This window comes from Pseudophryne corroboree, chromosome 6, assembly GCF_028390025.1.
Source record: "Pseudophryne corroboree isolate aPseCor3 chromosome 6, aPseCor3.hap2, whole genome shotgun sequence".
NCBI classification, from domain to species: Eukaryota; Metazoa; Chordata; class Amphibia; order Anura; family Myobatrachidae; genus Pseudophryne; species Pseudophryne corroboree.
This window is the reverse complement of record NC_086449.1, coordinates 109,860,359-110,004,537: the sequence shown is the minus strand read 5'-3', so window position 1 is coordinate 110,004,537 and position 144,179 is coordinate 109,860,359. Positions and strand designations below refer to the sequence as shown.

Sequence of the window (144,179 nt, the reverse complement as noted above, 5' to 3'; positions counted from 1 at the left end):
GCCCAAGAAGAGCCCACCTTCCTTGTGGAGTGGGCTTTTACTGATTTTGGAAGCGGCAATTCAGCCGCAGAATGAGCCTGCTGAATCGTGTTACAGATCCAGCGAGCAATAGTTTGCTTTGAAGCAGGAGCACCCAGCTTGTTGGATGCATACAGGATAAACAGCGACTCAGTTTTCCTGACTCTAGCCGTTCTGGCTACATAAATCTTCAAAGCCCTGACTACATCCAGTAACTCGGAATCCTCCAAGTCACGAGTAGCCACAGGCACCACAATAGGTTGGTTCATATGAAAAGATGACACCACTTTTGGCAGAAATTGCGGACGAGTCCGCAATTCTACCCTGTCCATATGGAAGACCAGATAGGGGCTTTTATATGACAAAGCCGCCAAATCTGACACACGCCTAGCCGAAGCCAAGGCTAATAGCATGACCACCTTCCACGTGAGATATTTTAACTCCACGGTTTTAAGTGGCTCAAACCAGTGTGATTTCAGGAAACTCAACATCACGTTAAGATCCCAAGGTGCCACTGGAGGCACAAACGGGGGCTGAATATGCAGCACTCCCTTTACAAACGTCTGAACTTCAGGAAGAAAAGCCAGTTCTTTTTGAAAGAAAATTGATAGGGCCGAAATCTGGACCTTGATGGACCCCAATTTTAGGCCCAAAGTTACTCCCGACTGTAGGAAGTGAAGGAAACGGCCCAGCTGGAATTCCTCCGTAGGGGCATTCCTGGCCTCACACCAAGCAACATATTTTCGCCATATACGGTGATAATGTTTAGCCGTCACGTCCTTCCTAGCCTTTATCAGCGTACGAATAACCTCATCCGGAATGCCTTTTTCTGCTAGGATCCGACGTTCAACCGCCATGCCGTCAAACGCAGCCGCGGTAAGTCTTGGAACAGACAGGGCCTCTGTTGTAACAGATCCTGTCTTAGAGGTAGAGGCCATGGGTCCTCTGTGAGCATTTCTTGTAGCTCTGGATACCAAGTCCTTCGTGGCCAATCCGGAACAATGAGTATTGTTCTCACTCCTCTTTTTCTTATGATTCTCAGCACCTTGGGTATGAGAGGAAGAGGAGGAAACACATAAACCGACTGGAACACCCACGGTGTCACTAGTGCGTCTACAGCTATCGCCTGAGGGTCTCTTGACCTGGCGCAATACTTCTGTAGCTTTTTGTTGAGGCAGGATGCCATCATGTCCACCTGTGGCAGTTCCCATCGCCTTGCAATCTGCGTGAAGACTTCTTGATGAAGTCCCCACTCTCCCGGGTGGAGGTCGTGTCTGCTGAGGAAGTCTGCTTCCCAGTTGTCCACTCCCGGAATGAACACTGCTGACAGTGCTCGTACGTGATTCTCCGCCCATCGAAGAATTCTGGTGGCTTCCGTCATCGCCACCCTGCTCCTTGTGCCGCCTTGGCGGTTTACATGAGCAACTGCGGTGATGTTGTCTGACTGAATCAGAACCGGTTGGTCGCGAAGCAGGGTCTCCGCTTGACTTAGGGCGTTGTATATGGCCCTTAGTTCCAGGATATTGATGTGAAGGCAAGTCTACTGACTGGACCACAGACCCTGGAAATTTCTTCCCTGTGTGACTGCCCCCCACCCTCGGAGGCTTGCGTCCGTGGTCACCAGGACCCAGTCCTGAATGCCGAATCTGCGGCCCTCGAGAAGGTGAGCACTCTGCAGCCACCACAGAAGAGACACCCTGGCCCTGGGGGATAGGGTGATCAGCCGATGCATCTGTAGATGCGATCCGGACCACTTGTCCAACAGATCCCATTGAAATGTCCTCGCACGGAACCTGCCGAAGGGAATGGCCTCGTATGACGCCCCCATCTTTCCCAGGACTCGCGTGCAGTGATGCACCGACACCTGTTTTGGTTTTAAGAGGTCTCTGACCAGTGTCATGAGTTCCTGAGCCTTCTCCGTCGGGAGAAAAACCTTCTTCTGGTCTGTGTCCAGAATCATGCCCAGGAAGGGCAGATGCGTCGTAGGAATCAGCTGCGACTTTGGAATATTCAGAATCCAGCCGTGCTGTTGTAACACTTCCCGAGAGCGTGCTACGCTGATCAGCAACTGCTCTCTGGACCTCGTCTTTATGAGGAGATCGTCCAAGTATGGGATAATTGTGACTCCCTGCTTTCGCAGGAGCACCATCATTTCTGCCATTACCTTGGTAAATATTCTTGGTGCCGTGGACAGACCAAACGGCAACGTCTGGAATGGTAATGACAATCCTGTACCACAAATCTGAGGTACTCCTGATGAGGTGGATAAATGGGGACATGAAGGTAAGCATCCTTTATGTCCAGAGACACCATAAAATCCCCTTCCTCCAGACTTGCGATGACCGCTCTGAGCGATTCCATCTTGAACTTGAACCTTTTCAGGTATATGTTCAGGGATTTTAAATTCAATATGGGTCTGACCGAACCGTCCGGTTTCGGTACCACAAACATTGTCGAATAGTAACCCCTTCCCTGTTGAAGGAGGGGAACCTTGACCACCACCTGCTGGAGATACAATTTGTGAATTGCTGCTAACACTATTTCCCTCTCTATGGGGGAAGCTGGCAGGGCCGATTTGAGGTAACGGTGAGGGGGCATCACTTCGAATTCCAGCTTGTATCCCTGAGACACAATCTCTATAGCCCAGGGATCCACCTGTGAGTGAACCCACTTGTGGCTGAAATTTCGGAGACGCGCCCCCACCGGGCCTGGCTCCGCCTGTGGAGCCCCAGCGTCATGCGGCAGATTTAGAGGAAGCCGGGGAGGACTTCTGTTCCTGGGAACTAGCTGTATTGTGCAGCTTCTTTCCTCTACCCCTGCCTCTGGCAAGAAAGGACGCACCTCGGACTTTCTTGCCTCTATGTGATCGAAAGGACTGCATTTGGTAATACGGTGCTCTCTTAGGTTGTGAGGGAATATATGGCAAAAAATTTGACTTTCCAGCCGTAGCTGTGGAGACCAGGTCCGAGAGACAGTCCCCAAACAACTCCTCACCCCTGTAAGGTAAAACCTCCATGTGCCTTTCTGAGTTGGCATCGCCTGTCCATTGCCGAGTCCACAGGACCCTTCTGGCGGAAATCGACATTGCATTTATTCTAGAGCCCAGTAGGCTAATGTCTCTTTGGGCATCTCTCATATATAGGACAGCGTCTTTTATATGCCCCAGGGTCAGTACTATAGTATCCATGTCCAAGGTATCAAGTTCCTCAGATAAGGTATCTGTCCATGCTGCTACAGCACTACACCTCCAGGCCGACGCAATTGCCGGCCTTAGTAGGGTACCTGAATGTGTATAAATGGACTTCAGGATACCCTCCTGCTTTCTATCCGCAGCATCTTTTAGGGTGGCCGTATCCTGTGACGGCAGGGCTACCCTCTTGGATAAGCGTGTTAAAGCTTTGTCTACCCTAGGGGAGGATTCCCAGCGTAACCTGTCCGTTGGCGGGAAAGGATACGCCATAAGCATCCGTTTGGAAATCTGCAGTTTTCTATCTGGAGATTCCCAAGCCTTTTCACATAACTCATTTAACTTATGTGAAGGGGGAAAGGTCACCTCTTGCCTTTTCTCCCCATACATATAAACCCTCTTGTCAGGTACTGGGGTTTCCTCTGTGATGTGTAACACATCTTTCATTGCTATAATCATGTAGCGGATGGCTTTAGCCATTTTAGGCTGCAACTTTGCATCATCGCCATCGACACTGGAGTCGGAATCCGTGTCGATATCTGTGTCAACAACTTGGGATAGTGGGCGCTTCTGAGACCCCGACGGCCTCTGCGCTGTAGGATCAGGCATGGGTTGAGACCCTGACTGTCCCAAGGCTTCAGCTTTATCCAACCTTTTATGCAAGGAATTAACATTATCATTTAAAACCTTCCACATATCCATCCAATCGGGTGTCGGCGGCGACCCCACACTCATTTGTACCCGCTCGGTTTCCACATAGCCTTCCTCGTCAAACATGTCGACACAAGCGTACCGACACACCACACACACAGGGGATGCTCTATTTGAAGACAGTTCCCCCACAAGGCCTTTTGGAGAGAGAGTATGCCAGCACACACCCCAGCGCTATATTACCCAGGAGTCACACAGTAACTTCGTGTTAACCCAGTAGCAGCTGTATAACTGTTTTTGCGCCAAATTTATGTGCCCCCCCTCTCTTTTTACCCTCTTTCTACCGTGATTCTGCAGGGGAGAGCCTGGGGAGCGTCCTCTCAGCGGAGCTGTGGAGAGAAAATGGCGCTGGTGAGTGCTGAGGAAGAAGCCCCGCCCCCTCAGCGGCGGGCTTCTGTCCCGCGTTTTGTGTAAAAATAATGGCGGGGGCTCATGCATATATACAGTGCCCAACTGTATATATGCTGCTTTTGCCAAGAGGTACCTAATTGCTGCCCAGGGCGCCTCCCCCTGCGCCCTACAGTGACCAGAGTGTGTGGGTTTAGTGTGGGAGCAATGGCGCACAGCTGCAGTGCTGTGCGCTACCTCATATGAAGACTGGAGTCTTCTGCCGCCGATTTCAAAGTCTTCTTGCTTCTCACGCCGGCTTCTGGCTCTGCGAGGGGGACGGCGGCGCGGCTCCGGGATCGGACGACCAAGGGTGCGTTCCTGTGTACGATCCCTCTGGAGCTAATGGTGTCCAGTAGCCTAAGAAGCAGGACCTATCTTCTAGTGAGTAGGGCTGCTTCTCTCCCCTCAGTCCCACGTAGCAGAGAGTCTGTTGCCAGCAGATCTCTCTGAAAATAAAAAATCCTAACAAAATACTTTCTTTTTTAGCAAGCTCAGGAGAGCTCACTAAGGTGCACCCAGCTCGTCCGGGCACAGATTCAAACTGAGGTCTGGAGGAGGGACATAGACGGAGGAGCCAGTGCACACCAGTATCCTAATTCATTCTTAAAGTGCCCTGTCTCCTGCAGAGCCCGTCTATTCCCCATGGTCCTTACGGAGTCCCCAGCATCCACTAGGACGTTCGAGAAAGTCCAGGAACAGAGCATTTTCTCCCTTATGGAGAGGGTCAGGTAGGCAAGTATGCTTTTAGTTCCAGGCTCGCACATTTTTGCCCTGTGAACAAAAATAATCTGTGAGTAGGCAGTACTGTAGATTGTGGATGCTAGCTTGCACCTAATCGCTTTTCCCCATAAAGGACCCTTTGTGATTTACCCAATTTCTTGGCTTTGTCCTGAATAACATTTGAGTTACGCTCGCAGCCCAGCGGCAGTGTACATGGACAGTCATGCATTTGTTTTAAGGGAAGGGAAAAATCTGGACCCCCACGATTTTTGGGCATGCCAAGGTACAGAGGCCATTGGTACCATATAAAATGCCCCTCTCCCTGCCACTTCGCTGTACCCATTGGGTGACTTAAAAAAGTACGAGTTATGGCAACACGGCTGCCGCAATTTTCATTACACAACCATGAGAACCCGAGTTACAGCACGATGCTGAAGTTAGCTTCTTATTCGGCCAACTTCTTATTCACTTCTTATTCAAGCTCTAGCTTCTTATTCACTTCTTATTCGAACTCCAGCTTCTTATTCAGATCATTCAGTTTTGCAAGGGTTAATGAGTCTTGGGTAACAAATTTGACACCTGAAATCAACAGAGTAGGTTCCCTTACATATGACGCAGTTGTATTTTGCCTGGCCCAACGCTGTTTTGGGCATGAAATACACTGGCAAAGTGGGCACACACACCATATTTTACCATTTTGAATAAGTAGCTGTAGTTTTGCAAGGGTTAACCAGTCTTGGGCCACAAATCTGACACCTGAAATCAACAGAGGGTGGTCACTTACATATGACGCAGTTGTATTTTGCTTGGCCCAACGCTGTTTTGGGCATGAAATACACTGGCAAAGTGGGCACACACACCATATTTTGCCATTTTGAATAAGTAGCTGTAGTTTAGCAAGGGTTAACTAGTCTTGGGCCACAAATTTGACCCCCAAAAACAACAGAGGGTGGTCACTTACATATGACGCAGTTGTATTTTGCCTGGCCCAACGCTGTTTTGGACATGAAATATACTGGCAAAGTGGGCACACACACCATATTTTGCCATTTTGAATAAGTAGCTGTAGTTTTGCAAGGGTTAACTAGTCTTGGGCCACAAATTTGACCCCCAAAAACAACAGAGGGTGGTCACTTACATATGACGCAGTTGTATTTTGCCTGGCCCAACGCTGTTTTGGGCATGAAATGTACTGGCAAAGTGGGCACACACACCATATTTTGCCATTTTGAATAAGTAGCTGTAGTTTAGCAAGGGTTAACTAGTCTTGGGCCACAAATTTGACCCCCAAAAACAACAGAGGGTGGTCACTTACATATGACGCAGTTGTATTTTGACTGGCCCAACGCTGTTTTGGGCATGAAATACACTGGCAAAGTGGGCACACACACCATATTTTACCATTTTGAATAAGTAGCTGTAGTTTTGCAAGGGTAAACCAGTCTTGGGCCACAAATCTGACACCTGAAATTAACAGAGGGTGGTCATTTACATATGACGCAGTTGTATTTTGCTTGGCCCAACGCTGTTTTGGGCATGAAATACACTGGCAAAGTGGGCACACACACCATATTTTGCCATTTTGAATAAGTAGCTGTAGTTTAGCAAGGGTTAACTAGTCTTGGGCCACAAATTTGACCCCCAAAAACAACAGAGGGTGGTCACTTACATATGACGCAGTTGTATTTTGCCTGGCCCAACGCTGTTTTGGGCATGAAATACACAGGCAAAGTGGGCACACACACCATATTTTACCATTTTGAATAAGTAGCTGTAGTTTTGCAAGAGTTAACCAGTCTTGGGCCACAAATCTGACACCTGAAATCAACAGAGGGTGGTCACTAACATATGACGCAGTTGTATTTTGCCTGGCCCAACGCTGTTTTGGGCATGAAATACAGTACACTGGCAAAGTGGGCACACACACCATATTTTGCCATTTTGAATAAGTAGCTGTAGTTTAGCAAGGGTTAACTAGTCTTGGGCCACAAATTTGACCCCCAAAAACAACAGAGGGTGGTCACTTACATATGACGCAGTTGTATTTTGACTGGCCCAACGCTGTTTTGGGCATGAAATACACTGGCAAAGTGGGCACACACACCATATTTTACCATTTTGAATAAGTAGCTGTAGTTTTGCAAGGGTTAACCAGTCTTGGGCCACAAATCTGACACCTGAAATCAACAGAGGGTGGTCACTTACATATGACGCAGTTGTATTTTGCTTGGCCCAACGCTGTTTTGGGCATGAAATACACTGGCAAAGTGGGCACACACACCATATTTTGCCATTTTGAATAAGTAGCTGTAGTTTTGCAAGGGTTAACCAGTCTTGGGCCACAAATCTGACACCTGAAATCAACAGAGGGTGGTCCCTTACATATGACGCAGTTGTATTTTGCTTGGCCCAACGCTGTTTTGGGCATGAAATACACTGGCAAAGTGGGCACACACACCATATTTTACCATTTTGAATAAGTAGCTGTAGTTTTGCAAGGGTTAACCAGTCTTGGGCCACAAATCTGACACCTGAAATCAACAGAGGGTGGTCACTTACACATGACGCAGTTGTATTTTGCCTGGCCCAACGCTGTTTTGGGCATGAAATACACTGGCAAAGTGGGCACACACACCATATTTTACCATTTTGAATAAGTAGCTGTAGTTTTGCAAGGGTTAACCAGTCTTGGGCCACAAATCTGACACCTGAAATCAACAGAGGGTGGTCACTTACATATGACGCAGTTGTATTTTGCTTGGCCCAACGCTGTTTTGGGCATGAAATACACTGGCAAAGTGGGCACACACACCATATTTTGCCATTTTGAATAAGTAGCTGTAGTTTAGCAAGGGTTAACTAGTCTTGGGCCACAAATTTGACCCCCAAAAACAACAGAGGGTGGTCACTTGCATGTGACCCACTTGTATTTTGCCTGGCCCAACGCTGTTTTGGGCATGAAATGTACTGGCAAAGTGGGCACACACACCATATTTTGCCATTTTGAATAAGTAGCTGTAGTTTTGCAAGGGTTAACCAGTCTTGGGCCACAAATCTGACACCTGAAATCAACAGAGGGTGGTCACTTACATATGACGCAGTTGTATTTTGCTTGGCCCAACGCTGTTTTGGGCATGAAATACACTGGCAAAGTGGGCACACACACCATATTTTGCCATTTTGAATAAGTAGCTGTAGTTTTGCAAGGGTTAACCAGTCTTGGGCCACAAATCTGACACCTGAAATCAACAGAGGGTGGTCACTTACATATGATGCAGTTGTATTTTGCTTGGCCCAACGCTGTTTTGGGCATGAAATACACTGGCAAAGTGGGCACACACACCATATTTTACCATTTTGAATAAGTAGCTGTAGTTTTGCAAGGGTTAACCAGTCTTGGGCCACAAATCTGACACCTGAAATCAACAGAGGGTGGTCACTTACATATGACGCAGTTGTATTTTGCCAGGCCCAATGCTGTTTTGGGCATGAAATACACTGGCAAAGTGGGCACACACACCATATTTTACCATTTTGAATAAGTAGCTGTAGTTTTGCAAGGGTTAACCAGTCTTGGGCCACAAATCTGACACCTGAAATCAACAGAGGGTGGTCACTTACATATGACGCAGTTGTATTTTGCCTGGCCCAACGCTGTTTTGGGCATGAAATATACTGGCAAAGTGGGCACACACACCATATTTTGCCATTTTGAATAAGTAGCTGTAGTTTAGCAAGGGTTAACTAGTCTTGGGCCACAAATTTGACCCCCAAAAACAACAGAGGGTGGTCACTTGTGATAGTGTAGGAGCTTCCGCAGTATAGTATATATATATATTGATTCACGTTTTTCGCATTTATTAAGATATTTACTGTTAATCACAAAATGAGTTGATATGTCCTTAAGAAAAATGTGCAGAGCTGGTCAGAATACTATATTTGCTGAATAATCTTGTTTTAAGGCATGACTTGTACAAGACAAATGCAACATTAAATGTATTGGAAATGTATCCAAGACGGACAAAGCAACACCAGATATATCCAAGGCTAATTGAGAAGAATAAAGAAAGAAATCTTTTGAGTTTATGTCCGAAAGACTGATAAACAAAATAATAACCATTTTCAAGGCTGTCCTAGTTGCCACTTCTAACATTGTATGACAATCGATGTATTCAAGACATACATGGTGTATTCTGATTGGCTAAAATGTATTGGCAAGCATAAACCCTTTGTGTTCAAGCTATAAATAATAAAGCCATGACGGCCCCCGAGCGGGTCACTTATGATTTGCTTCGGTTACGCATAAATTTGTGTCATCTTATCATTCATTGACCTCCAACCGGTTGCTAAAGGGGAACAGCATTCTGACTGATGACTGAAGAGAGCTCATAATCAGACCTGAATAGGTTAATATACCCTGTCATTTGGGAGCATCGTCCGGGGTATTCCAGCATCTCCTCCACTGGCAATAAATCCTCTGATCTTTCAGGAACCGCTGATAAAAAAAAAACCGGTAAGTGAGATTTATTGTGTAGATTTCTACCTGCTCACTTGAACTCAGCGCTTCCTGTGTAAATCAAGGGGAGAGTCCAGTCGGGAAGGTCAGAGGATATCTTAAAGAGCCCAGCGTCAGTCAGAAGAAATTTTTTTTTAAGGTACCATACATGTATGTTATATTGTTGAATTATGTTATATTGTTGAATTGTGGGTAAATAATTTCAGATAATTTGTCACAAGTGCACAGGGGGAATTAATCAAGTATGCAGAAAACTTTTAAATTGTACAAGTACTAATGCATGTTTATTAAGAAAATAGAGCCGTTTTATAAAGGTGGCGCATGGTCAAGATATGTTCTAATGCTGATAACCAGTTTGAATTGATAAATAACCAAAGAGGTATATGCAAATCTTGTACCTGTGTTGTTGTGTTAAGAAAATACAAAGGGTCTGTAGCACCAAGATTGCTGGCAATTACAAGCACTGAAGTCTCATTTGGTTATGTGGAAAATGATGATGAATTTTATTGTACAAAAGGTTGTCATTTTAAAAAGAGAATTGTTGGAACATTACATTAAGAATGATTGATTTAACATCATAACCTATTGGCCTAGGAACCACATAATTCCAGGTCTAAGACCCATGTGCCGTGCAGTCTCAAACAGCTGCCGTGCACGCAGATAACAGATATAGGATTTACTGTCATCTTTGTTTTTGTATCCTTGCACTGTTATATGTACTCTGTCAATATGCTTTTGAAAAGGTGGGGGGGAGTCGGGTTGTCTGCTGAATAATGAAACTAGATTCTCCTACACACACTGATAGGTATTTCTCACATCCAAGCATTCCCGGTGTTAGCTGTTACTTTCTGAAGAGAAGAAGAAACTACAACAGGGATACTGATACAAGCAGGAGTCCATATAGGCAGGGGGATAGACCCTTGGAGTAACTTAACAATAATATTAGGGAAGCATCTCAGTGATCCAGAAGAAATAATCTATTATGCAGGTCTCACTTGGGGAGCAGTACTAACAAATTCTCCACCAACACAGGGAGGAAGGGGCAACACTACAACCCCAGTCATTTGTCCACAGACGGATTGAAGAAGCTCTTTTGGAGATTCTTTAACAGGAGATTTTAATTCCCTCATAAGGAGTTATTAAAATACCACATCAGGATGGGTTCAAACCCGTGGATATTGTTAATAACAAGGAGGGAAGCAAAGCTTTAAAAGGAGATTTTAAGTCCCTCATAAGGAGTTACTAAAATACCACATCAGGAGGGGTTCCGCGCACGTTCACCCAGGCATGGGAGCGCGGTCTGTAAAGATGTCAGGGCCCGACAAACCCGTGGATATTGTTAGTAACAGGGAGGGGAGGAAAGCTTTGAAAGGAATAAGTAAAATTTTTAAAAGAGCAGGTTTTCCGTCAGAAGGGACACCAGACTTAGAGAAATGGGAAAAATTTGCCTCCTGTAACAAGAGTTGGATAATTAAGCATAATAGTAGAGATCAAGCATCCATCTGGATCACTGTAGCAAAAGAATTAGGAGCAGAGAATAGAAGAAGAGATGAGGAAAATGATTTCCCCATTGTACCAGAGTACTCAATAGCACCACAACCAGCGTTAAACTCACTGCCTGTAATTGCAGCAACAGCACCTGCACACTATACCCCACCCCTATACCCAGACATGCATGCACACCAAGGTACCCCTAGTATGAACAGAATGCAATTACCTACAAGCTCACTAACAGTGAGATTACAAAGATACGAGCAAGGAAAAGAGTGACAAATAATCAGCCCTATCTTAGAAGGATTTGTGGTTGAAAATCCGAATGATTTACCTGAGCTATGTGTACAGAGTATGCCCCAGTGTCCTGATACTTCATCACAAGAAACCCCAACAAGGTTAAAGCAAAGAAATTTTCTACCTAATGCTTCCCTCATGTTTAAACGAGTGGTAGACACCTGCAATCAAGCTGAGTCCAGTAAACAATTGTCCACAATCAGGAACTATAGGCGAAAGGGTGCAAATCAGGTGAAGAGGAGAAGCAAGGGGTCAAGACACAGCCTCTACAGCTTTTCATGCCCAGGTGCATAATGTACAGAATAAACTGACATATTTTCCAGAAAGATTGTGTCCGGTATGTCAGTTTTGCGTTCCAGAAGGATATGAACATTGCCCAAATTGTGGAAACTGGATTTCACACCATGAACCACCATGCCAAGATATCTATGCGACTAGAAATACTGAAAGACGGTCATCATTGCCTGTTTCTCTGTATCCAGCACAAGTACAGGGAATACGCAACCCAGATAATGCAGCCAGGACGAACGAACCATACATCGTACAGAGCCAACACCACAAACCATGGTATGGCAATGACCTCGCAAATATAGTTGCAGAGTCCCCAGATCCTAGAAAAGAAAAAAAAAAAAAAAACCCAACAGCAGTTTATGCCTATATGGAAAGAATTCAAACCATATGGACACCGGCATGGGTCGACTACCACCAGTTGTGTGAGGCTATACTAAGACCAGCAACTGCCCAAACAGTAAGCACCATGTTAAAAGCAGATGCAGTAGATGATTGCCCAGCCATAACGGACGTTCCGACAGAGAAAAATAGAACAACGTTTGAAAGTGGAAAGATGTACATGACAAGACTTAAGAGATGGTGTCATGCACAGACACTCAGGGCACCAGCAGCCCCAGACTTGAAACAGGAAAAGACTGAGTCCATCAGAACTTACTATGATAAAGTCACTATACGACACACAAGATGATAGAATATGAAGGTGTGCAACTCCTGTGTCGACAACAGTGTACTCAGTCACCACTGGCAGTTCGATAAAAGTGACTTTACCCACAGGAGACCCAAGGGTTTCAAGAGCTGTTTTTTTTTATTTTTATGCACAACCAGATTCCTCTGCGTTTACTTACAGATCAAGCCATTGCAACGACTGGATTGGGAGGTTAAGCCCTACCCTTGCAAGAAAGCAAAGATGTAACCTGAAATACAAGCTGCTATACAAGACTATCTCTCACAGGAAAAGTAAGACAAAGAGGAACAACAACTCCCAGCATAAACATCATCATGTTAAACACCAGCCTGGGTGGACTTGGACTAAGAAAATGACATGCCAGCAGCAGTGAGAAAGAATATGCAAGTAAAGAAAGAACAAAGTATGAAGAATAATGAATGAATCATAAAGAGAGGTGATTGGAAAAAAAAAATGAAAAGTTGAGAAACAATATGAAGGTTGTATGAAAGTTTGGAGACTAAAGGAAGTCTGCTTTAAGAAGGACAAAGAAAGACATCTGACAAGTGGTCAGTACTACCTGGCAAGATTACAGAGATAATGCCATGATTTAAAGCAACAGAAGCTCCGGGGTTTAAAGCAAATAATAAGGAACAAGACAGAAAAAGTTCCAGAAGACAAATGAATGATGCTTCTTCTGCCAATATGAAGTACAAGCTTCTTTAGGTACTCCCCAGTGAACATAATGTCTCCAGAGGAAACAGCAGAAGGTATGATTACAGTCACCTTGCCCACTGGAGAAATACGTCTGTGCCTAATGAATACTGGAGCCAGCACACGCAGAAGACAGCAGAGGGAGATACCACAAGAACTGGTGATATCAGAAATTCTTAAAGGGACAGGAGATGAGAGAAATGCAGTCACCAATACCAGCCCAATTCTTGACCTTGGAGTACATGTCCAGTGACTTTGCTGAAGCACAATGTACTAAAGCTTATCCAAGGAGAATACAGTACACACCAGCAGAAGTTTAACTTTCCAGCAACTTATCAAAGGAAAGAACAAAAAGCCATCTAGAAGCAAGTTAAAACAGAAGTTCAGTATTGGCTCATTCCCGCAGTACCAGTTGTAGAAGAAAGTAAGCAATACTACTGGACCAGGATAGCCCTGTGGAGGGGCTATATCACCAAGTGATATATCCACAAAACACACAGCTAAATACAGGATGTGAATGAACTGTTGATTGCCACCACTACTAAAAGAAGTACCAAGAAGGGGCAGTGTCCTTAGTGAAGTTTCTGGAAGAACAAGACTGCAGAGCCTCAGAAGGAGAAATTGCAGCTAGTCAAGCAAGAGTTAATCTTCCTAGGACACTCAAGGTACCCGACATCTAACAAAAGTGAGAAGGAAAAGATTTATACTGCCAGCTAAGATGCCAACTAGTGTCAAGCAAGTCAGATGATCATTCCTGGGCCTAGTAGGACACTACAGAACATGGATACCTCTAGCACCAGTCTACATGCAAGCATTGTATGACAACACTGAAAGGGAGGAGGGTCCGCATCCTACATACAGCAACAGATGAATTAAGCTATTGAACACCTGGAAACAGCAGTTGCCTCATCTCAAGCCCTAGAACTACCTGACTATTAAAGAAGGAGGCCATACATAGAAGTCCTTATGCAAAATCATGGACTGAGGTGAAGACCAGTGGCCTACAACTTAAGCAAGCTTGACAGCGGTAATCAAAGAGCACCTACCGGCATCAGAGCAGTGATAGCAGCAACAGCCCTAGAAGAGTATAAGAGCACAGACACAGTGATGAATCAGAAGTCCTAGAAGAGGACAAGAGCACAGGCATAGTGCTGAATCATTAACTTATCATCCAGGGTCCACATGCAGGTACAGAGAAGCTTCAACAAGCAAGAACCAAACACCTGTCAGTGGCAAGGCTGACCATGTATGAAGTAGCACTGCCAAAATGTGACAAGTAACCATCAGAAGATGTATTACCCTCAACGCAGCAACCCTTTTCCAACATTAATCAATAAAGGTGTTGAATCTCAAGATTCAAAAGGAGGGAAAATCAGATTATCTACTGATGAATGGGAAAGCCAGAAGTTTCTAATATTCACTCACGAAGATAAACAATATGGTGGGACACAATTACCCCAAGGGGGAGCCACTAGTCCATCAGATTTCTCAGAGGCAATGGCATTAATCCTGCAGAAATGGAGACCACACTTTACAGACACCCAGTTAGTTCAATATGTCGATGATCTGCTTATTGCTGCACAGACAGAAGAGAAGTGCAAAAAGGAAACAGTATCACTACTCATCTTTTTGGCAGAAGAAGATTGCAGAGTGTCAAAAGACAAGCTTCAGCTAGTACAGAAAAAAGTTGTCTTCTTAGGACACTGCATATCTCAAGGAACAAGGCATCTTACTGATAAAAGAACAAAAGCAATAACTCAAGAAAAAACCCCAAGAACATTAAAAGAAATCAGAGCTTTCCTGGGCCTTATTGGTTATTGCAGAGAATGGATACCCTCAGCCTCATTACTGATGCAACCCCTATATGAATTAATAAAAAAGGAGGCGTCAGCAGAAAACAGGGACACCATTGAAGAAGCAGTAAGACAACTAAAGCAAACCATAATAACAGCCCCAGCATTGGGATTGCTTGATCATCCACTGTGTATACAAGTACCTCACGCTGTAACAAGAATATTAAGTCAAGCAAAAACTAAGCATCTTTCTGCAGCCAGACTTACCAAATATGAAGTAGCACTGTTCAGCGCCTCCCATGTCACCATCACAAGATGCACTGTACTAAACCCAGCCACACTCCTTCCCATCAACGATTCAAAAGAGGGGAGGACAGGGGAAGATGGTAATGATGGTGAATCGTCAGATGAAGAGGAAATTGCTGCTACAGACGCAGAGAATACAACACAATCATCTCCACACGATTGCTTAGCCCTCATGGAATTAGAGACTTTACCTCTCCCTAATGTCCAAGATACACCATTGGACAATCCAGACATGAACCTGTTCGTCGATGGATCAAGATATTATGATAATGGATCCCCAAAGACAGGATATGCAGTAACAACTGAAACTGAAGTCATAGACTCTGGAGCATTGCTACCAAGTATGTCAGCACAAGAAGCAGAACTCATAGCAATGACCAAAGCCTGCATACATGCTGAAAACATGACAGCTAACATCTAGTCCCAAGATTACGCTGTTATATGGAAAAGTAGGGACTTCAAAAGTGCAAACGGAAAACCCATCAAACATGCCAGTTTGATTATGGAACTCTTCAGAGCATTGGAACTACCTAAAAGAATTGGAATAATCAAGGTACAAGCACATACTAAGAGCCAAACCATGGAAGCTAAAGGAAATGCATTTGCAGATGCAGAAGCCAAGAGAATTGCCTTACAATCAAAAGAACTTGAGCAAGTCTTAGTAGCTCAAGACGTGAAGCAAATGCCTAGTGAACAGGAGCTGATCAAAATTCAACAACAAGCATCACAAGGAGAAAAGGAGAAATGGAGACGATTGGGGGCAGAAGAAGATGAACATGGACTTTGGAAGTCAAGAGAATTGAAGTACTGTCTACCAGCAGCTCTATTTCCACCTATGTTACAAGTAGCTCATGGACAAGTGCACCATTCAAAGGAAGCCATGGTGAATAGAGTACAAGAGCATTGGATAGCTCCAGGCTTCAATAAAGCTGCAACAAACTTTGTAGCAGGATGCTGGATCTGTGGAATCAGCAATCCAGGACAAAGAACCAAGACACCTCTAGGAACTATACCCAAAGCCTCTTACCCATTTGAAAGACTACAAATTGACTATATACAGTGGCGACGAAGCAGTCCATATGAATATGTACTAGTAGCAACGGACATGTTTAGTCACTGGGCCGAAGCCTGGCCAGTAAGCAAAGCCACAGCAAAAACCACTGCAAAGAAACTGATAGCAGAAGTAGTATGTAGATTTGGGATACCTGAGGTTATAGAATCAGATAGAGGTACACATTTCACGGGAGAAGTCATGCAGCATATAATGAAAGATTTGGGGGTACAGCAGGCCTTCCATGTGCCTTACCAGCCCCAGGCGAGTGGGAGGGGGGACATCTGAACTTTGACCTTAAACTAAAACTACAGAAAATGATGACATCTTCATAGAAGTGGCACCACAAATAGTCTGTATGATTACATATGACAAACAGATCAGTCAGCTATATCAGTTACCAAACCCTTTTTCAGGATGCCTGTTTAATGTAACTCATTTAATATGGAAAAATCAGACTATTATTTTCTATAAGGATCAAACTGACTACCTAGATCAGGCTTTTAAGCCATTAACTCTTCCCCCCCATAACATAACTGTAAGCATACAGGATATCATTAACATAATCAACAATACAGAAAAATTGGAAGAGCATCTAAGGGAAGTTAATTACTCTACAAGACATGCGCAGATGCAAACAATAGTAGAAGCTGGGGAATTGAAACACATGGCCACACAGTTAAAGAATAACTTACAGCATCACTGGTGGGATATTTTCACAGGAAAATCCCCATCAGCTACAGGATTAATGAAAACTGTCCTACACCCACTACTGGCAATAGTCATAGTATTGATAGGACTGGTTGCTTGGAATTGTTATTTTCCTGCAGGTTCAGTAAACATGTGAACAAGATAAACGCAATCAGAAATGCCCAAGAGGTTCTTCTGTAGAATAGGGAGAAAAAGTGGAATCAAAAAGAGGGGAAATGATAGTGTAGGAGCTTCCGCAGTATAGTATATATATATATTGATTCACGTTTTTCGCATTTATTAAGATATTTACTGTTAATCACAAAATGAGTTGATATGTCCTTAAGAAAAATGTGCAGAGCTGGTCAGAATACTATATTTGCTGAATAATCTTGTTTTAAGGCATGACTTGTACAAGACAAATGCAACATTAAATGTATTGGAAATGTATCCAAGACGGACAAAGCAACACCAGATATATCCAAGGCTAATTGAGAAGAATAAAGAAAGAAATCTTTTGAGTTTATGTCCGAAAGACTGATAAACGAAATAATAACCATTTTCAAGGCTGTCCTAGTTGCCACTTCTAACATTGTATGACAATCGATGTATTCAAGACATACATGGTGTATTCTGATTGGCTAAAATGTATTGGCAAGCATAAACCCTTTGTGTTCAAGCTATAAATAATAAAGCCATGACGGCCCCCGAGCGGGTCACTTATGATTTGCTTCGGTTACGCATAAATTTGTGTCATCTTATCATTCATTGACCTCCAACCGGTTGCTAAAGGGGAACAGCATTCTGACTGATGACTGAAGAGAGTTCATAATCAGACCTGAATAGGTTAATATACCCTATCACTTGCATGTGACCCACTTGTATTTTGCCTGGCCCAACGCTGTTTTGGGCATGAAATACACTGGCAAAGTGGGCACACACACCATATTTTACCATTTTGAATAAGTAGCTGTAGTTTTGCAAGGGTTAACCAGTCTTGGGCCACAAATTTGACCCCCAAAAACAACAGAGGGTGGTCACTTACATATGACGCAGTTGTATTTTGCCTGGCCCAACGCTGTTTTGGGCATGAAATATACTGGCAAAGTGGGCACACACACCATATTTTACCATTTTGAATAAGTAGCTGTAGTTTTGCAAGGGTTAACTAGTCTTGTGCCACAAATTTGACCCCCAAAAACAACAGAGGGTGGTCATTTACATATGACGCAGTTGTATTTTGCTTGGCCCAACGCTGTTTTGGGCATGAAATACACTGGCAAAGTGGGCACACACACCATATTTTACCATTTTGAATAAGTAGCTGTAGTTTTGCAAGGGTTAACCAGTCTTGGGCCACAAATCTGACACCTGAAATCAACAGAGGGTGGTCCCTTACATATGACGCAGTTGTATTTTGCCTGGCCCAACGCTGTTTTGGGCATGAAATACACTGGCAAAGTGGGCACACACACCATATTTTACCATTTTGAATAAGTAGCTGTAGTTTTGCAAGGGTTAACCAGTCTTGGGCCACAAATCTGACACCTGAAATCAACAGAGGGTGGTCACTTACATATGACGCAGTTGTATTTTGCTTGGCCCAACGCTGTTTTGGGCATGAAATACACTGGCAAAGTGGGCACACACACCATATTTTACCATTTTGAATAAGTAGCTGTAGTTTTGCAAGGGTTAACCAGTCTTGGGCCACAAAACTGACACCTGAAATCAACAGAGGGTGGTCACTTACATATGACGCAGTTGTAATTTGCTTGGCCCAACGCTGTTTTGGGCATGAAATACACTGGCAAAGTGGGCACACACACTATATTTTGCCATTTTGAATAAGTAGCTGTAGTTTAGCAAGGGTTAACCAGTCTTGGGCCACAAATCTGACACCTGAAATCAACAGAGGGTGGTCCCTTACATATGACGCAGTTGTATTTTGCCTGGCCCAACGCTGTTTTGGGCATGAAATACACTGGCAAAGTGGGCACACACACCATATTTTACCATTTTGAATAAGTAGCTGTAGTTTTGCAAGGGTTAACCAGTCTTGGGCCACAAATCTGACACCTGAAATCAACAGAGGGTGGTCACTTACATATGACGCAGTTGTATTTTGCTTGGCCCAACGCTGTTTTGGGCATGAAATACACTGGCAAAGTGGGCACACACACCATATTTTACCATTTTGAATAAGTAGCTGTAGTTTTGCAAGGGTTAACCAGTCTTGGGCCACAAAACTGACACCTGAAATCAACAGAGGGTGGTCACTTACATATGACGCAGTTGTATTTTGCTTGGCCCAACGCTGTTTTGGGCATGAAATACACTGGCAAAGTGGGCACACACACTATATTTTGCCATTTTGAATAAGTAGCTGTAGTTTAGCAAGGGTTAACTAGTCTTGGGCCACAAATTTGACCCCCAAAAACAACAGAGGGTGGTCACTTACATATGACGCAGTTGAATTTTGCCTGGCCCAACGCTGTTTTGGGCATGAAATATACTGGCAAAGTGCGCACACACACCATATTTTACCATTTTGAATAAGTAGCTGTAGTTTTGCAAGGGTTAACTAGTCTTGGGCCACAAATTTGACCCCCAAAAACAACAGAGGGTGGTCATTTACATATGACGCAGTTGTATTTTGCCTGGCCCAACGCTGTTTTGGGCATGAAATATACTGGCAAAGTGGGCACACACACCATATTTTGCCATTTTGAATAAGTAGCTGTAGTTTTGCAAGGGTTAACCAGTCTTGGGCCACAAATCTGACACCTGATATCAACAGAGGGTGGTCACTTACATATGACGCAGTTGTATTTTGCTTGGCCCAACGCTGTTTTGGGCATGAAATACACTGGCAAAGTGGGCACACACACCATATTTTACCATTTTGAATAAGTAGCTGTAGTTTTGCAAGGGTTAACCAGTCTTGGGCCACAAATCTGACACCTGAAATCAACAGAGGGTGGTCACTTACATATGACGCAGTTGTATTTTGCTTGGCCCAACGCTGTTTTGGGCATGAAATACACTGGCAAAGTGGGCACACACACCATATTTTACCATTTTGAATAAGTAGCTGTAGTTTTGCAAGGGTTAACCAGTCTTGGGCCACAAAACTGACACCTGAAATCAACAGCGGGTGGTCACTTATATATGACGCAGTTGTATTTTGCCTGGCCCAACGCTGTTTTGGGCATGAAATACACTGGCAAAGTGGGCACACACACCATATTTTACCATTTTGAATAAGTAGCTGTAGTTTTGCAAGGGTTAACTAGTCTTGGGCCACAAATTTGACCCCCAAAAACAACAGAGGGTGGTCACTTATATATGACACAGTTGTATTTTGCCTGGCCCAACGCTGTTTTGGGCATGAAATACACTGGCAAAGTGGGCACACACACCATATTTTACCATTTTGAATAAGTAGCTGTAGTTTTGCAAGGGTTAACTAGTCTTGGGCCACAAATTTGACCCCCTAAAACAACAGAGGGTGGTCACTTATATATGACGCAGTTGTATTTTGCCTGGCCCAACGCTGTTTTGGGCATGAAATATACTGGCAAAGTGGGCACACACCATATTTTCCCATTTTGAATAAGTAGCTGTAGTTTAGCAAGGGTTAACTAGTCTTGGGCCACAAATTTGACCCCCAAAAACAACAGAGGGTGGTCACTAACATATGACGCAGTTGTATTTTGCCTGGCCCAACGCTGTTTTGGGCATGAAATACACTGGCAAAGTGGGCACACACACCATATTTTGCCATTTTGAATAAGTAGCTGTAGTTTAGCAAGGGTTAACTAGTCTTGGGCCACAAATTTGACCCCCAAAAACAACAGAGGGTGGTCACTTACATATGACGCAGTTGTATTTTGCTTGGCCCAACGCTGTTTTGGGCATGAAATACACTGGCAAAGTGGGCACACACACCATATTTTACCATTTTGAATAAGTAGCTGTAGTTTTGCAAGGGTTAACCAGTCATGGGCCACAAAACTGACACCTGAAATCAACAGAGGGTGGTCACTTATATATGACGCAGTTGTATTTTGCCTGGCCCAACGCTGTTTTGGGCATGAAATACACTGGCAAAGTGGGCACACACACACCATATTTTACCATTTTGAATAAGTAGCTGTAGTTTTGCAAGGGTTAACTAGTCTTGGGCCACAAATTTGACCCCCAAAAACAACAGAGGGTGGTCACTTATATATGACACAGTTGTATTTTGCCTGGCCCAACGCTGTTTTGGGCATGAAATACACTGGCAAAGTGGGCACACACACCATATTTTACCATTTTGAATAAGTAGCTGTAGTTTTGCAAGGGTTAACTAGTCTTGGGCCACAAATTTGACCCCCAAAAACAACAGAGGGTGGTCACTTATATATGACGCAGTTGTATTTTGCCTGGCCCAACGCTGTTTTGGGCATGAAATATACTGGCAAAGTGGGCACACACACCATATTTTCCCATTTTGAATAAGTAGCTGTAGTTTAGCAAGGGTTAACTAGTCTTGGGCCACAAATTTGACCCCCAAAAACAACAGAGGGTGGTCACTAACATATGACGCAGTTGTATTTTGCCTGGCCCAACGCTGTTTTGGGCATGAAATACACTGGCAAAGTGGGCACACACACCATATTTTGCCATTTTGAATAAGTAGCTGTAGTTTAGCAAGGGTTAACTAGTCTTGGGCCACAAATTTGACCCCCAAAAACAACAGAGGGTGGTCACTTACATATGACGCAGTTGTATTTTGACTGGCCCAACGCTGTTTTGGGCATGAAATACACTGGCAAAGTGGGCACACACACCATATTTTCCCATTTTGAATAAGTAGCTGTAGTTTAGCAAGGGTTAACTAGTCTTGGGCCACAAATTTGACCCCCAAAAACAACAGAGGGTGGTCACTAACATATGACGCAGTTGTATTTTGCCTGGCCCAACGCTGTTTTGGGCATGAAATACACTGGCAAAGTGGGCACACACACCATATTTTGCCATTTTGAATAAGTAGCTGTAGTTTAGCAAGGGTTAACTAGTCTTGGGCCACAAATTTGACCCCCAAAAACAACAGAGGGTGGTCACTTACATATGACGCAGTTGTATTTTGACTGGCCCAACGCTGTTTTGGGCATGAAATACACTGGCAAAGTGGGCACACACACCATATTTTACCATTTTGAATAAGTAGCTGTAGTTTTGCAAGGGTTAACCAGTCTTGGGCCACAAATCTGACACCCGAAATCAACAGAGGGTGGTCACTTACATATGACGCAGTTGTATTTTGCCTGGCCCAACGCTGTTTTGGGCATGAAATACACTGGCAAAGTGGGCACACACACCATATTTTACCATTTTGAATAAGTAGCTGTAGTTTTGCAAGGGTTAACCAGTCTTGGGCCACAAATCTGACACCTGAAATCAACAGAGGGTGGTCACTTACATATGACTGCAATAATGAATAAGTAGCTGGGGAGGGTTAGTCAAGCCAGATGACCTCTCCTTAAAGCAACAGTCTAAGTTATCAATATTCACTATATATATATATATTTAACATACTATCCCTTTAAACAAGGAAACTCATGAATTACACAGGTTCTGTGGCTGCTGACTTCAAGCCTGCATTTCACTTTGTTTTAATCAGCCACAGAACCTGTGCAATCTATGAGTTTCACAATTTATTTATTTTTCTGTAGCGGGGTACACTGCAGTGACGTGCGGTGGGGTGAGGCAGGTGAGGATGAGCCTTTCTGGTGCAGTTTTATTGTTTGTAATAATTTCTGCATTGTACCTGTGACTGTGTGTGCCAATAGCTGCTGTGTGGTTCTTATTCCATGTATCTCTCCCTATATTCTATACCCTGAGGGGGCTATGTAAGTCAGGATCATAAATAAATATATATATATATATATATATATATATATATAGATAGATATATATATATATATATATATATATATATATATAGATATATATATATAGAGAGAGAGAGAGAGAGAGAGAGAGAGAGAGAAAGAGTTTCACAGGAAATACTACATCGGTATCTTTTTCTGTCTATTTCAGTCACCATATACTGCTTAAATCCTCTGTTTGTGTTCTGCATCTGCAGTCACACTCCACAGGGGGTTTATGTCAGGTAGTGCGTCTGGCTATGTTGTACTGTTACGCCCTAAGTCTACGTTTCTATATTATGTCTGCATCACAGGGCGAGAGATCCATGGCGAATCCTGCGTCATGCAGTGCTGACGCCGAGGATTTATCTAAGGAAAATATTCCAGCTGAGGGTCGAAGTACCGGGGGCTATGTACCCCTCAGTCAGCCTGTAGCACTGGTGGCTTACCAAGAACCACCTTGGACTGCCTTTTCTAATGTGCTGACTATGCTAATAACGAGACTTACGCCCCCTGTGGGACCTCCTGTGCCATTACAGCCACATATTGTCCCTGCAGTTAATCCGCCTTGGGCAGATATGCTGTCAACTCATGTACAGCAATTAAATCGGTCTCTGGTTAAACAAAAACCTAACCCTTGCGCCCCCTAAGACCAAAGGGTAATCTAAGCGGACAATTACCTCCTCACAATCCACGCATGTTACGGATACTTCATCACATGAAGATGGCGTATACACTGACCCCACAGACACTGATGCAGATGCTTCTGATGGGTAATCTATTTCACAGGTGGATGTTCTTGACCTCCTTGAGGCTATCAGGCTGATTCTTTTGATGATGAATCTGCACCTCAAGATACGTCTAAGAAAATAGGATTTTGGTACCTACCAGGTAAATCCTTTTCTTTGAATCCATAGGGGGCACTGGAGTACTCTTGGGATATGGACGGCTTCCACCGGAAGAAGGCACTGAATAAATTAATTTTTGAGACTACTCCTCCCCTCCATATCCTGCAGCACTTCAGTGTTTTTTACTGAGCCGAACAGGATCGATAGAGAGATTGACAAAAGGAGAATTACATATAGTCTCACAGACAACAATAAAGTTGACACAACGTAACAGACAACTAAACAGTTGACACCATAACTGATTAACCCTTGTTAAATTTAAACCAGTCGTGAAAGTGTGTTACCATAAGAACCACTGGACTCCTAAAACAGGTAAACTGCTCTGGGTGGGCGTCCAGTGCCCCCTATGGATTCAAAGAAAAGGATTTACCTGGTAGGTACCAAAATCCTATTTTCTTTTTCATCCACTAGGGGTCACTGGAGTACTCTTGGGATGTACCAAAGTCTCCTCCGTGGCGGGAGAGCTGTTTGGCACCTGTAACACTAAACGGCCAAAGCTAGATGCTGCTGCCGCGAACGTATCAAACTTGTAAAAGCGCACAAACGTGTGCACTGACGACCAAGTAGCCGCACGGCAAAGCTGTGTCGTAGAAGCCCCACGACTCGCTGCCCATGACGTCCCCACAGAACGTGTGGAATGAGCTGTTACTGAAGTAGGTGGCTGTAACTTAGCATAAAGGTAAGCCTGACGTATAGTCAGTTTGATCCATCTGGATAAGGTCTGCTTAGAGGCTGGCCAACCCCTCTTAGCTGCGTCATAGAGAACAAACAACGTATCTGTCTTACGCACAGTAGACGTTCGGGAAACATAGATACGCAATGCGCGAACCACATCCAACGTTCCAGAGTCTCCTGTTAACACAGGAACTACTATTGGTTGATTGATGTGAAAAGACGACACTACCTTTGGTAGAAAAGCGGGATTCGTCCGAAGTTCCGCTCTGTCATCATGAAAAATTAAATACGGTGACTTGCATGACAAGGCACCCAAATCTGAAACACGCTTAGCCGAAGCTAAGGCTAAAAGAAAAATCGTTTTCCAAGTGAGAAATTTAATATCCACTTGTTGTAAGGGTTCAAAGTAATCGGACTGTAAGAAATCTAAAACCAGATTCAAGTCCCATGGTGCTGTAGGTGGAATGAAAGGAGGCTGTATCCTCTTTACACCCTGTAGAAACGTATGTATTGACTGCAACGAGGCCAATTTCCTTTGAAAATAAATTGACAACGCAGATACCTGCACCTTTAATGTGGAAAGACGTAGTCCTCCATCTAACCCCATTTGTAAAAATAACAAAAGACGGGATAATTTAAAAGACGATGTCGGAAATTTCCGAGCTTCACACCAACCTATATAAGTACGCCAAATTCTATAATAATGAGCTGCCGTAACCGGCTTCCTAGCTCGTACCATGGTTGGTATAACAGACTCAGGAATGCCCTCTTTCCTTAAGATGGCCTTTTCAACAGCCACCCCGTCAAACGCAGCCGCGCTAAATCGGGGTGAAGGAACGGACCCTGTTGTAACAGGTCCGGACGTAGTGGGAGTGGCCACGGATCGTCTGCGAGTAACCCGAGGAGATCCGAGAACCAAGCCCTCCGAGGCCAATGAGGCGCTATTAGAATGACTGTGACGAACCCTCTCTTGATCCGTTTTAGCACCAACGGGAGCAGCGGAAACGGTGGAAACAGATACACAAGGCTGTATGGCCACGTGGCTGTGAGAGCATCCACCGCCACTGCCCCTGGATCTCTTGTTCTGGACACATATCTTGACACCTGATGATTGTGGCGGGATGCCATTAGATCCACCTGAGGGTAACCCCACTTCTGGATCAACATCTGAAATACTTCTGGATTCAATGCCCACTCTCCTGGATGAAAATCCCGACGACTGAGAAAATCTGCCTCCCAGTTGTCCACTCCAGGAATGAACACTGCCGATAATATCACCTGGTGATATTCGGCCCATCTGAGGATCCGAGCTACTTCCCGCATAGCCATGCGGCTTCTCGTTCCTCCTTGTTTGTTTATATATGCGACTGCCGTCGCGTTGTCTGACTGCACCTGAACAGTCTGAAAACGAAACATGTACACCGCTTGTCTTAGAGCATTGTAAATCGCCCTGAGTTCCAGAACATTTATGGATAGCGATCTTTCGTGATCCGCCCAGAGGCCCTGGAGCCGATAACTCTGAACTACAGCTCCCCAACCTCTGAGACTTGCGTCTGTTGTCAGAATTATCCAATTCGCGACGCCGAATCGTCTCCCTGCAGATAGATTGTGTATTTTTAACCACCAGAGAAGAGACACCCTGACTTGTGGTGACAACCTCACCCTGTGGTGCAGCTGCAGATGTGATCCCGACCACTGTGCTAACACCTCCAGTTGAAACGGACGTGAGTGAAATCTTCCGAACTGAAGTGCTTCGAAAGCCGCCACCATTGTGCCTAGAAGGCGAATGCACAAATGTACTGAGACTGTGCGTGGCTTGAGCACTAATTGCACCAGATGACGAATGCCCTGTACTTTCTGTTGTGGCAGGTAAACCCTTTGTTTTACTGTATCGAGAATCATCCCTAGGAATTGAAGTCGTTGACACGGAATTAGATGTGATTTCTTTAAACTGACTATCCAACCGTGCTGAACTAGTACATTGTACGTTAGTAAGGCATGTTGGAGAAGCAATTGTTGAGACGGAGCCTTTATGAGTAGATCGTCTAAATACGGAACAATTATTACCCCTAGGGACCTGAGATGAGCTGTCATCACGGACATTACCTTGGTGAATACCCGAGGCGCTGATGAGAGGCCAAACGGTAGAGCCTGAAATTGGTAATGGTCTCGTCTTATCGCAAACCTTAAGAAACTCTGGTGAGGTGGCCAAATCGGAATGTGCAAATACGCATCCTTGAGATCTAGTGCAATCATGAATTCCTGTGGCTCTAACCCTGCAATTACTGACCTGAGAGATTCCATCTTGAATCTGTGGTAAGTGACGTAATGATTGAGACCTTTTAGGTTCAATATTGGCCTGACTGAGCCATCTGGTTTTGGTACCAGAAACAGACTGGAATAATAACCCTGCCCCTGTTCCTGCACAGGGACCGGAATTATCACTGCAGCATTCAGCAGAGACTGAATGGCAACCTGCAGAACTGCTTTCTTGTCGTCCGACACAGGCAGTCCTGTCGTGAAAAATCTTCCTGTCGGAAGATAATCGAACTCTATTTTGTAACCCTCTAATACTAAATTGCGGATCCACCCATCTGTGGACGTCTGCAGCCACGCCCCCTGAAAGCTCTGAAGGCGTGCTCCCACAATTGGAGATCCGAGATGGGCTGGGAGCCCGTCATGCCACTGGTTTGTTAGTGGTCTTGGTGTCTTGACGACGTGCATTGGATTGTCGGGCACTACGTCCCCGACCTCTTCTGCCCGGCGTGACTGCTCCTCCCTGCCCACGAAAGGGCTGAGTTCTAAAGGATTTGAACGCCGGACCAGAATATTTCCGTTTAGGTATAGTTGTAGGCGATGGAAGAAAAACAGACTTCCCTCCAGTAGCCTCAGAAATCCATTTGTCCAATTCAGGACCAAAAAGTTTCTCGCCATCATAAGGCAATGCCTCTATACCTTTTTTAACCTCCGTCTCCGCCTGCCACGAACGCAGCCAAAGTGCTCGTCGTACTGTGACTAGCGATGAGGACAGGCGAGAAGTAAGCTGACAGACGTCAGTAGAAGCTGTACATAGATATTCAGCAGCTTCCCAGATTTGATCCGCGAGAAGTATAAGATGATCATCTTGCAGAGCCGACTTGAGCTCTTTTATCCATACCATTAAAGCTTTAGTAACCCAAATGCCAACCAACCCAGGTCTTAACAGCACTCCAGTTGCTGTGTACATGGACCTTAGCATAGCCTCTATTTTACGATCTGCAGGGTCTTTAAGCGTAGTAGCAGTTGGGACTGGTATGGTTAACTTCCTCGTAAGTTTAGATACGGATGAATCCACCAAAGGTGGGTTCTCCCATGTAGCTGTCATGGCCTCTGGAAACGGGTAACTCGATTTAAATCTACGAGGAATAGAAAACCGTTTGTCCGGATTTTTCCGTGACTCCAGTAACATTTTATTAAGAGATTCCGAGATAGGGAAACACATCGGAGATCTCTGTCGTTTAGTAAAGACTACCTCATCATTCGTCAGTGGCTCCTCAGTTTCCGTAAACTCCAGCGACTGACGAACTGCTCTGATGAGATTGTCAATACCTGGGCTGTCAAAGTCGTCACCTTCTGACTGTTGTTCTATTTCGCCCTCCTCGTACTCCTGTTCAGTGAGGTCTAGTATCCCAGAGACAGGAAAATTAGTAGGAAAAGGAAACTTATCTTTTCCACTCAAGGTGGACTTATGACCAGTTTGAGACTCCCCAGGTAACTCAAATGGTCTCATCTTAAACTCAGATCTTGCCGCCTCTCTTTCTTCACGAGAGGCGGACAGTTCTGATTGTAAACCAACTAATACATCTGCAAGTAAAGCCCATGGCGGGTCCTGAGATGCCTTTACTTCTGGAATGGAAATCGTATTTATGGCTGTATTAACAACACATGCTGTACATGTGGTGGATCCATCAGGCAACACACTCTTACAGACATGACATGACAAATGTTTCTTAGATTTTGCTGGTGTCTTACTCATTATGAAGACAGACAATACAAACTCCACACAGACAGACTGCACGACTCAGTAATAACACCAAAGTTCCTGGTATATATCTAGGCAAGTGCAGTGCCTGCCAGAAATACGAAAACTGACCCCAAAATTCCTCTAGTACCACTCTTAGCCGAGATGTAAAAATAGGAAACCTGGAACAGACAGGAGAACATTTAAACATATTAAGCATTTCTTGCACTGCCAAATACTGTTAAAGTCTCCCCCCCCCCACTCCCACGACCTCCGTGTACAGCACCGGGTCTGGGCCTGTGGAAGTTTTGCAAAGGGCCGTGTGAGCGGCCTGACTGTAGACCCCGGACAACGGAACTCCTCGGCTGCTGCGGGCGGATGGCGGAAGCAGAGAGCGTGCTGCATGGAGCCGTGGAGCGGCCCATGCACACGTGCTCCCGCCCGCCACACACAGCATAACGGCGTGTCTGTGTAGCCAAGCAGCGCTGCTGCTGCGCAGGGAGCAGCGGTCTTTTAGGATGCTGGGAGCCGGAGAGTGAGAGCGCGCCGCATGGACCGTGAAGCGGCCCATGTACACGCGCTCCGGGTAGCGGTGAGTACCCAACAATCCCCAACAGTGGAGCGGCAGCAAGCGCTGACCGCCCCAACCCAACATACCTGGACCGTGACAAAAGTCTATGACGGGGCCTTCATCCAAGCTCCGTCCAGCTTTCCTGCAGGCAGCCTGCAAGTGGAGTGAGGGAGCTCTTTACAGAGAGGTCCGACACTCACGGCTACTCAGCCGCTTCCACTGTCCCTGACCCACGCCTGTTAGAAGGGGGGAAAGGACGTGGAAATTGAAGAAAAAAAAACTTAGAAAAAAATTCCAATACTTTGTGGATGAGCTCCACTATGCCTTCTAACTGTGTCGAGCACAGAAAAAACACTGGAGTGCTGCAGGATATGGAGGGGAGGAGTAGTCTCAAAAATTAATTTATTCAGTGCCTTCTTCCGGTGGAAGCCGTCCATATCCCAAGAGTACTCCAGTGACCCCTAGTGGATGAAAAAGAAACCTGATAAGTTCAAACGTCAGAAGGTCACTAAATTAATTTTGCACCATTCTGACCATTTAGTTGACATACGTCAGGAATCCTGGGAGTCTCCAGGAAAGAAATTTGCCCTCTCTAAGAAAATGCTAGCTCATTATCCCCTCGCTGCAGAGTTAAGTATGAATTGGGAAACTCTGCCACCAGTGGACTTGCATGTCTGGTATGTGGATCCAGACTCTAAAAAGACCTTGGAGGTTATCCCTTTTAAGGGAGACATCCTTTTTGGGGAAGATTTGAACAAAATTGTTGCTGACTTAGCGTCTGCTACAACTGCATGTATGACGTGTACTAATCCTTCCGCTCCGAAGGCTAAAAGTACCACTTTTCATTCCTTTCTACCTCCAAGTAAAGCAAAGGGTCAGGCGTACTGAAAACAGGCTTACACTTCCAAAACCTCTAAGCCCAAACCTAAACGTTCCTGGGTGGCCCGTCAGCCTGCTTCTAAACCAGAAAAGCCTGCTGCATGATGGGGTGGGCCTCCCCTTGGGGGATCCCAGGGTGGGAGGCCGACTTCTAAGGTTCGCACAGGTATGGTTACAGACCACTTCAAATGATTGGGTAAGGGAAGTCGTCACTCACGGATACGCTATCTCTTTCAAGAAATGTCCCCCTTGCCAGTTTTGCTTGACAAACATCCCCTCAGACCCGGTAAAAGCAAAAACTCTCCATTTGGTGGTACAATCCCTTCTGGACACAGGAGTGATAGTAACGGTGCCTCTGGCTCAGAGAGGCAGGGGGTACTATTCAACGTTGTTCCTAGTTCCGAAACCGAATGGATCCACCCGACCTATTCTAAACCTCAATTCTTTGAACAATTTTGTGAAGGTTTCCAAGTTCCGTATGGAAACCCTTCACTCTATTGTTCTGGCTTTGGAGCCCATGGACTATATGGTATCTATAGACACACAGGAAACTTACCTACATATACCTATTGCCATATCGCATCAACAAAACCTGCGGTTTGCTATTGGCAACCTACATTATCAATTCCAGGCCTTACCTTTTTGCCTGACCACGGCTCCACAAATCTTCAACAAGGTCATGGCAGTTATGACTGCCCTACTCCGCTGTTAGGGTATCAGGATCCCAACAGGTCTGGACGATTTGTTTATCCTGGGAAACTCCCCAGAGGTTCTCCTCCGTCATCTGGAACTGACGGTCCAATTTCTGCAAGCCCACGGGTGGCTCATCAACTGGAAGAAATCCTCCCTGGTCCCTGCTCAAAGCATGGTGCACCTGGGGGCATTGTTGGACACACTCAACCAACGGTTGTTCTTGTCTCAGGAGAAGGTCCTGAAGCGTCAGGATAGTATACAATACTTCCTTTCTCGCCCACGAGTGTCGATACACTCGGCGATGCAAGTACTAGGCCTCATGGTGTCGGCTTTGGACATGGTGGAGTATGCTCAGTTTCACTCTCGCCCTCTGCAGAAGCTAATCCTTGCCAAGTGGGACTGCCTGCCTCACAGGATCAGATCTCGCATGATATCCTTGACTAAAGAGGTTCGTCTGTCACTGACCTGGTGGCTACAGGACCAACAATTGAGCAGGGGTCGTCCCTTCTGGATCTCCAACTGGGTCCTTCTGACGACGGATGCCAGTCTGCGGGGTTGGGGTGCAGTGTTGGAACTACATTCTCTTCAGGGTCGGTGGACCAGGTAGGAATCTCTCCTCCCGATAAATATTCTGGAGTTGCGGGCAGTGTTCAATGCTCTGAAACTTGCCCTGACTCTGGTGCAGAACAGGCCTTTTCAAGTACAATTGGACAATGCTACCACGGTGGCGTACATAAACCATCAAGGCGGCACTCGAAGCCGCATGGCAATGTTGGAAGTGTCAAAGATCCTTCACTGGGCGGAACGCCATCTGCCAGCCATATCGGCAGTGTTCATTCTGGGGGTCCTCAACTGGAAAGTGGACTTCCTCGGTCGTCAGGACATACACGCCAGAGAGTGGAGCCTTCATCCTGAAGTATTTCAACTCCTAGTAAACAAGTGGGGTCTACCAGATGTAGACCTGATTGCGTCTCGACACAATGACAAGGTTACGGTCTTCGGAGCAAGAATAAGGGATCCTCAAGCAGCGTTCGTAGACACACTGGCAATTCCATGGAACTTTCGGCTGTCGTACGTGTTCCCTCCGGTGTCACTCCTGCCCAGGGTAATAAGGAAGTTCAAGCAAAAAGGAGGAATCCTACTTCTACTCGCTCCAGCATGTCCCAGAGTACATTGCTTCTCAGACCTACAGGGTCTCTCGATAGAGCGTCCTCTTCTACTTCCACAATGCCCAGACCTCCTAGTTCAGGGCCCCTGTGTCTACCAGGATTTGTCCCGTCTGGCTTTGACAGCGTGGCTCTTGAAGCTTCCGTCCTGAGTGCCAAAGTTTTTTCTGAGGTGGTCATTCAAACGATGTTGAAAGCCTGTAAACCAGCTTCGGCTCGGATTTATTATAGAGTCTGGAATTCTTACTTCACCTGGTCTGCGGCTAAGAATTATGATGCATACAAGTTCAGTACTGCAAAACTTTTGGCATTCCTGCAACAGGGCCTGGACTTAGGCCTTCGTCTGGCCTCCCTCAATGTTTATATTTCAGCCTTGTCGATATGGATTCAGAGAAAAATTGCGTCTCTGCCTGACGTTCATACTTTCACTCAGGGTGTTCTAAGGATTCAACCTCCCTATGTCCCTTCTGTGGCACCTTGGGATTTGTCTGTTGTTCTAGATGCCCTGCATGAGGCTACGTTTGAACCTCTTAAGTCTGTGGACCTTAAGTGGCTTACGCTTAAGGTTTTGTTTTTGCTGGCTATTGCCTCTGCTAGACGGGTTTCGGACTTGGGTGCCTTGTCATGTTGGTCACACTTTCTGATTTTCACTGTGACCGTGCAATTCTTAGAACTCGCCCTGGTTATTTACCTAAGGTAGTGTCATCATTCCACCTTAGCTAAGAGATTGTGGTTCCGGCCTTTATCTCTCCTGATTTGTCCTCCAAAGAGCGGTATTTGGATGTGGTACGGGCTCTCTGTATCTACGTGAAGAGAACCGCTTCCATTAGGAGATCGGATTCTCTATTTGTTCTTTTTGGTTTTCATAAACTGTGGCTGACCTGCTAATAAGCAGAACTTGGCCAGATGGATTAGAATGGTGATTGCACAAGCTTATGTACAGGCTGGTCTGCCAGCTCCTGCAACTATCAAGGCCCATTCTACTCGGGCTGTTGGACCTTCTTGGGCGGCCTGCCGTGGCTCCTCCCTCGAAAAATTGTGCAAGGCGGCTACGTGGTCCTAAGTGAACACGTTCATTAGGTTCTATGCCTTTGATTATTCCGCCTCCCTTGATGCTTCCTTTGGACGCGAGTTTCTTGTGCCCGCTACACTGCATCCCCACCCATGAGGAACTGCTTTAGGACATCCCCGATGTTATTCCCTGTGGAATACTAGTGTACCCAGCTGCAGAAAAGGAGATTTATGGAAAGAACTTATCCTTTGTTAAATCTCTTTCTGCGAGGTACACTGGATTCCACAGGGCACCCACCCTGACACACTTAGCTTCTTTGGGTTTGTATGGCATTAGCCGCTGGTACCTTCTCCTGTTGTGAGAATGTGGGTCTGTGTGGCTACTAACTGTTGTCGTATCTTTTACCTGCTACTGCATTGGACTGGTTAACAAAACTGAGCTCCTGTGCATGCAGGCGGGGTTATAGAGGAGGCAGTGCAAGGCATCCTGGGAACAGTCGAAGCTTTAGCCTATTGGTGCCTCGGATCAATATCCAACTCTACACCCCAATGTTATTCCCTGCGGAATCCAGTGTACCTCGCAGAAAGAGATTTAACAAAGTTAAGTTCTGAAAATAAATCTCCTTATTATCAGATTCTTATATAGCGCAGCAAATTCCGTTGAACTTTACAATTGTAAACAACTGTGAAAAAACAAAACTGGGTAAAAACAGACAGATATAAGGTAGGAAAAATGTACAAACAAAGACTAGTTAACCCTTGCAAAACTACAGCTACTTATTCAAAATGGCAAAATATGGTGTGTGTGCCCAGTTTGCAAGTGTATTTCATGCCCAAAACAACGTTGAGCCAAGCAAAATACAACTGCGTCATATGTAAGTGACCACCCTCTGTTAATTTCAGGTGTCAGATTTGTGGCCCAAGACTGGTTAACCCTTGCAAAACTACAGCTACTTATTCAAAATGGTAAAATATGGTGTGTGTGCCCACTTTGCCAGTGTATTTCATGCCCAAAACAGCGTTGGGCCAGGCAAAATACAACTGCGTCATATGTAAGTGACCACCCTCTGTTGTTTTTGGTGGTCAAATGTGTGGCCCAAGACTAGTTACCCCTTGCTAAACTACAGCTACTTATTCAAAATGGTAAAATTATGGTGTGTGTGCCCACTTTGCCAGTGTATTTCATGCCCAAAACAGCGTTGGGCCAAGCAAAATACAACTGCGTCATATGTAAGTGACCACCCTCTGTTGATTTCAGGTGTCAGTTTTGTGGCCCAAGACTGGTTAACCCTTGCAAAACTACAGCTACTTATTCAAAATGGTAAAATATGGTGTGTGTGCCCACTTTGCCAGTGTATTTCATGCCCAAAACAGCGTTGGGCCAGGCAAAATACAACTGCGTCATATGTAAGTGACCACCCTCTGTTGTTTTTGGGGTTCAAATTTGTGGCCCAAGACTAGTTAACCCTTGCTAAACTACAGCTACTTATTCAAAATGGCAAAATATGGTGTGTGTGCCCACTTTGCCAGTGTATTTCATGCCCAAAACAGCGTTGGGCCAAGCAAAATACAACTGCGTCATATGTAAGTGACCACCCTCTGTTGATTTCAGGTGTCAGTTTTGTGGCCCAAGACTGGTTAACCCTTGCAAAACTACAGCTACTTATTCAAAATGGTAAAATATGGTGTGTGTGCCCACTTTGCCAGTGTATTTCATGCCCAAAACAGCGTTGGGCCAGGCAAAATACAAGTGGGTCATATGTAAGTGACCACCCTCTGTTGTTTTTGGTGGTCAAATGTGTGGCCCAAGACTAGTTACCCCTTGCTAAACTACAGCTACTTATTCAAAATGGTAAAATTATGGTGTGTGTGCCCACTTTGCCAGTGTATTTCATGCCCAAAACAGCGTTGGGCCAAGCAAAATACAACTGCGTCATATGTAAGTGACCACCCTCTGTTGATTTCAGGTGTCAGTTTTGTGGCCCAAGACTGGTTAACCCTTGCAAAACTACAGCTACTTATTCAAAATGGTAAAATATGGTGTGTGTGCCCACTTTGCCAGTGTATTTCATGCCCAAAACAGCGTTGGGCCAGGCAAAATACAACTGCGTCATATGTAAGTGACCACCCTCTGTTGTTTTTGGGGTTCAAATTTGTGGCCCAAGACTAGTTAACCCTTGCTAAACTACAGCTACTTATTCAAAATGGCAAAATATGGTGTGTGTGCCCACTTTGCCAGTGTATTTCATGCCCAAAACAGCGTTGGGCCAAGCAAAATACAACTGCGTCATATGTAAGTGACCACCCTCTGTTGATTTCAGGTGTCAGTTTTGTGGCCCAAGACTGGTTAACCCTTGCAAAACTACAGCTACTTATTCAAAATGGTAAAATATGGTGTGTGTGCCCACTTTGCCAGTGTATTTCATGCCCAAAACAGCGTTGGGCCAGGCAAAATACAACTGTGTCATATATAAGTGACCACCCTCTGTTGTTTTTGGGGGTCAAATTTGTGGCCCAAGACTAGTTAACCCTTGCAAAACTACAGCTACTTATTCAAAATGGTAAAATATGGTGTGTGTGCCCACTTTGCCAGTGTATTTCATGCCCAAAACAGCGTTGGGCCAGGCAAAATACAACTGCGTCATATGTTAGTGACCACCCTCTGTTGATTTCAGGTGTCAGATTTGTGGCCCAAGACTGGTTAACCCTTGCAAAACTACAGCTACTTATTCAAAATGGCAAAATATGGTGTGTGTGCCCACTTTGCCAGTGTATTTCATGCCCAAAACAGCGTTGGGCCAAGCAAAATACAACTGCGTCATATGTAAGTGACCACCCTCTGTTGATTTCAGGTGTCAGATTTGTGGCCCAAGACTGGTTAACCCTTGCAAAACTACAGCTACTTATTCAAAATGGTAAAATATGGTGTGTGTGCCCACTTTGCCAGTGTATTTCATGCCCAAAACAGCGTTGGGCCAGGCAAAATACAACTGCGTCATATGTTAGTGACCACCCTCTGTTGATTTCAGGTGTCAGATTTGTGGCCCAAGACTGGTTAACCCTTGCAAAACTACAGCTACTTATTCAAAATGGCAAAATATGGTGTGTGTGCCCACTTTGCCAGTGTATTTCATGCCCAAAACAGCGTTGGGCCAAACAAAATACAACTGCGTCATATGTAAGTGACCACCCTCTGTTGATTTCAGGTGTCAGTTTTGTGGCCCAAGACTGGTTAACCCTTGCAAAACTACAGCTACTTATTCAAAATGGTAAAATATGGTGTGTGTGCCCACTTTGCCAGTGTATTTCATGCCCAAAACAGCGTTGGGCCAGGCAAAATACAACTGCGTCATATGTAAGTGACCACCCTCTGTTGTTTTTGGGGTTCAAATTTGTGGCCCAAGACTAGTTAACCCTTGCTAAACTACAGCTACTTATTCAAAATGGCAAAATATGGTGTGTGTGCCCACTTTGCCAGTGTATTTCATGCCCAAAACAGCGTTGGGCCAAGCAAAATACAACTGCGTCATATGTAAGTGACCACCCTCTGTTGTTTTTGGGGTTCAAATTTGTGGCCCAAGACTGGTTAACCCTTGCTAAACTACAGCTACTTATTCAAAATGGCAAAATATGGTGTGTGTGCCCACTTTGCCAGTGTATTTCATGCCCAAAACAGCGTTGGGCCAAGCAAAATACAACTGCGTCATATGTAAGTGACCACCCTCTGTTGATTTCAGGTGTCAGTTTTGTGGCCCAAGACGGCTTAACCCTTGCAAAACTACAGCTACTTATTCAAAATGGTAAAATATGGTGTGTGTGTGCCCACTTTGCCAGTGTATTTCATGCCCAAAACAGCGTTGGGCCAGGCAAAATACAACTGCGTCATATGTAAGGGAACCTACTCTGTTGATTTCAGGTGTCAAATTTGTTACCCAAGACTCATTAACCCTTGCAAAACTGAATGATCTGAATAAGAAGCTGGAGTTCGAATAAGAAGTGAATAAGAAGCTAGAGCTTGAATAAGAAGTGAATAAGAAGCTGGCCGAATAAGAAGCTAACTTCAGCATCGTAGTTACAGCACATGTTCGCTCCTGGGCACCAACTGGCAGCCATCTCTCTAGTCTTGAGCCTGTGTGCTAGATGGTGCCATCGCCACACAGAAAAGCTCGGTCACGTGTGTCACAGCAAGATCACGTGACCGCGCAGAATACCACGTGGGAATGGCGGGCCGGTGACGTCCGCGAGACTGAGCATTGTCAGGGGCGGGTTAACACAAGTCAGTCCCGGAAGAGGAGGAGTTAGGGGGAACAGGCTGAGACTAGAGAAAGAACCAATACTGGCCTCCAGCCGGAGGAGTGGCAGGACTCCAGGCCAATAGCGCCGGCCCAGAGGCGGGATCGCTGCTGGGGCACCAGCTGGTGGTGTGGGGAAACCGGACACCGGATTTCAGTGATGGACGGGCGAAGAGGAGGCGGTTACTCGGGGAGAGGCAGATATCCGGGAGGGGACGGTAGGGGAATGTTAATGGGTGGGCTGTGTACGTGTAATGTGAACAGGCATTGACAGATATATATATATATATATATAAAACTATAACTATTTGTGCGCGTGTGTGCATACATACAGAGTCTTCATTGGCTATGTACAGCAGCAGTCAGCACACAGCTGTATGTAGACGGGTGTAGCACAGGCAGCATGCCCGCAGTCTGTGTCCCCTGTCTACTATATATCTGTGTGTGTGTGTATGTATGTATATATATATATATATATATATATAGCTAGTAATAGTAATGTCCCCTGCTTGCAGTAATAGGAAATACATGCAGCATTCTGTCAGTATTGTGGGGTGCGCTGCATTGATGTCAACTCTGCATTTATTATTGTTAGCCTGTATTTCTAGGACGCCACAAGGGGTCTGCAGCGCCTTACAAAGTACATATACAGGGAATAGTGCAGCAGCCCTACAGTACATAAGGATACAAGCTGGACTGTCCTCACATACCCATCCTATTTGCGCCATATGTTGCGATTCCTGCGATGTGCCCCCCCCCCCGCTCTTAAATGTGCTTGGGTTCGGTATGGTTTACCGCCGCACGGGATGCCAAATGTCAGTATGCCGACATCGGCATCCCGCGCAGTAGAATGCCGGCAGGGGGCGAGCACAACGAAGCCCCTTGCGGGCTCGCCATGGGTCTATTCTCCCTCTATAGGTGTCATGGACACCCATAGAGGGGGAATCACCCGGTATGCTAACCGCATACAATTTGCCTCTTAGTCCGAATGTAGCGTATGTGTTATTCCACATTTATACCCATTTTCCATCTAAAAACGTTGGTCGCAGCCGGGAGCCTGACATGGGTGCTACCCGGTTGACTCGGCTTCCGTTTACACTGCATAGCTTACCGGGTTGAGCCCGTGTTCAACCCTGCAAGCCTACCCTAGTTGAAATACTGGGTCACTCAACCCGGATTATTCCAACTCAGCCCTTTTACACCAGCCAGCAACACGGGTTATGCACGTTCATGTGCAATAACCTGTGTTGTATACTGGCTGGTGTAAAAGGGGTACAAATCAACATAGGTTTCAAACTGAGCATTTCAGATTGCAATGAAATTTGGTATAATAAATGCTGCTATGGGTGTAAACTGGTAAAGAAAACCCCCAAATCGTAGGCTGATAAGTACACTGGTTTTGAAATGATATGCCTTTAAAGCTGCATTTTTTTTATTTTTTTTTACAAAAAAAATTATGTTTTAAATTGCACTTGCCGCTCACCTAATTGAGCTAGACGGGAGTTGGTCTCATTTTAAACCTCTTTTCATGGGCTTTCATATGATATATATAACGCAGCAGTATGTCTACAAAAAAATTAAAACATTTTTAAAATAAAAAACACCAACTGGAAGCAGACCAAGGCAGTGAAGGCTTTGCAGGAATAGAGGGTGATCCATAGTGTCAAAAGGGTATTACCTATTTGAGTTCGATCATTGTATGTGTAGTGCATCCGGAAAGTATTCACAGCGCTTCACTTTTTCCACATTTTGTTATGTTACAGCCTTAATCCAAAATGGAATAAATTCATTTTCTCTTTCATCCACTAGGGGACACTGGAGTTCCATTATACATTAGGGGTGTGAAGCTTGCAAACCGGAGGTGTGGCACAATCTAAAACAGTATTGTCTGCACAGCCGGCTCCTCCCCCTTCACATCCCTCCTCCCTCAGTTTTGAAAATTGTGCTTGGAGGTAGCACATGGAGCTTTGAGCTCCTGACAAAAATCTAAATATAAGTAGTTTGAAGCTGCGTCCACCTAATAAAAGGGAGACAAGGCTAACTTTATAGAGAGACAAAGAACCCTTTTGAAGGGACCTGCATCTCTCATCCTGGAATCCTCATCTAAAAGTGAGTACTGGTATTTCAAAGGGCCCTGTTAGATTCTTAATTAAATTCCTGCTGAAGCCTATTAGAAACTCCAGTAGTATAGCGCTGTAAGTAACTTTTACAGACCCTATAACACTGCTAGTGCGGCAGTAGAGCTTCAGCCGCGGGGGGGTTAGAACATCATTATCCCCCCTCCTGTATACAAAGGCGCGCTGCGGGACTGGAGACATACGTCCCGTAGCGCGCGCACACAGAGGCAATCTACCGCCGCAGGGGCTTTGCTCTGGCGGCGGGCGGTCCCGGAGTGCAGAGAGTAGTAGACGCTGGAGGCTCTGGCGGGCGCGGCGGCAGGGATCGCAAAGAGGTACTGGAGCACACAGACGCTGCTGCAGGGTTACCAGGAAGGACAGGAAAGATATAAGCTGGTACATTAGACCTTCCCAGGGGCTTAATATAAAATCATGAGGTGAATAAAAAATTGGAGTGTCGGCCATTTTATTATACAAGTACTGGCGCTATTATAAGGGGAGGATATAAACCCCCCCTCCTTGGAAATCACTATCCTCATCCACTGGGAGGGGTTAAACCCTGGCCCTAGTATAATGCAATTTTAATACAGCAATAGCTCCCCCTGCTGGTAGAAATATATGTATATATATATATATATATATATATATATATATATATATATATATATATATATATATACACTTATTTTACATGAAGATTCCAGTAAAATTAATTCTACTTACCATTTATATCTTCAAAGGATTTCTATACAAAGATCCTGAAGACAATACTGAGAAGCACGTGGACAACCCTACCATCGTAACTGATTTACAGTTCGGCCTGTGAGGGTTGCAAACCGGCTAGTGAATTATTATTTTCTCTAACGTCCTAAGTGGATGCTGGGGACTCCGTAAGGACCATGGGGAATAGCGGCTCCGCAGGAGACTGGGCACATCTAAAGAAAGCTTTTGGACTATCTGGTGTGCACTGGCTCCTCCCCCTATGACCCTCCTCCAAGCCTCAGTTAGATCTCTGTGCCTGAACGAGAAGGGTGCACACTAGGGGCTCTCCTGAGCTTCTTAGTGAAAGTTTTAGTTTAGGTTTTTTATTTTCAGTGAGACCTGCTGGCAACAGGCTCACTGCATCGAGGGACTAAGGGGAGAAGAAGCGAACTCACCTGCGTGCAGAGTGGATTGGGCTTCTTAGGCTACTGGACATTAGCTCCAGAAGGACGATCACAGGCCCAGCCATGGATGGGTCCCGGAGCCGCGCCGCCGGCCCCCTTACAGAGCCAGAAGGCAGAAGACGTCCTGTCTTCAACAAGGTAGCGCACAGCACTGCAGCTGTGCGCCATTGCTCTCAGCACACTTCACACTTCGGTCACTGAGGGTACAGGGCGCTGGGGGGGGGGGCGCCCTGAAACGCAATAAAAACACCTTGGATGGCAAAAAATGCATCACATATAGCTCCTGGGCTATATGGATGCATTTAACCCCTGCCAGAATACATAGAAAAACGGGTGATAAGGCCGCCGATAAGGGGGCGGAGCCTATCTCCTCAGCACACTGGCGCCATTTTCCCTCACAGCTCCGTTGGAGGGAAGCTCCCTGGCTCTCCCCTGCAGTCACTACACTACAGAAAGGGTTAAAAAAGAGAGGGGGGCACTAATTAGGCGCAGTATTAACTATACAGCAGCTATAAGGGGAAAAACACTTATATAAGGTTATCCCTATATATATATAGCGCTCTGGTGTGTGCTGGCAAACTCTCCCTCTGTCTCCCCAAAGGGCTAGTGGGGTCCTGTCCTCTATCAGAGCATTCCCTGTGTGTGTGCTGTATGTCGGTACTTTTGTGTCGACATGTATGAGGAGAAAAATGATGTGGAGACGGAGCAGATTGCCTGTAATAGTGATGTCACCCCCTAGGGGGTCGACACCTGAGTGGATGAACTGTTGGAAGGAATTACGTGACAGTGTCAGCTCTTTATAAAAGACAGTGGTTGACATGAGACAGCCGGCTACTCAGCTTGTGCCTGTCCAGACGTCTCATAGGCCGTCAGGGGCTCTAAAGCGCCCGTTACCTCAGATGGCAGATATAGACGCCGACACGGATACTGACTCCAGTGTCGACGGTGAAGAGACGAATGTGACTTCCAGTAGGGCCACACGTTACATGATTGAGGCAATGAAAAATGTTTTACACATTTCTGATAATACGAGTACCACCAAAAAAAGGGGTATTATGTTCGGTGAGGAAAAACTACCTGTAGTTTTCCTGAATCTGAGAAATTAAATGAGGTGTGTGATGATGCGTGGGTTTCCCCCGATAACAACTGATAATTTCTAAAATGTTATTGGCATTATATCCTTTCCCGCCAGAGGTTAGGGTGCGTTGGGAAACACCCCCTAGGGTGGATAAAGCGCTCACACGCTTGTAAGGGCTCTACCTTCGCCTGCGATGGCCGCCCTTAAGGATCCTGCTGATAGAAAGCAGGAGGGTATCCTAAAAGGTATTTACACACATACTGGTGTTATACTGCGACCAGCAATCGCCTCAGCCTGGATGTGCAGTGCTGGGTTGGCGTGGTCGGATTCCCTGACTGAAAATATTGATACCCTAGATAGGGACAGTATATTTTTGCCTATAGAGCATTTAAAAGATGCATTTCTATATATGCGTGATGCACAGCGGAATATTTGCCGACTGGCATCAAGTCTAAGCGCGTTGTCCATTTCTACCAGTAGAGGGTTATGGACACGTCAGTGGTCAGGTGATGCGTATTCCAAACGGCATTTGGAAGTATTGCTTTATTAAGGGGAGGAGTTATTTGGGGTCGGTCTTTCAGACCTGGTTGCCACGGCAACAGCTGGGAATTCCACGTTTGTACCCCAGGTCGCCTCTCAACATGAGAAGATGCCGTATTATCAGGCGCAGTCTTTTCGTGGACAAGGTTCCTCATTTCTGCCCCGTGACAGAGGGAGAGGAAAAAGGCTGCAGAAATCAGCCAGTTCCCAGGAACAGAAACCCTCTCCCGCCTCTGCCAAGCCCTCAGTATACGCTGGGGCTTTACAAGCAGAATCAGGCACGGTGGGGGGCCCGTCTCAATGAATTTCAGCGCGCAGTGGGCTCACTCGCAAGTAGACTCCTGGATCCTTCAGGTGATATCTCAGGGGTACAAATTAGAATTCGAGACGTCTCCCCCTCGCCGTTTCCTAAAGTCGGCTTTACCGATGTCTCCTTCTGACAGGGAGACAGTTTTGGAAGCCATTCACAAGCTGTATTCCCAGCAGGTGATAATCAAGATACCCCTCCTGCAACAGGGAACGGGGTATTATTCCACACTGTTGTGGTACCGAAGCCGGACGGCTCGGTGAGACCGATTCTAAATCTAAAATCTTTGAACACTTACATACAGAGGTTCAAATTCAAGATTGAGTCACTCAGAGCAGTGATTGCGAACCTGGAAGAAGGGGACTACATGATGTCTCGGGACATCAAGGATGCTTACCTTCATGTCAAAATTTACCCTTCTCACCAAGGGTACCTCAGGTTTATGGTACAGAACTGTCACTATCAGTTCAGACGCTGCCGTATGGATGGTCCACGGCACCCCAGGTCTTTACCAAGGTAATGGCCGAAATGATGATATTCCTTCGAAGGAAGTGAATTTTAGTTATCCCTTACTTGGACAATTCCCTGATAAGGGTAAGATCCAGGGAACAGTTGGAGGTCGGTGTAGCACTATCTCAGGTAGTGTTGCGGCAGCACGATTGGATTCTCAATATTCCAAAATCGCACCTGGTTCCGACGACGTGTCTTCTGTTCCTAGGGATGATCCTGGACACAGTCCAGAAAAAGGTGTTTCTCCCGGAGGAGAAAGCCAGGGAGTTATCCGAGCTAGTCAGGAACCTCCTAAAACCGAGCCAAGTCTCAGTGCATCAATGCACAAGGGTTCTGGGTAAAATGGTGGCTTCCTACGAAGCAATCCCATTCGACAGATTCCACGCACCAGTGGGACCTGCTGGACAAATGGTCCGGGTCGCATCTTCAGATGCATCAGCGGATAACCCTGTCACCAAGGACAAGGGTGTCCCTCCTGTGGTGGTTGCAGAGTGCTCATCTTCTAGAGGGCCGCAGATTAGGCATTCAGGACTGGGTCCTGGTGACCACGGATGCCAGCCTGCGAGGCTGGGGAGCAGTCACACAGGGAAGGAATATCCAGGGCTTATGGTCAAGCCTGGAGACATCACTTCACATAAATATCCTGAAGCTAAGGGACATTTACAATGCTCTAAGCTTAGCAAGACCTCTGCTTCAAGGTCAGCCGGTGTTGATCCAGTCGGACAACATCACGGCAGTCACCCACGTAAACAGACAGGGTGGCACAAGAAGCAGGAGGGCAATGGCAGAAGCTGCAAGGATTCTTCGCTGGGCGGAAAATCATGTGATAGCACTGTCAGCAGTATTCATTCCGGGAGTGGACAACTGGGAAGCAGACTTCCTCAGCACGACCTCCACCCGGGAGAGTGGGGACTTCACCAAGAAGTCTTCCACATGATTAAAAACTCGACAGGTATTGCGCCAGGTCCAGGGACCCTCAGGCAATAAGCTGTAGACGCTCTGGTAACACCGTGGGTGTACCAGTCAAGGTATGTGTTCCCTCCTCTGCCTCTCATACCCAAGGTACTGAGATTGATAAGATGGAGAGGAGTAAGCTCTATATTCGTGGTTCCGGATTGGCCAAGAAGAACTTGGTAACCGGAACTTCAAGAGATGCTCACGGAAGATCCGTGGCCTCTACCTCTAAGAAGGGACCTGCTCCAGCAAGGACCCTGTCTGTTCCAAGACTTACCGCGGCTGCGTTTGACGGCATGGCGGTTGAACGCCGGATCCTGAAGGAAAAAAGGCATTCCGGATGAAGTCATCCCTATCCTGATCAAAGCCAGGAAGGATGTAACCACAAAAACATTATCACCGCAATTGGCGAAAATATGTTGCGTGGTGCGAGGCCAGTAAGGCCCGACGGAGGAAATTCAACTGGGTCGATTCCTACATTTCCTGCAAACAGGAGTGTCTATGGGCCTGAAATTGGGGTCCATTAAGGTTCAAATTTCGGCCCTGTCAATTTTCTTCCAAAAAAGAACTAGCTTCAGTCCCTGAAGTTCAAACGTTTGTAAAAGGGGTACTGCATATACAGCCTCCTTTTGTGCCTCCAGTGGCACTTTGGGATCTCAATGTAGTTTTGGGTTCCAAAAGTCACATTGGTTTGAACCACTTAAATCTGTGGAGTTAAAATATCTCACATGAAAAGTGGTCATGCAGTTGGCCCTGGCCTGGGCCAGGCGCGTGTCAGAATTGGCGGCTTTATCCTGAAAAAGCCCTTATCTGATTTTCCATTCGGACAGGGCGGAATTGAGGACTCGTCCTCAGTTTCTCCCCAAGGTGGTTTCAGCGTTTCACCTGAACCAACCTATTGGTGGTGCCTGCGGCTACTAGGGACTTGGAGGCCTCCAAGTTGCTAGACGTTGTCAGTGCCCTGAAAATATGTTTCCAGGACGGCTGGAGTCAGGAAATCTGACTCGCTGTTTATCCTGTATGCACCCAACAAGCTGGGTGCTCCTGCTTCTAAGCAGACTATTGCTCGTTGGATTTGTAGTACAATTCAGCTTGCACATTCTGTGGCAGGCCTGCCACAGCCAAAAATCTGTAAATGCCCACTCCACAAGGAAGGTGGGCTCATCTTGGGCGGCTGCCCGAGGGGTCTCGGCTTTACAACTTTGCCGAGCAGCTACTTGGTCAGGAGCAAATACGTTTGTAAAATTCTACAAAATTGATATCCTGGCTGAGGAGGACCTGGAGTTCTCTCATTTGGTGCTGCAGAGTCATCCGCACTCTCCCGCCCGTTTGGGAGCTTTGGTATAATCCCCATGGTCCTTACGGAGTCCCCAGCATCCACTTAGGACGTTAGAGAAAATAAGAATTTACTTACCGATAATTCTATTTCTCATAGTCCGTAGTGGATGCTGGGCGCCCATCCCAAGTGCGGATTGTCTGCAATACTTGTACATAGTTATTGTTACAAAAATCGGGTTATTATTGTTGTGAGCCATCTTTCAGAGGCTCCTCTGTTATCATGCTGTTAACTGGGTTCAGATCACAGGTTATACGGTGTGATTGGTGTGGCTGATATGAGTCTTACCCGGGATTCAAAATCCTTCCTTATTGTGTACGCTCGTCCGGGCACAGTATCCTAACTGAGGCTTGGAGGAGGGTCATAGGGGGAGGAGCCAGTGCACACCAGATAGTCCAAAAGCTTTATTTAGATGTGCCCAGTCTCCTGCGGAGCCGCTATTCCCCATGGTCCTTACGGAGTCCCCAGCATCCACTACGGACTATGAGAAATAGAATTATCGGTAAGTAAATTCTTATTTTTTATTTTTTCTCTTTCTAATTTTTTTTTTTTTGGGGTTTTGTCATTTTCCCTCCTTTTACATATTGAAGGGATAAGTTTGCCAGCCGGTTCCAATACTTTCGCTTCCGTCATCCCTCAGTCTTTACCTTCATAGTTCAAAAGGTAAAAGCGCTGAGTAATACCCTACTAGGGAGTTTAAATAGCATGTTTAAAGCACCAGCCAAGACTTCCAAGACCTGCTATGTTTGTACGAAATGTAACAAGAAGAGCACGCGGGTTGGCAGCTCCGGAGTGTACGACTCCTGCTTGGACAAGGACGCTCCACCTAGGAGCAGTGCTCCGCCTAGGTCATGGGAAGAAAACCTGACAAATAAAATCTCACAGGAGATGGCGGAATCCCGCAGACAACTATCGGAATGGGCTGCGGGATTCTCTAAGACGATGGAGGAATTTCTCATCAAGTTAACGCCGCGGGCACATGCAGAAACGAATATGCGTAAGGCAGTTAAAAGACCTCTTCCTATCATAACAGAACCAGACGAGGAAGGAGATCCTGTCATGGATACGGAGGAAGGTGAGGTAATTGAATCTACCCTGGACGCAGATTTTCCGGAAGTAGACACGGAAATCTCGGGTATTGAGTCTTTGATTGAAGCAGTGAAAGAGATCCTAGACTTTAAGGCGGAAGACGTCAAGGAACCAGAAGAATTCGATTTATTCGAATCACAAAAGCCGCGTTCTGCGGTGTTTCCCATTCCTAAATCCCTCCAATCTCAGATGGAGGAGGCTTGGAAACAGCCGGACAAACGCTTTCAATTTCCAAAGAGGTTTCAAGCGACTTATCCTCTGCCCAAGGGTGTCATGGATAAGTGGGAGACTCCACCTGTAGTGGATGCTTCCCTAGGAAGATTATAAAAAAAGACAATATTGGCAATACCTAATGTGACGACTTTAAAAGATGCATCAGATCGGAAGGTAGACACTACTTTAAAGTCAATTTTCATGGCAGCAGGTGCGGCACAGAGACCTGCGATCGTATGTGCTTGGGTCAACAAGGCCATGGGCGCGTGGTCTGGCCGCATTGTACAAGCTATTGAGGAGGAAAATAGCTTGGAAGAGATTACCCAACTGGCGGACCACATTCGAGAATCTGCTTCATACTTGTGTCAAGCCTCTCAGGATCTTAGTAGAATAGCTTCGCGCATCTCCGCTTCGGCCATATCAGCTAGACGGATTTTATGGCTCAGAGAATGGCAAGGCGACTCTGACACCAAGAAGGCAGTTGAATCCATCCCCTTTGGGGAAGAGATGCTTTTCGGTGCTGAGTTGGATAAGTGGATTTCGCAGGCTACAGCAGGGAAATGTACCTTTCTGCCTACTCCATATACGAGAGCCGTTCCACAGGCTAGAAGAGGATATTCGGGACCGGCGTTTAATTCATTTAGATCGCGGTCCTTTCGGCCGAGGACGAGGTTTTGGTACACAAGTCCGTGGAGGCAGAGGTAGAGGCCGCGCACAGGCAGCTGCCAGACAACAGGATAAACCTGTTGACAAAACCGTGGCATGAGGGTCTCCCGGCCCACCTGGGATCTCCCTTGGTGGGGGGCCGGCTGGAGAGTTTTCGGGACATATGGTCCGTCACCTCTCCAGATCTTTGGGTCAACGACATAATCTACCAGGGGTACAGATTAGATTTTCAACTGAGACCTCGCAGTCAGTTTTTTACAACGGGTCTGCCTCAATGCCCTCAGAAGGCAGAAGCTCTACTGACAGCCATTCAAAAATTACTACGGTCAAAGGTCATTACTACAGTTTCCGCCTCTCAGAGAGGAACGGGTTTCTATTCCAGTCTTTTTGTCGTGCCAAAGCCAGACGGAACAGTCAGACCTTTACTCAATTTAAAAGTTTTAAACCAGTTTCTAAAGATATACAGATTCAAGATGGAATCAATCCAGTCGGTCATTGCAGGTCTGGAACAGGGCGAATTAATGGTGTCCATGGACATAAAGGATGCATACCTCCATATTCCAATTTGGGCTCCCTACCAAGCTTACCTAAGGTTTGCATTGGTGAAAGATCATTACCAATTCAGAGCCCTGCCATTTGGTCTATCATCAGCGCCAAGGATCTTCACGAAGATAATGGCGATCATGGTTGCGGGGTTGAGAATGTTGGGAGTCACGATAATACCCTCTCTAGACGATCTTCTAATCAAGGCCTCCTCTCAAGAGAAGCTGATCAAGGATGTTCAGATGTCTCACCAATTTCTCATTCAACACGGATGGATTGTGAACTTCCAGAAATCCAACCTCATTCATACTCAACGAATTCAATTCCTTGGCCTCATCTTGGACACGGTACAGTTGAAAATTTTTCTGCCAGAATCCAAGATCAAGGATATACAGAAGTTAGTAGATCAAGTACTAAGGACACCGTCAGTGTCTCTGCTCCTCTGTGTACAACTTCTCGGAAGAATGGTGGCGTCGTTCGAAGCTCTCCAGTACGGCAGGCTTCATTCCCGACCGTTCCAAATGAACCTCCTTGCTCAGGGAGCCGGTTTACACTGGCTTCTTCATCGTCGGATCCAACTTCAACCACACGTACGAGTCTCATTAATTTGGTGGTCGTTACACAAGAATCTCGCAGCAAGGAAGAGATTCGGGATATGGAATTGGAGGATTCTGACAACGGACGCCAGCCTCAGAGGTTGGGGTGCCATCTTCGAAGACCATCAGTTTCAAGGACGATGGACATTACAGGAGAGCAGATTGCCCATCAACATTCTCGAACTAAGAGCAGTTTACAATGCACTTCTCCTCGCCGAGGACTTAGTCATGACTCAGTACGTGAGGGTACAATCGGACAATGTCACAACGACGGCTTACATAAACAGTCAGGGAGGAACAAGGAGCAAAATAGCGCTAAAAGAAGCCACAAAGATATTGTTGTGGGGGGAACGGCGAAACGTCGTCATCGGCAGTGTTCATTCCAGGTGTGGAAAACTGGGAAGCAGATTATCTCAGTCGACAGGACATGCACCCGGGAGAGTGGTGCCTACATCCACAGATTTTCGACATGGTAGTGAGGAGATGGGGTCTTCCTCAAGTGGACCTCATGGCGTCTCGGCAAAACCATCAGCTGTCCCGTTATGTTTCCAGAACAAGGGATCCGGCAGCAGAAGGAGTGGACGCATTGACACTTCCTTGGGGGTACGAAAAGGTTTACATCTTTCCACCGTTTCCACTTATTCCCAGGGTTCTGAAGAGACTGAAACGAGAGCGAGTCTGGGCTATTCTAATCGCACCAGATTGGCCACGCAGGAGTTGGTACTCGGATCTACAAGGCTTGTTAGCGGACAAACCGTGGCGGTTACCTCAGAGAGAGGACCTGCTATCTCAAGGCCCGTTTCTACATCCGGACCTGAACAGGCTGCGTTTAACGGCGTGGCTATTGAGACCAGGATCTTAAGGAACAGAGGGATACCTAGAACGGCTATTCCTACTATGATTGGAGCTCGAAAACCGGTCACGGCCGGGCATTACTACAGAATTTGGAAGAAGTACATTGACTGGTGTCAGGAACGTGGATGGAATTCGACGACCTTCCACTTATCCAGACTTTTACTTTTCCTTCAAGCCGGACTATACTTAGGTCTGCGCCTGGGATCTCTGAAGGTTCAAGTGTCGGCCCTTTCCATCCTTTTTCATCAGCGGTTGGCAGCCTTACCAGAAATTCAGACCTTTTTACAGGGGGTTCTGAGAATACAGCCCCCGTTTTGTCCTCCCACTGCACCGTGGGATCTAAATTTGGTATTTAGATTTTTTGAAATCACCACTCTTTGAACCGTTACCGAGAACAGACCTAAAACATCTCTCTTGGAAGGTGACGTTGTTGCTAGCCTTGGCTTCGGCTAGGTGTGTTTCTGAGTTAGGAGCCTTATCGTGTAAGAGTCCCTTTTTGATTTTTCATGCGGACCGGGCGGAACTCCGTACACGAGCGGATTTCCTTCCTAAAGTTGTTTCAGGGTTTCATGTAAACCAGCCGATTGTGGTCCCATCCTTCCAGTGTCTGGCAGATGGGGATGTATCCTTGGATGTGGTCAGAGGGTTATGGGTGTACGTTCACATTACGGCGTCCTTTTCGGAAGTCGGACCACTTATTTGTCCTGTATGATGGGCCAAAGAAGGGTTGGCCAGCTTCTAAGCAGTCTCTGTCTAGATGGATTAGTCTTGCTATTCGGCAAGCTTATGTTTCCTGTGGTAAACAGGTTCCGGAACACATGGGTGCTCATACTACCCGGTCGGTGGGTGCCTCCTGGGCGGCTTCCAGAGGTGTTTCCACGACTCAACTTTGTAGAGCGCCGACGTGGTCCTCAGCCCACACGTTCGCGAAATTTTACAAGTTTGATACCTTTGCGTCCGAGGATTCTAAGTTCGGACGTTTGGTTTTACAGGCAACAGATAGCACTCCCTCCCTGTGGGATAACTTTGGAACGTCCCCTAATGTATAAGGAACTCCAGTGTCCCCTAGTGGATGAAAGAGAAAAGAGGATTTTGGTACTTACCGATAAATCCATTTCTCTGAATCCTCTAGGGGACACTGGACGCCCACCTCGGTGCTGTCGGCCTGCTGTGTTTGGGTTATTGTTCAAGTTCGTACAAACGGTGTTAGTTTTCGTTTAAGAAGTTCTTGGATGCTGTTTATTCTGTTGTACGGTTCGGTTCCTCGCCAGGTGCGATAGTCTCATGTCCAATTCTGTCGGTCACATTTTCAAAACTGAGGGAGGAGGGATGTGAAGGGGGAGGAACCGGCTGTGCGGACAATACTGTTTTAGATTGTGCCACACCTCCAGTTTGCAAGCTTCACACCCCTAATGTATAATGGAACTCCAGTGTCCCCTAGAGGATTCAGAGAAATGGATTTATCGGTAAGTACCAAAATCCTCTTTTTTCCCCTCAAAACTCTACGCATAATGGTGGTCATTCCGAGTTGATCGCAGCCAGCAACTTTTTGCTGCTGGTGCGATCAACTAATCTCCGCCTATGGGGGAGTGTATTTTAGCTTAGCAGGCTGCAAACGCTTGTGCAGCCCTGCTTAGCTAAAAAAGTTTTGTGTAAACCCTATACCTACTTACCCTGTGCTACGATCTCAGCGATGCAGGTCCCGGCTTTGACGTCAGACATCTGCCCTCCGTTCTCCTGGACACGCCTGCGTTTTCCATACCACTCCCCGAAAACGGCCGCCAACGGACAGCTGACACACCGGAACGCCTTCCTTCTGTCAATCTTCTTGCGGTTGCCACTGCGACCGCTTTCTTCGTTTCCAGCGTCGTTGCCCGGCGACCACTGTCGCACATGCGCATTCCAGACCCGTTTGCACCGCAGCGAAGAACCACTGCATGCGAACGGGTCAGAATGACCCCCAATACCCCCAATACCCCACAATGACAACGTGAAAAAAGTTTTTTTGAGATTTTTGCTAATTTATTAAATATAAAAAACTAAGAAATCACATGTACATAAGTATTCACAGCCTTTGCCATGAAGCTCAAAATTGAGCTCGGGTGCATCCTGTTTCCACTGATCGTCCTTGAGATGTTCCTACAGCTTAATTGGAGTCCACCTGTAGTAAATTCAGTTGATTGGACATGATTTGGAAAGGCGCACACCTTTATATATAAGGTCCCACACTTGAAAGTGCATGTCTGAGCACAAACCAAGCATGAAGTCAAAGGAATTGTCTGTAGAACTCCGAGACAGAAATCTGGGGAAGGGTACAGAAAAATATCTGCTGCTTTGAAGGTCCCAATGAGCACAGTGGCCCCCATCATACATAAATGGAAGAAGTTCGGAAACCACCAGGACTTTTCCAAGAGCTGGCCGTCCGTCTAAACTGAGTGATCGGGGGAGAAAGGCCCTAGTCAGGGAGGTGACCAAGAAGCCGATGGTCACTCTGTCAGAGCTACAGCATTCCCCTGTGAAGAGAGGAGAACCTTCCAGAAGGACAACCATCACTGCAGCAATCCACCAATCAGGCCTGTATGGTAGAGTGGCCAGACGGAAGCCACTCATTAGTAAAAAGCACATGGCAGCCCGCCTGGAGTTTGCCAAAATGCACCTGAAGGACTCTCAGACCATGAGAAACAAAATTCTCTGGTCTGATGAGACAAAGATTGAACTCTTTGGTGTGAATGCCAGGCGTCATGTTTGGAGGAAACCAGGCACCGCTCATCACCAGGCCAATACCATCCCTACAGTGAAGCATGGTGGTGGCAGCATCATGGTGTCGGGCTGTTTTTCAGCGGCAGGAATTGGAAGACTAGTCAGGATAGAGGGAAAGATGAGTGCAGCAATGTACAGAGACATCCTAGATGAAAACCTGCTCCAGAGCGCTCTTGACCTCAGACTTTGGCGACGGTTCATCTTTCAGGAGGACAACAACTCTAAGCACACAGCCAAGATATCAAAGGAGTGGCTTCAGGACAACTCTGTGAATGTCCTTGAGTAGCCCAGACTTGAATCTGGAAAAAATTAATTACTGCCATTTTGGAATAAGGCAGTGACATAACAAAATGTGGAAAAAGTGAAGCGCTGTGAATACTTTTCGGATGCACTGCAGCTGTCAATGTTAAATCCATCACAAGTCACTGTTGGGCGATTCCCCAGAAAGTGAACATAAAATCCCGTGCATCACATGCTTTTACAATTTTTCAATTTTTTTTTGCTTTAACTGGTCTCTTAAGAAATTGTTCTTATATGAAAACTTAATAGCTTAGTAGCAATGCCTTACCCTATAACTTAAGACCCACTAAAATCTTGGTATTTTGGAGAAGTGTGTCATTTGAATTTGTGTAGCTGTCCCGTGCATCACAGAGAATCGTCCTGTTACTGATTTAAAGTGGAACACTCTGGGGGGAATTCAATTGTTATCGCTGGCCCCCACAGCCGCGCCCGCCGGCAGCTATTCAAATGTTTCTGACGGCGGGCAGGAGAACTTCATTTCAGCTCACTGCAAAACGCACGAAAAGTGAACCTTTTTGCATCGCACCCATTAGTTTAGTCTGGTTTTGCCGCTTTACGCGGCTAAACCTGACTGTTATGGGCACAATGAGGGGGAACAATTGAATATCACCTTGCGATCTCCTGTCACTTTAGAAGGGAGATTAGGCGTGAGTAAACAATTAAATTCCGGCCTCTGAATTCATTTTGTAAAACAAAAATCAAGCAAATTTGCAAATCATTGTTTTTCTTTATAAATAAAGTTTTATATTTTGGTGTCCCTCTCTTAATTGGGAAGCCAGGCAGCTGCTTATGTCGTTTGTCAGTGAGGGATCTCTTGATTTTAATGTTATTGCTGAACAGTCTATCCACCCATGCAGACAGCACAGAGAGCTGAAGTAGGGATGGACACCGATGATCAATATATTGGGAAAATCAGTACCTATGTGTTTACTAACGGTTTTAGTTTTCAAAGCCACCAATGAATGGAACCATTGACCGATTGATTTAAAACTGCAAGTGCAATAAATGCTACACAGGCCTCATTTGGCATGTATTACAATTGCTGCTTTAACCACTTAAAATATAAAAAAAAAATACTTTTTAAACTATATTAAATAAAAAAACAAAAAAATAACAATGTTATGAACAGTTTTGAATGGAAAAATAGTCCGTTAAGGGGGTTATTACCCCCTGGTCCAACCAGCCCTGATATACTGAACTGCAGTGGCATGCGGCGTTCATTGAGTGAAGTAGAGATTCTCCTGCGGGCATGCGCACATTATCAATACAAGAAAATAGCTTTTATTTCTCCTTCTGGCAATAAGCAAGCTGTATTAATATGCAGGTAGCAAGCCTCTGATCGTGCATCTCTAGGCTGAGGGGCTTTTACGAAATATGTGTTTCATATCAATTTATAGCATTTAGTTATATCATGATCCCGTCACTGTTCAGTGCTGCTTAGTATGTTGGTGATTTATAAATACTGTAGAACATGATGTTAGTGTGTGTGTTATATGCAAATCCTAACAAGACAGGCATTACACCCTGTCCAGTCTATGCCACATGCAAGACGTAACCAAACCTTTTCATGGGGTGTTTGTATGTTTTTGTTTTTTAAACAAAAAAAGATGGATTTACATACGAGCCTGTAAATAAAACTAGTAACGGCTATCTTTGGGGCCTATTTATTGACATGGTGCAGGGTGTATAAATGTGCTTTAACTTTTGGGAGTTTTCTTCTCTGCAGCTAAATTTGTGTTACCTTGGTTGTCATTGTTCTGCTATTTATAACCCCACCCCCCCCTAGTGTTTCACCACCTTTTTCTCTGACGTCCTAAGTGGATGCTGGGGACTCCGTCAGGACCATGGGGATTAGCGGCTCCGCAGGAGACAGGGCACAAAAGTAAAAGCTTTAGGATCAGGTGGTGTGCACTGGCTCCTCCCCCTATGACCCTCCTCCAAGCCTCAGTTAGATTTTTGTGCCCGGCCGAGAAGGGTGCAATCTAGGTGGCTCTCCTAAAGAGCTGCTTAGAGTAAAAGTTTTGTTAGGTTTTTTATTTTCAGTGAGTCCTGCTGGCAACAGGCTCACTGCATCGAGGGACTTAGGGGAGAGAAGTGAACTCACCTGCGTGCAGGATGGATTGGCTTCTTAGGCTACTGGACACCATTAGCTCCAGAGGGAGTCGGAACACAGGTCTCACCCTGGGGTTCGTCCCGGAGCCGCGCCGCCGACCCCCTTGCAGATGCCGAAAAGTGAAGAGGTCCAGAAACCGGCGGCAGAAGACTTTTCAGTCTTCATAAGGTAGCGCACAGCACTGCAGCTGTGCGCCATTGTTGTCAGCACACTTCATAGCAGCGGTCACTGAGGGTGCAGGGCGCTGGGGGGGGCGCCCTGGGCAGCAATGATAGTACCTTATTCTGGCTAAAAATACATCACATATAGCCCCTGGGGGCTATATGGATGTATTTAACCCCTGCCAGGTCTCAGAAAAACGGGAGAAGAAGCCCGCCGAAAAGGGGGCGGGGCCTATTCTCCTCAGCACACCGCCATTTTCCCTCACAGAAATGCTGGTGGGAAGGCTCCCAGGCTCTCCCCTGCACTGCACTACAGAAACAGGGTTAAAACAGAGAGGGGGGGCACTTATTTGGCGATATGACTATATATATTAAAATGCTATAAGGGAAAAACACTTATATAAAGGTTGTCCCTGTATAATTATAGCGTTTTTGGTGTGTGCTGGCAAACTCTCCCTCTGTCTCCCCAAAGGGCTAGTGGGGTCCTGTCCTCTATCAGAGCATACCCTGTGTGTGTGCTGTGTGTCGGTACGTGTGTGTCGACATGTATGAGGACGATGTTGGTGAGGAGGCGGAGCAATTGCCTGTAATGGTGATGTCACTCTCTAGGGAGTCGACACCGGAATGGATGGCTTATTCAAGGAATTACGTGATAATGTCAACAGAGACGGCCGGCAAACAAAATAGTACCTGTCCAGGCGTCTCAAACACCGTCAGGGGCTTTAAAACGCCCATTTACCTCAGTCGGTCGACACAGACACAGACACGGACACTGATTTCAGTGTCGACGGTGAAGAAACAAACGTATTTTCCTTTAGGGCCACACGTTACTTGTAAAGGGCAATGAAGGAGGTGTTACATATTTCTGATACTACAAGTACCACAAAAAAGGGTATTATGTGGGGTGTGAAAAAACTACCTGTAGTTTTTCCTGAATCAGATAAATTAAATGAAGTGTGTGATGATGCGTGGGTTTCCCCCGATAGAAAATTATTGGCGGTATACCCTTTCCCGCCAGAAGTTAGGGCGCGTTGGGAAACACCCCTTAGGGTGGATAAGGCGCTCACACGCTTATCAAAACAAGTGGCGGTAGGGGCGTGGCCAAGGCGGACATGGAGTAGCACACGGGCTCTGTGGCTCTCCAGCTTCATCATCCTAATCCTAGATCCTGTGTCCCCCCCCTGGGCCCGAAAATAGCCCCATACCTGTGGGAACTCTTGGTGGGGCCGCCGTGTCGGACAGGGAGCTGTACCCTCGATTCCCGCTGCAGCCGGACTGTTTGTGTGAGCCGGGTGCCGGGGCCAGCTACACCACGTGACCGCGCTGGAGACTGCTGTCCGTCTCCGCTCCTGCTGCCGCTGTGTGGAGCCGAGACGAGGAGACTCTGCCTGACCTATGCTACGGCACCGCCGCGGGTCCCGCCGCCGATCCTCTGATCACCACTGCGGCTTCTGCTCTACTCCCCTGTCTGCCTCCGGAGAGGCACTTACACTGCTGGGTCACACTGCTGGGAGGACGGAGCTGGCCTTGGAGGGAGACGTGTGGGAGCATCTGTGTCTACAGATCTCCCTGCACTGACTATATATAAACTAATAGTGACTCCTTGGCTGGGCTGCCCCTATGGTTTATTGATATATACTGGACACAGTGTGTGGGGGGGGGGGAATAAATAAAAATTTATACATTATCCTGTTGGCCCTCAAGCAGATGCTTCCGGGCAGCATTTAGACAGGCTGTCCCTGGACAGATTTGCTATACTGCCCTCTCCATACACATCCACTGGACAGTTTTGATATACTATGTGTCCATAGGCGGCAGCTGGGCAGTTCTGATATACTTCACAGTTACACACGTAGCACCTGGACAGTTCTGATATACTATAATTTCTGGCTCTCTATTACCGGCTTGGCTGCAATGGTTAAACCACATCAATCTGCTGCGGCGAAGTTAGAGAAATTTGCTAGAAACCCTCCGACACGGTCCCAACAGGGGGGGGAGTTACAGTCGACCTCATCGCCGCCCTCTCCGTCGGCTGGCTCCTCTTCTGCAGAGGCTACGGATGCGGCATTGCAAAAGGTGCTGGATGCGGTCACAGCCAGCGAAGTCCGCTTGGCCGATAGGATCGGTCAGGTCCAAGCGGACTTATCCATTATTCATCAAGACCTTCAGCGGGTGCGAGAGAGAGTCGGTGAAGTTGAGACGCGCGTATCCACGTTGGAAGACACGATTACGCCAATCGGCAGACGTACTTCTGCCCTGGAGTCGCAGATGTTGGAGGTAAACAAAAAGATGACCGATATGGAGGGGAGATTGAGGCGGAACAACGTGCGCTTCGTCGGCCTCCCTGAGAAAGAGGAGGGTGCCGCCCCTGAAAAATTTCTTGAGAAGTGGCTGTTGGACGTGTTTGGAGCGGAGGAATTCACCCCACATTTTGCGGTGGAACGCGCTCACAGAGTTCCGATGCGTCCTTTACCTCCAGGGGCACCCCCCCGTACGTTCATTGCCAAGCTGCTTCATTACCGGGATAGTGATGTGATTCTGAAATTGGCCCGCACTAGGGGCCCCCTCAAGTGGAACGGTTCTCCGATTTCAGTTTTTCCGGATTTCGCAATTGACGTGCAAAAAGATAGAGCTCAGTTCGTCCCTGTGAAACGCAGGCTGCGTGACCTGAACATCCCCTATGCCATGCTCTTTCCATCTAAACTGCGGGTGGTTTCGGATGGAGAAACTAAATTCTTCTTGACTCCTCGTGAGGCTTCGGTGTGGCTGGACAGACACTTTCCGGCACGGCGGGCGATGGCCGCTGACTGAACCCAAGCATTGGATTTCTGGGAGGGATGTGTGCTCATTGTGTAGGGGTAAATGCTGGGATATCTTTAAAACTGTTATTCTAATATGCTACGGTGCTTACTTATGCCCTTATATCTGCCTCATATTGCCCTGAACTAGCATCCTGTTCAGCTCTATAGATTACTCTCAGGCCTGCCTGGGTATATCCCTGTCCCGAAGTATGGTTCTAAGTGGTTCTTTAGATGGGGCTGTTCTGACGGCCCTAGGGGGGACATGAGTTTAGCTGGAGGTTACTCCTGCCGCAAGGTCATTGAATTCTTGGCCCCCCTTTTTGGGTCTCTCTTTTGTTTTATTTGACTTTATAAAATGTGTAAGGGTATTTCTTGCCTTAGTTGTTAGTGTTCGCTTTTTGGGAGAGTTGTTTGTTAGGGAATCAGGTATGCTGCAAGTTTTTAGTGGTATACGGGGTGGGGGTGGGGGTTATGTTACGAAAGTATTGTTTTGTTTTTATTCTCTGATATGCAGTGTGTTTGTTTCAGATGTGCTTCCTTTGCAGCTGCACACGGGTATGGGTGAGTGGATATGTGCTGGGGGTGGCTGGTCGCGGGTCATCTGCTTCATCGTTAAAAATGCTCTGTTATGGCTCTGGTCAGGTTACTGTCCTGGAATGTGAGGGGGATCAATGACAAAATCAAGCGTTCCTTGGTACTTAGGCAGATCAAACAATATGCATCAGATGTAATCTGTTTAATGGAGACCCACTTGGTAAACACTAGACTTCTGTCCCTTAAAAAGCCGTGGGTGGGGTGGGCTTTCCATTCCACGCATACCTCGGCATCCCGGGGAGTGTCGATTCTGATTAGAAAGTCTGTTCCTTTCTTGCTTGATGGTGTACAAACAGATCAGTGGGGGAGATATGTGTTTCTAAAATGTAAAATCAACTCCGTTCCTTTACTGTTGCTAGCTGTGTATGTGCCCCCACCTTACTCGCCTGACGTTCTTAAAAAGGTGTCTACCTTCATGGCTGCGTCCCCGGGGGTGGCTGTCATATGTATGGGTGACTTTAACAATGTCTTAAACCATGAAATGGATAGGTTATCCATGGCATCCTCCAACCCCCAGCCGAAGCGGTCTCCATTTGCAGATACTGTCTCTGAGCTGGGCTTGGTCGATCCCTGGAGATTGAAATATCCTGACCTGAGGCAATACTCATGTTTCTCACATTCCCACACTTCCTTCTCTAGGATAGACTTGGCTCTCCTCACTCGGGAGCTCCTGCCTATGATACATGGTGTTAAATATGAGACTAGGGGTATTTCGGACCACTCCCCTGTATCGGTACATATTGACCTAAGCTCTCAGAGGGGCCAAGCAGTATGGAAATTTAACCCCTTCTGGCTCACGCATATGGGTGCGGGATCCGAATTGGAAGCTAACTGGCTAGAATTTTTTAATTCACATGCGGACACTACCGACATCTCCTTATTGTGGGATACCTTTAAAGCTTTCATGAGAGGGACTTTGATCAAAAGAGTGGGTAGTCTTAAATCCTCCTTTAAGAAACATGAGGCTGAGCTGGAGGCTCGGGTTACTGCTTCTGAGATGATATACATACAGGATGGCTTGGACAACTCTAAATTAGACTGGCTCCATGCTCAGAAAGAATGGAAGGAGTATCTATGGGGGAAAACCTAGCACAGGCTTCTATTCTCCTCGCATGTTCAATACGCTACAGGGGATAGACCGGGCTCTTATTTGGCTAATCTTGCAAAGGGGGACCGTTCCTCTCATACGGTACTGGAGGTTGTGAACTCGGCCGGGACGGTATTAGACCGCACCCCCCAAATTGTCACGGAATTTGTATCATATTATCAAGCGTTATATAGCTCCACACTAACATGTTCCCCCATAGAATTGTGTAATTACTTGGATCGAATCCAGTTGCCCTGTATCTCCAGTGAGGATAGAGCCCTTCTTGACGCTCCTCTGTCGTTGGAGGAGGTAGAGGCTGCGATCACCGCATCTCCAGATGGCAAGGCCTCTGGCCTTGATGGTATCCCGTCGGAGCTGTATAAGAAGCACGTTAGATTTTTCGCCCCTCAGTTGCTTACTCTATTTAATACTATATTTGAGCAAAATAGGCTTCCCCCTTCTATGGCGGAGGCATTGATTATAGTGATTCCCAAGCCAGATAAGGACCCCAAGAGGGTTGAGTCATATCGACCTATCTCTCTGCTACCCACGGATATTAAAATCCTGGCCAAGGTCCTGGCTTCTAGACTCAATCGGGTTATAACCCAAATCATTCACCCGGACCAAACAGGCTTTATGCCTGGTAAGTCCACTGCTGTTAATTTAAGGCGCTTGTTCACCCATTTTCAGGTTTCTCATGGGGAGGCCTGCTCTTCTGTTGTAGCCTCCTTAGATGCCGCAAAGGCCTTTGATTCGGTGGAGTGGGCCTTCTTGTGGGAAACCATGAGTAGATTTGGCATGGGTCCCAATTTTATCAAATATGTTAGATTGCTTTATTCTCTGCCCATGGCCAGGGTCTCGGTGAATGGATACGTATCACATTCCTTCCCCTTGTCCAGGGGAACGAGACAGGGTTGCCCGCTCTCCCCCACACTGTTCGCCATCGCTATTGAACCATTGGCATGTTTGATTAGAGCTAGTCCCGATATTATGGGTATTAAGGTGGGCGCAAGAGAAGATAGAATAGCATTATATGCTGATGATCTCCTGCTATTTGTTCAGGATTATGTCTCCTCTATGCCAATAATTCTGGATATGATCAACACCCATGGACAATTCTCTGGGCTCAAAATTAATTGGGATAAATCCAACATCACTCCACTTAAGGGTCCAATCCCGGTAGTCCCATTGATCCATATCCCGCTTAAGTGGGTAGACTCCTTTAAGTATCTGGGTATTTGGGTATCGAATGACCCTTGTACTTATGTTTCTCTTAATATTACGCCGCAGATTGTTTTTCTCCGCTCCAAAATTAAGGTTTGGGGGGCTTTGCCTCTGACTATTACTGGTAGGGTCAACTTAGTGAAAATGGTGTACCTCCCTAAGCTCCTCTATGTTCTTCAGCAATCACCTATATATATTGGCTTAAAAATATTCAGGCAAATTGACAGCCTACTATCTTCCTTGATTTGGGCCAGCAGAAGAGCACGGTTGAAGATTGACACCCTGTCTAGACCAAGACTGTCAGGAGGACTGGCCCTCCCTGTCTTTAAATTCTACTATTATGCATCGCAGTTGGCGCATATTTGGGAGTGGATGTCTGACTCCGACAGACTCACCTTACACTCACAAATGTTTCTGCAGGAGTATCCTGATGGCACGCCGTTGCAGTTGTTACTCTGTGGGAACGCTAAATTGTCTGAGGTCCCTATAATAAGGCAGGCCACTCTTGTGTGGAAGCGGGTACATACTATATTGCTGGGCCAGGGTATAGACCCAGACACTCCGTTAGATAATGTCCTTGGTCTCCCAGAACTGGCCTCGCTGCATACTAGGGCGGTGTGGGGTAGGTGGGGGGTTACATCCCTGGGGCAATTGTATAATGGCGATATATTGAAATCTTTCCAGCAGCTCCAGCAGGACTATAATTTACCCTCCTCTTATTTTTATCGTTATTTGCAACTGAGACATGCGATTAATGTACAGTTTTCTAATACCCCTCCGAAGATTCTGGCCTCCCCAGTCAAGTTGCTCTTACAGAATCTGGGTAACGGGCATTTGGTATCCAGTATTTATACAAATATGCTCCGGTCTCACTACTCTGACCCATTATCCTCTCTTAGAAATAAATGGGAATCGGACCTGGGAACAATTTCTGACGAGGTATGGGAGAATGCTCTTTGCTCCCCACGGTTATCTACCACCACCACTAGATATCAGCAAATCCAATTGTTTATTATACATAGAGTGTACATGACACCAGTGAGATTGGCCCGCATGGGCGGTACTCATACTACCAGATGTCCTAAATGTGGCAGTCTGGATGCTGATTTTTGGCACATTGTTTGGCTTTGCCCCAGGATGGCAGTGTTTTGGTCTGGTGTTATTAGTATTATGGTGTCGACTGGTATTCCATTGGATGTGTGTACTCCGGTGGTATGTGTGTTGTCGGCTTTGGAGGAAGAGACCCTGGATGCTCCTAGCAGACGATATCTGATTAATCTGTGTGCTTTAGCCAAGGTGTGTGTCGCTAGATTATGGTTGGCTAAGGATGCTCCCACAGTACAGTCATGGGTTTCGCTTGTTAATGAAACAGCTGCTCACGAAAAATATGTATACATGGCTAGAAAAGCAAGGAAAAAGTATCACGACCTATGGGGCAGATGGCTCAGCTCTCCTAATTCAACAAACCATAGTGACTGATTACTTGCCACAATGTGACCAATATGTTGATGGGATGGAGGGATGGGCCATGTACCATGGGGATTGTGTGGAGGTGTGTGGGTGGGTCTGTACTGATGGCGTCGTTTTCCCTCTCGAGTATCGCCCATGGGGCCGCGGCCGGCCACCCACTTGCCCGGGTTGGAGGTTATGTGTTGTACGAATAGAGGTGGTTGATTAGTTTTTGAGATATATATGATTATTATAGCTGACTAAGGTATCTCCTTATATGTCACTTCTCCTGATTTATAAATGTATATGCATGAGTGGAGCCTGCACATCTTACACGCTGTGATTGAAACTTTTTGGATGGGAATCTGCGCATTCCCTTATATGGAACACTGTATGTTTAGTAGTTTTGTTGTATTGTTTAACTGTAAAGTGAAAAACCAATAAAAATGATTGAATTTAAAAAAAAAAACAAGTGGCGGTACCGTCTCCAGATAGGGCCGTCCTCAAGGAGCCAACTGATAGGAGGCTGGAAAATATCCTAAGAAGTATATACACACATACTGGTGTTATACTGCGACCAGCGATCGCCTCAGCCTGGATGTGCAGAGCTGGGGTGGCTTGGTCGGATTCCCTGACTAAAAATATTGATACCCTTGACAGGGACAGTATTTTATTGACTATAGAGCATTTAAAGGATGCATTTCTATATATACGAGATGCACAGAGGGATATTTGCACTCTGGCATCAAGAGTAAGTGCGATGTCCATATCTGCCAGAAGATGTTTATGGACACGACAGTGGTCAGGTGATGCAGATTCCAAACGGCACAAAGAAGTATTGCCGTATGAAGGGGAGGAGTTATTTGGGGTCGGTCCATCGGACCTGGTGGCCACGGCAACTGCTGGAAAATCCACCGTTTTTACCCTAAGTCACATCTCTGCAGAAAAAGACACCGTCTTTTCAGCCTCAGTCCTTTCGTCCCCATAAGAGTCATATCTGCCCAGGGATAGAGGAAAGGGAAGAAGACTGCAGCAGGCAGCCCATTCCCAGGAACAGAAGCCTCCACCGCTTCTGCCAAGTTTCTCAGCATGACGCTGGGGCCGTACAGGACCCCTGGATCCTACAAGTAGGATCCCAGGGGTACAGATTGGAAAGTCGAGACGTTTCCCCCTCGCAGGTTCCTGAAGTCTGCTTTACCAACGTCTCCCTCCGACAGGGAGGCAGTATTGGAAACAATTCACAAGCTGTATTCCCAGCAGGTGATAATCAAAGTACCCCTCCTACAACAAGGAAAGGGGTATTATTCCACACTATGTTTTGGTACTGAAGCCAGAAGGCTCGGTGAGACCTATTCTAAATCTGAAATATTTGAACACTTACAAAGGTTCAAATCAAGATGGAGTCACTCAGAGCAGTGATAGCGAACCAGGAAGAAGGGGACTATAGGGTGTCCCGGGACATCAGGGATACTTACCTCCATGTCCCAATTTGCCCTTCTCACCAAGGGTACCTCAGGTTCGTGGTACAGAACTGTCACTATCAGTTTCAGACGCTGCCGTTTGGATTGTCCACGGCACCCCGGGTCTTTACCAAGGTAATGGCCGAAATGATGATTCTTCTTCAAAGAAAATGGATGACCTCCTGATAAGAGCAAGGTCCAGAGAACAGTTGGAGGTCGGAGTAGCACTATCTCAAGTAGTTCTACGACAGCACGGGTGGATTCTAAATATTCCAAAACCGCAGTTGTTTCCGACGACACATCGGCTGTTCCTAGGGATGATTCTGGACACAGTCCAGAAAAGGGTGTTTCTCCCGGAGAAGAAAGCCAGGGAGTTATCCGAGCTAGTCAGGAACCTCCTAAAACCAGGAAAAGTGTCAGTGCATCATTGCACAAGGGTCCTGGGAAAAATGGTGGCTTCTTACGAAGCGATTCCATTCGGCAGTTTTCACGCAAGAACTTTTCAGTGGGATCTGCTGGAAAAATGGTCCGGATCGCATTGTCACAACTGAGGGCCTGAGCTGACGGGAGGCAACCTCAGTTGTAGGGGCTGAGATGTACCGGAACCTGGGAGGTTGTATCAGACCCCTGGACATGTAAGTAACATGAATAATAACTGCCCGAAGGCGTGACCACGACAACTTGGATAAAAGTCAATGATGTTTATTATGACAACTCCGCAACACAGCAGCAGTAAAAGAAAACGTAAAAGTCAGCAAAGAATAAATACAGTTCCTGGGTACTACAGGATGGCAGGAGCCACAGGGCACTGGTAGTGTGAGATAGTTCTTGTAATCTTCTAGATGGAAAGTCCTTACCAGGCCCGACTGTAGCAATGGAGATAACCCAGGATTGTGCCAGCTGGTGTTCCAGGAAAAGCTGGGTTGCTGAAGATAAAACGGCTGCTGTGGATACTGGCTGGAACCAGACTGTTGTTAGCACGGAGTGGATACTGGCTGGAACCAGTTAAATAATAAATGAACTTGGGAGCGATGAAATATGAACTGAAATGTAGAACTTGAGAGCGGAGAAATAATAATACCGGTGGAGAGTGGTAAAGTGTAGAAAGGACACCGGCCCTTTAAGAGAAGCTGTACTCTGCTGGAAGCTGAGCTGGAAGCAGGTAATGTTGTAGCTGGAAACAGATGAATCCACAATGGATTGGAGAGTCAGGCTACACCGCAGGTGGAATGCTGGTGCGGGTCTCTATGGTGGAAGTCTTGAGACAGGAGCTGGAACCTGGAAGACAATCACAGGAGAGAGACAAACAGGAACTAGGTTTGACAACCAAAGCACTGACGCCTTCCTTGCTCAGGCACAGTGTATTTATACCTGCAGCAAGGAAGGGATTGGCTAGGCAATTATGCAGATTATCAATACTGAGAACAGATTGGTGGAAATGATCAGCTGACAGAATCCAAGATGGCTGCGCCCATGCAGACACTTGGAGGGAAGTTTGGTTTGTAATCCATGTGGTAATGAAAACAGTAATGGCGGCGCCGGCCACCGGAGACAGGAGGCGCCAGGCTGACAGATGCACATCCAAATACGCGGACACAGCGGAGGCCGCGGCTGACGTAATCGCCACTCAGACACTCTGCATGCAGAAGTTCAGGGACGGCGGCGGAGGCCGCGGGAGACGCCATGCCAGGTGTAATATGGCGTTTACTGTGACAGCGTCCCAGAGTGACAGGAGAGGATACAGGAATGTACACATCAGGATAACAGATGGGATCCGGTCCTGGAGCGCTGAGCCAGCCTTAGGAGGCATCTGATGGGTAAGAAATGGCGTCCAGATACCCGGATCGTGACAGCACCCCCCCCCCTTTAGGAGTGGCCCCAGGACACTTCTTTGGCTTTTGAGGAAACTTGGAATGGAATCTCCGGACCAAGGCAGGAGCATGGACATCAGAAGCATTGGTCCATGAACGTTCCTCAGGACCATAACCCTTCCAGTCAATAAGATATTGTAGTTGACCGTAATGGTGACGTGAGTCCAGGATCTTGGCCACTTCATACTCAACGCCTCGTTGAGTTTGGACTTTCGGAGTTGGAGGAAGTGAGGAATGAAACCGATTCAAGATCAGCGGTTTCAACAGGGAAACATGGAATGTCCTGGGTATTTTTAAGAAGGGAGGCAACTGGAGTCTGTAAGCAACAGGATTGATGACTTGTTCAATCTTGAAAGGACCGATATAGCGAGGTGCAAACTTCATACTGGGAACTCTTAACCTCAAATTCTTCGTGGATAACCATACCCGATCACCCACCTTAAGAGCAGGAACTGCTCGACGCTTCTTATCCGCAAACTTCTTGTACCTGAACGATGCCTTGAGCAGAGCTGATCGTACGCTCTTCCAGATATTGGCAAACTGATACAAGGTGATATCCACTGCGGGAACAGAAGTTGCTGGAAGCGGTTGGAACTCAGGAACTTTAGGGTGGAATCCAAAGTTAGTGAAGAATGGTGTTGAAGCAGATGAAGAATGATACTGGTTGTTATGACAGAACTCGGCCCAGGGAAGTAATTGAACCCAGTCATCTTGAGAGGAGGACACATAGATGCGGAGGAAGGCCTCCAAGTCCTGATTCACCCTCTCGGTTTGACCATTGGTCTGAGGATGGTAAGCCGTGGAAAACTTTAGCTTGACTTGGAGGACTTGACATAAACTTCGCCAGAATTTGGCTGTGAATTGAACTCCTCGATCTGAGATAATTTCTTCAGGAAGACCGTGGAGTCGGAAGATCTCTTGTATGAATACTTGAGCCAACTTGGAAGCTGACGGAAGACCGGTGAGAGGAATGAAGTGTGCCATCTTGGTGAACCGGTCAACTACCACCCAGATGGTATTGAACTTGTTGCACATGGGTAAATCTGTAATAAAATCCATCGACAAATGGGTCCAAGGTCGACGGGGAACAGATAGTGGAACCAGTTGCCCCGCAGGCGACTGGCGGGATACCTTATGTTGAGCACACTTTGGGCAAGATGCAATAAACTCCAAGACGTCCTTTTTCAGAGTTGGCCACCAATAGGACCTAGAGATAAACTCCAGGGTTTTTTGGATACCTGTATGTCCGGCAAAACGGGAAGCATGGGCCCAATGCATGAGCTTCTTCCTTAGCATCGGTTTCACAAAACTTTTCCCTGATGGGGGCGTAGAGTCCATCCCTACCGTGGAGAATGCCAACGGATTTATAATAGGATGCTTGTCTGAAGACTCTGACTCATTTTCTTGCTCCCATGAGCGGGAAAGGGCATCGGCCTTGCGATTCTGAGAGCCCGGACAGAACTGGAGTTTAAAGTCGAACCTGGAAAAGAAAAGTGCCCATCTGGCCTGACGAGGGTTGAGACATTGTGCGCCTTTCAGATATAAAAGGTTCTTGTGGTCTGTAAGTATGGTGATTGAATGAGAAGCTCCCTCCAACAGATACCTCCACTCTTCTAGAGCGAGCTTGATGGCTAGCAACTCCTGGTCGCCAATGGCATAGTTGCGCTCAGCTGGGGAGAACTTCCGGGAGAAGAAACTGCAAGGGTGTAAATGGCCATCTTTAGCCCTCTGAGATAACACCGCTCCTACTCCAACGGAGGAGGCATCCACCTCTAAGATGAAAGGAGAGTCGATGTCAGGCTGTTTCAGAACAGGCGCAGAGATGAACCTTTGTTTTAAAAGATGAAATGCTTGCATGGCTTCTTCAGACCACTTGGACGGGTTAGCACCCTTCTTAGTGAAAGCAGTAATAGGCGCCACAATGGTGGAAAAGTCTCGTATAAACTTTCGGTAATAGTTGGCGAACCTTAAGAACCTCTGGACCCCTTTGAGGGTTAAGGGTACCGGCCAATTTTGGATTGCTTGTAGTTTCTCAGGATCCATCTCTAGTCCGGAACCGGACACAATGTACCCTAGAAACGGAATGGACTTGACTTCAAAGACGCATTTTTCTAATTTGCAATAGAGATGATTGACACGGAGACGGGACAGAACCTCTTTAACCCAAAAACGATGTTCCTCTAAATCGTTGGCAAAAATGAGGATATCGTCTAGATAGACCACGACATGACGGTATAGAATGTCTCTGAAGATCTCATTGACAAAATGCTGGAAGACAGCTGGAGCATTGCTCAATCCGAAGGGCATGACGAGGTACTCATAATGTCCGTCACGGGTGTTAAAGGCGGTCTTCCACTCGTCACCCTCACGGATCCGGATGAGATTGTATGCACCTCTCAAGTCCAGCTTTGTAAAGATGGTAGCTCCGCTAACTCTGTCAAAGAGCTCAGTAATCAGGGGTAAAGGATAACGGTTCTTGATGGTAATGTCGTTCAAACCTCTGTAATCGATGCACGGCCGCAGACCACCATCTTTCTTTTTTACAAAAAAGAAGCCTGCGCCGGCTGGAGAAGAAGAAGGTCGAATGAACCCCTTTGCTAGGTTCTCTTTAATATATTCCTCCATAGAATGCGTCTCAGGCAGAGACAACGGATAAGTTCGGCCTCGAGGTGGAACCTTCCCTGGAACGAGATCAATCGGGCAGTCCCATTCTCTATGAGGAGGAAGGATATCAGCAGAAGCTTTACTGAACACATCCGTGAAATCTTGATATGGAGGAGGTGGAACATCAGACGACCTGGGGGAGGAAGAACAGACAGGCAATACTTTAAACAAACATGTCTCAGCACAGGAGGAACCCCATGCCAGGATTTGCGTAGTCGTCCAATCAATTGTAGGATTGTGAAGACGGAGCCATGGAAGGCCCAGGACCACAGGATGTGTGGCTCTTGGAATCACTAAAAAAGAAATAAGTTCGGAATGAAGAACTCCCACTCTCAGACGAACTGGTAGAGTCCTTAAAGAAATAACTGCATCAAAAATTTTGCTGCCATCCACGGCAGTTAAAGAAATGGACGAAGGAAGTCTCTCGGTGGGTAGGGACCACCGTTTAACATAGGCTTCGGTAATAAAGTTCCCAGCTGCTCCGGAATCAAGGAGGGCAATGACGTTCTGATAACGTTGAGCAACTTGAAGCGAGACTGGGAGATTACAATCTTGAGGAGATGGAGAGGAGATCATTACTCCTAGCCGGCCCTCTCCTTGGCGAGCTAGGATTTGGAGTTTCCCGGACGTTTGGGACAGGCATTAATGGTGTGAGACGGAGCTGCACAATAGAGACAGAGAGACTCGGAGAGGCGTCTTCGGCGCTCAGCAGGAGTTATACGGGAACGGCCAAGTTGCATGGGCTCATCTTTAGATGGTGACAGTTGACGAGGAGGAGGAGCAGAAGATTTTGGAGCAGATGATCTTCCACGCTCAGTTGCTCTCTCTCTGAAACGTAAATCAACTTTCGTGCAGAGTGAGATTAGCTCATCTAACTTAGAAGGTAAGTCTCTGGTAGCTAACTCATCTTTAATACGCTCAGATAAGCCATGCCAGAATGCAGCATACAGGGCCTCGTCGTTCCATGCCAGTTCGGATGCCAGGATCTGGAACTGTATCAGATATTGTCCTACAGTACGTGACCCCTGGCGTAAACGGAGAATCTCGGATGAAGCTGAGGTTACCCGGCCTGGCTCGTCGAAGATGCGCCTGAATGTTGACACGAAGGCAGTGTAGGAAGATAGCAGGGTGTCGGACCTCTCCCATAACGGTGATGCCCAATCAAGGGCTGAGCCACTGAGAAGAGAAATAATGTAGGCAATTTTTGTACGGTCACTGGGAAAATTGCCAGGTTGTAGCTCAAACTGAATCTCACACTGGTTGAGAAATCCCCTGCAGAATCTTGGAGATCCGTCAAATTTTGCTGGCGTTGGAAGATGAAGACGTGGAGCAGAAATGGGTAAGGTGGGTGGGGTTATAGCTGGAGTCACTGTGGTTGACGCACCAGACGCGCCTGATCCACGGAGAGTTGTCTGAATCCCATCCAGCCGAGTAGAGAGATCCTGGAGACAGCGGATGATGTGGCCCTGTGCAGCCTCCTGATGTTCTAGTCGGGCTGCCAGTTCTTGCATCGGCCTGGCCGCTTGATCCTGGTCTCCGGCTGGATTCATTAGGTCAGTGCTTACTGTCACAACTGAGGGCCTGAGCTGACGGGAGGCAGCCTCAGTTGTAGGGGCTGAGATGTACCGGAACCTGGGAGGTTGTATCAGACCCCTGGACATGTAAGTAACATGAATAATAACTGCCCGAAGGCGTGACCACGACAACTTGGATAAAAGTCAATGATGTTTATTATGACAACTCCGCAACACAGCAGCAGTAAAAGAAAACGTAAAAGTCAGCAAAGAATAAATACAGTTCCTGGGTACTACAGGATGGCAGGAGCCACAGGGCACTGGTAGTGTGAGATAGTTCTTGTAATCTTCTAGATGGAAAGTCCTTACCAGGCCCGACTGTAGCAATGGAGATAACCCAGGATTGTGCCAGCTGGTGTTCCAGGAAAAGCTGGGTTGCTGAAGATAAAACGGCTGCTGTGGATACTGGCTGGAACCAGACTGTTGTTAGCACGGAGTGGATACTGGCTGGAACCAGTTAAATAATAAATGAACTTGGGAGCGATGAAATATGAACTGAAATGTAGAACTTGAGAGCGGAGAAATAATAATACCGGTGGAGAGTGGTAAAGTGTAGAAAGGACACCGGCCCTTTAAGAGAAGCTGTACTCTGCTGGAAGCTGAGCTGGAAGCAGGTAATGTTGTAGCTGGAAACAGATGAATCCACAATGGATTGGAGAGTCAGGCTACACCGCAGGTGGAATGCTGGTGCGGGTCTCTATGGTGGAAGTCTTGAGACAGGAGCTGGAACCTGGAAGACAATCACAGGAGAGAGACAAACAGGAACTAGGTTTGACAACCAAAGCACTGACGCCTTCCTTGCTCAGGCACAGTGTATTTATACCTGCAGCAAGGAAGGGATTGGCTAGGCAATTATGCAGATTATCAATACTGAGAACAGATTGGTGGAAATGATCAGCTGACAGAATCCAAGATGGCTGCGCCCATGCAGACACTTGGAGGGAAGTTTGGTTTGTAATCCATGTGGTAATGAAAACAGTAATGGCGGCGCCGGCCACCGGAGACAGGAGGCGCCAGGCTGACAGATGCACATCCAACCACGCGGACACAGCGGAGGCCGCGGCTGACGTAATCGCCACTCAGACACTCTGCATGCAGAAGTTCAGGGACGGCGGCGGAGGCCGCGGGAGACGCCATGCCAGGTGTAATATGGCGTTTACTGTGACAGCGTCCCAGAGTGACAGGAGAGGATACAGGAATGTACACATCAGGATAACAGATGGGATCCGGTCCTGGAGCGCTGAGCCAGCCTTAGGAGGCATCTGATGGGTAAGAAATGGCGTCCAGATACCCGGATCGTGACACGCATCTTCAGATGCATCAGCGGATAACCCTGTCTCCAAGGACAAGGGTGTTTCTTCTGCGGTGGCTGCAAAGTACTCATCTACTAATGGGCCGCAGATTCGGCATTCAGGAAGGGTCCTGGTGACCAGGGATGCCAGCCTGAGAGGCTGGGGAGCAGTCACACAGGGAAAAAATTTCCAGGGAGTGTGATCAAGTCTGGAGAATTCTCTCCACATAAATATACTGGAGCTAAGGGCAAGTTACAATGCTCTAAGCTTAGCAAGACCTCTGCTTCAAGGTCAGCCGGTATTGATCCAGTGAGACAACATCACGGCAGTCGCCCACGTAAACAGACAGGGCGGCACAAGAAGCAGAAGGGCAATAGCAGAAACTGCAAGGATTCTTCGCTGGGCGGAAAATCAGGTGATAGCACTGTCAGCAGTGTTCATTCCGACGCCCGGGAGAGTGGGGATTTCATCGGGAAGTCTTCCACATGATTGTAAACCATTGGGAAAGACCAAAGGTGGACATGATGGCGTCCCGCCTGAACAAAAAACTGGACAGGTATTGCGCCAGGTCAAGAGACCCTCAGGCAATAGCTGTGGACGCTCTGGTAACACCGTGGGTGTACCAGTCAGTGTATGTGTTCCCTCCTCTGCTTCTCATACCCAAGGTACTGAGAATTATAAGACGTAGAGGAGTAAGAACTATACTCGTGGCTCCGGATTGGCCAAGAAGGACTTGGTACCTGGAACTTCAAGAGATGCTCACAGAGGACTCATGGCCTCTGCCGCTAAGAAGGGACTTGCTTCAGCAAGTACCATGTCTGTTCCAAGACTTACCGCGGCTGCGTTTGACGGCATGGCGGTTGAACGCCGGATCCTAAGGGAAAAAGGCATTCCGGAAGAGGTCATTCCTACCCTGGTCAAAGCCAGGAAGGAGGTGACCGCACAACATTATCACCACATGTGGCGAAAATATGTTGCGTGGTGTGAGGCCAGGAAGGCCCCACGAAGAAATTTCAACTCGGTCGATTCCTGCATTTCCTGCAAACAGGAGTGTCTATGGGCCTCAAATTGGGGTCCATTAAGGTTCAAATTTCGTCCCTGTCGATTTTCTTCCAGAAAGAATTGGCTTCAGTTCCTGAAGTCCAGAAGTTTGTCAAGGGAGTACTGCATATACAACCCCCTTTTGTGCCTCCAGTGGCACTGTGGGATCTCAACGTAGTTCTGGGATTCCTCAAATCACATTGGTTTAAACCGCTCAAATCTGTGGATTTGAAATATCTCACATGGAAAGTGACCATGCTGTTGGCCCTGGCCTCGGCCAGGCGAGTGTCAGAATTGGCGGCTTTGTCTCACAAAAGCCCATATCTGATTGTCCATTCGGACAGGGCAGAGCTGCGGACTCGTCCCCAGTTTCTCCCTAAGGTGGTGTCAGTGTTTCACCTGAACCAGCTTATTGTGGTACCTGCGGCTACTAGGGACTTGGAGGACTCCAAGTTGCTAGATGTTGTCAGGGCCCTGAAAATATAGGTTTCCAGGACGGCTGGAGTCAGGAAAACTGACTTGCTGTTATCCTGTATGCACCCAATAAACTGGGTGCTCTTGCTTCTAAGCAGACGATTGCTAGTTGGATGTGTAGTACAATTCAGCTTGCACATTCTGTGGCAGGCCTGCCACAGCCAAAATATGTAAATGCCCATTCCACAAGGAAGGTGGGCTCATCTTGGGCGGCTGCCCGAGGGGTCTCGGCTTTACAACTTTGCCGAGCAGCTACTTGGTCAGGGGCACACCCTGACTGAGGAGGACCTGGAGTTCTCTCATTCGGTGCTGCAGAGTCATCCGCACTCTCCCGCCCGTTTGGGAGCTTTGGTATAATCCCCATGGTCCTGACGGAGTCCCCAGCATCCACTTAGGACGTCAGAGAAAATAAGAATTTACTTACCGATAATTCTATTTCTCGTAGTCCGTAGTGGATGCTGGGCGCCCATCCCAAGTGCGGATTGTCTGCAATACTTGTACATAGTTATTGTTACAAAAATCGGGTTATTATTGTTGTGAGCCATCTTTTCAGAGGCTCCGCTGTTATCATGCTGTTAACTGGGTTCAGATCACAGGTTGTACAGTGTGATTGGTGTGGCTGGTATGAGTCTTACCCGGGATTCAAAATCCTTCCTTATTGTGTACGCTCGTCCGGGCACAGTATCCTAACTGAGGCTTGGAGGAGGGTCATAGGGGGAGGAGCCAGTGCACACCACCTGATCCTAAAGCTTTTACTTTTGTGCCCTGTCTCCTGTCGAGCCGCTAATCCCCATGGTCCTGACGGAGTCCCCAGCATCCACTACGGACTACGAGAAATAGAATTATCGGTAAGTAAATTCTTATTATTACCCTACTAGTTACCAGCCCGTCAGAATGACGGAACGCCATAACGTCAGCGCCGACGGGCGTGCACATCCGAATGGAGCAAAACTTGAATTGCTCCGTTGGGTGCCATCTAGTTGCCGCCGGCACGCAAAACACTTGCATTCCCTCCTATAGAGTTGAGGAGCAGCATCAGCGTTATATTATATAGGATGCATAGCTTCTTTATCTGATATTGTCATATTAAAAGTTATGGTATTTTCACAATCAATTTTTTTCTAATACTCTCTTGAAGGATATGGGGCATATGACTACACATACGACTATGGGTCAAACCCAACTAGCTCGTACAGTTCTGCTTCCGAATCATGGATGACGTCCTTCCCACAGAGTGATGGAGCAACACTCATGGGATCTGCCAGAGAAAGGTGAAGGGCCATATTCCACACTCTACAGACACTGTTGAACTTTATTCTGTGCCACAGACTGAGGGGCAGATTTATTAAGCCTGGTGAAGTGATAAAGTGGAAAGTGATAAAGGACCAGCCAGTCGGCTCCGAACTGTCATTTTTCAAACCCAGCCTGTAACATGGAAGTTAGGATCTGATTGGCTAGTCCTTTATCACTTTCCACTTTATCACTTCACCAAGCTTAATAAATCTGCCCCTGAATAATTACCATAGCGAGAATAGTTGTTAGAAAGCAGACATCTAAGTGTAACAATGGCAGATCTTTTTTTTCTTGCTATTTACAATTTGGAAAAATAAACAAGAAGGATAAAATAACGACTCCTCTTATAAATGATATGGTCACGCCCTTCTCTCAACTTTTGGGGTTCTAGTGGTTCATACCAGTGCTGTTTTATTATCACCCCCTCAGCAGTGGGCTACTTAACAGTAAGTGGTTCCTGCCGGAGGAGGCGGTAATATTGTGACTTCTAGCTGCCGGAAAACCACTGTGTCTAGAGCTCTAATTGGACAGCCGGCAGCACTGCTACCTCGTTATCATATTATTCTCCTTTTTTTTTTGGCCCATGTAGTGTGATCTCAGTTGGAGAGGGTTACTTGGAGGGTCTGGGACTCGGGATCGACAACAAAAAGGTCGACACACCTTAGGTCGACGCCAATTGGTCGACACTCCTTAGGTCGACGCCAATTGGTCGACACTCCTTAGGTCGACGTGGACAAAAGGTCGACATGAGTTTTTTATGTTTTTTTTGGTGTCGTTTTCTTCGTAGAGTGACCGGGAACCCCAATTAGTGCACCGCGTCCCCTCGCATGGCTCGCTTCGCTCACCATGCTTCGGGCATGGTGCCTTCGCTCCGCTTCGCTCGGCACAGATTACCGTTCCAATCGTAGTCCACGTGGATCGTTAAGTATGAAAAGGTTCCAAAAAAGAAAAAAATCGTGAAAAACTCATGTCAACCTTTTTCCATGTCGACCTTGTTCCTGTCGACCTTTTGTCCATTTCGACCTAAGGTGTGTCGACCAATTGGCGTCGACCTAAGGTGTGTCGACCTTTTTGCTGTCGACCTTGAGTCCGGATACCTACTTGGATATTGTGCATTGGTTAACATAGTGATGGAATTATTAGCCGTATTTACTCCTTTAAGATTGTCATAGTATTTTATATTATGATAAAATAAAAATATCAGTTCACCATTATCCATCTATTGAAATCAATAGTGATGGCACAACTGAATAGTTTATATGACTTACTAATTACAGCTAAGGACAATATAAGTACAAAGAATTCAGTATGTTACAGATAATACATCTGATGCCATGTGTTTGGCTTTTCCTAAAATATTTTATTACAATAGTGAAGGGTCTAATTTACTTCTATTATTTCCTTGTAGTTTCTGGTAACATGGTACTTGTAAAGCTTGTATACCCACAAAGAAAGTAATAAAAATACTTCTTATCTGAAGTTCTTGGGCTAGCCTTGTCGCTCCTCTGAGCATCTCTGCGGTCTAGCCGTCTGAGTCATCTCTTCTTAGGTGACATGCACCAAATGCCAAGGACACACGACTCGTAGCTGTTCTACCTCTGTAACTAAATGTAATGCACATTATCAACCCATCAGGGCTTGTTACTAAGGAGGGGTTGGGAAATAGGAAATATTCTCCAGATCTTCAGAAAGAGTATTCATTTTTTTTTTACGTTTATTGTTAAATCTGAGCAGAAGCAGCAAAGTTTCTGTTCTATTTAAGTCTTGTATTTATTAACTCTGAGTTTGATCATGAGTAGTAATTCCCTTTATTGAACAACTATGTAATATGAAGCAGTAGTGTTTCCCAACTCCGGTCCTTAGTGTCCCCCTAACCGTGCATGTTTTCCAGATCTCCTACTTGGTGAACAGGTGTATTCATTACTGCCAGTCCCTTTTTTTTAAAGTTCCACCAGTGGAGCTAATTATTTCAGTTGTGATACAAAGGAGATCTGTAAAACATGCTCTGTTAGGGGTCTCTGAGGACTGGAGTTGAGAAACGCTGAGATACATTGTTATCTGACACTTGGATTGTTTCTTATGTGGCAGTCACTGAACTAATGTCTGAATGTTTGTTCTTTATGGGGGGGTTTTCTTTCAACATTTACAGTCTCTATGACCGGACAGATCGGACCAGATATGGCTACTCCGAACCACAGCGAGGATATGGCAACTGGAGGAAGCAGTGTCCGCCTCGCCCTGCACAGCAGGGGTGGGGTGGTGGCTCAAGGGGGGGATTCAGGAGTAACTTTGGATCCCCGGATGCAGCTAGGGGAGCAGGACGTCCCGTGCCACTCCTCAGCCCAGGAGCTTTACCAGAGGTGGCTGGTTTTCAGGGTCTGAAGGCATTCACTGGCAATTCCTACTTTGGAGGAGGCTTCAAGCCGAGGACCAGGAACAACTGGAAAGAGAGAGTAAGGAAAAAAGCAGCTCCGGGCAGGAACACACATTCTGCTAGTTATATGTATTGATGTTGGCACCTCCTCCTTCCTCTTACAATTAATTTATGTAACCCCTGTAAGTCTGAAAGGAAAACATACCCAAATTCTGGTTGTCGGGAATAATGTAGGAGTTGCTCATTGGATACTGCCATACTTCTCTCACACTAAATCATGGCTATCCCCAGGCAACAAGTGCTGAGAGTGATTGTAAGTGAGTGATATATGTAAGCTTTTACTCGCATGTATATTTTTGTGTTCAGGCTCACTTTTCTGGTTTTATTGGTATCTCATCAAAACCTTTACGTGACAAGGGGTGGGGTTTGAGGTCCTTACATTCCAGGTTATCAACAGTCATTTATGAGCATTCTAGGCCAACAACAACTTTCAAGCTATAGTGTAAAGTGCACCTATCACATACATATATTGGAGGCAGCCATTTTGTGAACCAGTCTTCATGAGGACGCAACCTATCCGTTCACTAGAGGTTAGTGACATCACTAGTACATGAAGGTCACTGATTACTGGTTAGTTGATCATCTGTTTTCACAAATATAGGCATAGCCCACTTTGCATATGTAAATATTCTTACTTGGAAACCAAAAAAATTAGGTTGATGTGCAAGTCCTTCAATTTCTCTTACTCTGTAAATCTTTCCTTCTTTCTAGACAGCCAAGAAAAAAATAGTAAAAGATGGAGGAGCCCCACCAGAAAAGAAGATAAGAACAACCTCAGAGGACAACGGGGCAAAGTCTGGATCGTCTGACTCGGAAAAAGGTGAGATATCAAAGTGCACAGACAATAAACTTGCACAAGGGATGATTACAGGGCGGGAATAGATTATTAAAAAAAGTCAAAATGTTGTGTTGGGATTCAGTCAATTTACCTCCAATCAAAATCCCGACGGTCGAAATCCCGACAGCAATTGCCCGATGGTCAAAATCCCGACATGGACAAAATACCGACATTTAAAATACCGACAAGGTCAAAATACCGACATGTAAAATGCCGACAGCTCAAAATACCGACATGAGTTTTTCATGATTTTTTTCATTGAAACCGACTTGTTCATACTTTACCATCCCAGTGGACCTGGAGGGAGAATATAATAGTGTGCCGAGCGCAGCGAGGCACCGTGCCTGAAGCATGGCGAGCCATGCGAGGGGACTCGGTACACTTATATGGTGTCCATGTCGACCTATGTCGACATACACACAAAAACCAATTAAAAATGCATGTCGGTATTTTCACCTGTCGGCATTTTATATGTCTGTATTTTGACCTTGTCGGTATTTTAAATGTCGGGATTTTGTCCATGTCGGGATTTTGACCGTCGGTCAGTTGCTGTCGGGATTTTGATTGGAGGTATTTCATACCAATCCCGTTGTGTTCATCATTGGAAACCACATTTCTCTGACGTCCTAGTGGATGCTGGGGATTGCGTAAGGACCATGGGGAATAGCGGCTCCGCAGGAGACTGGGCACAACTAAGAAAGATTTAGGACTACCTGGTGTGCACTGGCTCCTCCCTCTTTGCCCCTCCTCCAGACCTCAGTTAGAATTTTGTGCCCGGCCGAGCTGGTTGCACACTAGGGGCTCTCCTGAGCTCTTAGAAAAGAAAGTATATTTAGTTTTTTTATTTTCAGTGAGATCTGCTGGCAACAGACTCACTGCTACGAGGGACTGAGGGGAGAAGAAGCGAACCTACCTGCTTGCAGCTAGCTTGGGCTTCTTAGGCTACTGGACACCATTAGCTCCAGAGGGATCGAACACAGGCCCAGCCTCGGTCATCTGGTCCCGGAGCCGCGCCGCCGTCCCCTTTGCAGAGCCAGAAGCAAGAAGAACGTCCAGGAAATCGGCGGCTGAAGACTCCGGTCTTCATTAAGGTAGCGCACAGCACTGCAGCTGTGCGCCATTGCTCCCCATGCACACCACACACTCCGGTCACTGATGGGTGCAGGGCGCTGGGGGGGGCGCCCTGGGCTGCAATAAGAGTACCTTAGCTTGGCAAAAAAACACATAATATAGTCAGTAAGACTATATATGTGTAAAATCCCCTGCCAAAAATACCCTGAAAAAAGCGGTAGAAGTCCGCCGAGAAGGGGGCGGGGCTATCTCCCTCAGCACACTGGCGCCATTTCCTCTCACAGCTCCGCTGGAAGGACGCTCCCAAGGCTCTCCCCTGCAGTTTCCAGGCTCAATAGGGTAAAAAAGAGAGGGGGGGCAGTAAATTTAGGCGCAAACTGTGTATTATAGCAGCTATAGGGGAAAAATCACTGTGTGTAGTGTGTATCCCTGCATTATATAGCGCTCTGGTGTGTGCTGGCATACTCTCTCTCTGTCTCCCCAAAGGACTTTGTGGGGTCCTGTCCTCAGTCAGAGCATTCCCTGTGTGTGTGCGGTGTGTCGGTACGGCTGTGTCGACATGTTTGATGAGGAGGCTTATGTGGAGGCGGAGCAGGTGCCGATAAATGTGATGTCACCCCCTGCGGGGTCGACACCTGAATGGATGGACATGTGGAAGGAATTACGCGACAGTGTCAACTCCTTACATAAAAGGTTTGACGACATAGCAGATGTGGGACAGCCGGCTTCTCAGCCCGTGCCTGCCCAGGCGTCTCAAAATCCATCAGGGGCTCTAAAACGCCCACTACCTCAGATGGCAGACACAGATGTCGACACGTATACTGACTCCAGTGTCGACGACGATGAGACTAGTGTACATTCCAATAGAGCCACTCGTTATATGATTACGGCAATGAAAAATGTGTAGCACATTTCTGATATTACCCCAGGTACCACAAAAAAGGGTATTATGTTTGGGGAGAAAAAGCTACCAGTGGTTTTTCCCCCATCTGATGAATTAAATGAAGTGTGTGAAGAAGCGTGGGCTTCCCCCGATAAGAAACTGGTAATTTCTAAAAAGTTACTAATGGCGTACCCTTTCCCGCCAGAGGACAGGTCACGTTGGGAGACATCCCCTAGGGTGGATAAAGCGCTCACACGTCTGTCAAAAAAGGTGGCACTACCGTCTCCGGACACGGCCGCCCTAAAGGAGCCTGCGGATAGAAAGCAGGAGGCTATCCTGAAGTCTGTATATACACACTCAGGAATTACACTGAGACCGGCTATTGCTTCAGCATGGATGTGCAGTGCTGCTGCTGCGTGGTCAGATTCCCTGTCGGGAAATCATTGATACCCTAGACAGGGACACTATATTGCTAACCGTAGAGCATATTAAAGACGCTGTCTTATACATGAGAGATGCACAGAGGGATATTTGCCGGCTGGCATCTAAAATAAACGCAATGTCCATTTCTGCCAGGAGAGGATTGTGGACTCGGCAGTGGACAGGAGATACAGATTCTAAAAGGCACATGGAAGTTTTGCCTTACAAGGGTGAGGAGTTGTTTGGGGATGGTCTCTCGGACCTCGTTTCCACAGCGACAGCTGGGAAGTCAGCATTTTTACCCCATGTTCCCTCACAGCCAAAGAAAGCACCATATTATCAGGTACAGTCCTTTCGGCCCCAGAAAGGCAAGTGGGTTAGAGGCGCGTCCTTTCTGCCCAGAGGTAGAGGGAAAAAGCTGCAACATACAGCCAGTTCCCAGGAACAAAAGTCCTCCCCCGCTTCCTCTAAGTCCACCGCATGACGCTGGGGCTCCACAGGCGGAGCCAGGTACGGTGGGGGCCCGTCTCAAGAACTTCAGCGACCAGTGGGCTCGCTCACGGATTCTACAAGTAGTATCTCAGGGGTACAAGCTGGAATTCGAGATGTCTCCCCCGCGCCGTTTCCTCAAATCTGCCTTGCCGACAGCTCCCCCGGACAGGGAGGCAGTGCTGGAGGCGATTCACAAGCTGTATTCTCAGCAGGTGATAATCAAGGTACCCCTCCTTCAACAAGGACGGGGTTACTATTCCACAATGTTTGTGGTACCAAAACCGGACGGTTCGGTGAGACCCATTTTAAATTTAAAATCCTTGAACACTTATATAAGAAGGTTCAAGTTCAAGATGGAATCGCTCAGGGCGGTGATTGCAAGCCTGGACGAGGGGGATTACATGGTATCACTGGACATCAAGGATGCTTACCTGCATGTCCCCATTTACCCTCCTCACCAAGAGTACCTCAGATTTGTGGTACAGGACTGTCATTACCAATTCCAGACGTTGCCGTTTGGTCTGTCCACGGCACCGAGGGTATTTACCAAGGTAATGGCCGAAATGATGATACTCCTTCGGAAAAAGGGAGTTTTAATTATCCCGTACTTGGACGATCTCCTTATAAAGGCGAGGTCCAGGGAACAGTTGTTGATCGGAGTAGCACTAGCTCGGGAAGTGCTACAACAGCACGGCTGGATCCTGAATATTCCAAAGTCGCAGCTGGTTCCTACAACGCGTCTACTGTTCCTGGGGATGGTTCTGGACACAGAACAGAAAAAAGTGTTTCTACCGGAGGACAAGTGGTCCGGATCGCATCTTCAGATGCATCGGCTGATAACCCTGTCTCCAAGGGCCAGGGTGTCGCTGCTGTGGTGGCTGCAGAGTGCTCATCTTCTAGAGGGCCGCAGATTCGGCATACAGGACTGGATCCTGGTGACCACGGATGCCAGCCTTCGAGGTTGGGGGGCAGTCACACAGGGAAGAAACTTCCAGGGACAATGGTCGAGTCAGGAGACTTCCCTACACATAAATATTCTGGAACTAAGGGCCATTTACAATGCCCTAAGTCAGGCAAGACCCCTGCTTCAACACCAGCCGGTGCTGATACAGTCAGACAACATCACGGCGGTCGCCCATGTAAACCGACAGGGCGGCACAAGAAGCAGGATGGCGATGGCAGAAGCCACAAGTATTCTCCGATGGGCGGAAAATCATGTGTTAGCACTGTCAGCAGTGTTCATTCCCGGAGTGGACAACTGGGAAGCAGACTTTCTCAGCAGACACGACCTCCACCCGGGAGAGTGGGGACTTCATCCAGAAGTCTTCCAAATGGTTGTACACCGGTGGGAAAGGCCACAGGTGGACATGATGGCGTCCCGCCTCAACAAAAAGCTAAAAAGATATTGCGCCAGGTCAAGGGACCCTCAGACGATAGCTGTGGACGCTTTAGTGACACCGTGGGTGTACCAGTCGGTTTATGTGTTCCCTCCTCTTCCTCTCATACCCAAGGTACTGAGGATAATAAGAAGGAGAAGAGTAAGGACTATAATCATTGTTCCGGATTGGCCAAGAAGAGCTTGGTACCCAGAACTTCAAGAAATGATATCAGAGGAACCATGGCCTCTGCCGCTCAGACAGGACCTCCTGCAGCAGGGACCCTGTCTGTTCCAAGACTTACCGCGACTGCGTTTGACGTCATGGCGGTTGAACGCCGGATCCTGAAGGAAAAGGGCATTCCGGAGGAAGTCATCCCGACGCTGATTAAAGCTAGGAAGGAGGTGACCGCAAACCATTATCACCGCATATGGCGAAAATATGTTGCGTGGTGTGAGGCCAGAAGGGCCCCAACGGAGGAATTTCAGCTGGGTCGATTTCTGCACTTCCTACAGTCAGGGGTGACTATGGGCCTCAAATTAGGTTCCATTAAGGTCCAGATTTCGGCTCTGTCGATTTTCTTCCAAAAAGAACTGGCTTCACTGCCTGAAGTTCAGACGTTTCTTAAGGGAGTGCTGCATATTCAGCCCCCTTCTGTGCCTCCAGTGGCACCTTGGGATCTCAACGTGGTGTTGGATTTCCTTAAGTCACATTGGTTTGAGCCACTTAAAACCGTGGAACTAAAATATCTCACGTGGAAAGTGGTCATGCTGTTGGCCTTGGCTTCGGCCAGGCGTGTGTCAGAATTGGCGGCTTGTCCTGTAAAAGCCCTTATCTGATTTTCCATATGGATAGGGCGGAATTGAGGACTCGTCCCCAATTTCTTCCTAAGGTGGTATCAGCTTTTCATTTGAACCAACCTATTGTGGTGCCTGCGGCTACTAAGGACTTGGAGGATTCCAAGTTGCTGGACGTAGTCAGGGCCCTGAAAATCTATGTTTCCAGGACGGCTGGAGTCAGGAAAACTGACTCGCTATTTATCCTGTATGCGCCCAACAAGCTGGGTGCTCCTGCTTCAAAGCAGTCGATGGCTCGCTGGATCTGTAGTACGATTCAACTTGCACATTCTGCGGCTGGACTGCCGCATCCTAAATCTGTAAAAGCCCATTCCACGAGGAAAGTGGGCTCTTCTTGGGCGGCTGCCCGAGGGGTCTCGGCTTTACAACTTTGCCGAGCTGCTACTTGGTCGGGTTCAAACACATTTGCTAAATTCTACAAGTTTGATACCCTGGCTGAGAAGGACCTTGAGTTTGCTCATTCGGTGCTGCAGAGTCATCCGCACTCTCCCGCCCGTTTGGGAGCTTTGGTATAATCCCCATGGTCCTTACGGAGTCCCCAGCATCCACTAGGACGTCAGAGAAAATAAGAATTTACTCACCGGTAATTCTATTTTTCGTAGTCCGTAGTGGATGCTGGGCGCCCATCCCAAGTGCGGATTGTCTGCAATACTTGTATATAGTTATTGCCTAACTAAAGGGTTATTGTTTGGAGCCATCTGTTTGAGAGGCTCAGTTGTTATTCATACTGTTCACTGGGTATAGTATCACGAGTTGTACGGTGTGATTGGTGTGGCTGGTATGAGTCTTACCCGGGATTCCAAATCCTTTCCTTATTGTGTCAGCTCTTCCGGGCACAGTTTCCTAACTGAGGTCTGGAGGAGGGGCATAGAGGGAGGAGCCAGTGCACACCAGGTAGTCCTAAATCTTTCTTAGTTGTGCCCAGTCTCCTGCGGAGCCGCTATTCCCCATGGTCCTTACGGAGTCCCCAGCATCCACTACGGACTACGAGAAATAGAATTACCGGTGAGTAAATTCTTATTATAAGCAAATGTTTCCATTCTTCTGTTGTCCCATGTGAATGTCTGGACTTGTGTCAGTGAATACAGGGCTGCACGTTTCCACATGCTTGTGGCTACTTTTATCATTATACTCTTCGACCTACATATTTTCCGAGTTATCAGATTAAAGAGGAAGTAATGCTCAATGTTCATGTCTTCTCTTACAGATGAAGACGCTGAGGGAGCCGGAAAGACTGTAAGTCACTTAGATCATTGGCAGGGTAGAAGCGGCAATCTTTCAGTATGTGGACACATAAGTAGTTGGTTTAGTTTATGAAAGAATTGTCCGAGTCCACTCATGCAAAATATTGTCATAAGGTCTACTTTTTAACTTGTGTAAGGAGGTAGGAGATTGTATAGCACATGTCCCATTTTGTCTTACAGAAGGGAGACGACAAAGAGGAAGAGCAAGAAGAAGCCACCAAAGATGGAAAAGGTAATCCCTAGAACCTTTACAACATTTGCAGCACTGATTGAGGATTATATTGTGGATTTACATGAATAGATCCTGGTAGCTGACTTTTTACGTTTTACTCATTAATTCTGACATTCCACAGAACGGAAACAAACCCCTGTCAAAAATCTCCAAGAAACACAAAGCAAACGTCTGCGTGATAGAATGGTGGATAGGTACAGGAGCTGGGTCATTTTATACAGCAGGGAGGGCTTGTCTGTAATATAACATTGCTAACACTCCTTTCTCTTCCAGAATCCAGTTTGTCTGTTCTCTGTGCAAGTTCCGAACATTTTACGATGAGGAGATGGCCAGTCACCTACAGAGTGCTTTCCATAAGGAGCATTTCGACTATGTGGGAGGGAAACTTCCCAAACAGTCAGCTGACTTCTTGCAGGTACACCTCCTGCCTTTATAAGCACTGCCTCCTTATCGCATTACTGTGCTCTAATACCACCTTGTTTCATGCGTCACCAGGAGTACGTGTTAGATAAGAGTAATAAAACTGAGGAACGCCGTAAGACCATTGAAGACCTCAGCAAAACAATCCAGCAAATTTACCGGGATCTGGACCTCACCCAGGGTAATGACAGATTTCACACTAAAATGCTGCATTTTCACTTTAATTGCTGCATTTTATTCATTGCCTGTACGTGTCTGGAGTTCACCGTAGAAAGGAAACCTTGGTCTTTAGTGGAGCCTTTACTCACTTTATTTTGTTAATAGTGTTTTTATTATTTTAGGGTCTTGACTCTGGAGATGCTGGCCGCCTTAGGAAGGCCATCTGCCACCATCATGAGATTCTGAAAGCTCTTCTCACTGCACAGAACAGAAAGTTATTGGGTCTTGATTAGTTGTTGGGTTTGGCCCAAATTAAGGGTTTAAGTTTAGGTTTCTAAACACCAGACAGTCTCACTTTTATTAGGTGGGACTCTAGTCCGTGGTCTTGGGGTCCACTTATGACACTATGTACACAGCTTATTATGTTCCACTACATCTCTGTTGAGGGTTTAGTCTTGATTCTTGCAGATAAAATGTGCTTGTCTCTATAGGTGCTGTAGCCATGCTTCTGTTGAGCAGAATACCCTTACCCTCCCTTGGACTAATGCACATGTAATCAGTGGAACATCCTCTTTTGTAGGATGCACAAGGATGAGCTTGAGTGTGGAAATGCTAAGGTCTTGTGTTTCTGTCTCTTGTAGACCTAGGAATGGAGCATTTTGTGAAGAAAGTCGAAGCAGCTCATTGTGCCGCTTGTGATGTATTCATCCCCATGAACTCTACTACCTTACAGCGACATCTCAATTCCCCCCTACACAACCAGAACCGCAGGGTGAGTCCTGTATATAACATGGGATACTTCCTGTATTGAGGAGCCTTTTGCTGCTGTTTGTCTGTTGTTTAAATAACCAGTGCTAGAATCTTTACAAGAGTGCCAGGCTGTAGTTTTGGCTGTGTACGTCTGTGGTCAGCTGGCCACATACTGGGCCTAATTCAGATTGCTGTTGCTGTCTTTTTCCGTACGCAATTGTGATTATATGCTAATATGGGCAGAAGCTAACTTGCGCATAGGGACACCCACTGCTGTCACAGCATTTCCGCCTGATGGCGTACAACTGCTGATACATCGGTACCATTGTCGCAAATCGGGTCATGTTGCAGCGTCTGAGTACCTCTGTAGATGCGCAGGCTGAGCTGCTACCCTGGGATGCTGAGAGCTCTCCTGTAGCAAGTAAAATGGCAACTGGTAATTTATGCAAGCCCAGAAAACGTCTGAACGGCCATGACACACCTGTATTTGCCCAACCACTCCCTGTTACCACCACCAAGCACTGTCTACCTGTCACTCACTTTGCGACTAATTCCTCGGTGCGACAGTCATCACAATTCCCTCGCTGCGCATGCACACTGCGGCTCAGATGCATGTGCAGTAAGAAAACATCGACCGATTTGCGCACAACTGCTGCTTTGGGACCACATCTGAATTAGGCCCACTGCCAGTTTCACCCCCCGTAATGGGAGCAATATCAATTTTGGCGGGTTGTAGTTTCAGGTAATTCTAGGCGTGATGGTACTAAGATGACTTCATACACAGACCGATAAGTGGTCTATGTTCATCTTCCAACTGCTTTTATCTAGTGTGTCTGATAAGAAGAGATTGATATTCACTATTACAAGGCATTGTGGAAATTTTTTAGTCCTCATGCCAGTTTCCTAAGAGCCAGCATTAGAGGTTGAGCGAAGATTTGCATAGAGAATGAGGGGAAGAGTAGCCATGCAACAGGATATCATGAGATTTGTTGCAGAAAGTCACTGTTTTCTTCTTCTCTCCCCCCACTCTAGAGCATGATGGAAAACTCTAAGAAGACTGCACTGGCTGTAGCAAGAAGTATTTTGAATAACAAAGTGATCAACCAGAAACTGGAAAGCTATATAAAGGTGTGTACTGACTGCATACTAACTAGTGAATGCCAGAGAGCTGCTATAGCTAGGAAAAATACAGTCCATAGGACCTGTCCAGTATATGGCAGATATGTGTAGGTATTATTGTGCTGTTTCTGCCTCTGAAAGAGACTTAAGGGAATTCAATCAGCCGTAGTAATTTACCGTGGGCTAAATGACCCCCCGTTCTATCCAATTAGCCCCAAAGCACAGCTGCCAGCAGCACTTATCAGGGATTTTTTTTTTTTTGGGGGGGGAGAGGAACCTCAGCACGCCAGCACGCTCCAAAACAAATCCATGGTAAATAGCCCTTTTTCGTAAATCGGACAGTGAAAGCACATAGGTCTGTGGGCTCACGGATTGTGTATGGTTTCACCTGAAAACAGGTAACTTAATATGCCCAAAAACAGGCTGTAATGGAATAGCCCGTTAAATTATCGGGGCCAATTGAATTCCGCTCTAAGAGAGCGTAATTATAATTGCCAGCCACCATAGCCCTTTAAATGTGGTCAGTAGACTGCAATAGAGGTGAGTGGTGGTATTTGGGGTGGTGGGTGTGTCTGCGTTCTGGGCTCGCGTGGCTGCAGCCTATCAATTCAATATTTACTTGTGATGTAAAAGTACGTATTTTTATTTAGCTACCCTGTAAATTAATGGGATGCATTTCCATATTATGTTTGTTTTTTGTATTGTGTTTTTAATTCTTTATTATTATTATTATTATTATTATTATTATTATTAGTTTAATATAGCTTCACTTTTGCAAATCTAATCCTAGTTCTAATCATTTGTTAGATACTTTCTTTAGCAGTATGTATTTAGCAGTTACCTTTTCAGTTCCGTCCTTTGTGCAAAATCCTCTGTCTATGACCAACCTTATCAGTGTCATCTGCACAACATGAGACATTATTACGGTCTGACATAAAATCAGTTTTTGCTAGTTTGCGGAGCCAGCGCCGGGTGCCGAGCAGGGAAGCATTGAGCTTTCCTGCTGTCTCCGCACCGCAGTTCAGGTTACACCATCCTGAGATGGCGAACCTGACCTCCATGGAGAAGTATGGTGATGCGATTCAGGCACAGAGCGGGGGTGCCGCTGGAGAAGTCAGTGACTTCTCCACGGTGACCCGATCTGTGAATTGCACTAGGCAGAGAAAAGCCCTGTTTAACGCAAAACAGGGCTTTTCTCTGCGACATAAATAGATATTAATAATAATAGATCCCTAAGTGTCCCAAATCTGGATGGGTAAGGGGGAATGACCATCTTTGCAGGAAGGTCAGTGTGCAGGTGTGAAGTAATGCTGAAATCACATCATCTTACGATATTTATAGCTATGGAGAACAATTAGCCATAGTGTGTGGACCCATAAGATCCCTTCCAAGGTACCCGTGCAGTTCTGAGCTTACTAGCAAAACCATGGAGATCTCTAGATGATTAATTTGTAGCTAATGAAGGAAACAAAATACAGGGGATATTAGATAAACTATTGCAAAGACAAATATTTTGTTTGATCATTAATCTTCCAGGGCCAGAATCCATTCACAGATGAATATAAGAAGAACACAAAAAGTGGCATTAGCACAAAGCTAGCCCTAGAGGTCCAGGAAACTGAGAGAGAGGATTTACCACCATCCAGTGCTCTCTCCGATTCCGAGAAAGATGATAACTCCCTGCAGGTTGTAGCATCTGAGGAGGCTTGTGATGGGAAAGAAAAAGAAGAGGACATAGTAATGCAGTGTGAGAATTCTGAGGAGACCTCTGATAGACAAGAGGAGGAGCAGGTGAATGCTGATGATCCCACCACTGAGGAGACCTCTGATAGACAAGAGGAGGAGCAGCTGAATACCGACGATCCCACCAATGGGCAAGAAAGATCAGAGGTTCCATCTGATGCTCCATAAAACCTCAAACATGGTAGGAGTTCATTCCTCCACTGAAGACCGCCAGAGCAGAGTTACCCCTGAACAAAATATGGTACATCAGGGTCATGGTAGCCCAACATTCACCATAGGGCATATTCTGCTACATCCAGTATATAACACTTTGTTGGCAGCAGATAATATACATCCATAAACAGTGTTCTTCTCATTCTGAATAAAAAACAACATGGTTAGTTTTTAAAAAACACAATTTGAATGTGTTGTCTCATTCCAGTGTCAACATCCTATCTCAATAAAATAAAGTAAATATTTTTATGTGTTTGCTCAGTATATGTACTAATTTTAACTGAGTAGCATCTTTACAGCTGACAACAAAACAAGTCTGTAAGGAGTGTTCTCATAGTTTTCCTTGGCTCCACTGACATGTATGCATTCTTTAAAATTAGACGAGAATGGCGGCATCAGGGTAGGAGCGCAGCGCTGACATGTATGCTGCGCTCCAGGAGGCTCAGAGGACATACGGCTGGTGTGTCCTGCCATGAGGCAGGCGCTGAACCCCCCACAATGCTTACCCACGCTGGCTACTACCTTAACACGGGTTCTAACCCAAAGTTAAGCACATTTAAGACCTCAGGCCAGGATAAAAAAATGGGAAGCCGCGTGCCATTACGGGAGCGGGGCTTCACCATGAGCGGATCCAGCAGCTCACCAGCGCCATTTTCCCTCTGCAGCTTACACTGGCAGCGTCGCAGGGAAGCACAGCTCCTCTCCATTGACTCCATGTGTTCCTCAACGGTACCAGGGGTCTTAGATGGGGGGGGGGGGGGGGGGTGTAGTAGTACACTGAGCCCTATTAAGGGACTTAGTGTGGCAACCCAGCTGAGTTTTACTTGGCTATAATGACGCAGTGTGGCTGGCTCCTTTTTTTCTGTGTCTCCCTGGGGGCTCTGCTAGTTAAAACTGTATTTTCACCTTATGTGTGTGTGTGGGTCCCTTCACGTTACAATGTCCAGGGACTGTGTTTCATGCACAGCAGAGTGTCTGTCCTCTCCAGGTGATTCGCTACCATGTACACAAGGTAGTTCCCATTCTCAGGCTAGTGGGTCAGAACCCCCATGGTTCGATTCCATCAAGGGGTAGTATCAAATATTTCTACAAAATTAGCCCAGAGTGGAAAAAAAAACGCAATACTTAGGACCGTCTATGGATTACCTCACAAATAGAGATCCAGTCCCCATAGCGGTGCCTCAGACCCTTACACTTTTGCCGCAGAAGCGTGCTCTGGCCCAAATCATGCAGGCTGATACTGATGACGATACATCGGACGCAGAGGAGGGTGAGGTGGACGCTAGTGGGGGGGATGCAGCCCTGTCACAAGGAATACAGGCCCTGATGGAAGCTATTAGGGATGTCCTGCACATTCCTGACAAAGTGGCGGAGGTAGAAGGGGAGTCTTATTTTAATGTAAAATAGAAATCCTCTGCTACATTCCCAGCATCAAAGGAATTGAATGCTTTATTTGAGGAAACTTGGCCAACTCCTGACAAAAAGTTTCAGATCCTTAAGAGATTGATTGCTTCCTTCCCCTTTCCTCTGGAAGATCGGAAGAAATGGGAAAACCCACCGGTTGTGGACGCATCTGTCTCTAGGTTGTCACGTAAGATAGTCTTACCCGTTCCTGGGGCAGCATCCTTAAAGGACACGGCTGACCGCAAGATTGAGACCACTCTCAAATCCTTATACACAGCTGCGGGGGTGGCCCAGCAACCTACTATTGCTTGTATATGGATCAATAGGGCCATTGCAAAATGGTCTGCTAATCTAATAGATGGGTTAGATTCCTTACCCCGGGGGGGAGATAATTTTGCTTCTACAGCATATTCAAGACTCTGCAAACTTTATGGTGGACGCCATAAAGAAAATTGGTTTGCTTAACGCACGCACAACTGCTATGGCAGTCTCCGCATGCAGGGGCTTGTGGCTGCGCCAATGGACTTCGGATGCGGATTCCAGGAAAGGCGTGGAAGGCCTACCGTTCAAAGCTGAGGCCCATTTTGGAGATTAATTGGTTGCGTGAATATCCAAGGCTACGGCGGGTAAGTCTACATACCTTCCCTCCACAGCACCCCCAGCAAGGAAAACCTACTCTGCAGTCCTTTCGGACAGCGAAGTTTAAAGGCAGACCCAAAGGTTCTTCTACAGCCTTCAAAAGCAATAAAGGTAAATCCAGAAAACCAGCAACTGCAGGTTCTCCGGAACAGACCTCCGAGTCTGCTTCCTCAAAGCCTTCAGCATGACGGTGGACCGCACTGCCTGGAAGACAGGCAGGTGGGAACTCTGTTACGTTATTTCAGTCTCGTGTGGACAACATCTAGCCAGGATCCCTGGGTCAAAGACCTTATCGCCCAGGGATACAGACTGGAGTTTCAGGAACTCCCACTTCACAGATTCTTCAAATCAGGCTTACCAGCTTCTCCAGAAGCAGGTATGACTTTGCAGGCAGCAATTCAGAAACCGGTACAAACTCAGGTCATTGTTCCAGTTACACTTCACCTACAAAACAAGGGTTATTACTCCAACCTGTTTGTGGTACCGAAACTGGACGGTTCGGTGATGCCCATTTTAAACCTCAAGTCACTGAACCCGTACTTAAGGGGGTTCAAGTTTAAGATGGAGTCTCTGAGAGCGGTGATCTCAGTTATGGAGGAGCGGGAATTTCTGGTGTCTCTGGACATCAAGGATGCGTACCTTCATATTCAGATTTGGCCGCCTCATCAGGCTTATCTGCAGTTTGCAATGCAGGACTGCCACTATCAGTTCCAGGCACTGCCATTTGGCCTCTCCACGGCACCGAGGGTGTTCACCAAGGTAATGGCAGAGATGATGTTTCTCCTCCGCAAACAGGGAGCGAACATAATACCATACCTGGATGACTTGCTGATAAAAGCACCATCCAGGGAGAGGTTGTTGGACAGCATTGCCCTCTCAACCCGACTACTCCAGGATCACAGGTGGATTCTGAACCTACCAAAATCCCACCTGGAACCAACACGGCGGCTTCTGTTCCTGGGGATGATACTGGATACGGAGGAACAGAAAGGTATTCCTTCCGTTGGAAAAGGCATTGGTAATCCAGTCAATGGTGCAGGATGTTCTAAAAGCAGCCCAGATCTCTGTACATCTATGCATTCACCTTCTGGGGAAGATGGTAGCCTCTTACAAGGCTCTGCAAGGCTCTTCCAGCTGGATCTGTTGGACAAATGGTCCGGATCGCATCTTCACATGCACCAGAGGATTCGTCTGTCGCCAAAAGCCAGGATTCCTCTTATGTGGTGGCTTCAGACTTTTCACCTGACCGAGGGTCGAAGGTTCGGGATTCAAAACTGGATTTTGCTAACCACAGACGCTAGCCTAAGAGGTTGGGGAGCTGTCGCCCAGGCGGAACAGTTCCAAGGAAAATGGTCAAGTCAGGAAACCATCCTTCCGATCAACGTTCTGGAGCTATACAATGCCCTTCTACAGGCGTCGCATCTTCTTCAAGATCGCGCCATTCAAGTTCAGTCGGACAATGTGATGGCAGTAACATACATAAACTGACAGGGCAGAACGAAGAGCAGAGCATGTCAAAGGTAACAAGGGTTCTCCTCTGGGCAGAAAGACGCGGTGGCGCTGTCGGCAATCTTCATTCCGGGTGTAGACAACTGGGAAACGGACTTCCTCAGCAGGCACGACCTCCACCCAGGAGAGTGGGTCCTCAACCCGCAGGTGTTAGAGTCCTTGACATGTCGGTGCGGAATTCCACAAATAGACATTGATGGCCTCTCGTCTCAACAAGAAGCTCACACGGTATTGTTCCAGGTTGAGGGACCCACAAGCAGTGGTGGTGGACGCTCTGGTGACTCCATGGGTTTACCAGATGGTTTATGTGTTTCCACCTCTTCCACTGATCCCAAGAATTCTCAAAAGAATAAATAGGCAAAAGGTCCAAGCCATTTTCATTGCTCCGTACTGGCCAAGAAGGGCTTGATACGCGGATCTGCTGGAGATGCTCCTAGAGGACCCGTGGCCTCTGCCTCTTCGAGGATAGAAATATAGAAACATAGAATTTGACGGCAGATAAGAACCACTTGGCCCATCTAGTCTGCCCCTTTTTTTTATCCTTTAGGTAATCTCAACCCTTTTTGAACCTTAATTCTTTGTAAGGATATTCATATGCCTATCCCAAGCATGTTTAAATTGCCCTACAGTCTTAGCCTCTACCACCTCTGGTGGGAGACTATTCCACTTATCCACTACCCTTTCTGTGAAGTAATTTTTCCTTAAATTTCCCCTGGACCCCCCCCCCCCCCCCCCTCCCCTCCAGTCTCAGTGTATGTCCACGAGTTCTAATATTTCTCTTCCTTTGAAGAATGTTTCCCTCCTGAACTTTAAGACCCTTGATATATTTGAAAGTTTCGATCATGTCCCCCCTTTCCCTTCTCTCCTCCAAACTATACATGTTAAGATCTTTTAGCCTTTCCGGGTACGTTTTGTGAAGTAGGCCATGCACCATTTTAGTTGCCCTTCTTTGTACACTCTCTAATGTATTTATATCCTTCTGGAGATATGGTCTCCAGAACTGGACACAGTATTCCAGATGGGGCCGCACCAATGACCTATACAGTGGCATTATCACTTCTTTTTTCCTACTACTGATTCCTCTCCCTATGCAACCAAGCATCTGACTTGTCTTTCTCATTGCTTTGTTGCATTGCTTTCCTGCCTTCAAGTCACTTGAAATAGTGACTCCTAAATCCCTTTCCTCCTCAGTAGTTTCCATTATAGTACCCTTGATACTATATTTAGCCTTTGGGTTTTTGAGACCCAAGTGCATGATTTTGCATTTTTTAGCATTAAACTGTAGTTGCCACGTTCTTGACCATTTCTCAAGCCTACCTAGGTCATCAATCATTTGTTTTACTCCTCCCGGTGTGTCTACCCTGTTGCATATCTTTGTATCATCTGCAAAAAGGCATACCTTCCCTTCAATACCATCTGCAATGTCACCAACAAAGATATTAAAGAGAACTGGACCAAGTACAGATCCCTGGGGTACTCCACTGGTAACATTTCCCTCCATAGATTGTACTCCATTAACTACAACTGTCTGTTTCCTATCCTGCAACCAGGTTCTTATCCATTTAACCGTTTTATAATCCACCCCCACGCTTTCAAGTTTATTTATCAGTCTGCGATGTGGGTCAGTGTCAAATGCCTTACTAAAGTGTAGATATGCTACATCTACAGCTCCCCCTTGATCTATTATTTTCGTCACAGAGTCAAAAAAGTCATGATCTACCACCAGTAAATCCATTCTGTTTTGGATCCTGTAAGTGGTTTGATTTAAGATATTCCACAACTCTTTCTTTTAATAGTTTTTCCATTACTTTCCCCACTACTGATGTAAGGCTTACTGGTCTGTAGTTACTTGCTTCTACTACAACAGGGGCCGTTTGTTTATCAAGACTTACCACGACTATGTTTGACGGCATGGAGGTTGAGCGTTTGATTTTAGCCCAGAAGGGGATCCCAGACAAGGTTATTCCTACCCTGATCCAAGCCAGGAAAGTGGTGACGTCTAAGCATTACCACCGTATTTGGAAAAAATATGTTTTGTGGTTTGAAAACAGGGAATTTCCTGCAGTGGAATTTCAACTGGGATGTTTTCTCCTTTCTCCGGCAGGGTCCACAGGTTATCTACAGGATAACAATGGGATATGATGGAGCGATAGCGGATTGGCACCAAACGATCACAAGCTTTCAGTCCTCCCAGAAAGCAACGGGCCCGCCCATATATCCCTGCCCACTGGCTCAGGCAAATCATTTTTTATTTTTTTTTAGTGCGGCAGGAGCCGGACCATGGTCACAGGGCTGCTGTTTTTGGCAGACCTAAGCTTTCTTATTTTATGTTTATAGTCTTACTATGTTTTCTGAGTGATCTTTCCTAACAGCATCTTATACGCATATTGGAAAGAGTCGCTCCAACAACTCTCTCTGCCGGGTCGCAACGATGCTTACCCACGGTACAAGTGCTGTCTCGACGGGCGTCTGTGTCTGATATACTAGCAGGTCCAGCAGACGTTACCAGGCTGTGGCCGGAGCACGGGGAAAAGGTAAGGCATCGGTTCCACTTAGAGGGAGAATACGGACACAGCCGCACTGTATTGATAGGAGACTACCAAACAGTAGCTGGCGCGCCGCCACCATGGGTGCTCCAGCGCTAGGTCTTAGGGATCATAGGGCACCAGGAATAGCATGAGGCTGCGATCCCTAGGGTTGATGTTAGTGGTGGGGAGTCAGACGCTCCTGGTCGTCCCTCCCCCCAGTTCATGACCAGTTTCCGTCGGTCTCCCGCCATGAACTGTTGCCTCACTTCCATTGCAGATGCTACCACGAGGGGTCTCGGTCGCAGCATAGGCGGCTGAGTCTGTGTTCACTAAGCGCTACCGCAAGGAGACCCGGTCGCAGCACAGACATCTGTATTACCGGTGCGTCTGTATGCACAGTGCATCTGTGTCCACTTAAAGTTCCCGGATCGACAGTGTACACTAGTAGCGTCTGGATCCACTCAGCGTTCGCTAACGAATTGATCGATCTTGGAAGTGAGGTGAGTTTCCCTGTATCCCACTCTACTGAGTACGGGTTATACAGCACTAAAATTCTATCTACCTTTGTCAGTATGAATAGTTAGTTTAGTGCATATTGCATATGAGTCTGTGTACGTTACTGTGGTTTTCTTCGCATTGCGTCTGAATATGTTAAAGTCTGCATAAAACAGAATTCAGTAATGTGTACTCCTACATCCTTTGAAATGTGTTTGTAGTTGATTATGTGCTCATATGACTAATATATAACATGTGACAGAGAGATAAAGTGGTTACAGTCACAAATTGTGTAGTACACTGTGAAAGTGCTGATTATTTATCATGTCTAAGAGCGGCAAAAGTGACAAGGGTACACTTACAGTAACACCAACAACCACTCATATTATGTTTGCAAAAACTGTATTAGCCTTTCTGATCTGGTACAGGATGGTTTATGTGTAAATGGTTGGAGGTTCAGGTCCCTGATCGACACCAGGTATAGATAGACTCTCTTGGGTGATGTTTGCACAGACCTTGTCCAGTTGGCTGAAAGGTTAATTCCTACAGTCTCGATACCAGGAATGGGGTTCACTAGAATCCATACATGCAGCTCCCTACATCCGGTATATCCCCAACAGCTTCTCCAAATAAGTCAAGCTGATAAACAGAGTATAAATAAATCATCCACTTCACAGGCTACATATGATGATCATCAGACGATGAAAGCTCTATATACTCTACTTCGGCACAGTGAATGAACTGAAACAATAAGAGCAGTAAAGGCTAGTCTGTTCTTAGAGACAGCAGAACCTTGGTTAAAAATAAGGCACCCGTATTTTAATGTCCCAAAACAGGTAGGGCCTCCTCAAGGGGGACACCTACAGCTGAGAATCAGGAAAAGGTTTGGGCTACATTCCAATATCCTTTTTCAGCTGGGGATTGTTAAAAAAAAGGGAAGTGCCTCATATGCATATCATTTGATAGTGCAAAAATCTATATGGCCTCTGCCGTCAACATCAAAAGAGTAATGGTTTTCAAAAAAAACAATGTCTCTGTCTAGGGCATTCATAAGGCCAACCAGGACTTCAGCTTGTATAAAAGCAAATAGCTGCCTTGGCTGAGGTACTGGAAGACGGACTTTCAGTACCTGCAGGGGCGCAAGAATCCCATATAGCTTACATGTAACAGGCAGCAAAGATATGGGTTATGCTTTTGGGGCATCAACCTTAACAATAGCTGCTAACAGATCAGTTTGCTTACTACAGGCGAAGCTGATTCAGAATCAAAGAAGGTTCTGGGAACTTGACTTTGGCTGAAAATCTATATTTGAGTAAGCAGATAGTGGGGAGTCATAAGACTCCCAAGAAGGTCACGTTTCCTTCCACATATAACCCCTAGTTAGGGGTCTGGTTTCAGCCTTTTTGGTCATAAAGGTAAAGCAATAGGTTCGTAACAACGACCAGAGGGCCAGCTTCCAAACCAGAGGATAACCCATCAGCATGATGGTAAAGGTCTTCTTCTGGAGGATCCCAGGGTAGGGGGCCGACTTCGTAGGTTGCACAGATCTGGTAACAGATGCCTGGCTGCAAGAAGCGGTATCTCTAGTTTAGTTTATGCTTTCCTTTCAAGAGCATCTTCCGTTCCGGGCAGAGGCAAAGATAAGGGGATTGCAAGAAGCAGTTCAGAAATTGCTTTTGTCAGGTGTAGTCATCCCGGTAACTCATGTACAATGTGGAAGGGGGTTTACTCCAGAAGGATTTTCTTCTCAATTCTCAATCTCTAAAATCCTAAACAGATGGGTTTGGGAACCACGGTTCACATGGATGCGCTCCATAGTTGGGTAAGGAGCCAGTAGATTACATAGTATCCCTGGATAGTCAGGATGCTTACCTACAGGTTTCTATAGCACTGACCATCAGTGTTATTTCAAGGTTTACCATCCTTCAGCAACATTCAGTTCTAGGTCTTACCCTTTGGGTTAGCCACAGCCACAGAGTATGTTCCAAAATAATTTATGGCAGTTTATCTCCGCAAGCAGGGGATAAGAAAATTGCCATACCTCGACCACCCTTTTTTCTGGAACAATCACAGGAAAGGCTTCTGTGCTATCCCGAACAGACAAAAACTTGTCTGCAGAGGTACGGGTTGTTCATAAATGGGGCAAGGTCATCCCTGGCTCCGTCACAACGGATGACTCACGGGGAGGCTGTACTGAATCAAAGCCTGCAGAAAATATTTACCTCGGACTAAGGTATCCAAGGTACAGTCGAGGACTCGGGAGTTGTTACACAGTCAAACAATATCAATTCACGCAGCATGCGAATGATGGGTTTGATGGTGTCAACATTCGACATGGTGGAGTATGAACAATTCCACTCAAGACTTCTGCAGCTTCTGATTTTATCAACCGCCGCATCACACTGGATAGGTCTAATCTCATCTGATGTTGGAAGTTAAACAGTGTTGTGCCTCATTAAAATCTCTGATAGGAGACCACCTGTAATAACAGGTGTTGTACGTGGGCCAGATGGACAGTAAACGATGTAGTAGCATGGCCGAGCGGTCTAAAGCGCTATATTAAGGCTCCAGTCTCTTCGGAGGTGTGAGTTCAGATCCCACTGCTGCCGTAATTATTTTCAAGAGGAAGTGGTACTGTCAGAGAAGGTAAGAAAGTCATTACCCTGGTGGCTACAGACATCCCATTTAGACAAGGGGACAACCTTGTTAGATATCAAGTTGGGAGATCCTGACAACAAATGCCAGTCTTCGGGGCTGGGGAAGGCCATTGTCCGAAAGATTAATATTCTGGGACTATGGACCACAGAAGAAAGTTGCCTGCTAATAAACCTGTTAGCACTTCGTGTCATATACATGATCCTGGTTCGGGTAAGGGACACTCCTAAAGGAAAACTAGTCCAGATCCGCAGGGCCAAGCCAATGGCATTGGTGTACCTCAACCTTCAGAGAGGAACATGCAGCTAAAGAGCAAGGAAGAAGGTAAGTCACATATTAAAGTGAACAGAGCTCTATCTTCCAGCCTTGTCCGCAGTATTCGTTCCAGGAGTCCTAAACTGTAGAGCAGACTTTCACAGTCGACACGCTATTCAGTTAAGCAAATGGGCTCTACACCCAAAAGTCTTTTCAGACTTGGGTAGACAAGTGGGGTTTGCCAGAGATAGATCTCATGACGTCCTATCGGCAAAATACCCATATACGTGTCAGGAACAAGGGATCAGGTAGTGATCTTTGTGTACGTCTTTTTTTGATAAAATGGGAATTTCTTTTCACTTATGTGTATCCTCGGATCATCCTGCTACCCAGGATGGTGAGGAAAATACAACAAAAAGTGCTGTATCTTTTCCTCCAATCATCCTGCTACCGGGGTAGTGAGGAAGATTAAAAGAAGCTAATGGTGCCGTGATTCTAATAGCTCCGGCTTGGCCCAGAAGGCGTTGGTACACAGATCCGCAGAGAATGACGATGGATGCTCTACTTCTGCTTCCTCAACGCCCAGAGCTGCTAATGCAGGGTTCTTGTTATCATAGACATCTGGATCAACTGGAAACAAGCAAGTATTTCCTGTGCAACCACAGTCTGTGCAACCGTATAGAAAGAAGGCTGCCTTTAGATTACTTTAACCCAAACAGTGTCTTCTCCAAAAAACACCAAAAAGATAAAGACCAAAAGAAAAGGATAGGGTAAAGATATCACCAGGCGCCACAGTATGTTTGTGCAATTTCTAACATAAATACATGTCATGAACCATACGTCCCTTATATTGCTGAATTCAGTCTCAGAAGTCCAAAGCTTCCTCCTCATTCAATGACAATGCATGTCAACATATATGTAAAATAGAGGGGAAGATGACATCATGTGCGATAAAAGTTATTTTAATAACACATAAGACAGTAGCAAATGGACAAACAAATAAAATTTCTGACGTCCTAGTGGATGCTGGGAACTCCGTAAGGACCATGGGGAATAGCGGCTCCGCAGGAGACTGGGCACAAAAGTAAAGCTTTAGGACTACCTGGTGTGCACTGGCTCCTCCCCCTATGACCCTCCTCCAAGCCTCAGTTAGATTTTTGTGCCCGAACGAGAAGGGTGCACACTAGGGGCTCTCCTGAGCTGCTTAGTGAAAAGTTTAGTTTTAGGTTTTTTATTTTCAGTGAGACCTGCTGGCAACAGGCTCACTGCATCGAGGGACTAAGGGGAGAAGAAGCGAACTCACCTGCGTGCAGAGTGGATTGGGCTTCTTAGGCTACTGGACACCATTAGCTCCAGAGGGTTCGAACACAGGCCCAGCCATGGAGTCCGGTCCCAGAGCCGCGCCGCCGGCCCCCTTACAGAGCCAGAAGCAAGAAGAGGTCCGGAAAATCGGCGGCAGAAGACATCCTGTCTTCACCAAGGTAGCGCACAGCACTGCAGCTGTGCGCCATTGCTCCTCAGCACACTTCACACTTCGGTCACTGAGGGTGCAGGGCGCTAGGGGGGGGCGCCCTGAGCAGCAATATAAACACCTTGGCTGGCGAAAATACATCACATATAGCCCCCAGGGCTATATGGATGAATTTTAACCCCTGCCAGATTACACTGAAAAACGGGAGAAAAGGCCGCCGAGAAGGGGGCGGAGCCTATCTCCTCAGCACACTGGCGCCATTTTCCCTCACAGCTCCGTTGGAGGGAAGCTCCCTGGCTCTCCCCTGCAGTCACTACACTACAGAAAGGGTTAAAAAAGAGAGGGGGGGCACTAATTACGCGCAGTATAAACAATACAGCAGCTATAGGGGGAAAAACACTTATATAAGGTTATCCCTGTATATGTATAGCGCTCTGGTGTGTGCTGGCAAACTCTCCCTCTGTCTCCCCAAAGGGCTAGTGGGGTCCTGTCCTCTATCAGAGCATTCCCTGTGTGTGTGCTGTGTGTCGGTACGTTTGTGTCGACATGTATGAGGAGGAAAATGATGTGGAGGCGGAGAAAATAGCCTGTAATAGGGATGTCACCCCCTAGGGGGTCGACACCTGAGTGGATGAACTGCTGGAAGGAATTACAGTGTCAGCTCTTTACAAAAGACAGTGATTGACATGAGACAGCCGGCTACTCAGCTTGTGCCTGTCCAGACGTCTCATAGGCCGTCAGGGGCTCTAAAGCGCCCGTTACCTCAGATGGCAAATACAGACGCCGACACGGATACTGACTCCAGTGTCGACGGTGAAGAGACAAATATGACTTCCAGTAGGGCCACACGTTACATGATTGAGGCAATGAAAAATGTTTTACACATTTCTGATAATACGAGTACCACCAATAGGGGTATTATGTTCGGTGAGGAAAAACTACCTGTAGTTTTCCTGAATCTGAGAAATTAAATGAGGTGTGTGATGAAGCGTGGGTTTCCCCCGATAAAAAAACTGATAATTTCTAAACAGTTATTGGCATTATATCCTTTCCCGCCAGAGGTTAGGGTGCGTTTGGAAACACCCCCTAGGGTGGATAAAGCGCTCACACGCTTGTCAAAACAGGGGCTCTACCCTCTCCTGAGATGGCCGCCCTTAAGGATCCTGCTGATAGAAAGCAGGAGGGTATCCTAAAATGTATTTACACAACATACTGGTGTTATACTGCGACCAGCAATCGCCTCAGCCTGGATGTGCAGTGCTGGGTTGGCGTGGTCGGATTCCCTGACTGAAAATATTGATACCCTAGATAGGGACAGTATATTATTGCCTATAGAGCATTTAAAAGATGCATTTCTATATATGTGTGATGCACAGCGGGATATTTGCCGACTGGCATCAAGAGTAAGTGCGCTGTCCATTTCTGCCAGAAGAGTGTTATGGACACGACAGTGGTCAGGTGATGCGGATTCCAAATGGCATATGGAAGTATTGCCTTATAAGGGGAGGAGTTATTTGGGGTCGGTCTTTCAGACCTGGTGGCCACGGCAACAGCTGGGAAATCCACGTTTTTACCCCAGGTCGCCTCTCAACATAAGAAGACGCCGTATTATCAGGCGCAGTCCTTTCGTTCCCATAAGGGCAAGTGGGCAAAAGGTTCCTCATTTCTGCCCCGTGACAGAGGGAGAGGAAAAAGGCTGCAGAAATCAGCCAGTTCCCAGGAACAGAAACCCTCTCCCGCCTCTGCCAAGCCCTCAGCATGACGCTGGGGCTTTACAAGCAGACAGGGAGGCAGTTTTGGAAGCCATTCACAAGCTGTATTCCCAGCAGGTGATAATCAAGGTACCCCTCCTGCAACAGGGACAGGGGTATTATTCCACATTGTTGTGGTACCGAAGCCGGACGGCTCGGTGAGACCGATTTTAAATCTAAAATCTTTGAACACTTACATACAGAGGTTCAAATTCAAGAGAAGGGGACTACATGGTGTCTCTGGACATCAAGGATGCTTACCTTCATGTCCCAATTTACCCTTCTCACCAAGGGTACCTCAGGTTTGTGGTACAGAACTGTCACTATCTGTTTCAGACGCTGCCGTTGGATGGTCCACGGCACCCCGGGTCTTTACCAAGGTAATGGCCGAAATGATGATACTCCTTCGAAGGAAGGGAGTTTTAGTTATCCCTTACTTGGACAATATCCTGATAAGGGTAAGATCCAGGGAACAGTTGGAGGTCGGTGTAGCACTATCTCAGGTAGTGTTACGACAGCACGGTTGGATTCTCAATATTCCAAAATCGCAGCTGGTTCCGACGACTCGTCTTCTGTTCCTAGGGATGATTCTGGACACAGTCCAGAAAAAGGTGTTTCTCCCGGAGGAGAAAGCCAGGGAGTTATCCGAGCTAGTCAGGAACCTCCTAAAACCGAGCCAAGTCTCAGTACATCAATGCACAAGGGTTCTGGGAAAAATGGTGGCTTCCTACGAAGCAAGCCCATTCGGCAGATTCCACGCAAGAACTTTCCAGTGGGACCTGCTGGACAAATGGTCGGGGTTGCATCTTCAGATGCATCAGCGGATAACCCGGTCACCAAGGAAAAGGGTGTCCCTCCTGTGGTGGTTGCAGAGTGCTCATCTTCTAGAGGGCCGCAGATTCGGCATTCAGGACTGGGTCCTGGTGACCACGGATGCCAGCCTGCGAGGCTGGGGAGCAGTCACACGGGGAAGAAATTTCCAGGGCTTATGGTCAAGCCTGGAGACATCACTTCACATAAATATACTGGGGCTAAGAGCCATTTACAATGCTCTAAGCTTAGCAAGACCTCTGCTTCAAGGTCAGCCGGGTTGATCCAGTCGGACAACATCACGGCAGTCACCCACGTAAACAGACAGGGTGGCACAAGAAGCAGTCAATGGCAGAAGCTGCAAGGATTCTTCGCTGGGCGGAAAATCATGTGATAGCACTGTCAGCAGTATTCATTCCGGGAGTGGACAACTGGGAAGCAGACTTCCTCAGCAGACACGACCTCCACCCGGGAGAATGGGGACTTCACCCAGAAGTCTTCCACATGATTATAAACCGTTGGGAAAAACCAAAGGTGGACATGATGGCGTCCCGCCATCAACAAAAAACTCGACAGGTATTGCGCCAGGTCAAGGGACCCTCAGGCAATAGCTGTAGACGCTCTGGTAACACCGTGGGTGTACTAGTCAGTGTATATGTTCCCTCCTCTGCCTCTCATACCCAAGGTACTGAGAATTATAAGATGGAGAGGAGTAAGCACTATATTCGTGGCTCCGGATTGGCCAAGAAGGACTTGGTACCCGGAACTTCAAGAGAGGCTCACGGAGGATCCGTGGCTTCTACCTCTAAGAAGGGACCTGCTCCAGCAAGGACCCTGTCTGTTCCAAGACTTACCGCGGCTGCGTTTGACGGCATGGCGGTTGAACGCCGGATCCTGAAGGAAAAAGGCATTCCGGATGAAGTCATCCCTATCCTGATCAAAGCCAGGAAGGATGTAACCGCAAAACATTATCACCGCATTTGGCGAAAATATGTTGCGTGGTGCGAGGCCAGTAAGGCCCGACGGAGGAATTTCAACTGGGTTGATTCCTACATTTCCTGCAAACAGGAGTGTCTATGGTCCTGAAATTGGGGTCCATTAAGGTTAAAATTTCGGCCCTGTCAATTTTCTTCCAGAAAGAACTAGCTTCAGTCCCTGAAGTGCAGACGTTTGTAAAAGGGGTACTGCATATACAGCCTCCTTTTGTGCCTCCAGTGGCACCTTGGGATCTCAATGTAGTTTTTGGGTTCCAAAAGTCACATTGTTTTGAACCACTTAAAGATGTTGGCCCTGGCCTGGGCCAGGCGCGTGTCAGAATTGGCGGCTCTATTCTGTAAAAGCCCTTATCTGATTTTCCATACGGACAGGGCGGAATTGAGGACTCGTCCTCGGTTTCTCCCTAAGGTGGTTTCAGCGTTTCACCTGAACCAACCTATTGTGGTGCCTGCGGCTACTAGGGACTTGGAGGACTCCAAGTTGCTAGACGTTGTCAGGGCCCTGAAAATATATGTTTCCAGGACGGCTGGAGTCAGAAAATCTGACTCGCTGTTTATCCTGTATGCACCCAACAAGCTGGGTGCTCCTGCTTCTAAGCAGACTATTGCTCGTTGGATTTGTAGTACAATTCAGCTTGCACATTTTGTGGCAGGCCTGCCACAGCCAAAATCTGTAAAAGCCCATTCCACACGGAAAGTGGGCTCATCTTGGGCGGCTGCCCGAGGGGTCTCGGCTTTACAACTTTGCCGAGCAGCTACTTGGTCAGGGGCAAACACGTTTGCTAAATTCTACAAATTTGATACCCTGGCTGAGGAGGACCTGGAGTTCTCTCATTCGGTGCTGCAGAGTCATCCGCACTCTCCCGCCCGTTTGGGAGCTTTAGTATAATCCCCATGGTCCTTACGGAGTTCCCAGCATCCACTAGGACGTCAGAGAAAATAAGAATTTACTTACCGATAATTCTATTTCTCGTAGTCCGTAGTGGATGCTGGGCGCCCATCCCAAGTGCGGATTGTCTGCAATACTTGTACATAGTTATTGTTAACTAAATCGGGTTATTGTTGTAGTGAGCCATCTTTTCTAGAGGCTCCTCTGTTATCATACTGTTAACTGGGTTTAGATCACAAGTTATACGGTGTGATTGGTGTGGCTGGTATGAGTCTTACCCGGGATTCAAAATCCTTCCTTATTGTGTACGCTCGTCCGGGCACAGTATCCTAACTGAGGCTTGGAGGAGGGTCATAGGGGGAGGAGCCAGTGCACACCAGGTAGTCCTAAAGCTTTACTTTTGTGCCCAGTCTCCTGCGGAGCCGCTATTCCCCATGGTCCTTACGGAGTTCCCAGCATCCACTACGGACTACGAGAAATAGAATTATCGGTAAGTAAATTCTTATTATTAAAAAACAGCCACAGTAGATCCACAGAACAATTACCAGAAAATCTGAGAACCTCAAAACAGTTCTCAAATCAGCTCTTATATTCACCAAGAAACCACCCGGATCTGGAGACTGGGAAATATCCTGGTTCTTGCTGTGCTGGATCTGCTGTTAAAGCTGGTACAGAGGGCCAACGCGTTCCGACTCCTTCCTTGAGTCTTTTTCAAGGTAGAGCAAGCATACAACAAAGTACATCTTATTTAAACATCTAAACAGCCAATCCAAAGTCCTCCTTATGGCGGGCTTTCCTTCCTTGACGTGAAAACTAGTTGTCCGTGTTTACAATCACTATGGTAACTCGCTCCTGCCATCACGTCACTTCCCGCATTTGCCTCTAGGCGCCAGCAGGGGGAGCTGAGATTACCAGCTTCCTAGGAGCAGCTGCTACTTCACTTCTCCGTGCTCCCAGGTCTGCGGAGTAGTCACTGGGGGTTGAGGCACTTGCTTCCCGAAAATTTATGGACACTGTGGACTTATGAACACTTTCTTTATGTTGAATAATTGAGGACGTTTCCATGGTAATATTGGTAAACGATTAAGGGGAAGGTATTGCCAAACGCAACTACCGGACGTGACGTACTATTAACGCTGTCCAAGGATCTGTATGGGATGAAAATTCCAGCGCTCAAATCATTTCCGCCAGGAACAGTGCATTGAGCGGCTACTGAGGAGATCATAGTGACCGCTACTAAGGAGTGGAGACGAGGAAGCGGCGGAAGTGAGCGCACTGTTCATCCGCGGGAAGTGACATGATGGCAGGAGCGGTTACTATGGTGATTGTAGATATGGACGATTAATAACCACGTCAAGCCCGCTCATCCGCGGAAAGTGACGTGACGGCAGGAGCGGGTTACCATAGTGATTGTAAACACGGACAACTAGTATTCACGTCAAGGAAGGAAAGCCCGCCATAAGGAGGACTTTGGATTGGCTGTTTAGATGTTTAAATCGGATGTACTTTGTTGTATGCTTACTCTGCCTTGAAAAAGACTCCAGGAAGGAGTCGAAACGCGTTGGTCCTCTGTACCAGCTTTAACAGCAGATCCAGCACAGCAAGAACCAGGATATTTCCCAGTCTCCAGATCCGGGTGGTTTCTTGGTGAATATAAGAGCTGATTTGAGAACTGTTTTGAGGTTCTCAGATTTTCTGGTAATTGTTCTGTGGATCTACTGTGGCTGTTTTTTAATATTTTATTTGTTTGTCCATTTTTGCTACTGTCTTATGTGTTATAAAAATAACTTTTATCGCACATGATGTCATCTTCCCCTCTATTTTACATATATGTTGACATACATTGTCATTGAATGAGGAGGAAGCTTTGGACTTCTGAGACTGAATTCAGCAACATAAGGGACTTATGGTTCATGACATGTATTTATGTTAGAAATTGCACAAACATACTGTGGCGCCTGGTGATATCTTTACCCTATCCTTTTCATTTTATCTGGATTAACTGTCTTTTTCGGCGTGGCTCTTGAAATCTATATCCTGAAGTCAAGAGGATTCTCACAGGTAAATCAAATAATGTTCAGAGCACTTGGCTTATATTTACCACCGAATATAGCAAGCCTATAATCATTGGTGTAATGGACCCAAAATCTTTCAGAAATCCCAGGGTTCTAGCATTCATCAGGTGGGAGTGGATAAAGGTTTAAGGATGGCTTCCTTGAGAGCGCAAGTGTCAGCATTGACTGCATAGTTCCGAAAGAAAATTGCCAATTTTCAGGATGTGCGCATTTTTTTCAGGGAATGCTGCATGTTCAACCTTCCTTTGTTCCGCCTGCGGTGCTTTGGGACGGCAGTCTAGTCCTCAAAGCCCTTCAAGTTGCTCCATTGGAACCACTTAAAAAGATGGATCTTAAATAGTTAACAGCTAAAGTTCTCTTTTTGCTGACTATGGCATCAGCTAGAAGAGTATCAGAAGCACTGTTATGTAAAACTCCTTTTCTGATGTTTATCCAGATAAAGTAGTTCTCAGAACTAGATCTGGGTATCTTCATAAGGTGGGGTCTAAGGTCCACCTTAATGAAGAAATTGTAGTCCCGTTTTTTTCAGGTATCGGGACTTTCTTCGGGAGGTGCGTCGCTAGATGTAGTCCGGGCATTAAGGGTCTACGTGAGTTGTACCAGTGCCGTCAGAAATACAGATTCTCTCTTCATTCTCTACGGATGTCACATGAGAGGATGGCCTGCTACAAAACAGACGTTAGCAAGATGGCTTCGAATAACGATTTCAGAAGCATACTCTCAAGCTGATCTCCCTGTTTTGGCTAATTTCTCTGTTCACTCTACTCGTAAGGTAGGTCCTTAATGGGCAGCACAGCATGGTGCTTCAGCAGGAACAGATATGTGATGCAGCCACATTGTCTTCCATTAACACACTCATAGACATTATGCCTTGGATACTTTTGCCTCTCATGACGCTGAATTCGGGCGAAGGGTTCTCCTACCAATCAGGAACGTCACCACCACTAAATATTGCTTTGGGAAATCCCATTGTTATCCTGTGAATAACCTGTGGACCCTGCCGGAGAAATATACGTTATGGTAAGAACTTACCGTTGATAACGGTATTTCTCCTATGTCCACAGGGATCACACCCTGACGCACCTGATTTGAGGATCTTTCTACTCACTAACCTCTTCCTTCTTGTACGGAAGGGTATGCATGTGTGTTCTTCTCGCCTGATTAGGGCTCTACATGATGCTCCTGCCTAAATGCTTTGGAATCCAGCTGATTTGCCTGAGCCAGTGGGCGGGGATATATGGACGGGCCTGTTGCATCCTGGGAGGACTGAAAGCTTGTGATCGTTTGGTGCCAATCCGCTATCGCTCCATCATATCCCATTGTTATCCTGTGGAACCTGTGGACATAGGAGAAATACCGTTATCAACGGTAAGTTCTTACCATAACGTATATTTTTCTACAGTCAGGGTTGGATGTGGAAATAGGAAAAAATAGTCAAGCAAGTGCTTTTGGCGCAAAAGCTGCCTGTACACTTCTAATGTCAAAAATAAATGTCACCACATTTATAAAACACAAGTATATACATAAAAAGTAGACAATAGAATGTGTCCTGGGCGCTAACAAGGTGACTAAAACAAAGAATAATGTATACAATACGTTCCTTTGAAAGGAGGGTGATCTCGAAGTTGATTCACTCAATGGAAAAGAGTTGTGATTTCATCCAGTAACAACATTTCGTAGTTATCGGTACATGTAGGAAAAAACAATAACATACAATGTGTGATATTGTTTTAAAGTTCAATATTTGCAAAAGATGTAGAAGAACGGTGTATTTGGTATCTTTTGTAGATAATAAAGATCTTATGTTGTCTTGCGTACCCCACTCACACTAGAATAAGTGTAGATGTATCCATAAAGGTATCTTTTAAATGGTGGTAGGCACAACTGTCAGGTTATCAGACATCAATTTGAAATAGGCTGATCAAACACAGGCGTACCCCAGACTCACACAAAAGGTATGGTGGGCACTCCTTAAAAGGTATCTTTGTGTTTGGTATAGATGAAGCGTACCCCAACTCACACTGGAACTGGATGGTCTACTCCTATAAAGGTATCTTTATCCAATCATTAAACTTCTGTCCAAACTTTGGTGGTTTTGACTCGATAGTTGGATGTGGGCCTACGTTTGGGCTCCTTTAAAGTCCAGATTTCGGCCTTATCAATTTTCTTCCAGAAACACTTGGCTTCCCTCCCTGAGGTTCAGACTTACTTGAAAGGTGTTCTGCACATCCAACTGCCCTTTGTGCCTCCCACGGCACCTTGGAATCTCAACATGGTGTTGCAGTTTCTACAATCAGAATGGTTTGAGCCTTTACAGGAGGTTGACGTTAAGTTTCTTACGTGGAAGACCGTTACACTGTTGGTCTTGGCTTCAGCTAGGCGTGTGTTGGAACTGGGGGCGTTGTCTCACAAGAGCCCCTATTTGATTTTTCATGAAGATAGAGCTGAACTCAGAACTCGTCAGCAATTTCTTCCTAAGGTGGTGTCTGCGTTTCATATTAACCAACCTATTGTGGTTCCGGTGCTTACTGACACCTCTGCTACCTCAAGGTCCTTGGATGTTGTAAGGGCTTTGAAGATCTATGTGAAGCGGACAGCTCGTCACAGGAAACCTGACTCGCTCTTTGTTCTCTATGATCCCAAGAAAATTTGGTGTCCTGCTTCAAAGCAGTCTATTGCTCGCTGGATCAGGCTTACTATCCAGCAGGCTTATTCTACGACAGGATTGCTGGTTCCTAAAATAAAGGCCCACTCTACTAGGTTGGTGGGTTCTTCCTGGGTGGCTTCCCCGGGGTGTCTCTGCTTTACAGCTCTGCCGAGCAGCTACTTGGTCAGGTTCGAACACGTTTGCTAAGTTTTACAAGTTCGATACTTTGGCCTCTGAGTACCTTCAGTTTGGTCAATCAGTTCTGCAGGAACCTCAGCACTCTCCCACCCGGTATGGGAGCTTTGGTACATCCCCCTGGTACTAATGTGGACCCCAGTATCCTCTAGGACGTGAGAGAAAATAGTATTTTAATTACCTACCGGTAAATCCTTTTCTCGTAGTCCATAGAGGACACTGGGCGCCCGTGTTTCCTGCTCGGTTTCTTCGTTAAGTATCGTTGTTGGTTCAGCTGTTGCTGTTCCTGTTCTAGTTTGGTTAGCTTGCCTTTTCTCTTGTTTGTGTGTGCTGGTTCATATCTCACCACTGTTCTGTTACATCCTTCCTCAGGATATGTCCGTCTCCTCGGGCACAGTTTCTAAACTGAGTCTGGTAGGAGGGGTATAGAGGGAGGAGCCAGTGCACACTATTGATTTCTTAAGACTCCTAGTGGACCCATCTATACCCCAATGGTACTAATGTGGACCCCAGTATCCTCTACAGACTACGAGAAAAGGATTTACCGGTAGGTAATTAAAATCCTATTTTTTTTTTCCAACTGCGTAGGCGTCTAAGTCACTATAATGTTGCACTGTGCATGTGTCCCACAGAGGCGTAGTAGTGGTTGAGACACACAGTCTCAAAAATGTATTGAGGCATTCTGGGGTGGTGGATATTCAGGTGCATTGTCTTATTGGAGTGTCACTGTATACCATTACTTAAGGTAATTTAAAGTAGATTATCTGTATGTGGTGTACTGTGTGCAACAAACAGTAGCAAGGCAATTGGAGCCCCCTTAAGTCTAAAAGGCAGGAGCTGCATCTGCTTCACTTTTTCTTTCTTTTAATGCAATTGCAGCAGGCTTTTCATTGTATTCTCTTTTAACACCGGATAGTGGTCAGAAGATGAATGCTGAGATGCCCCAAAGAGGTGGAAGATGAAGGGAGTGGGTTCACCGATGGAGAGCCAGTGAATGGGGGTTCTTGTGCAGCAAATAAGCAGAAAGAGGGGGGTTAATTACTTTTTGGGTGCTAGCACCATATGTGAAGTAACACCGATACCATATGATTTATCAGTTAAAGATTTTGGATATCACTCAGGTTTTCTTATAGGTTTTGAGTAAATCTATCAACATACATCTGTACATAAATAAGCAGAATATTCAATGAAATCACTATTTCTGCTGCGGGGTACACTGGGCTCCACAAGGAATGGACAATAGGGTGTAGAGTAGGATCTTGAGCCGAGGCACCAACAGGCTCAAAGCTTTGACTGTTCCCAGAATGCATAGCGCCGCCTCCTATATCACCCCACCTCCCTGCACAGGATCTCAGTTTTGTAGTTGTTGCTGCAGTAGCAGGCACTTAACAGAGGGGCTGCTCCAGGCAGTCCTAAGAAGAGCTTTTTTTCTGAGGAAAAAAGTGAAGACTTCAAGGGCAGCAGCAGTGTTACATGTCAGTGGACATTCACGGCTGCAGCTCCGGCTCTCCCCAGCGGCGCTGTACACTCCCGAGCCCTGGTTGCCGGGTAACTACAGCAGGAGGCTCCGGTTTTCTTCTTGTCAGGCACACACGACGGGGGCTCTCCGGGATCGCGTGGCTGCGCTTCGGGAGGTGGTAAGTGGGTCCCGCTTGCGGGACCAGGTCTTTATCGCGATCCGGCGCGGTCAGTGGGAGGCGGGCCGCGCGTGCTGGCGGTGGACACTGGCAGTACAGGCGATCCCACTAGATCACCAGGGCATGGGACAGGTCTGGTTTTCTCTATAAACCGTTTTATTAGAGCCCGCAGTACCCGGTGGTTTTGCCAGCAGGGGGATAGAACTTGGACCTGAAGCCCCTCCCCCAGCCCCAGGGCGCCATTTTCTGCAAATGTTCCCGCCCTGGAGCTGCATATCTGTCTCTCCCTCACTCCCTGGCAGTGTCTGCGGCGCCATTATCCCTCAGCTCACTGTTCCTGGGAATGCTTGGGCAAATCCTCCTATGTAAAGCCGCCTGGTTGTCAGTGCTGTGGCTTTACAAGACACAAGTATTCTACCTGCCTTTTTAGTCAGTGTTCGTTAAGAAAGAGTGCATTTAGTCAGGGTTTCCTAGTACAATTACCCTGTGATATACATCCAGTTCTTACTGTGTACTGTTATATCTATTGTTATATAGCTGTGTAAGCTAGTCCAGTGCAGTATTATTGTTAGTAATAACCTCTGCATTGTACAAACTGTGACTATTTGTGTGTGCATTTGATAGCTGAGTGGTGTCCATTTCGTGTCTTTCACTCAACCTGCTATCCCTATATTCTATAACCTGAGGGGGCTTGGTGCGTCAGGTTTTATCTGATATAGGATTTTCACAAAGATATACTGTATTACGTATTTTTCTCTGTGATTTAGTCACCATATCTCTCCTTTATCTCTGCTGGTGCTGACTACACTGCGCAGGGGTTTGGGCTAGAGGTATTGTGCTGCTGACAAATTGTACTGTGTTACCTGATACTGCAAGTTATATCATGTCTGCTTCTGAGGGTAACGGTTCTGGGGCTGAACACACTGTTGGTGTTGCTGAAGCCGCAGATACCTATGAGGAGAATATAGCAGCTTTGGGCTCTGGTTCTGGGGGCTCCTTGCCCCCCAGTGGGATGGTGGCAACGGGGGCAAATAATGACCCCCGTGAGCCACTTTTTCCACGCTTCTGCATACGCTAGTTCATAAACAAACACCCCCTATGGGACCCCCAATGCCGGTACAACCGTTTGTGGTCCTTGCAGCTAACCCGCCGTGGGCGGACGATTTATCTGCTCAATTAAAGAAGTTGAACCAGTCCCTGACTACTAAAAAGTCTGACCGTCGCTCGCCTACGTCCAAGGGGTCCTCTAAGCGAGCGCTTGTCTCCTCACAATCCACTGCTGTCACTGACACCTCGTCGGATGAAGACGGCACTTACACTGACCCCACAGGTTTTGACTCAGATACGGCTGATGGGGAGGGTGGTTCACGTGTGGATGTTCCTGATCTTTTGGAGGCTATTAAATTAATTTTACAGATTACGGATGATCCCGAGCCATCCGTTCCTCCTAAGAAACCAGATAGGTTCAAGCGTCAGAAGGTGATTAAACAAGTTTTACCTCACTCTAACCACCTAATTGATATACGTCAGGAACCCTGGGAAAACCCGGGTACGAAGTTTGTGCCTCAAAAGAAGATGCTGGCTCGCTATCCCCTCGCGCCGGAGCTGTTTAAGAATTGGGAAACGCCTCTTCCAGTGGACTCACTTGTGGCTAGGATGGTGGTTTCCTCGGCTCTACCGGTCACTACCGTCACGTCTCTAAAATAGCCTACGGATAAACGTGTGGAGGGTTGTCTTAAAGCGATTTACACCCTCACGGGTGCTGTACAAAGGCCCACTATTGCAGCTACTTGGGCTGCAGAGGCCATTGAAGCATGGGCCTTGGAGTTAGATGCTGAAATCTCCTCTGACCATGCTAGACAATGCTTGTCTTATATTGTCACAGCTTCTCGTTATATTAAAGAGGCGGCTTCTGATGCCGGTATCCTGGCAGCCAAGGCCTCTACTACGTCAGTCCTGGCTCGCCGGATATTGTGGCTGAGATCCTGGTCTGTGGATCTGGACTCTAGAAAAACCCTGGAGGTACTCCCTTTTAAGGGAGATATTCTGTTTGGGGAGGATTTAAATAAGATTGTGGCTGATTTGGCTACTACCAAAACTGCCTGTCTGCCAAATCCTGCTCCTTCTGTGTCGAAGGCTAAAGGTACTTCCTTTCGCCCCTTTCGTCCTTCAGGTAAAGCAAAAGGTCAGGCGTACAACAAGCAGGCCCGCACTTCCAAACCTGGTAAGCCTAAGCCCAAAAGAGCCTGGGCGGCCCGTCAGCCAGCTTCCAAGACAGATAAGCCGGCTGCATGACAGGGCTGGCCTCCCTCTGGGGGGGGATCCCAGGGTGGGGGGCCGGCTTCTAGGGTATACCCAGGAATGGTTGAAGACCACTTCAGATGCCTGGGTACGGGAAGTCGTCACTCGAGGTTACGCCATAGCCTTCAAAAACAGACCCCCTCATCGATTTTGCCAGACAGATGTCCCGTTGGACAAGACAAAGGCAAACACTCTACATTCGGTGATACAGACCCTCCTGGATACAGGAGTTGTAGTACAGGTGCCCCTTGCTCAGAGGGGTCGGGGGTACTATTCTCCGCTGTTTCTAGTCCCAAAACAGAATGGGTCCTCCCGGCCCATTCTCAACCTCAAGGCATTGAACAGGTTTGTGAAAGTTTCCAAGTTCCGGATGGAAACCCTTCGCTCTATAGTTCTGGCCTTGGAACCTGGGGACTTCATGGTCTCCCTGGATATACAGGATGCTTATCTGCATATTCCTATAGCAGTGTCTCATCAGCAATACCTGAGATTTGCGATTGGCAACTGCCATTACCAGTTTCGGGCGTTACCTTTTGGTTTAACAACGGCTCCGCGAGTCTTTACAAAAGTCATGGCGGTGATGACGGTGGTACTCCGCCGTCAAGGGGTCAGGGTACTGCCGTATTTGGACAACTTGTTAATCCTGGCAAATACCCCAGAACTTCTCCTGCATCATCTAGATGTGACTGTTCGGCTTCTGCAAGCCCACGGGTGGCTCATCAACTGGAAGAAGTCATCCCTGATCCCTGCTCAGAGCATGGTGCATCTGGGAGCACTATTGGACACTCACAACCAGCGGTTGTTCCTGTCTCAGGAGAAAGTCCTGAAACTTCAGGACAGAATTTGTTGCTTTCTATCTCGTCCGCAAGTGTCGATACATTCGGCGATGCAGGTGCTGGGCCTCATGGTGTCAGCATTCAACATGGTGGAGTACGCTCAATTTCACTCTCGCCCTCTCCAGAGGCTGATTCTAGCCAAATGGGACGGCCTGCCTCACCGGATAATGTTTCAAATGATCTCATTGACTCCGGAGGTCCGCCTGTCGCTGCTCTCGTGGCTCCGGGACCAACAACTGTGCAGGGGCCATCCGTTCTGGATATCCAACTGGGTCCTGTTGACGACAGATGCCAGTCTAAGAGGTTGGGGCGCGGTGCTGGAGCAACACTCCCTTCAGGGGCGGTGGACCAAGGAGGAGTCCCTTCTCTCGATCAATATTCTGGAGTTGCGGGCGGTCTTCAATGCATTTAATTCAGAACCGTCCTGTTCAAGTACAGTCGGACATCGCCACCACAGTGGCTTACATAAATCATCAAGGCGGCACTCGAAGCCGCCTAGCAATGAAGGAAGTCTCACGGATTCTACGTTGGGCAGAACGCCATCTACCGGCCATATCGGCAATATTCATTCCGGGAGTCCTGAATTGGGAAGCGGACTTTCTCAGTCGTCAGGACGTACATGCCGGCGAGTGGGGCCTCCATCCAGAAGTGTTTCAACTCCTAGTGGAAAGGTGGGGCCTTCCAGACGTAGATCTGATGGCATCTCGACACAATCACAAGGTTCCGGTCTTTGGAGCAAGGACAAGGGATCCTCAAGCAGCATTCGTGGATGCGCTGGCGGTACCGTGGAAGTTTCGGCTGCCGTACGTGTTCCCTCTGGTGTTACTCCTGCCCAGGGTAATTTGGAAGTTCAAGCAAGAAAAAGGAATTCTGCTTCTCATAGCTCCAGCGTGGCCCAGACGGCACTGGTTCTCAGACCTGCAAGGCCTATCGTCAAAGCGTCCAATTCTACTTCCACAACGCCCAGACCTCGTTCATGGCCCCTGTGTCTGCCAGGACCTAGCCCGGCTGTCTTTGACGGCATGGCTCTTGAAGCTTCCGTCTAAAGGGCTAAAGGGTTTTCTGAGGCGGTCATTCAAACAATGTTGCGGGCCCGGAAACCGGCTTTGGCTCGGATTTACTATAGGGTCTGGCATTCTTACTTTGTTTGGTGCGCATCTAACGATTATGACGCTTCCAAATTTAGTATAGCCAAGTTGTTGGCCTTTCTTCAACAGGGCCTGGAATTAGGCCTGCGTCTGGCCTCCCTCAAGGTTCAAATATCTGCCTTGGTGTGGTTTCAGAGAAAAATTGCAACTTTACCTGATGTGCATACCTTTACTCAGGGTGTGTTGCGTATCCAACCTCCCTATGTCCCGCCTGTGGCTCCTTGGGACTTGTCGGTGGTTTTGGAGGCGTTGCAAGAGTCTCCGTTTGAACCTCTTGGTTCAGCTGACCTTAAGTGGTTTTCCCTTAAGGTGGTGTTTCTGCTGGCTATTGCTTCAGCTAGACGTGTGTCGGATATGGGTGCTTTGTCCTGTAGCTCCCCATATCTGATTTTTCACCGTGACCGTGCGGTTATTAGGACTCGTCCCGGCTATCTACCTAAGGTGGTTTCTTCGTTCCACCTTAACCAGGAGATTGTAGTTCCGGCACTTGTTTCTCCTGATTTGTCCCCCAAAGAGCGGTCTTTGGATGTGGTACGGGCTCTCCGTATCTATGTGAAGAGAACTGCTCCTATTATGAAATCTGATTCTCTTTTTGTTGTGTTTGGGTTTCAGAAACGTGGCTGGCCTGCTCACTCTGGCCAGATGGATTAGAATGGTGATTGCACATGCTTATGTGAAGGCTGGTCTCTCTGCTCCTGATTACATTAAGGCCCATTCTACTCAGTCTGTTGGACCTTCTTGGGCGGCCCAAAGTGGTGCGACCCTTGAACAATTGTGCAAGGCGGCTACATGGTCCTCTGTGAACACGTTCATAAGGTTCTATGCCTTCGATACTGCCGCTTCCCAGGATGCTTCCTTTGGATGCCGGGTTCTTGTGCCCGCTACAGTGCGTCCCCTCCCATAAGGAACTGCTTTAGGACATCCCCATTGTCCATTCCTTGTGGAGCCCAGTGTACCCCGCAGCAGAAAACGTGTTTTATGGTAAGAACTTATCTTTGTTAAAACACTTTCTGCGAGGTACACTGGGCTCCACAAGGTGCCCACCCTGATGCACTTAGCTTCTTTGGGTTGGTATGGCATTAGCCGCTGACACGTCTCCTGTCGTGAGAATGCGGTGTTGTGGCTACTAACCGTTGTCGTCTCTTTTCCTGCTACTGCATTCGGACTGGTTAACTAAAAACTAAAATCCTGTGCAGGGAGGCGGAGTGATATAGGAGGCGGCGCTATGCATTCTGGGAACAGTCAAAACTTTGAGCCGGTTGGTGCCTCGGATCAAGATCCTACTCTACACCCCATTGTCCATTCCTTGTGGAGCCCAGTGTACCTCGCAGAAAGAGTTTTAACAAAGGTAAGTTCTTACCATAAAACTCGTTATTCATGCACTAGTCTCAAGTAAACTGCTTTTCCTAATAAATGTACGGACACTAGTAAATAGGCACATGTGAAGATATTAAAAATCCTAATAGGGGATAATTTATTAAACAATTGTACATATAAATAACTACCCTTAGAAAATGAGAAATAGCGTAAAATCAATTCCAACAAGGAACAGATACCACGGTGGTGTGAGGAGATCAAGGTAGGAGTACCCTCTTCTGGGGTAGATGGGCACTTCCGAACGCACAGCAGCCAGGAAACAGTACACCAGTCCAGGGGTTTCAGCATTCTAGCGGTAGCTAGTTTTATTGTGCAGTACAGAAAATATAAAACATAAAAACAAATCCTAGGCCATCTGGGCAATAACTGAACAATACAGATTCCCTCTCTCAAAGTGGTAGGTACCCCTACTATAGTCCATAAATGACAGTAACACATAACTACCTGTTCCCCCCAGGTAGTGAGACCCTGAGTGAACACCATATATCAGCCTCTTACAGGTGCAGGTACTAATTAGCCTGCTCTTAGCTTAGGTACACACTATACAATTTTCTCTGACGTCCTAGTGGATGCTGGGAACTCCGTAAGGACCATGGGGAATAGATGGGCTCCGCAGGAGACTGGGCACTCTAAAAGAAAGATTAGGTACTATCTGGTGTGCACTGGCTCCTCCCTCTATGCCCTTCCTCCAGACCTCAGTTAGAATCTGTGCCCGGCCAGAGCTGGGTGCTCCTAGTGGGCTCTCCTGAGCTTGCTAGAAAGAAAGTATTTGTTAGGTTTTTTATTTTCAGTGAGATCTGCTGGCAACAGACTCACTGCTACGTGGGACTGAGGGGAGAGAAGCAAACCTACCTGCGTGCAGCTAGCTTGTGCTTCTTAGGCTACTGGACACCATTAGCTCCAGAGGGTTCGAACACAGGGCCTGACCTCGATCGTCCGGAGCCGCGCCGCCGTCCCCCTTGCAGAGCCAGAAGACAGAAGAAGGAGATGAAATCGGCGGCAGAAGACTCCGGTCTTCATTAAGGTAGCGCACAGCACTGCAGCTGTGCGCCATTGCTCCAACTGCACACCACACACTCCGGTCACTGTAGGGTGCAGGGCGCTGGGGGGGGGGGGGCGCCCTGGGCAGCAATAAGAATACCTTTTGGCACTAAATACTCATAATACAGTCTGGGAAACTGTATATGTGTAAAAAACCCGCCATTAAGCTATACAAAACGCGGGAGAAGCCCGTCGCTGAGGGGGCGGGGCCTTCTTCCTCAGCACACCAGCGCCATTTTCTCTTCACAGCTCCGCTGGAAGGATGCTCCCCAGGCTCTCCCCTGCAGTATCCTGTACGAGAAGGGTGAAAAAGAGAGGGGGGGCACATAAATTTAGGCGCAAATAGGATAATAAGCAGCTATTGGGAAAAATCACTCATTATAGTGAAAATCCCTGTGTTATATAGCGCTGTGGTGTGTGCTGGCATACTCTCTCTCTGTCTCCCCAAAGGACTTTGTGGGGTCCTGTCCTCAGTCTGAGCATTCCTTGTGTGTGTGCGGTGTGTCGGTACGGCTGTGTCGACATGTTTGATGAGGAGGGTCACGTGGAGGCGGAGCAGGGGCAGATAAGTGTGGTGTCGCCCCCGACGGGGCCGACACCGGATTGGATGGATATGTGGAAGGTCTTAACAGACAGTGTCAACTCCTTACATAAAAGGTTCGATGACGCAGCAGCCTTGGGACAGCCGGGATCTCAGCCCACGCCTGCCCAAGCGTCCCAGAGGCCATCAGGGGCTCAAAAACGCCCGCTAGCTCAGATGGTAGACACAGATGTCGACACGGAGTCTGACTCCAGTGTGGATGAGGATGAGACAAATGTACAGTCTACAAAGGCCATCCGATGCATGATTACTGCAATGAAAAATGTATTGCACATTTCTGATGTTAACCTGGTTACTACCAAGAAGGGTATTATGTTTGGGGAGAAAAAGCAGCCAGTGACTTTTCCCCCATCTGATGAATTAAATGATTTGTGTGAAGAAGCGTGGAGTTCCCCCGATAAGAAACTAGTGATTTCTAAGAGGTTACTGATGGCGTACCCTTTCCCGCCAACGGACAGATTACATTGGGAAACATCCCCTAGGGTGGAAAAGGCGCTCACATGCTTATCAAAAAAGGTGGCACTGCCGTCTCAGGATACGGCCGCCCTAAAGGAGCCTGCGGATAGAAAGCAGGAAGCTATCCTGAAGTCTGTGTATACACACTCGAGTACTATACTGAGACCGGCTATTGCTTCAACATGGATGTGTAGTGCTGCAGCAGCATGGTCTGATACCCTGTCAGACAACATTGATTCCCTCGACAGGGATACTATTTTGCTAACCATCGAACATATAAAAGACGTCGTCTTATATATGCGGGATGCACAGAGGGACATTTGCCTGCTGGCATCTAGAATTAATGCAATGTCCATTTCTGCCAGGAGAGTATTATGGACTCGGCAGTGGACAGGTGATGCTGATTCTAAAAGAAGGAGGTTTTGCCTTATAAGGGTGAGGAATTGTTTGGGGACGGTCTCTCGGACCTCGTATCCACAGCAACAGCTGGGAAGTCAACTTTTTTACCTCAGGTTCCCTCACAGCCTAAGAAAGCACCGTATTATCATGTACAGTCCTTTCGGCCTCAGAAAGGCAAGCGGGTCAGAGGCGCATCCTTTCTGCCCAGAGGCAGGGGTAGAGGAAAGAAGCTGCACTAGGCAGCCAGTTCCCAGGAACAAAAATCCTCCCCCGCTTCCTCTAAGTCCACCGCATGACGCTGGGGCTCCACAGGCGGAGCCAGGTGCGGTGGGGGCGCGTCTCCGAAACTTCAGCAACCAGTGGGTTCGCTCACAGGTGGATCTCTGGGCTGTACAAATTGTATCTCAGGGATACAAGCTGGAGTTAGAGGCGACTCCCCCTCGCCGTTACCTCAAATCAGCCTTGCCAGCTGCTCCCAGGGAAAGGGAGGTAGTACTGGCGGCAATTCACAAGCTGTACCTCCAGCAGGTGATAACCAAGGTTCCCCTCCTTCAACAGGGACGGGGTTACTATTCCACAATGTTTGTGGTACCGAAAACCAGACGGTTCGGTGAGACCCATTCTGAATTTAAAATCCTTGAACACTTATATAAGGAAGTTCAAGTTCAAAATGGAATCGCTCAGGGCGGTTATTGCAAGCCTGGAAGAGGGGGATTTTATGGTGTCGCTGGACATCAAGGATGCTTACTTGCATGTCCCCATTTACCCACCTCACCAGGAGTACCTCAGGTTTGTGGTACAGGATTGTCATTACCAATTCCAGACGTTGCCGTTTGGTCTGTCCACGGCACCGAGAGTATTTACCAAGGTAATGGCCGAAATGATGATACTTCTTCGGAAGAAGGGAGTTATAATTATCCCGTACTTGGACGATCTCCTTATAAAGGCGAGGTCCAGAGAGCAGTTGTTAGTCAGCGTAGCACTCTCTCGGGAAGTGTTGCAACAGCACGGCTGGATTCTGAATATCCCAAAGTCGCAGCTGATTCCTGTGACGCGTCTGCTTTTCCTGGGCATGATTCTGGACACAGAACAGAAGGTGTTTCTCCCGGTGGAGAAGGCCCAGGAATTGTCATCTCTGGTCAGGGACCTCCTGAAACCAAAACAGGTGTCGGTGCATCACTGCACGCGAGTCCTGGGAAAGATGGTGGCTTCTTACGAAGCAATTCCCTTCGGCAGGTTCCATGCAAGGATCTTTCAGTGGGATCTGTTGGACAAATGGTCCGGATCGCATCTTCAGATGCATCGGTTGATCACCCTGTCCCCAAGGGCCAGGGTGTCTCTGCTGTGGTGGCTGCAGAGTGCTCATCTTCTCGAGGGCTGCAGATTCGGCATACAGGACTGGGTCCTGGTGACCACGGATGCAAGCCTCCGAGGATGGGGGGCAGTCACTCAGGGAAGGAACTTCCAAGGACAGTGGTCAAGTCAGGAGACTTTACAACACATAAATATACTGGAACTAAGGGCCATTTACAACGCCCTGAGTCAAGCAGAGCCCCTGCTTCAAAACCAACCAGTGCTGATTCAATCAGACAACATCACGGCGGTCGCCCATGTAAACCGCCAGGGCGGCACAAGAAGCAGGATGGCGATGGCAGATGCCACAAGGATTCTTCGATGGGCGGAGAATCACGTGCTAGCACTGTCAGCAGTGTTCATTCCGGGAGTGGACAACTGGGAAGCAGATTTCCTCAGCAGGCACGACCTCCACCCGGGAGAGTGGGGACTTCATCCAGAAGTCTTCACGCAGATTGTAAACCATTGGGAACGGCCACAGGTGGACATGATGGCGTCCCGCCTCAACAAAAAGCTAAAAAAATATTGCGCCAGGTCAAGGGACCCTCAGGCGATAGCTGTGGACGCACTAGTGACACCGTGGGTGTACCAGTCGGTTTATGTGTTCCCTCCTCTTCCTCTCATACCCAAGGTACTGAGGATAGTAAGAAAGAGAGGAGTAAGAACTATACTCATCGTTCCGGATTGGCCAAGAAGAACTTGGTACCCAGAACTACAAGAAATGATCTCAGAGGACCCATGGCCTCTGCCTCTCAGACGGGACCTGTTACAGCAGGGGCCCTGTCTGTTCCAAGACTTACCGCGGCTGCGTTTGACGGCATGGCGGTTGAACGCCGGATACTAACGGAAAAGGGCATTCCGGATGAAGTGATTCCTACGCTGATAAAAGCTAGGAAGGATGTGACAGCAAATCATTATCACCGCATATGGCGGAAATATGTTGCTTGGTGTGAGGCCAGGAAGGCCCCAACAGAGGAATTCCAGCTGGGGCGATTTCTGCACTTCCTACAGTCAGGAGTGACTATGGGCCTAAAATTGGGGTCCATAAAGGTCCAGATTTCGGCCCTATCTATTTTCTTTCAAAAAGAACTGGCTTCACTGCCTGAAGTTCAGACGTTTGTTAAGGGAGTTCTGCATATCCAGCCCCCTTTTATGCCTCCAGTGGCACCTTGGGATCTTAACGTTGTGTTGGATTTCCTGAAATCCCACTGGTTTGAGCCACTTAAGACCGTGGAGCTGAAATATCTCACGTGGAAAATGGTCATGCTATTGGCCTTAGCTTCGGCTAGGCGTGTGTCAGAATTGGCGGCTTTGTCATGTAAAAGCCCTTATCTGATCTTCCATATGGACAGGGCAGAATTGAGGACTCGTCCCCAATTTCTCCCTAAGGTGGTATCAGCGTTTTATTTGAACCAACCTATTGTGGTGCCTGCGGCTACTCGGGACTTGGAGGACTCAAAGTTACTGGATGTAGTCAGGGCTTTGAAAATCTATGTAGCCAGGACGGCTGGAGTCAGGAAAACTGACTCGCTGTTTATCCTGCATGCACCCAACAAGCTGGGTGCTCCTGCTTCAAAGCAAACTATTGCGCGCTGGATCTGTAACACGATTCAGCAAGCTCATTCTGCGGCAGGGTTACCGCATCCTAAATCGATAAAAGCCCATTCCACAAGGAAGGTGGGCTCTTCTTGGGCGGCTGCCCGAGGGGTCTCGGCTTTACAGCTTTGCCGAGCTGCTACTTGGTCGGGTTCAAACACATTTGCTAAGTTCTACAAGTTTGATACCCTGGCTGAGGAGGACCTTGCCTTTGCTCATTCGGTGCTGCAGAGTCATCCGCACTCTCCCGCCCGTTTGGGAGCTTTGGTATAATCCCCATGGTCCTTACGGAGGTCCCAGCATCCACTAGGACGTCAGAGAAAATAAGAATTTACTCACCGGTAATTCTATTTCTCGTAGTCCGTAGTGGATGCTGGGCGCCCGTCCCAAGTGCGGACTCTCTGCAATACATGTATATAGTTATTGCTTAACTAAAGGGTTATTGTTATGAGCCATCTGTTACTGAGGCTCAGTTGTTGTTCATACTGTTAACTGGGTTTGGTTATCACAAGTTGTACAGTGTGATTGGTGTGGCTGGTATGAGTCTTACCCTGGATTCCAAATCCTTTCCTTGTTGTGTCAGCTCTTCCAGGCACAGTTTCCTTAACTGCGGTCTGGAGGAGGGGCATAGAGGGAGGAGCCAGTGCACACCAGATAGTACCTAATCTTTCTTTTAGAATGCCCAGTCTCCTGCGTAGCCCGTCTATTCCCCATGGTCCTTACAGAGTTCCCAGCATCCACTACGGACTACGAGAAATAGAATTACCGGTGAGTAAATTCTTATTTTCTCTTACGTCCTAGAGGATGCTGGGGACTCCGTAAGGACCATGGGGTATAGACGGCTCCGCAGTAGACATGGGCACTGTAAAGCTTTAGAATGGGTGTGCACTGGCTCCTCCCTCTATGCCCCTCCTCCAGACCTCAGTTAGATCCTGTGCCCAGAGGAGACTGGATGCACTGCAGGGGAGCTCTCCAGAGTTTCTCTGAAAAGCTTTTGTTAGGTTTATTATTTTCAGGGAGCACTGCTGGCAACATGCTCCCTGCATCGTGGGACTGAGGGGAGAGAAGCAGACCAACTTAACTGATGGGCTCTGCTTCTTAGGCTACTGGACACCATTAGCTCCAGAGGGTCGGAACACAGGTATCGTCCTCGCTGTTCGTCCCGGAGCCGCGCTGCCGTCCTCACAGAGCCGGAAGATAGAAGCCGGGTGAGTATGAGAAAAAAGAAGACTTCACAGGCGGCAGAAGACTTCAGATCTTCAGTGAGGTACCGCGCAGCGGTAACACTGCGCGCCATTGCTCCCATGATCACACACACACAGACGGCACAGTAATGGTGCAGGGCGCAGGGGGGGCGCCCTGGGCAGCAATATATACCTCAGGGACACTGGCATAGATAATAGGTACTGCGGAGGCAGTATATTTAAAAAAAACCCCGCCAGTATAAATAATTTGAGCGGGACCGAAGCCCGCCGTCGAGGGGGCGGAGCTTGATCCTCCAGCACTAACCAGCGCCATTTTCTCCACAGCATGCTGCAGAGAAACTGCTCCCGGACTCTCCCCCGCTGAACACAGTAACGGGGCAAAAACGAGTGGGGGGAGCACATTATTTGGTGCTGATATTTGTTGTGTATAAAGCGCTATTAGGCTGGGACTTTTCAGTTTCAGTATACTGTGACGCTGGGTGTGTGCTGGCATACTCTCTCTCTGTCTCTCCAAAGGGCCTTATTGTGTGTCAGTCCGCATTTTTCAGTTATCCCTGTGTGTGTGGGGGTGTCCGTACGTGTGTGTCGGCATGTCTGAACCAGAAGGCTCATCTAGGGAGGAGGCAGAGCAGATGATTGTGGTGTCTCCGTCGGCGCAGCCGACTCCTGATTGGTTGAATATGTGGAATGTTTTAAATGCAAATGTGTCTTTATTGCATAAAAGATTGGACAAAGCAGAGTCCAGGGAAAAAGCAAGGAATCAATCCATGGCTTTGAATGTCTCACTAGGCTCTTCGGGGTCTCATAAACGTTCCCTTTCCCAGGAAGCAGACACTGATACCGACACGGATTCTGACTCCAGTGTCGACTACGATGATGCAAGGTTGCACCCAAGGGTGGCCAAAAGTATTCATTATATGATTGTTGCGATAAAAGATGTGTTGCATATCACAGAGGACGCCTCTGTACCTGACACGAGGGTCTGCATGTTTAAGGAAAAGAAACCTGAGGTTACTTTTCCCCCATCTCATGAGCTGAACGCTTTATTTGAAAAAGCTTGGGAAACTCCAGACAAGAAACTGCAGATTCCCAAGAGAATTGTCATGGCGTATCCCTTCCCCTCACAGGACAGTTTACGGTGGGAATCCTCGCCCACGGTGGACAAGGCTTTGACGCGCTTGTCCAAGAAGGTGGCGCTACCGTCTCCAGACACGGCAGCCCTCAAGGATCCTGCTGATCGCAGACAGGAAACTACCTTAAAATCAATTTACAAGCATACGGGTGCCCTGCTCAGACCGGCAGTAGCTTCGGCTTGGGTGGGTAGCGCAATTGCAGCATGGGCAGATAACTTGTCATCTGACATTGACACCCTGGATAAAGATAGCATTTCTCTGGCTGGGTCCACAGGATTATCCACAGGATAACATTGGGATATTGTCGAGCGACAGCGAGAATGGCACCAACACGGTCACAAGCTTTCTGGCCTCCCAGGATGCATTGGGGCCTTCACCATATAGTCCCGCCCACTGACTCAGTCAAATCAGTTTTTTGCTTGGTGCGGAAGGAAGCCGCATGGTTACAGGGCTGCTGAGAGAGCAGCCTCAAGCTTTTATTATTTAATTTTTTTATACACTTACTATATTGTTTTTTTTTTTTAGCGACTTCTCTTAACAGCGTCTTAAACGCATACTAGAAAGAGTCGCTCCAACAACTCCTCACCGGGTCGCAGCAACGCTTACCTTCGGGTATTAGTGTTGTCTCGACGGGCGTCTGTGTCGGATGTTCTAGCAGGTCCAGCAGACGTAACCAGGCTGTGGCCGGAGCATGGGGAGACGGTGAGTCTATGGACTTCCTCTTACTAGAGTGGTCCAGGGCACAGCTACACTGATTTGGTGGAGACTACAAACAGTGTGTTGATGCGCCAAACATCTCGAGTGCGACAGCGCTATGCTCCAGGGATCATAGGCGCCAGGACTAGGTAGAGGCCGCGATCCTGGGAGTTTAAGTCAACGGGGGGATTTAGACGCTCTCCTGGCCGTCCCTCCTCCGAGTTCATGGGCAGTTTCCGCGCGTCTCTCGTTTCATGAACTGAATGACCTCACTTCCGGCTCAGACGCTACCACGAGGGTACTCGGTCGCAGCTTAGACGCTGCGGTTGTGTACAGATCCCGCCCAGACCAAGTCGCAGGCCTTAGCGTCTGCATACACGTGGAAGTCGCTCAGCGTCCGTGTCCGTCAGTGAGCGTCCGTGTCCGTTATCAGTTATCAAGAGCGGTAGTGTACATCAGTAGCGTCTGAATACACTCAGCGTCTTACGAGCGTATTTGCTTGGATATGGAAGTGTGGTGAGTCTCCCTGTATCTCGCTCTACGGAGGCAGGGTATACAGGACTAAAAATTCTCTCTACTTCTTAGTATGAATAGTTAATTTTTAGTACCTATTGCATATGAGACCTGTATATTACTGTGTTTTCTGCATGCTATGTTGAAAAAAGAACCAGTTAAAAACAGAAGTACAATTTTCCTACTTGTGTATAAGTTATTATGGAGGTTGTATTCTCATATGACAATGTCTAATGCTTTAACATGTGACTGACTGCTAGTATGTGTGCTGACTTTTCTGTGTAATGTCAGTCCTGTTCTGACCCTCAAATCAGGTGCACTGTGGTCAGATTGATCTCACCTCTATATATTTACATATAGGGTGATTTTCAGTCACAAATTGTGTAGTCAATAACAGATTATTACCATGTCTGTGAGCGGCAAAAGTGATGAGGAGAATTTATCAAGCACTCCTACAGCCCTAACATGCTTATCTTGTAAGTCAGGGGTAATTGATATGAATCAATTGATCACTTATGAGGGTTTGTGTGCAAACTGTTTAGCTTTTCAGCGAAGTAAAAAACAGGAGTTGGTTCAACTACCAACAGAGCCACCATGGAATATGTTCGCAAAGACTCTATCTTCTATAGTGGACAAGTTAACTCCGGTAGCACCACCTCAAGGGTTAGGTTACACTATGAACCCATACATGCAGCTCCCTTCTTATGGCTTGGTTCCAGTTACCTCTACAAGCAACCAAGGGACAGGTAAGGCTAAGACAGATACGTCTATGTGGCAGACTACACAAGATGATACATCGGATGAGGATACAATAGATCCGTATGATGTTCAGTCGCAGAGTTTTAGTTCAGAAGATGTAGCTGAACTTATTAATGCTGTGAAGGCTGTTCTCTCGTTTGGAAGAGCCAGCCAAGACAGTGTTAAAAGCTAAAGCACCTGTATTTAAACGAACAAAATCAGTGAAAGCTGAATTCCCAGTGTCAGATGAGCTGACGGAAATGATGGATGAGTCTTGGGCGGCGCCCAGTAAAAAGTATAAGATTCCTAAAAGATGGGATTCTTATTATCCATTTCCAGCTGTGGATTGTTCGAAAAGAGAAGTTCCTCCAAAAGTAGATAGTGACGTGCGGTGATGTCTTTGGCTGGGGAGGCATAATAAATATATATATATATATATATATATATTTCTCTAACGTCCTAAGTGGATGCTGGGGACTCCGTCAGGACCATGGGGTTTAGCGGCTCCGCAGGAGACAGGGCACAATAATAAAAGCTTTAGGATCAGGTGGTGTGCACTGGCTCCTCCCCCTATGACCCTCCTCCAAGCCTCAGTTAGATTTTTGTGCCCGGCCGAGAAGGGTGCAATCTAGGTGGCTCTCCTGAGCTGCTTAGAATAAAAGTTTAAGTTAGGTTTTTTATTTTCAGTGAGTCCTGCTGGCAACAGGCTCACTGCTACGAGGGACTTAGGGGAGAGAAGTAAACTCACCTGCGTGCAGGATGGATTTGCTTCTTAGGCTACTGGACACCATTAGCTCCAGAGGGAGTCGGAACACAGGTCTCACCCTGGGGTTCGTCCCGGAGCCGTGCCGCCGACCCCCCTTGCAGATGCCGAAGTTGAAGAGGTCCAGAGGTCCAGAAACAGGCGGCAGAAGACTTTCAGTCTTCATAAGGTAGCGCACAGCACTGCAGCTGTGCGCCATTGTTGTCAGCACACTTCATACCAGCGGTCACTGAGGGTGCAGGGCGCTGGGGGGGGGCGCCCTGGGCAGCAATGTATTATACCTTTTTTATGGCTAAAATACATCACATATAGCCCTTGAGGCTATATGGATGTATTTAACCCCTGCCAGATCTCACAAACTCCGGGAGAAGAGCCCGCCGTTTTAGGGGGCGGGGCCTATTCTCCTCAGCACACGGCGCCATTTTCCTGCTCAGCTCTGCTGTGAGGAAGGCTCCCAGGCTCTCCCCTGCACTGCACTACAGAAACAGGGTTAAAACAGAGAGGGGGGGCACTTATTTGGCGATATGATTACATATGTGAAAATGCTATAAGGGAAAACACTTGTATAAGGGGTTGTCCCTGTATAATTATAGCGTTTTTGGTGTGTGCTGGCAAACTCTCCCTCTGTCTCCCCAAAGGGCTAGTGGGGTCCTGTCCTCTATCAGAGCATTCCCTGTGTGTGTGCTGTGTGTCGGTACGTGTGTGTCGACATGTAGGAGGACGATGTTGGTGAGGAGGCGGAGCAAATTGCCTGTATTGGTGATGTCACTCTCTAGGGAGTCGACACCGGAATGGATGGCTTATTTAGGAATTACGTGATAATGTCAACACGATGCAAGGTCGGTTGACGACATGAGACGGCCGGCAAACAAATTAGTACCTGTCCAGGCGTCTCAGACACCGTCAGGGGCTTGTAAAAACGCCCATTTACCTCAGTTGGTCGACACAGACACGGACACTGACTTCAGTGTCGACGGTGAAGAAACAAACGTATTTTCCTTTAGGGCCACACGTTACATGTTAAGGGCAATGAAGGAGGTGTTACATATTTCTGATACTACAAGTACCACAAATAAGGGTATTATGTAGGGTGGGAATAATCTACTTGTAGTTTTTCCTGAATCAGATAATTAAAGTGTGTGATGATACGTGGGTTTCCTCCGATAGAAAATTATTGGAGGTATACCCTTTCCCGCCAGAAGTGAGGGCGAGTTGGGAAACACACCTTAGGGTGGATAAGGCGCTCACACGCTTATAAAAACAAGTGGCGTTACCGTCTCCAGATACGGCCGCCCTCAAAGAGCCAGCTGATAGGAAGCTGAAAAATATCCTAAAAATTATATACACACATACTGGTGTTATACTACGACCAGCAATCGCCTCAGCCTGGATGTGCAGCGCTGGGGGGGCTTGGTCGGATTTCCTGACTGACAATATTGATACCCTTGACAGGAACAATATTTTATTGACTATAGAGCATTTTAAGGATGCATTTCTATATATGCGAGATGCGCAGAGGGATATTTGCATTCTGGCATCAAGAGTAGATGTGATGTCCATATCTGCCAGACGATGTTTATAGACATGACAGTGGTCAGGTGATGCAGATTCCAGACGGCACATGGAAGTATTGCCGTATAAAGGGGCGGTCCATCGGAACTGGTGGCCATGGCAACAGCTGGAAAATCCACTTTTGTTACCCCAAGTCACATCTCAGCAGAAAAGGACACAGTCTTTTCAGTCTCAGTCCTTTCGTACCCATAAAGGCAGGCGGGCAAAAGGCCAGTCATATCTGCCCAGGGTTAGAGGAAAGGGAAGAAGACTGCAGCAGGCAGCCCATTCCCAGGAACAGAAGTCCTCCACAGCTTCTGCCAAGTCCGCAGCATGACGCTGGGGCCATACAAGCGGACTCAGGTGCGGTGGGGGGTCATCTCAAGAGTTTCAGCACGCAGTGGGCTCACTCGCAAGTGGACTCCTGGATCCTACACGTAGTATCCCAGGTGTACATTGGAAATTCGAGACGTCTTCCCCTCACAAGTTCCTGAAGTCTGCTTTACCAACGTCTCCCTCCGACAGGGAGGCAGTATTGGGAAAAAATTCACAGGCTGTATTCCCAGCAGGTGATAATCAAAGTACCCCTCCTACAACAAGGGAAGGGGTATTATTCCACACTATATTGTGGTACTGAAGCCAAACGGCTCGGTGAGATCTAAAAGATTTGAACAATTACATACAAGGGTTCAAATCAAGATGGAGTCACTCAGAGCAGTGATAGCGAACCAGGACGATATGGTGTCACTGGATATCAGGGACGCTTACCTACATGTCCAAATTTTGCCCTTCTCACCAAGGGTATCTCAGGTTCGTGGTACAGAACTGTCACTATCAGTTCAGACGCTGCCGTTTGGATTGTCCAGGGCACCCCGGGTCTTTACCATGGTAATGGCCGAAATGATGATTCTTCCTAAAAGAAATATGGACGCTTTCCTGATAAGGGCAAGGTCCAGAGAACAGTTGGCGGTCGGAGTAACACTATCTCAAGTAGTTCTACGACAGCACGAGTGGATTCTAAATATTCCAAAATCGCAGCTTTTTCCGACGACACGTCTAATGTTCCTAGGAATGATTCTGGACACAGTCCAGAAAAGGATGTTTTCTCCCGGAGAAGAAGGCCAGGGAGTTATCCGAGCTAGTCAGGAACCTCCTAAAACCAGGAAAAGTATCAGTGCATCATTGCACAAGGGTCCTGTGAAAAATGGTGGTTTCTTACAAAGCGATCCCATTCGGTAGATTTCACGCAAGAACCTTTCAGTGGAATCTGCTGGGAAAATGGTCCGGATCGCATCTTCAGATGCATCAGCGGATAACCCTGTCTCCAAGGACAAGGGTGTTTTCTTCTGCGGTGGCTGCAGAGTGCTCATCTATGAAAGGGCCGCAGATTCGACATTCAGGACTGGGTCCTGGTGACCACGGATGCCAGCCTGAGTGGCTGGGGAGCAGTCACACAAGGAAAAAATTTCCAGGGAGTGTGATCAAGTCTGGAGACTTCTCTCCACATAAATATACTGGAGCTAAGGGCAATTTACAAGGCTCTAAGCTTAGCAAGACCTCTGCTTCAAGGTCAGCCGGTATTGATCCAGTGGGACAACATCACGGCAGTCGCCCACGTAAACAGACAGGGCGGCACATGAAGCAGGAGGGAAATGGCAGAAACTGCAAGGATTCTTCGCTGGGCGAAAAATCATGTGATAACACTCTCAGCAGTGTTAATTCCGGGAGTGGAAAACTGGGAAGCAGACTTCCTCAGCAGGCATAACCTCCACCCGGGAGAGTGGGGACTTCAGCGGGAAGTCTTCCACATGATTGTAAACCGTTGGGAAAAACCAAAGGTGTACATGATGGCGTCCCGCCTGAACAAAAAACTAGACAAATATTGCGCCAGGTCAAGGGACCCTCAGGCAATAGCGGTGGACGCTCTGGTAACACTGTGGGTGTACCAGTCAGGGTATGTGTTCCCTCCTATGCATCTCATACCAAAAGTACTGAGAATCATAAGAAGGAGATGAGTAAGAACGATACTCGTGGTTCCGGATGGGTCAAGAAGGACTTGGTACCCGGAACTTCAAGAGATGCTCACGGAAGAACCGTGGCCTCTACCTTTAAGAAAGGACCTGCTCCAGCAGGGGCCTTGTCTGTTCCAAGACTTACCGCGGCTGCGTTTGACGGCATGGCAGTTGAACGCCGGATCCTGAAAGGGCATTCCAGATGAAGTCATCCCTACCCTGGTCGAAGCCAGGAAGGATGTAACCGCAAAACATTTTCACCGCATTTGGCGAAAATATGTTGCGTGGTGTGAGGCCAAGAAGGTCCCTACAGAGGAATTCCAACTGGGTCGTTCCTACATTTCCTGAAAACAGGACTGTCTATGGGCCTAAAATTAGGGTCCATTAAGGTTCAAATTTCGACCCTGTCGAATTTCTTCCAGAAAGAACTGGCTTCAGTGCCTGAAGTTCAGACGTTTGTAAAAGGGGTACTGCATATACAGCCTCCTTTTGTGCCCCCAGTGGCACCTTGGGATCTCAATGTTGTTTTGAGTTTCCTAAAGTCACATTGGTTTGATCCACTCACCACTGTGGAATTAAAATATTTCACATGGAAGGTGAAGATTCTATTAGCCCTGGCTTCAGCCAGGCGTGTGTCAGAATGGGCGGCTTTATCATATAAAAGCCCTTACTTAATTTTTCATTCTGACAGGGCAGAATTGAGGACTCGTCCTCAATTTCTCCTTAAGGTGTTTTCTGTTTTTCACATGAACCAACCTATTGTGGTACCTGCGGCTACTAGGGACTTGGAGGACTCCAAGTTACTTGACGTTGTCAGGGCCCTGAAAATATATGTTTCCAGGACGACTGGAGTCAGAAAATCTGACTCGCTGTTTAGCCTGTATGCACCCAACAAGATGGGTGTTCCTGCTTCTAAGCAGACGATTGCTCGCTGGATTTGTAGTACAATTCAGCTTGCACATTCTGTGGCAGGCTTGCCACAGCCAAAATCAGTAAAAGCCCATTCCACAAGGAAGTGGGCTCATCTTGGGCGGCTGCCCGAGGGGTCTCGGCTTTACAACTTTGCCGAGCTGCTACTTGGTCAGGGGCACACCCTGACTGAGGAGGACCTGGAGTTCTCTCATTCGGTGCTGCAGAGTCATCCGCACTCTCCCGCCCGTTTGGGAGCTTTGGTATAATCCCCATGGTCCTGACGGAGTCCCCAGCATCCACTTAGGACGTTAGAGAAAATAAGAATTTACTTACCGATAATTCTATTTCTCGTAGTCCGTAGTGGATGCTGGGCGCCCATCCCAAGTGCGGATTGTCTGCAATACTTGTACATAGTTATTGTTACAAAAATCGGGTTATTCTTGTTGTGAGCCATCTTTTCAGAGGCTCCTTCGTTGTTATCATACTGTTAACTGGGTTCAGATCACAGGTTGTACGGTGTGATTGGTGTGGCTGGTATGAGTCTTACCCGGGATTCAATATCCTTCCTTATTATGCACGCTCGTCCGGGCACAGTATCCTAACTGAGGCTTGGAGGAGGGTCATAGGGGGAGGAGCCAGTACACACCACCTGATCCTAAAGCTTTTATTATTGTGCCCTGTCTCCTGCGGAGCCGCTAAACCCCATGGTCCTGAAGGAGTCCCCAGCATCCACTACGGACTACGAGAAATAGAATTATCGGTAAGTAAATTCTTATTTTATTTTCACATCAGATCTTAGTCCATTTTTGCACCTCCCTGCAGCCCATCGTAGGTGTGCGCAACTAATTTTATTAGGGGGTACACTGCCAAAGAGACGTGTCTAGCACAGTCTTTTGTGCGTGTCTAGCACCACCCAGGGACATGTCTAGCACTGTTTTACATTCTCTCAGTAAAATCACATGGCTTAATCTAATTTATCCCTAGTTCCTAATATTACAAGTAGATATAATACACCCCAGGAAAAAAAAATGAAACAAAATGGTGTGACCACCAGCTGGTACGGACTGTCTGCTATGGCATAACCCTGAGTCCTAGCTGCCGCTGCACCCTATCGCTACTTACAGTTTCCCAACCTATTCCTGACCCAGTGGCGGAACTAGCGAGTGATGAGCCTACGTGCATATGCATTCCCCTCCCCCTGCCCCCCACACACTCCCCACCCCTTGCAACCCCCAGCACCTACACCCTGATTTTGATAATACAACACAGTATGAGCCGAAATTCATATTACGCCACACAGTATGAGCCAAATTCACATTACACCACACAGTATGAGCCGAAATTCACATTACGCCACACAGTATGAGCAGAAATTCACATTACGTCACATAGTATGAGCAGAAATTCACATTACGCCACACAGTATAAGATAAATTCACATTACGACACACAGTATGAGCCGAAATTCACATTACGCCACACAGTATGAGCCGAAATTCACATTACGCCACACAGTGCGAGCCGAAATTCACATTATGCACACCATATGAGTTTCCCCCTTGCGTCTCCACATCATCTCCTCCCTGTGTTGCCTCTCAGCAATACCATCTCCCCGCCCACCCCCGTGTCGTCTCTCAGCACATCATCTCCCAACTGTGTCTATCTGCTATGCAATCATGTTCTGCCTGTGTCTCTCACCCCCCACCTTCATTCACTCTGTGTCAAAAAGCCCCCCAATTCAGTCTGTGTCTCTCCACCCCACCCCTTCATTCTATGTCTCTCCGTGTGTGTATCCCCTCCCCCTTCTATGTGTCTTTGTCTCCTCTAGCCGCCCTCACCTTCTGGGAGCAATGAGCTGGTGGACGATGAGGCCAGCACAATGGTGGGTGGGCAGTGCAGGAGCCGGCTCCAGGGTGGTGGGAGGTGCGGGTACAAGATGGCCGGAAGGCTACTGAAGGTTGGGGCCATTCGGACCGGCCCAATCTGCCCCTGCGCATCACACTACAGTAATGAAACAGAAAATAAACAGGAGCTTCCTGCAACAAGGGCTGCTGGGAGCTGTAGTTTTTTTGCCTTTTCATTACTGTAGTGCCAATGCCGGCTCCTACTGAGATTAAAATCATCGCGGGGGCCCCCTCCTACTCGCGCGGCTGTTTTGGCCGCACAGCGGGTTGTAAATCTCTCCTTCCCCTCCCCCCTCCCCCCCCCCCCCCCCCCCCGTGCGCACGCCAGTGCAGCCCCTCAAGCCGCCTGGCTGCACGACGGGTTGTAAGTCTCTCTCTCCTCTCCGCCAAGCAACCCCCGCCCCCCCCCCGTGCGCCGCTCTCCTCACTCACCTGAGGTGCTCCTGCTGCTGCCTGGGAGGGTGGAACAAGACAGGGCCACCGCCGCCGCATGCTCTCCAGTGTCGGGCTTCCCGGGGCCACCGCTGCTCATAGTGACTGCCGTGACAGCTCACAGTCACTGCCGGGTCCCGCCTCCGCTTCTCCCACCGCCTCTGGGTGATTGGACCAGCGGATCCACTGCTGGATTCTCTGTCCAATCACAGCTGTCATGCCTGAAAGCCCATCCCAGACTTGTATAAGTGCCGCTGTCCTCTCTCTTTCTAATGGGCTTTTAAAGCCCAGTGTTTGGCCCCGCCCCAGCTGCATCCCCCTTTTTCACTGTGTACGGGAGGCACTTGTTATGAGTGCCTCCCAAAGTAATTTCATAGGCTAACTTTATTAGAATAATATTAAGAAGATACATATGACACAGAATATGTGTCTTATGTATCTTCTTTATAGAATTTTAATCAACAGTGACAGGGGGGGCACTGCCTCCCCTACCTCCCCTGACTGCACGTCCCTGAAAGTAGATGCACATGTTCTGCGGCTCGTGCATAAATCTGCTTTACCACTGTCATCTACCTCACTAAATGATGTCACAGACAGAAGGGTAGATAGCCTTTTGAAAAATATATTTTCTCTAGTAGGAGCAGTGGTAAGACCTGCTATGGCTTCGGCCTGGGTAGCAAAGGCAATGGGCGAATGGATAGAGGAACTAGAGAATGACATCCCTTCTCCTACTAGGGAGCAAGAGGATCGTTTTTGCCGTTTAAGACAATCTGCCCAGTATTTGGAAGAAGCAGCAATTGATGTAGGTACAGTTGCTTCTAAAGCTTCAGCCTTGTCAGTAGTCGCTCGCAGAGCAGTTTGGCTACGTACCTGGAAGGCAGATGCGGTATCCAAGAAAGAATTGGAAGCATTGCCTTTTGTCGGTAATATATTATTTGGAAAACCTTTGTCGGATATCCTGGAATCAGAGGCTGAATCGAAAAAGGTCAGATTTCCGGCTGCTTATAACCCTAAGTCCAAGGGTTTAAAATTTCGCTCTTTTCGTTGGCAAAGCAAAGCGAAAGCTAAAGAGGAGCCTAAGCAACCCCAGTTTAAATCCAGGGGTAGGAAGCAGTGGGCTAGCAAAAAGCCAGCTTCCAAACCTGAACAGAAACCGTCAGCCTGAAGAGACGGGCCTCCGCCTGGAGGATTCCAGGCAGTGGCGTAACTAGAAATTTATCTCCCCCAAGCCAAAAAATTCTTCGGCGCCCCCCCCCCCCCCCCCATCCCCCATTGGGGGCAATAAAGGGGTAAATATGCGCGCGCAGAAAAAATGGGGCGTGGCTTCGTTGGAATGGGCGTGGCATTGCAGGAAAAGACTACCTTATACCCCAGTTTTGCAACCTGCACGCCCAGACGTTAGCCACCACAGGAAAGAAAAATAATCCTGATTCATGCCCCTTACATTATTTGTCATTTTTCCTCCTTATAGTAATGCCCAGTATACATTATTCCACATACTGCAATGGCCCTTAGACATTATGCCGCACACAATAATACACATGACACAATATGCACACACCATAATGCCCCCGACACATTATGCCACACACTATAATGCCTGTGACACATTATGACAGGAATCGCAATGCCCGTTATACATTATGCTACACACTGCACTGCCCCTGATACATTATAGCACATACAATGTCTGTGACACATTATGACACACACTGCAATGACCTTGAGACATTATACCACAATGCCCGTGATATAGTATACCATACACCGTAATGCCTGTGACACATATCGCAATGCCCGTTATACCCTATGCCACACACCGCAATGCCCGTTATATATTATGCCACACTGCAATGACCCTGAGACATTATACCACATACCACAATGCCCGTGATATAGTATACCACACACCGTAATGCCTGACACATTATGACACACACCGCAATGTCCGTGATACATTATGCCACACACTGCAATGACCCTGAGACATTATACCACGTATCACAATGCCCGCGATATAGTATACCATACGCCGTAATGCCTGTGACACATTATGACACACACCGCAATGTCCGTGATACATTATGCCACACACCGTAATGCCCATTACACATTAAGTCCTACAGTAAGGCTTCTAATTACTTTTCTCTATCGTCCTAAGTGGATGCTGGGGTTCCTGAAAGGACCATGGGGAATAGCGGCTCCGCAGGAGACAGGGCACAAAAGTAAAGCTTTTACAGGTCAGGTGGTGTGTACTGGCTCCTCCCCCCATGACCCTCCTCCAGACTCCAGTTAGATTTTTGTGCCCGGCCGAGAAGGGTGCAATTCTAGGTGGCTCTCATAAAGAGCTGCTTAGAGAGTTTAGCTTAGGTTTTTTATTTTACAGTGATTCCTGCTGGCAACAGGATCACTGCAACGAGGGACAGAGGGGAGAAGAAGTGAACTCACCTGCGTGCAGGATGGATTGGCTTCTTGGCTACTGGACATGAAGCTCCAGAGAGACGATCACAGGTACAGCCTGGATGGTCACCGGAGCCACGCCGCCGGCCCCCTCACAGATGCTGAAGCAAGAAGAGGTCCAGAATCGGCGGCTGAAGACTCCTGCAGTCTTCTTAAGGTAGCGCACAGCACTGCAGCTGTGCGCCATTTTCCTCTCAGCACACTTCACACGGCAGTCACTGAGGGTGCAGGGCGCTGGGGGGGGGCGCCCTGGGAGGCAAATGAAAACCTTTAAAAAGGCTAAAAATACCTCACATATAGCCCCAGAGGCTATATGGAGATATTTACCCCTGCCTAAATGTACTAAATAGCGGGAGACGAGCCCGCCGAAAAAGGGGCGGGGCCTATCTCCTCAGCACACGGCGCCATTTTCTGTCACAGCTCCGCTGGTCAGGAAGGCTCCCAGGTCTCTCCCCTGCACTGCACTACAGAAACAGGGTATAACAGAGAGGGGGGGCAGAATAAATGGCAATATATTAATATAAAAGCAGCTATAAGGGAGCACTTAATCATAAGGCTATCCCTGTCATATATAGCGCTTTTTGGTGTGTGCTGGCAGACTCTCCCTCTGTCTCCCCAAAGGGCTAGTGGGTCCTGTCTTCGTATAGAGCATTCCCTGTGTGTCTGCTGTGTGTCGGTACGTGTGTGTCGACATGTATGAGGACGTTATTGGTGTGGAGGCGGAGCAATTGCCAAATATGAGGATGTCACCTCCTAGGGGGTCGACACCAGAATGGATGCCTTTATTTGTGGAATTACGGGATAGCGTCAACTCGCTTAAGCAGTCGTTTGCCGACATGAGGCGGCCGGACACTCAATTAGTGTCTGTCCAGGCGCCTCAAACACCGTCAGGGGCTGTAAAACGTCCCTTGCCTCAGTCGGTCGACACAGACCCAGACACAGGCACTGATTCCGGTGGTGAAGGTGACGAATCAACCGTATTTTCCAGTAGGGCCACACGTTATATGATTTTGGCAATAAAGGAGATGTTACATTTAGCTGATACTACAGGTACCACTAAACAGGGTATTATGTGGGGGTGAAAAAACTACCAGTAGTTTTTACCGAATCAGAAGAATTAAATGACGTGTGTGATGAAGCGTGGGGTGCCCCGATAAAAAACTGCTAATTTCAAAGAAGTTATTGGCTTTATACCCTTTCCCGCCAGAGGTTAGGGAGCGCTGGGAAACACCTCCTAGGGTGGACAAAGCGCTAACACGCTTATCAAAACAAGTGGCGTTACCCTCTCCTGAGACGGACGCACTTAAAGATCCATCAGATAGGAGGATGGAAAATATCCAAAAAGGTATATACACACATGCAGGTGTTATACTACGACCAGCTATTGCGACTGCCTGGATGTGCAGTGCTGGGGTAGTTTGGTCAGAGTCCCTGATCGAAAATATTGATACCCTGGACAGGGACAATATTTTACTGTCGTTAGAACAAATAAAGGATGCATTTCTTTATATGCGTGATGCACAGAGAGATATCTGCACACTGGCATCACGGGTAAGTGCTATGTCCATTTCGGCCAGAAGAGCTTTATGGACACGACAGTGGACAGGCGATGCGTAGAGGAGTTATTTGAGGTCGGTCTATCGGATTTGGTGGCCACGGCTACGGCCGGGAAATCCACCTTTCTACCTCAAGTCACTCCCCAACAGAAAAAGGCACCGACCTTTCAACCGCAGCCCTTTCGTTCCTTTAAAAATAAGAGAGCAAAGGGCTATTCATATCTGCCACGAGGCAGAGGACGAGGGAAGAGACAGCAACAGGCAGCTCCTTCCCAGGAACAGAAGCCCTCCCCGGCTTCTACAAAAGCCTCAGCATGACGCTGGGGCTTCGCAAGCGGACTCGGGGGCGGTAGGCGGTCGTCTCAAAAATTACAGCGCGCAGTGGGCTCACTCGCAGGTAAATCCCTGGATCCTGCAGATAATATCTCAGGGGTACAGGTTGAAATTAGAGACAGAGCCACCTCGCCGTTTCCTGAAGTCTGCTTTACCAACGTCCCCCTCAGAAAGGGAGACGGTTTTGGAAGCCATTCACAAGCTGTATTCTCAGCAGGTGATAGTCAAGGTACCTCTTCTACAACAAGGGAAGGGGTATTATTCCACTCTATTTGTGGTACCGAAGCCGGATGGCTCGGTAAGGCCTATTCTAAATCTGAAGTCCTTGAACCTATACATAAAGAAGTTCAAGTTCAAGATGGAGTCACTCAGAGCAGTGATAGCGAACCTGGAAGAAGGGGACTTTATGGTATCCTTGGACATCAAGGATGCGTATCTCCACGTTCCAATTACCCCTCACACCAGGGGTACCTCAGGTTCGTTGTACAAAACTGTCACTATCAGTTTCAGACGCTGCCGTTTGGTTTGTCCACGGCACCTCGGGTCTTTACAAAGGTAATGGCCGAGATAATATTTCTTCTTCGAAGAAAAGGCGTATTAATTATCCCATACTTGGACGATCTCCTAATAAGGGCAAGGTCCAGAGAACAGCTAGAGATGGGTTTAGCACTATCTCAAGAGGTGCTAAAGCAGCACGGATGGATTCTGAATATTCCAAAATCCCAATTAATGCCGACAACTCGTCTGCTGTTCCTGGGGATGATTCTGGACACAGTTCAGAAAAAGGTTTTTCTTCCCGAAGAAAAAGCCAAGGAGTTATCTGACCTGGTCAGGAACCTCCTAAAACCAGGAAAGGTGTCTGTACATCAATGCACAAGAGTCCTGGGAAAAAATGGTAGCTTCTTACGAAGCAATCCCTTTCGGCAGATTCCATGCAAAGGGATCTGTTGGACAAATGGTCAGGGTCGCATCTTCAGATGCACCTGCGGATAACCCTGTCGCCGAGGACAAGGGTATCCCTTCTGTGGTGGTTGCAGGAGGCTCATCTATTGGAGGGCCGCAGATTCGGCATACAGGATTGGATCCTGGTGACCACGGATGCCAGCCTGAGAGGCTGGGGAGCAGTCACACAGGGAAGAAATTTCCAGGGAGTGTGGTCGAGCCTGAAAAAGTCTCTTCACATAAGCATTCTGGAACTAAGAGCAATCTACAATGCTCTAAGCCAGGCGGAACCTCTGCTTCAAGGAAGACCGGTGTTGATCCAGTCGGACAACATCACGGCAGTCGCCCATGTAAACAGACAGGGCGGCACAAGAAGCAGGAGGGCAATGGCAGAAGCTGCCAGGATCCTTCGCTGGGCGGAGAATCACGTGATAGCACTGTCAGCAGTATTCATCCCGGGCGTGGACAACTGGGAAGCAGACTTCCTCAGCAGACACGACCTTCACCCGGGAGAGTGGGGACTTCATCCAGAAGTTTTCCACATGCTATTAAACCGTTGGGTAAAACCAATGGTGGACATGATGGCGTCTCGCCTCAACAAAACACTGGACAGGTATTGCGCCAGGTCAAGAGATCCGCAGGCAATAGCTGTGGACGCGCTGGTAACACCTTGGGTGTACCAGTCGGTATATGTGTTTCCTCCTCTGCCTCTCATACCAAAGGTATTGAGGATTATACGGCAAAGAGGAGTAAGACTAGTGGCTCCGGATTGGCCAAGAAGGACTTGGTACCCGGAACTTCAAGAGATGGTCACGGACGATCCGTGGCCTCTACTTCTGAGAAGGGACCTGCTTCAGCAGGGTCCTTGTCTTTTTCAAGACTTACCGCGGCTGCGTTTGACGGCATGGCGTTGAATGCCAGATCCTAAAAGGAAAAGGCATTCCAGAAGAAGTCATTCCTACCTTGATAAAGGCAAGGAAGGAAGTCACCGCGAAGCATTATCGCCGTATTTGGCGAAAATATGTTGCGTGGTGCGAGCAGCGGAGTGCTCCGATGGAGGAATTTCAACTGGGTCGTTTTCCTACATTTCCTGCAATCAGGATTGTCTATGGGTCTCAAATTGGGATCTATTAAGGTTCAAATTTCGGCCCTATCAATATTCTTCCACAAAGAATTGGCCTCAGTCCCTGAGGTCCAGATTTTTATCAAAGGAGTACTGCATATACAGCCTCCTGTGGTGCCTAAGGTGGCACCGTGGGATCTAAATGTAGTTTTAGATTTCCTCAAATCCAATTGGTTTGAACCACTAAAGAATGTGGATTTGAAATATCTCACATGGAAAGTGACTATGTTACTGGCCCTGGCTTCGGCCGGGAGAGTATCTGAACTGGCGGCTTTGTCTTATAAAAGCCCTTATTTAATTTTCCATTCGACATAGGGCAGAGCTGCGGACGCGTCCGCATTTTCTCCCTAAGGTGGTATCAGCGTTTCACCTGAACCAGCCTATTGTAGTGCCTGCGGCTACAGACGACTTGAAGGACTCCAAGTTGTTGGACGTTGTCAGAGCCTTAAAAATATACATTTAAAGGACGGCTGGAGTCAGAAAATCTGACTCGCTGTTTATACTGTATGCACCCAAAAAGTTGGGTGCACCTGCTTCTAAGCAGTCGATTGCTCGTTGGTTTTGTAACAAAATTCAACTTGTACATTCTGTGGCAGGCCTGCCACAGCCTAAATCTGTTAAGGCCCATTCCGCAAGGAAGGTGGGCTCATCTTGGGCGGCTGCCCGAGGGGTCTCGGCATTACAACTCTGCCGAGCAGCTACGTGGTCAGGGGAGAACACGTTTGTAAATTTTTACAAATTTGATACCCTGGCAAAGGAGGACCTGGAGTTCTCTCATTCGGTGCTGCAGAGTCATCCGCACTCTCCCGCCCGTTTGGGAGCTTTGGTATAATCCCCATGGTCCTTTCAGGAACCCCAGCATCCACTTAGGACGATAGAGAAAATAAGAATTTACTTACCGATAATTCTATTTCTCGGAGTCCGTAGTGGATGCTGGGCGCCCATCCCAAGTGCGGATTATCTGCAATACTTGTACATAGTTATTGTTAACTAATTCGGGTTATTGTTTAGGAAGCCATCTTTCAGAGGCTCCTCTGTTATCATACTGTTAACTGGGTTTAGATCACAAGTTGTACGGTGTGATTGGTGTGGCTGGTATGAGTCTTACCCGGGATTCAAAATCCTCCCTTATTGTGTACGCTTGTCCGGGCACAGTACCTAACTGGAGTCTGGAGGAGGGTCATGGGGGGAGGAGCCAGTACACACCACCTGACCTGTAAAAGCTTTACTTTTGTGCCCTGTCTCCTGCGGAGCCGCTATTCCCCATGGTCCTTTCAGGAACCCCAGCATCCACTACGGACTCCGAGAAATAGAATTATCGGTAAGTAAATTCTTATTTTCAATTACCTGCTCGTTGTCAGGGGTTTCATGCACTGGGTGTCATGCTCGTTGCCAGGGGTTTCATGCTCTTGGTTCCATGCACGGTGCCAGGGGTTTTCATGCTCAGGGTGTCATGCTCGTTGCCAGGGGTTTCATGCACTGGGTGTCATGCTCGTTGCCAGGGGTTTCATGCACTGGGTGTCATGCTCGTTGCCAGGGGTTTCATGCACTGGGTGTCATGCTTGTTGCCAGGGGTTTCATGCACTGGGTGTCATGCTCGTTGCTAGGAGGTAGTCCTTGTTGCTAGGGCTGTGCTCCCAGTGCCACATATGTCCCCAGTGCCAGATATTCCCCCACGGTGCCAGGTACTCACATGCCCCCAGTGCCAAATATAGCCCCCCCCCCCCCCCCCCATGTGCCAGGTACACATATACCCCCCCAGTGCCACATATGCCCCCAGTGCCAGATATTCCCCCACAGTGCCACATATGCCCCCAGTGCCAGATATCCCCCCCCCCAGTGCTATATATGCCCCCAGTGCCACATATGCCCCAGTGCCAGATATTCCCCCCCAGTGCCACATATGCCCCCAGTGCCAGATATTCCCCCCCCCAGTGCCACATATTCCCCCCCCCCAGTGCCATATATGCCCCCAGTGCCAGATATTCCCCCCCAGTGCCACATATGCCCCAGTGCCAGATATCCCCCCCCCCTGCCACATATGTCCCCAGTGCCAGATATTCCCCCCAGTGCCAAATTTGCCCCCAGTGCCAGATATGCCCCCTCAGTGCGTCCCCCCCCCCCCCCCGCTTCCTCCGCCGCCGTCGCCGCTCCCCCGCTGTTAGGAGGGACACGGAGGGCACAGCGCACGCCTCCCTGTGTCCCTCCTGGGTCTCCGGCGGCCGCGGGTCACTCTAATAAAGGAAGTGCTCACGAACGGCACTTCCTTTATGAGACCCGCGGCCGCCGGAGACCCAGGAGGGACACAGGGAGGCGTGCGCTGTGCCCTCCGTGTCCCTCCTAACAGCAGGGGAGGGAACGAGACCGCAGACTGACATGCGGACGCTCGTCCGCATGTCAGTCTGCACTAAATCAGTGGCGCCCCCGCAGCCCCTCGCCCCCAAGCCACCGCGAGGGCTGCGGGGGCAGTAGTTACGCCACTGATTCCAGGGTTGGGGGCCGACTCCTTCATTTTGCACACATATGGCAACAGTCAACAGCAGATGCTTGGGTGCAGAAGGTAGTATCTCAGGGGTATGGGTTCCCATTCAGGATGCAGCAGCCTCAAAGATTTTTTTGCACCAGCCCGTCTCGTATAGAGTCTAAGGCCAATGCCCTGCAAGAAGCAGTCCAAAAATTACTGCAGTCAGGTGTGATTGTCCCAGTGCCTCCATCACAAAGGGGACAGGGGTTTTACTCCAATCTATTTCTAATCCAGAAGCCAAATGGGTCATATCGACCAATTCTCAATCTGAAAATGTTGAACAAATACATTTGGATCCCAAAGTTCCACATGGAGACATTACGCTCCATAATGTTGGCTATGGAACCGGGAGATTACATGGTATCTCTGGATGTACGGGATGCTTACCTACATGTGCCTATAGCACTGTCACATCAGTGTTACCTCAGGTTTGCTATCCTCCAGGAACATTTTCAGTTCCAAGCTCTGCCCTTCGGGCTAGCTACAGCACCCAGGGTGTTTACCAAGATCATGGTAGTTATGGCAGCTTGTCTGCGCAAACAGGGGATAAGAATATTCCCATACCTCGACGACCTGTTAATCCTAGCACATTCGCAGGATGTACTTTTGAGCCATCTTCAACAGACAATAGTTCGTTTACAGAGACACGGGTGGCTCATAAATTGGGAAAAGTCGTCTCTGAATCCGTCACAGCGAATGGTTCATTTGGGGGCCATATTGGATTCAGACCTACAGAAAGTTCTCTTACCAGAGAAAAAGATGGTCAAGGTGCAGGTCATGACTCAGGAAGCATTGCACGCCCAGACAATGTCAGTCCATGCAGCAATGCGACTGTTGGGTCTGATGGTATCAACCTTCGACATGGTGGAATATGCGCAATTCCACTCCAGACCGTTGTAGCACCTTATTCTGACCAAATGGAAGGGAAATCATCAGACAATAAAGAAGCAGATGATAAAGATTCCAGTAAACGTAAAAAGGTCTCTATCGTGGCTACAGACAGACCATTTCAACAAGAGGAGACCGTTTTGGATAAAAGAGTGGCAAGTCCTGACAACAGATGCCAGCCTGCGAGGCTGGGGGGCGGTACTCGGAAGCCGGTGGTTCCAGGGAAAATAAACCGCAAGGGAAAGTCGCCTGCCAATAAATCTGTTAGAAATAAGGGCCATTTACTTGGCTCTAGTTCAGGCAAAGGACAATCTACAAGGAAGACCAGTCCAGATTCGCTCAGACAATGCGACAGCAGTAGCATACCTCAATCATCAAGGAGGAACGCACAGCAAGAGACTGATGGAGGAAGTAACTCCCATTCTAAAATGGGCAGAACTCCATCTCCCAGCATTGTTAGCAGTATTTGTCCCGGGTGTACTAAACTGGGAAGCGGATTTTCTCAGTCGGCACACCATTCAGGAAACCGAATGGGCACTACACCCAGAAGTGTTTCAGACACTGGTGAACAGATGGGGTCTACCAGAGATAGACCTTTTGGCGTCTCGTTTAAACAACAAAGTTCCAAGGTACGGATCGAGAACAAGGGACCCAGGAGCGGTCCTTGTAGACGCACTGTCCGTAGAATGGGGGTTTCAGCTGGCGTATCTGTTCCCTCCAATATCTCTTAACCAGAGTAGTGAGAAAGATATAACAAGCAAAAGGAGCAATGATTCTAATAGCTCCAGCTTGGCCAAGAAGGCATTGGTACACAGATCTGTTGAGAATGTCCGTGGAAGCACCGATACTGCTCCCTCAATGTCCAGATCTACTAATGCAGGGTCCTTGTCACAGTCATCTGGATCGCCTGTCTTTGACGGCGTGGCTGTTGAAACCTCTATCTTAGAGGCTAAAGGATTTTCGAAACAAGTAATCCAAACTATGCTTAGAGCAAGAAAGCCTTCTTCGGCCCGTGTGTATCATAGAATATGGCAAGCCTATATTCATTGGTGAACTGGAAAAAATTTCAATACGAGATCTTTTAAAGTGTCCAGGATTTTGGATTTCCTTCAAGCAGGATTGGATAAAGGTTTGAAAGTTGCTTCCTTGAGGGTTCAAGTATCAGCGTTAACTGTATGGTTTCAGCAAAAGATTGCTGATTTACAGGATGTACGTACATTTTTTCAAGGAGTAGTACATATTCAACCTCCGTTTGTTCCTCCTGCAGCTCCCTGGGATTTGAATTTAGTTCTTAAATTTCTCCAGGGTCCTCTGTTTGAACCACTTAAGAGAGCAGATCTTAAATGGTTAACGGCTAAAGTACTTTTTTTACTGGCAATGGCGTCAGCCAGAAGAGTGTCAGATTTAGGAGCATTATCGTGTTAGTCTCCTTTCCTAAGTTTTTTTCCAGACAGAGCAGTTCTCAGAACCGAGATCTAGTTATCTTCCAAAGGTGGTATCAAAGTTTCACCTGAATGAAGAGATTGTAGTCCCAGCTTTCCAGGTATCGGGACTATCTGCGGGAGAAGCGTCGCTGGACGTGGTCCGGGCTTTAAGAATCTACATAGATCGTATTAGTGCCATCAGAAAAACAGATGCTCTCATCATCCTCTACGGATTCCATAGGAGAGGATGGCCTGCTAGAAAACAGACGCTGGCGAGATGGCTCCGTATGGTAATATCAGAAGCTTATTCTCATGCAGATCTCCCTACTCCGGCTAATGTCTCTGCACACTCTACACGTAAGGTAGGTCCTTCTTGGGCAGCACAACAAGGTGCTTCAGCAGAACAGATATGTAAGGCAGCCACATGGTCTTCCATAAACACATTCATTAGACATTATGCCTTGGATACTTTTGCCTCTCATGACGCAGACTTCGGGCGAAAGGTCCTCCAGTGTAATCAGGAGCGTCCCCTCCACTAAAATGGCTTTGGGAATCCCAATGTTATCCTGTGGATATTCCTGTGGACCCAGCCAGAGAAATATACGTTATGGTAAGAACTTACCGTTGATAACGTGATTTCTCTTATGTACACAGGTATCCACAGGGATCCCACCCT

General features: G+C 47.3%; 1 protein-coding gene across 1 annotated transcript; it reads left to right on the top strand.

Moving 5' to 3' along the window:
* Positions 1 to 36,945: 36,945 nt before the first annotated feature.
* On the top strand, positions 36,946 to 87,576 carry AKAP8L (A-kinase anchoring protein 8 like). The gene is made up of 12 exons (XM_063931655.1): positions 36,946 to 37,170; positions 72,926 to 73,058; positions 75,230 to 75,533; positions 76,226 to 76,334; positions 82,659 to 82,687; positions 82,876 to 82,927; positions 83,049 to 83,121; positions 83,201 to 83,342; positions 83,423 to 83,528; positions 84,148 to 84,278; positions 85,289 to 85,384; positions 86,912 to 87,576. Exons 1-12 carry the CDS (start codon positions 37,113 to 37,115, stop codon positions 87,284 to 87,286), a joined length of 1,608 nt encoding a protein of 535 aa, XP_063787725.1. The 5' UTR covers positions 36,946 to 37,112; the 3' UTR covers positions 87,287 to 87,576.
* Positions 87,577 to 144,179: the final 56,603 nt, after the last annotated feature.

Bases quoted from the DNA above. Each gene is read 5' to 3' on its own strand.
- AKAP8L (XM_063931655.1), top strand. From the start codon at position 37,113: ATGGACGGGCGAAGAGGAGGCGGTTACTCGGGGAGAGGCAGATATCCG. The intron at 82,688-82,875 runs GTAAGTCACTTA...TTTGTCTTACAG, and splicing joins CTGAGGGAGCCGGAAAGACT to AAGGGAGACGACAAAGAGGA. The intron at 85,385-86,911 runs GTGTGTACTGAC...TTAATCTTCCAG, and splicing joins AACTGGAAAGCTATATAAAG to GGCCAGAATCCATTCACAGA.